Here is a 144,179-nt window from a genome sequence, read left to right as displayed (position 1 = left end):
TACCTACTTAACATGTATCTATTTCTATAAGTCAAGATTTCAACTCCCATGTAAATCTCCGCCTAATTCACAATAATAATTCATAATCATTTATTTGCACATAAAAATCCTACGCAAGGCATTCGAGAAATAATTTTTACTATCGTTTTGCTGCGAAAACACACCCCACTAAACATGAGACTGGCCCAGGAAGACCATAAAACCCTAAAAAGATAAAATAAGCCTTGACACACTCACTGCCAGCGACCCGCTAGGCGTATTCCCTTTTAGTAGGCGCTGTGCGAGACATATACTGTTTTCTCGCGTTATCAACTTCGCTCGTAACGCGTAGCTCACGCTGGCACTGAATGTGTTAACTGGCTTTCCGGTGAGTAATATTAAAAATCACCATAAGTGGTTCATACTTCATAGGTGGCCCATTCAGTCATGCTAATAATCTTGATAATCTAGAGTTCATGATACTGATCGTTGAATTAAATTTTTTAAATTTGTTTTGAATTGCCTTAATCAACCGGCCGCCCCGCCGCTACATAGTTCTAATGGTTTAAAGATATAAATATATTACCCTGGACTGGTTCAAGGTTCTTGGCCATTCATCATTTAACCCCATTTGGGTCAAACACAACAAAGGTTGGGAAAAATGTATCCCGCCCGTAGCAGCATAACAAGATTGCAGCAGCATAGTGTAGCTTGAACTCCGTTAACGTTGCGTTGTCTACAGGAAAGACGTGAAGGACTTAATAAAATGTCTATGACCCACAACTGGTATATAATCATAGCTCAATGCAACTCATCAACGCAGTCCAAATGAAAGAAAGCCATTTCGGTTATTAATCTAGATGAATACATCAGGCGTTAAAATATATGTCCTAGATGTCGGGACGACTTCTTGTTAATAGCCAAAAGTGCTTTTTTGGATAACGGATACAAACCCTTAAGGGTTGAGATACATACATTTACCTATTGGTTCGAATCTACTTTAAAAGACTGTGTGGTTATGATATTCAATATAAAACATTACAAATTTCCCGGGTGGAATTAAGCAGGCGTACATAGGCTACGGAGACTGCTTACCATCAGGCGGGCCGTATGCTTGTTTGCCACCGACGTAGTAAAAAAGGCAAGCAACCTCGAAGGTTATTTCTATACCAATGTTCATTAATTGGTGTCCTATGAAATTATTCCCATAAGTATTCAGTTTTTGGCAACAATAATGTACAAGACAAAGTTTCTGTATTGTATACTGTATGTTACAAAATATATATGTGAGAATCAGTGAGCTCACTGAGATAACATTAGAATTGCTTTAAATCACCGTTGATACAATGTAAATGCTAGACAAGTCTGCGCCATTGGGCATGGGCATGCCACAGGTTGAATTACCTACTTAAGTATATATAGTTCTCAGATCTCGTTTAAAGTAATGTAACATTAGTTTTTCTTCAAAAACATAAAAATAGGAAGGCTACTTAATGCCAAATGATTAAATACTGATTATTTTAACGAAGGTCTTTGACCTTACTATCTAACCCGTCAGTCAATAACATATCCTTGGTAAGATAAATAGTTATGTCCATACATCTCGCGCTTCCTTGAGCTTGCACCAGGTAGTACAAGTAGGTAATCCTGAAATAAGGTACGAGTATATTTGTGGACAAAGCTGGGACTACCAGTTAGCATGGCTATTACTTATATGTTTTAAATTATGCGAATTGTAATGTATTCAAACACTTTAGCGAACGTAGATCTATCATCTACGCACAGGCCTAACCTTGGCTTATCAGGAACGCAGACATTGTAAGATGTGAAATACCAGACGATACAAAGAACCAAGCGGGAGAGCACTCTCCTGGCAGAGTTTTCAAGATTAAATTGTAGCTCACTAACTGAAATTGACGAGCTTTTAGTGCCAATAATACAGATCTTGTTTAAGATTTTAATCAGTCACTTTATGTTTTTAATATGTATGAAACTAAAGGCCAAGTAAGTATATTCAGGTGAAAGCCTTAAATATACCTATACATCTTGCATGATGGTACATAATTTCAACATGATACTCGAAATAATGATACCTCCAAGAGGAAGAATCCTAGTATTATTTTGGCTGTATTGCAGGCATTTAATTGATAAAGGTTATGTTCTTACCATACTGGCCCTAATTATTGTTCATGTAATAAAATAAAACCACATGATAGGCTGGTTAAAGTATGGGCTTAGGCCCAAAAATATTTTAGAATACTCTCTGGGGTAAGACTACCATCGTAGCGAATATCAAAGAAAAATTAAAATGGTTACAGCAAATAAGATTTGTTGTGTATTATGATTGAAAATTGGATATTCTACGAGCTTATTTACATTCTGAATGGCTATGCACTGTACACAACTACAACGGTGAGAGTGGTAACGGGTTGAACTCTTTTGGATGAGTAACATAAAGCTGTTAATAGCGCTACCAAATTAACCTACTATATCACTTACGGTCTATTTGTTATTTAAGAATGTTCAAAAGTGGGAAAATAAGGACAGCTAATGTTAATCCATGAATTAATTGTCCGAGAGCCTGATTACTTCTACAATATAATAGACAATATTGCATGTTGTGATAAGTGCACTTTTCATATGATTTACTTTGCCCTTAAGACTGTAGGATTTTTGGAAAACAAACAAGCGAAGCTCTGAAAAATGTATATAAAAATCGTTTTTGTGAGCCTATAAGTTAAATTGTATCCTGCCTCATAAGTAAATACCAATATTGGGTAACCATATCTGGGTAAAAGACACTTTAAAGTGTCAATAATCAAGTTTATTTTCTTTTTGGCAAGGTAATATAAGGTCAAATATGAGTCAGTTTGTTAGAATGTGGACCTTGAAATCAATTGAAAGTATTGAAACACATATAATGATCGCAATGTTATTTTTGGATGGATAAAATAAAAAGTATAATTATGTTTTCATAATTTATTTTAATAAACGTACAGTTTTCTATATTTATAGGTCCTATCTATAAATAACATTGTAAAGTAAAATATGTCACTGCACACTTTAAGCCTTTTCACATTCATCCATGTACCCGGATTGTTAAGTACACTTGTACTTGTTGTCTCCACCATTTTCACATATCAGTATAAATTAATCACATTGGCGTTTTCTGACCACCAGGCGATCACAGACACGTCTCAAATATTAAATAGGCTTCAAATAACGGTACAGAAGCTTAATAGCAGCGTTTTACCTTACAATAAAACGCTTATTAAGCGAAATACCTTATTTGAAGCCTATATTTTTAAATTCGCCTGTGGCTACAACACTCAGTTGCAATAAACCAAATCACTTATATAATGCCCGTCGAGGGTATTTTTAACTTACTGCGTTTTCTCCTACCATGCAGGTTGCAATAAGCAACATCTACAGTCTATACATACAAGTCAACTGGTATGTCTCTTCATATTGAAAACGAAATAATAAATAATATTAAATGCAATCCTTTTTCGAATGTGGTATATTGCAACTTCGTTTTATTTATATTTTGAGACCCAATGAAGAGCTCCGCGGCCGCACGCCACGGGCGCCTGGTGGAGGGGGCTAAAACTTGAAATACGAGTTCAAAGGGGGTAGGTGTCAGCCTATAGTGAACCGCTACGTCATCTGTCAAACAGCATCGCACTCTCAAATATTAAATAGGCTTCAAATAAGGTATTTCGCTTAATAAGCGTTTTATTGTAAGGTAAAACGCTGCTATTAGTGCGACAGTGACAGTTGCGTTACGCGGGCTGGCCGTACTCGGCAGCTCTTCAGTTTTCAGTTGTTTTTAGTTGAGACGTAGTGACAAACGCGACTATGGACGGTGATACTCGTTTTTTAATTAATTACCTACGACTCGCTAACCTCGTAGACCCGTTAGTACGGTTGGTATGATTATCTACTAGCGTAAATTATTTTCTAAATTTTACTAAAAAAATACGATCACATATACAATAAGTATCACGGTACACTCTACCCAGGCGCTGGTAACCACTGAAATACTGAGAATTTGCTAAAATGTGGTATCTTTTCTATAAAAGCACAGCGCAGCGTCGAAGGGCAAAAATAACTTAAAAACTGGTGTAGCCTTACGGCAACCGCTTATCTTCTAATCTATTAATTGTTACTACCACATTGTTTACTCACTGTGCTCCTGTCTAGTGGGTGCTCCGGCCCGGATACATTGTAGAAGGGTGCGTGAAGTGATTTAACTACGGCACGTGTAGTCGCGGTGGGCGGACCACCGTGACGTTTATTGTTCCTACATGGTTCCTAATTCCTACCTATACAATCTTATTGGAATATAAAAATAGTAAAATTAAGTTGGGTGAAGAAAATGAAGTAAAGTAAAAGGAAAAACTCGAAACCACACTGTCACACTGTCATTTTACTATAGACTCATGGCCTTTGCCTAACGAAGTGCAGTTTTAATACTTTTAAAATAATTTTATTTACAGAATATTAAATAAGTGATGATGGTGATTTAAAGTGTAGAGTCAGACCACGATAAGTTGGCAGTGATTTTCATAGCCCAGCCAGTGCAAGTGTTAAGTAAACGTCATAATTTCATAGATGTTTGACGTTTAAAATGTCACTTGCACTGGCTTGCCAACTTATCTTGGTCCGACTCTAGTGCAGTGAAGGGTAGTTTTCACAAATCGCAGTAAGAATAAAAACTTTTTACAAAAAAGTAAACCGAGTTCAAAAAGGATAAATAAAAAAAAAAAAGAACACACGGTCAAACCTTCGTAGGGCAGTCCGTATGTTTGTCGGTATATTAGTATAAATCGAATGCAAAACCACCCAAATCACCATACACGCGTGCCTTTAAAAAATAATGAGTTCCTCAATTCCTCATGGATCCCATCATGTCTTGGAGGTAATTCCTTTCAAACAAAAAAATAATAACCTATTCAAATCGGACCTCGGGTGAGGAGTACTCGGTGAACTAACATTTAAATAAAAAAACCGGCCAAGAGCATGTCGGGCCATGCTCAGAGTAGGGTTCCGTAGTTACTTTTCCGTCACAATAAGCTAAACTGGAGCTTAAAGTATGGTAGATTGTTAACCAAGGGATGAACTGTGGGTGTACGTCTTTTTACTATGAAGGGGAAACTTTTTGCGATAACTCAAAAACAGCTAAACTGATCATATCCGCTATAGTTTTCATTTAATGGATTTAACGGACACTGCTTACCATCAGGCGGGCCGTATACTTGTTTGCCACAACGTATTATAAAAAAAAATATATTATGTTTCTGGTAATATTTAAGTAATTTTATTTATTTTTCTTAGTTAATATTATTCTCAACATAATTATGTTGTTAAAGACATTACTATTTGCGTGCTGACGGTTTTCATAGATATAATTATTACGATGTAAATTAAAAGTCTTGTTTGGGTTATGATACATATTCATATTAATCAGTGCGACGCAGAACAAAGCAACAAATTTGTCTAACGAGTGACGTCACGTGACGTTTCGGCCAATGGCATTGCGTTCCGCTCTTTAGCATTTCGTGCGCAATTTTTGTACTCATTAAATAATAATTTAATAATTGAATGCTAGATGGCGCTGTTCCGTGTTGTAAAAATCCTGAATCGCGCTATTAAGTTTTTTTTCGGGATAATGACCCCTGACTGGAACAATTTCTATTAGTTACCGAATTGCACGCTAGATAACGCTGTTCTCTGTAGTATAAATCCTGAATCACGCTATTAAATCATTTCTTGGATTAATCACCCTGAGTAGAATAAATCTAATCTAAAAAAAAACCTGTGTGGCTCCCCCAGCCAATTCGGCATCCACTCATAGCACGTCTGACCTAATAGAATAGTACATTACGATACAAGTGCGAAAAAAAGGAAATTCGAAACGAGTGGCGATAAATTAAAACACGACCGAAGGGAGTGTTTTAAATCGACACGAGTTGCGAATTACCTATTCGCACATGTATCGTACAACGTTTTACAGTACATATGGCCCTTTAAATGTACGACACAGTAACGTAATATGCTACTTCTCGCACTAGTGCTATAAAGTAGCCCCATATGTACTGTAAAATACTTTAAGAGGGCTTTGCCCACAAAACTGAGATTGCGGGCTTTGAGGACGCTAAAAATGCTTTTCAGCTTGCTTGCGCGGGCAAACAATTTCCAGACAACCCAAAATCACTAAGGAGTTGTGATCATATTTAACTTACTGTGATTGGCCGGGAAATGGCAATTCGTGGACGATTTCGAAAGAAGACGAATCCACGAATTGCTCTTCTTGCCGAGGCCTATATAGTGCTTTTCTCCAAACATGCAAGGAAATCAGGTACAATAATCATAATTTAAACATGAACCATCACTCAAATCGAACCTTCACATCAAAAACGTCAAAATCAATTTCCCTCTTTAATTATTTTTTACCATTCAATGTAATTGTGCAATATAAGCTGTATTTGCACGCATGAGATCCTTAAAAAAATATAAAAGTTACATAGTCTTTGATTTTATTAAACAGTATTCACACGATCATACAAGTCGGTTTTACACGACTCTATCCTATAGCTTGAAATGATGCTGACCGGGTCGTGTAGACGCGGCCCGCAGCTATATTAATTGGCTGTATGCGTTTTTCTGCGGATACATGTTTAAAAAAAGTAAAAAACAATACAGTAATAACTTTCCCGTCCGCTAAAACACGACAATAATGGTTTGAATTTTTTGTAATTTGTGTTTGACCATAACGAAGAACTTGCCGTACTATTTTTACTGCAATAAGGTGAACATTTCCGAGTATATTGGAGAAAATTACAATACTCTTCAAGTCTTCAGTTTTGTACAGGTCCAGATCGCGCGAGACTGTTGGCGGTCAGAGCACGGGAAACTGGTTACTGGCTACATGTCCATCCTTCGCCTAATACTGGTAATTTCTTGGATCCGACCTCCCTTAGAGTGGCGATTGGGTTGCAACTTGGGGTTCGGTATGTAGGCCACATATATGCTGATGTGGCATGGATGTGGACCGACTGGGACACCATGGATTATCTTGTCAAAAAGTACAAATCGTTTTTCAAGTAAATTTCAAGACATGAGTTGCTTAATGACATAACAGAGACCTGATGGGGTGTCCTTGGTTCCTTGGAGCTTGGGACGGATGTTAGTGTGGGATGCTACCAGTGTGTGTCTACACTGGCATCGTCCCACTGTGTCCCACCTCCATCGGACTAACGTAAACGCGGCGGGTGGAGCGGCGGAAAGGGCCGAAAATTTGAAACGTAATACTCATGTTATACGATTTGCTTTAAAATATAAATTTTATTCCGCTTTCGCTGAGTCTAAAGTAGTTTTTTTCAGACATTTAGATTTATCATGAGCTATAAGCTCGCCAATTACCCTTAAAAGACACGGTATAGACAGGGGTCGTTGCATCTTTCGTTGTTGAACGTTGCCGCCGGCTCACAGTAACACTAAAGATAACCTAAATAGTCTCTAAAATCTTATTGCTGAGCTGGGGATTGTTTCGTCGAGCGTATTTTTTAACGATACGATGTTGCTCAAGGGGTGTAAGGGTTGCTTATTTTTTAAAGTCGTTTGTAACGCGAGTTGAGCAACCAATAGGATCATTGGTTTTTGATATTTTCTTATAGGATAAACAGAATTAGAAAGTAATGTTAATATCAGATGAAAATAACAGTAGATTGGACGGGAAAATGTCTATTTTTGGATGATTCATATTGTTTATTTATTTCCCAAAAATGCAGATACATATGTGCAGTTATTACACAAAAAGGTAAAACAGTAGGTTTTTTTTTCTGTGCCTTACGCTTCTGTCCATCTCGCGAAAGTCTAATTAAGGGTTAGATCGCTACTTTAAAAATGGTTTTAATATGATCCAACGGCATCGAGTTTTAAATCCGTAATCATATCTGGCATACAGGTAATAGTATATAACCGTATTTATCACGGCTACTAGAACATAAGACACGTAGGAGATATTGATGAGCGTATTGAGCGGGTCGGACGAGCCAGCTGGGCGCTTGCGGGGGGCCGAAGAGTAGTCTCACAGTAAAACAGAGGGGGCAATATATATTCAAATAATTCTACCGACTTCAACATAACCGTATTATAGATAATTTTGCTAATGTGATAACACATTTGAACACCAAACTGATATAAAAATAGAAGTATCTACTAAGTAAGTAAGTAGTAATAGTAGTACTTCTCTATTTCCGCTACCCAAAGGTTGTCTGGAAGAGATCGCTTTTTAGCGATAAGACCGCCTGTTGTCTGCCTCTAAATTTAATCAATGGTTTATTTTTCTCGTATATTTTTACTGAGGTGTGCCAATAAAGAGTATTCTATCTATCTATCTATCTAAGTATACAAGTATTACGCACCAAGTTTACTTCTTATTGTGTACATGTTTTGTTTGCATGTTATCGTTACACTTCTTATTAACTGATAACTAATATTAAACTAATAGCTGATTTAAAATAATTTTATGGTTTAAACTCACGTGTTTTTAGTCACTCGCGCGACATGTTTCGGAGAGCCTAGGTCTCTTTTCTCAAGCACTAACAGTGCGAGCAGCGTTCACGACGGCCGTGCTTCGCGCTAGTTTAATGTTAGTATGTCTCACGATAGTTTAAATTGGATAATAGTTGATTTACTTTATGCTAATGTTAAGTTATCAAAATCTGATTGGAATTCTCCAGAGAATCAAATAAGTAAAGGTAAACTAACTAGATATGTCTAAATAGCGAATCCGTTTTAGTGTCTTCTCAAGTGTTAAAACTTTTCCTCTAAGAAAATACTTTTACGCAGTTTCATGTATACTACCCAAAGCTATGATATGATCGATCGCTTAAACTATATAATTCTTTTAATAAACATTTCAATATATATCCATTATCATAACTACGAAAGTAAAAACATAATAGCAAAGTTGCTATTTAAAATGAAAATGTTACCATGATATCGAGAACTTAATCCAAAGTGTTATTGATATATAAGCATACACACACACACACACACACACATATCACTCATTCTCTCTTTAATTTAAATTTAAACTAACTACTATTGTTTTTAACTGAAGTGTTGATGTTATTTCACTTAATTTTATTAAAATTTTGTAATAATTTAAGGTTCGTAACGTTCGCTCAGTTAAAGGCTGTTTGGGAGTCGAATGTGCTCACGCGACGGGTTAAACTTTCCCTCTTCGAATCCATTGTAAAATCTGTGTTGCTTTTTGGCTGCGAAACATGGAGAGTGACTAAAGGCCTAACTAATAAACTTCAGGTCTTCGTCAACAAGTCCCTCAGGTCGATCCTTCGCGTTTTTTGGCCAAAAACACCCATTGACGAAGAAATTGCGACACGGAAATGGAGATGGATAGGACATACTATTCGAAGAGGGGAAACGAATAATGCTACCATAGCTTTCGCGTGGAAACCGCCGGACGGAAGCCGTGGCTCCGGGCGTCCTGTACACTCTTGGCAACGACGGTCCGTCCTAAGAGAGCTACGAGCGGTCGGGTTGAGCTGGAGCGAAGCTAGAAGGCGAGCTGAAGATAGGAAGGCGTGGCGCGAGCTTGTGAAGGCCCTTTGCACCTCTGGGGTGCTTTAGGACAACAACAACAATAATTTAAGATGTTGTAGTAACCATGTATAATATATTATATATTGTACCCACAAAGTGGGGGCCCACAAAAACCGACATCTAGGATGGCTCAAGGGCAACACCGGTGTGAGCGGCTCAGGGGTATTGAGAGGTGTACGCCGCTTTCCACCCAGTGGCTGCGAGCAGCCACTGTGCCAACTCGCGTCTTATGCAATTTTTCACTTCCACCTCTGGAGCTTATAGCTCTAACGACTCCACTTTGGCCGGCCGACAAAGGCAAGCCAGAGGCAGATAATCCTGTCCCTCCCTCCTTGCGGGTAACAGAACTCCCCAGGAGCACTCGGGTAAGTGAGGTCTACTCCTCAACAGCTCGCCACAAGCTGCCCTGCGTTGACTGATTGCACTGGTAAAACCAGCGGGCAATGGGGTCGTCACATCCATACGCCAGGTTATTATTTATTATTATTAAATCAAGCATTCAATTGCTATTAAGGGCTTCTTAAATTCAATTCTGGGACCATAATTTTACATCCGCAACGCAGGCTTCGTCACAAAACATTTATATTAAAAAAAGTGACATTTCATGAATTGGAAATGCTGATAGAGACCAGAACAGGCCACCTCAACGTCGTGTATTTCACGTTTGGCAATTTGTCTTTTTCGTCAGGTTTTATAAAGAAACATTATAGTCAAGTTCCAATACTGATGATAGGTTCCATAAGGAATTGAATCCTATCCTAATAGCGATTTTTGTATTTTCATCTCACAACCAAGCATTTGTATTTAAACAGTGTCATTTGGTGTAATGGAACTGCTGATGAAGACCAGAATGGGGCTAATTGTAGTTGTTATGAGATGCACAATTATGGCTTTTCAAAGATAGATAAATCATTTATTTCGCAGCTGCAAAAACACACAATATAAAATTTAAATCATCATAAAGAACACAAATTATTACAGGAACAAAATAAAAATGGCACAAAAGAAAATTGAGACAACAAAATAGGAATAATTAATAAACAATAAAATAAAATAGGTCACAACAGATGTATAAAATGAGGGTATGTGTGTGTTACCTACATGTTTTAATTAATAAATATGTATATATATATAATACTGAGATAATAGATAAGTCGGCAAGGGTGTGAACAGTGTGTAGGCTCCCCTAGTTCTCGTGATTGCCATTTCCACCACGTTAGATTGTGAAATCTGCGACCAAAAAGCCGTATGGAATACCAGCGGTTTGTTTATCGAGGAGAATCTTTTTAAAACTATGTTTAAATGTTTTTTTGGATTTCAGCTCTCTCAAAGGCGGGGGTATATCATTCCAGCATTTGGTCGCAAGATAACGGAAACAACCGGCAAAGGCAATTGTCCTATGAGGATGTACTTCTAAAAGGCAGCGTCGAGTAGATCTTGTGCCGTGTCGAGTGTGAAAAGAAGAATTATTAATTTTCGAGTGAAGATACATGGGTGACTTGCAATTTATAACACCGAAGAGAAGACAGGCAAGGTGTAAATGTCTGCGTGATACCATATTCAAAGTCGAAGACTTGTTCAAAAACGGCGTGATATGGCATATCAAACTGTTTTGTGAGGTTGGTTTTTCCTATTAAACATTATTTCGCTTCTACTGTAATTACTTACTCTTTGGCGCGAGTCCGGCGCGCCGGTGGCAAAGCACGGAGCAGCGATTTGTAAGCGCCACAGAGTATTATTTTGTCATTTATACTGAACCTCTACAGCTTCCGAGAACGGGCACAACACTCAATAAATAGAAGAATTGTGGCGATCGATCACCTATGTCTACCACATTCACGTCACTTATTAATATTATGTTTCCATAATGATTTTTATTAACATTTATCACTATGATTTTATTTTAAATTTCCAGCCATTGAAGTTCATTCACTCGCTCTTCTCGGGTTCTTTCCAGTTGTATCCTTTATAATAATTTTAAAGACAGCCTGAGGGAACATTTTTGAATTTCGAGCGCTCGATTTCGTCACTCGAAAACATGTGGATAACGCTGAAATGCTATTTAAAAAAACAGGACAAGTGCAAGTCAGACTCGCCCACCGAGGATTCTGTACTTTTTAGTATTTATTGTTAAGCGGCAACAGAAATACATCATCTGTGAAAATTTCAACTGTCTAACTATCACGGTTCATAATGAGATACAGCCTGGTGACAGACGGACGGACAGCGGAGTCTTAGTAATAGGGTTCCGTACCCAAAGGGTAAAACGGGACCCTATTACTAAGACTCCGCTGTCCGTCCGTCCAAAAACGAGCGATAGAAATTGGGAATCTAGTGGTACGGTCACGTCTGAAGATATATCGATACGAAAAAAGTGCCAAAAATATGTATACGCGACTTTATTGCCCATGTATAAAGGTAATGTTTACATATTTTGGCACATTTTTCGTACCGATATTTTCAGACGTGACTATAATTGGAGATAGTATTGAAGCAAGCCACACGAAATCGACCGATCGACATTAAAAAATCGGCCCTCTGTTCCGCGAAGGCGTTTTCACCTACTTTACTTAAAGTGACTCAATCTCTTTGAAAAATTACTTTGTTCTCATTGTACCTAGCATTTCTGTGGTGATTAGAAAGGGCAATCCGTCACTCATTTTATTAAGGACATCGCAGACGTCAACGCTGTAGCAGTAATGCTGCAACAGCAACTCTGCTGCGATCTTCATCCGAATGTCAATTCATAAATTTTATAAAAGAACCCGTTATTTTACAAAACCGCCATTGTAATATTTCCGAATCCTTTATTTCAGATATCTACAGCGATATTCAACTCTAAATGTTCAATCGAGCTCACGGGAGAATATCTGCAATAAGCCAACTATTGGCACTTTGCCTAATGGTCTTAGCAGTTATGCATAATAATAAGAACTTAAATTAACCGACACTTGCAAGAAAAATTCTAGGAATTTTGTATAGGTGCGAGCGGGATGTAATTAAAATGAAAAGGATATCCTATGTGATTTTTCGGAATTAAAATGTTTTAACCCCTGACGCAAAAGAGGGGCATTACCTATATGTGTGTGTCTATCTGTGCCATCGTAGCCCTTTAACCACTTTGGAAGCGGTTTTGTTTCATTTGAACGCTGGCTTTAGTTAACTTTATATAGTTAACTAAAACCAGCGCTTAGTATAACAGCATTAGTTAACTTAGTATGAGTAAGGAACCGCCGGTACAAGGGGCCAATATTTAGTCAAAAATTATAATCAATCTTTATCGGAACTTGTCATACACATCACTTTTACAGGTAATTAAGGATTCGTACCGTAGGTACAGTCTGCAAAAGTACCTGCCATCCCGGAATTATTTTCAAAATGTATATGTGACGTACCGTACCTTATGGCGGTTGGCGCTTACGACGCGTAGCAGCAGCAGCAGCGTGTTCGTATAGGAGCGTCGTGAATAACAGCGTAATCGCCAGCCGCCATTAGGTACTTTTTCCCTTGGAACGTCACATATATCTCTACAATTCGCGATCTAAAGTTTTTATTTAGGCTTTAGAGTTTAGAGAATAGTAATTTTGATGCATAGTCTGATCCGTTACTTTTGATTTTGACTGTACACGTGCCAACCTCACTCTTTTACCAAGACGTCAAGACGTTGTGTCACAATTTGACGTTTAAAAACAAAACGTTGTTTTACAGGCCTAACTGTGTAAGGCTATATGGAATTCCTTTACATATCATCTTCACTCATCGCACCGGATACGTAGTATTTCCGTACCTAATTTGAAGTAAGTCATGACAACATTTCATTGCAAGTTTGAGAAAAAGTATTGTATAACTTAAGTCTGTATGATTACCTTAACGAAGTACAAATAATTTCCTACTCGATGAACATTTCGATGTCGTTTAAGAACATCATACAAAATCTTTGCAAAAATATCCTGTTTACAAATGTCTTGTCAAAGACGCTGGCTTAACGGGTGCAGAGTAGGTAAATAAATTAAGTGATTGGCCAATAGGTTGTAAATATTTTAGGCACAAATATTAATACCGAAATGACCGTAATTAATTATTAATTTATGAATGTTACAGAAGGCAAACAAGTAGGTAATAACGAAATAACACTTCTAATCCCTACTACTTATACTAAAGTTATAAATGCGATACTAAGTAACTCTGTTTGTCTATTTGTTACCTTTTCACGTTTAAACTGCTAAACCCATGAACCCATTTAGTGCTAATCACGACACGTTGTCGTTTTGCCTCTACAAAGCATTTTCGCTACATACCGGGAAATCCATGTTATCGGCTAAGACGTAGCGCTACGGCAGTAGCTCAGCGGTAAATGTGTTAAGATGGAATTTTGGAACAGAGATAGTTGGAGGCCTGGGCCCGACCCGGGGCCGGGGTAGTTTTTATCAATCGTCATCATCATCCCACACAGACTATGTCACGGACTTAAGCTAGTAGCCTCACATAAAGTGTAGGTAGGTATTACGTACGTTACCTATTCATGAACAGGAATATGACATTATAGTTCACGTCGATTTCCATATGAAATAGTTTTTAAGCATGAATGCGAGTTTGAAAACCACAGGTGTTAGATAAAATGTCTATTTGTTGGAGTGTACAGCAAAAAACGCAATGGATTGTGGCTACATCAAAAACCTGTTTGAAGAAATAAGATCGCGTCTTTAGAAAAAGATAAATTGTGAATATGATCATAATAAAACTGATTTTATAAAAGCTCGAGAAGGTGTGAAGGTATCGAAGGAGGTAAACGTTTCCGATTTCAAAACAACGAATTCGATATCACAATTTTTTCGCACGTTTTATGTCATTGACGTCTATGGGACTTTAAAAGGTGTACTCGGACAAAAAAACAAATGTTGTAAAATTTTAAAACAAAACTGCATTTTAAACGTTTGAAATACATTCTAATGGTGTGGGATATAAAACGTATTTATTCCGTAAATGATAGTATCAGCAAACGCAGACTGTATTGTTTCTTACCTATGTTCTTGTGTCTACATAGTTAATTTCACAAATGTATTAATATGATTGAAGGATATCACACGGACTATGGAACACGCGTCGAAAAAATAAATCAAACATTATTCTTACGATGCCCACCATTAATAAAACTCTTTAAAATATATTTAATAATGTCCACAAAGGTATGGAGCACAATGCTCGACCCATAAAGGGGCAGCATTTATTATGGTGACAATATATCGAACACAAAAAGATAGTGTGACAAAGACGCGTACTTTTTAATAATATTGTCATTTCTCAGCAGCAGTGGACTCTTTCAAAAAGCCATAATGCAATAATTTATCTCTTTATAAGAGTTTTTATCTGTGGGAGAGTGCGGGCGAGGCCAGGTGAGCACGGGTTAAGCCTACTGTATGATCTTTTATTAGGATTAGTGATTCGGTAGTTACCAAATAAAAATAGGATAGGTATAAATTTTCCTGATAAAATGTAATCAATAAAATACAATAGTACATACATAAGTAGGTATTCTATACTTAATCTATATAGTAGCTTAATGTGTACGCTTTCTTGTTGTTTCCTAAAGAACGACTCTTTAAAGGCGTTTGACGGCGCGGCGCCAAGGAAGCTCGTAAAAGGTTTTTTTTTACATATAGCGCATTTTAATTTAACTTTATTGTATTGTCGGAACTTTGCAATTTGTCCGTCAAAAGTAGTTTTCTCATAAAATAAGAGTTAATGCGATAGACAAAACGTAACTCGCCTATTCTGCCTTTGTCCATAATTCGGCGTGAAACATTTCGATTGCGCAAAAAGTTAACGACAGTTTATTGTCGAGACAGGGTTGACATCGGAGCCACAATAAAATCGATGAAATATTGAAATATTCAAGGGGCATAGCGACTAAGGGCTATTGTGACAAAGTTTGCACAGGTAGTCGCTCAAGGGCGCCTGTTTGGGTCCTTGTTGTATAATGCTTCAATAGCTGTCGAGTTGCCACGCGTGTGCGCGAAATGCCGATGCAATGCCTTTTAATTTAGGTCTTTTGTTTTCATATTAATTGTTGCGATCTTTTGACCCTCGTTGATTGTTTATATTCCTCCCTGTTCCTTTATAGGTGAATTGTGCCTTTCATCAGACCACTTCCTATTTTAAATCCATCTATAAAAGCAGCTTTAATATGTGCCACAAAAATGAATAGATTACACTCTTCATAGATTTCCACAGATATTATATCTACTCTTTCATAGATTTGCAATGCGGTTTTTTGGCTGTTTGATCTGTGTAGGTAATATCATTCTGTTAACGTATGATTGTGTAACGAAACTAAAAATATAAGTTCATAAGTGTTTTTTTAAAGATAATTAATGAGTGGCCTAGCGGTAAGAGCGTGCGACTTGCAATCCGGTGGTCGCGGGTTCAAACCCCGGCTCGTACCAATGAGTTTTTCGGAACTTATGTACGAAATATCATTTGATATTTACCAGTCGCTTTTCGGTGAAGGAAAACACCGTGAGTAAACCGGACTAATCCCAACAAGGCCTAGTTTACCCTCTGGGTTGGAAGGTCAGATGGCAGTCACTTTCGTAAAAACTAGTGCCTACGCCAAATCTTGGGATTAGTTGTCAAGCGGACCCCAGGCTCCCATGTGCCGTGGCAAAATGCCGGGACAACGCTAGGAAGAAGAAGAATTAATTAATTCATCGTACTGCATTACTAATAGATCAGTAGATAATAGTAGATAGACTGGACTAGTCTAACTTTTTTTACTGATCTCTCTGTAACTTAGGCATAGACCCCTGTCAATTAAAAGTTTGACCATCGAATGAAAGGCTCTAAACAATAGACTATCCAAATTGAAAGCCAACCAGGTATGTTGCGTTTCTTCATCGCCGTTGATTCGCTCTTATATTCTTGTCATAAGGTTTAATTTGGATGCGAGGTTGGGTATTAAAATTAATTAAGGCGGGCCGGACCGCCCGCGCGCTACCGTCCCGACGGGGCGCCCGTGACAACTTCATGCAGCTTCCCGGAACGCCCGGGTGACGGGGTTACGTACCTGTGACGTGACGCCAGAACATGTTATTCTCTCAAACCGTCCTAGTTATGAGAAGACGTGTACGTAGGTATATATTCTTGAGAAAATATCCTTACAAAAGAGCAAAATGTGTAAATATCGGTAGTTATTTCAACATACGTTTTCGAAATTATTACTTTAAGTAAGGCTAAAAACTAACTTATCTAGGCTTAGGTAAGTTTTGGAAAAATACATTGCTTGGTATTATCAACTACAAAAAAAAACCACTTACATATTAAAATAAATTCATAAGTATTTTTATTTTTTTTTATTTTATTACAAAGGCGCCATTCCGAGCTCACTTGTTTGCCTAAATACTTGAAGAAATTCTAGGATAAATTATTGTCACATCGAATCGTAAATTTAACTCGAATCCATTCATCTCTACTTGTTTCAAATGATATGGTCGCTAAGATATGGTACAGTCAGCGTCAAATACTTTGTAGCAACCAAAGTAGCCAAATAGTTCGGTACACCATATATTTAGTATGGTGTACCGAACTATTTGGCCACTTTGACTGCTACAAAGTATTTGACGCTGACTGTACATCCAACGATCACAACTCCACGATCTTTTTCTGTTCCAGTGCAGCAATCCTCTAATACGAGTAAGGTAGTTTTATTGAAATTTAAATAAATAATTACATTTTATCACCACGTAATCCTTGCTCAGAGGCCGCGATAACCATCGGCTTCCGAAAGCCTCCCGTCCCGTCCCATGTTTACAGTTTACCTCTAATTAGGCAAATTATTTCTCTTCAGAGGCCACCACTATAAATTTAAAATATGATTGAGAAATTAAGATCAGAAATCAATGATTTAACTATGCGGTTATGACAAGGTTGGTATTTAAACAGCGGATGTTGGGTGTAAAACTGCGCAATATTAGATGTTTTTTTATGGAATAAACCAACTACTTATAAAATGTCACGCAACTAGATCTTACATTATGTTTAGATCATATAGGCGTATGTAATATGTGTTTATATGCCTATGTCATAACTATTAGCTTTCTCTCGCGTCTTCGACCAAGTTGAATAATGTCTTAGTCACCAAGAAGAATTACACTAGATAAAAAGTTTTACTTGTATTTTTCTTCAAGAAGGCTCGTTATAATTTTAACTCTACCCCTTTCTTTGCATGTTAAAATTAAGAGACAGCTATTGCTACAGATTACACATAAAAACCTGAGTTTTCAAATGTTAATGTTATAACTTACAAATACTTAACCTTTAAGCCAGTATTTCCTTTGTCCGTGGCGGATCCAAAGTAAAGCTATTCCATTCTCGTGGCTATATCTTTCGAATCACATCGCCATCGCTGCCTTATCACGCTATTTACCAATCTGTCACTCGAGTTGACTAGCTAGCTATAGTTCGTACGTATCTTTCCAATGTAGGTACTCTATAAATATACTGCATTGTACGTATATGCCGTTGTATACACATACATGTGTGTACCCGTAGGTGGCAATGCCGATATAAGAAGTATTTAATTCAAGTAAGTACCTATAAATTTGACGAAGAATAATTTGCAACGATCACTCGAACAAATTGTAAGTATGGAGAATCGGTGCAAATATAATCGTAAGTAGTTCAACAGCTGAAACAAATCTAACGACGCCTTACTCGTCAATATCTGGAAATTAACTTCAATACACAAAACACATATACTCGAAAAATACGTACGGGTATAAGCCTCTAGATCTACTAGTCCATTTCCAATGCAATGACGCGAATCCACTATACCACTTATTGAAGGTAGAGTTAAGGAACAGAATCTCTATATACCAAAAAGTCCGACAAAAAACCATAAATAAGTGGCGCTACAATACCTAGAATACTTGAGAAAAAAATCTAATCATAGACAGCGCACTTCACTCCGTCAATAACGCCTATATAGGTTCTTAGCTAATCTAGATTTGGAATTATTATTTATAGCTGACAGCTGGACACTTTTGCAATAGTTCTGCCTATGGAGATTCTATTCCTTGCCTCTACCTTCCATAATACCACTGTTATACTTATGTCAATTCAAAAATCAAGATGATATTAATTTTATTTTGTTTAGTTGTTAAAAATGTATTCTGTAGTACAATTGGGTGCACTGTAATTGTTTTTTTTTTCAAGGATCGTTTTTAAGATTTTGTTGCCAAGACCCATGACACACAGCTGCAAAAGTGCATACCACCTTTGCAGCTGTGTGTATAGTGTGCTTATCCCGCTGTATGTAGAGGAAATCAAGGAAATGCTTCGTAGAGGCAAAACGACAACGTGTCGTGATTAGCGCTGAATGGTTTAACTGAACCCTTAAAGGTTAAATTATTGATTTTCTTTGCAAAGAGATGCCTTGTTACCATCATTTTGCTATGGTTACTAGTTAGGTGTTGGTACTGCCAAATCTAATTCGATAAACGGAGGGCTCTAAATGATTTGCGTACGGTACCACCCCAGTTATCATCCACCGTGCCTAATGAGTTATGAGCTGTGGCCAATCTCGACCCCTAATACAATTATTATAATAACTTTCTAGTTACGTTCACATTTTGCATGCTTACTTTAAACAACTTGTGACACGAAATACCTACTTTGCTTATCTTTGGACGTCAACGCTTGTTTTCGGAAGCATAATTAAAAACGGAGTACCTTATTTAGAATCACAGTTGGTTAGGAAATGATACAGGCCAATTCGAACGTATGTATAATGACATTGGAATTATAATTTAATCATATTACTTAGCTATGGTGCGTCTCGCTTACGACTACGACATACCAATACCAAACAAATACATTACATACATTAAATCATAAAACGCGAATTTGAGTTCAAGTGGAGGTTTTAAGCAAAGAGGATTGTATTTCGAGCATTTTTTTACAAAGTTTTACCGATTTCTTTAAATTATAACTAGCCCCAGTTTTAGCATGCTTTCGTAGACCATAATTAAAATTTCTTATTATGTACCTACTGATTACGAGTAGGTAGGTACTTTGCCAACATGCTATAACGTGGCTTCGCGTACATACATAATAATTACGCCTATTATATTTTCCATTCATTGAGTTTATTGCAAAATTATTGTTCGAATCAGTCGGACGCTTCTCACAATTAAACCGAACATAAAATTGAAATCGCAGTAACAACATCACGCCCGAACGATTAGAAAGTGCCGTAATCTTTGTCAACGTGTTAAACTTTGACCGAATTATCTTGGTAGGGCGGCGGTTCACATCGTTAAATTTGTTCATATTGCAATAAATATGGGTGTGTTTTTGTTGTTTGGCAACAAGGCGCGCCGTGGCGAATGGTAATAGAGCGTGGCATCGCTGGCCGGGCGGCGGAGTCCTCCATTACCGACCGCCACCTTCCACTGCAAATTGTTTGCCCATAGTTTTTGGTAATGAAACGCATAATCGGTATAATGTAATTTTCAGATAGTGAGGAATGTAGTTATGTTAATAAACGTCCTATTAAACATGTTGTAATAGTTAGTACAGATTTAGGGATTCATTTATGCTCCTATATTCTAACACTGCTAGGGCGTAGCAGCTAGGCAATGCGGTTCGTAAATCTTAAATTTCGACCAAGGGCTGTATTGTAACATCCGAAATTGGACCAGAAGTTTTATTTTTTCCCTTTTTCCTCACAAGTATGATGAAAAACAATGTATGTGCCACGGGCGATACAGGAATTACAGACTAGTGTTAATTAAAGCCTCGCCTTCGGCATCGCGCATCAATTCACGCTCGTTCGTGAATTCTTCTTTACCGCTCTTAATACACAATGTAATATTCTAACTGGATAGCAATATCAATGTCAAAATAAAAAGTGTTTGTAAATGAACAAACATATTTTCATTTACAGAATTGGAAATTAACTGCTATTGAACCTCTCCAATGTCGGTCTCGTGAAGTGCTATTGTAGGCCCACAAAGCGTCGACAACAATGCCTACCGGCGACAAATAAATAAATAATCACTGCAACCAAAATAAATAACTGCAATTGTACGAGTGTTGGCAACTTTTGCTTACAGTTGCAACGATATGGCAACAAAAGAAAGTAATAAATCGTTGACTGTGACGTGTTACCGCAATTGTTATGCAATTTATGGAAAATTGTTATTATTTATGGGCGTGAACTCTGGGAGAATTACCCAATAATATTTACCAAATGAGAATAAAGCCTATTCAAAAATAATTGCTTAGTCACGACGCATACGCGAAGGGTACCTAAATTACTTACAAATGTTATAAAAGAAATACTTAGTTTATCATTGATTATAGAGAAATATATGACATAATATAAACTCGTACCTAACAAGGAGAAATCATAATATGTATGTCGGAAAAAGGAAAAAAATAGAAGATGTCAAATAAAACGCTGAATTGTATAATGATGTCTTCTCGATATGACAATGTAGAGAAAACGTAAAACTTATTTTAATTGTAACCTGGAATTCGCTCAACTCAAGATAGTTTTAATGTTACTAAAAACCACAGGTTTTTGGAATGTAACGAAAGTGAATATGGAACTAAATAGCCCAACTTGCAAATGTCAGAGCAAAAAAGATATGGACCTCTTTCCCTTTCGAGGCATCATTAGCTGTCATTCCACGCCTCCCGCTTACTCATTATCTTGTCAAAATATTTCGCTGAATTTGACTTTTTTTCCCAAATTTTGAGGGAATTTGTTGAATTGTTATTTTACAATGCGCAGTGACATCTCAATATAGATACAAAGGGAATCATTTGTCATTGTCCATTAGTTGATATTGTTTGGCAATGTTATAACATGTTGACCATATATTTTATACTATAATAATTTGTAAAACATGTAGTGTTTATGTGGGTAGATTGATAAAGTAGGTACTATCATCGAATCAACGCGACCTAAGCCTACACGTACATCCGACTCGACTGGATAACTCCATTGCGCATCGTGTGACCGCATCTTCAAGATAAAGTTTGGTTTTGCGAGCCGCATTAGGGCATTTTATAATTCGGATAAGAATTGTTGATGAATTCGCCATTGCCGGATACAGCAATTAAAATTGATGATTATCGGTTATTTTGAGTCAATTAACTTTTTAAGAATTAAAAATGATATACTCGTACTTATAGCATTACTCATAAACGCCTGTTAAGTCAAGCAAGCCCTTGATAATCGTTTGTCCTTACCTATAGGAAACTATCCGTCATTTTTACCTTTGTGTTTTTAGAAAGGGACAGAAACAACTAAGTTTTATGAATACAGGACTTAGAATCAACAGTTGCGATTTTTTATCTATACTTTTTTTTTACTAAAACAGTAATTTCTAGGTACAAAACGTCATTCGGATCTCAGTATTTCATAGCAATCTTTTTAAAATTTACTTACTGAAAAATGTTTAGGAAATTAGTCACCTACAAGTGTGAACTAGATAAATACGTACGTAAACATTTGGAACAGAAGCCGTACCTACGGCATGAAATAAAAATCGCATTGTAATCCGGTATTGGCTCCAGATAAGGAGGGCTTGTGACAAGGCAAGAATTATGTGCTCCAGAGGGCAATTTTTCTTCCTCGGGATTTATTCCCGTAATTTATAGAGGATCCGCCTGTATCTGGGCTAACCCTGCCGGCTCTGGCCCACAATTAAGACTCGCTTCAGGTACCAGATAATGAAACCCTTAATCAATATTGATTTAACTTCTGTTTGTCAATAAAATAAGATAGTGTTGATAGGATACGATTTTCAATATCCTCTGTGAATGTTTATTTGTATTAAGTATATGTGTAAGTTTATCAATATATAGTTTATATTCATATATAGTCTCGGTTACAAATTCATTTACTTTAAAAGACACTGCACCTACTTAATCTTTCTGGTTTAACCCATTGGTTGACTGGTAGAGAATGCATTAAGGCATTAAGTCCGCCATTTGTACTTACCTTCATGTATTGTGCAATAAAGATTAAATAAATAAATAAATGTGAGATACGATAACTTGAGTACTATATTATTTAGACACTGTATCTTTGGATAAATGGTCTTACTTAGATATATAAGTATTTTATTTATTTAGGATTCTGCAAATTGGAGTGTGCTTGTTTATTGATTCCAGTTTTAATCTCTCCATCAATCAACCGCTGGTTGCCGAAATTTGAAGCGGCATTTTTTCGCCGAACGTGCTCCGCCATGAATTGTCGACTACAAAAGTGTCTGTGGCAGCGAAGCGTCGGCAGTCGGCTTAATACACCCCCACCCTCGACCGCAGTCGTAAATTTAGGGTTTCATAAAACCAGATCCGAGATAAGACACAGTGTAGAGCGTCCCGGATCAAATGCGAGCCTCCGATCTCTACCACCGTAGACAATAAAAATAATGCTGGCGCATCTGCGCCGCATTCTCCATCACTGCCACGAAATTTGTTGTTTACATAAAATACGGCGCGATAGCAATCGAGGATTCACCAGAAATAGTAATGAAAAAAATGTCACTTTCGCGCGAGAATACGCACTAGCCACGGCAATACGACACCGCGTAAGCCTACGGAAAAAATGAAGCTGTCAAAAGGCCAACAAAAGCGCATTATAATCTTAACAGTTTCTGAATTGCTCCAGTATTATGAGGCGTGTATTATGCCTTTCAGCCAGTGTAAGGATATTTGGGCGCCTTTGTGGCTCGATATTGACAAATAACTAAGATTTACTTTTAAACTAAAAATAATGGAGGATTAGGCTGGCGGCCGGGCCGGAGTAGTTTTTTTCAGTTGAATGCTAAGGCTCTCTGGCGCCAGTGGTCTGATATTGCATTATGCTGACGGCGATTCTTGAGCGGTGTTAGTAGCAAGCAACAAAATGCATTGCGAATACATGAAGTGGAAACAGGCATTCAGAGTTTAAGAAAGTGAAGTTTGCGTAACAAACAATCCAGGGAATTTAACAAGAAGATCAAACTTGAGTTATTCAATGGGATTTTCTATTAAGTTCACAATGTTCACATTGCATAACAAATGCGTAACATAGTTTAAAATAAAGTAGGTAACTAATTGAAAGTGTATTGTAAGGTATAGTTAAGGTATCGTAAGGAATATAATGTAAGGTATAGGTACAGGTATTATACTACCTATATACTACCTATTTTGAATGCCAATTGGTATTATGTAGCCACAGACGACTTGTCAAGTAGTCACTATTTTATTTAGGTGGGCATATCTTATCATTTTCATTTAGGTTCCTCTTATGGTCAAGAAGTCATTTTGTGATTGACTATGTTATTTATTTTAGGCTCCCTTACTTATGGCGTCATATGTAGAATAATGGATTGAGTATAAGTAGATCATGTCATTCACGAAGACGTGTGCCTTGACTAGTAATGTCATGTTATTAAAGGTTAGATTTGAGAAATCTGCGCGTCATCGTGGATGACACGAACTATCCATAACTAAATGTATGCTTTGAAAGGGCTTGAAAGAGTCACGTTATGAAAGAGCCACTTGCATTATTTCGGTAGTTTCGTATTGAATGTTTGTCGGTACCGGAAAAATTGTGTTCTCACTGAAAAAAATAAAAGTTACACGTACAACAATCGTCCCAAAACAACCGAAATATATGCCACACTTTCAGTAGTTTTACTTTACTGGACATCAAGCTTAAGGCTCAACAAAGTTTAACTTAATCGCTGACATATTACAAGTTAATATTACGTACCTACCTATTGGTACTTAACGTATAGCAATAACAAGTGTAGAGATCATAGAATCTGTGACTTCGTGTTCAAAATTGTTATATGTATTTAAGTGTTCTAAATGCAAATTACCAATTCACAATGACGAGTTAGCCTAACGGATAGTAGGTGTCCGTGCCTGGGACATATATTTAAAGCTTCAGTAGATAGGGGTGCAATAATTTTGACAATGACTAGCAGCCTTACGGGGGGCGTAGGCGCGGGGGGTGCGGGGGGCAATCTGCGCACTAAATCACGCTACGAATAAAATTTATGGCGCCGAGATAAAAACTCGCAGCTTTTCTCTTTTACGTTCCTTCCCCCCTTCCGCGCCCCTCCCTCGCGGAAAATCCATAGGGATTTTTCCAAGTGTTCGGGCGTCGGCGTATGTGGGGTCGGAGCGATTTTGTTTTATGCTTATTGTCCGTTGCGTTGTTTTGTTTGGTAAGTTGCACAGATAAGGGATAGGTACGGAAATTGTCTGCTCCACTTCTAGATATATACATACATATTTATAGGGACCTAAAGTTCTGCTCTTATAAATCATTGATTTCTTATTCATATGTGTAAGGAGATCAAACCAGGGAGTATTAAATTGGCCCTCAATATAATGGCATGACTATTATGTTCACCCCAGGCCAAAAGTATCAAAACAAAGTTGTTTTCTTAAATATCTCATGTTTCTATTAATATTGTTGTATATTGGTAACCAAAAACGTACATGAGGCAACTTCAAATGATACATCCTAAGTATTAAATAAGTAATATAGGTACCTAGTGTAAAAAAGATAAAAAATTTAAATTTGATAAAAGTTTGGTACGTATCGCACTTTTTACCTACCTGACTGTCTAACAAAATGTTGAACTGGCAATCATCGTAACCAGTATTTAACTTTTAAATATTCTATTATAATTTAAATTTTTTGGTTTACTAATTTTTAATGATTAGTAAAAAAACTTCGAATGAAAATCACATGTTTTATTGCCATATACCTAAGCTTGTATACTAATACTTGTATACTTTTGGCCTGGCGTGTAAACAATAGGTACCTAGTTATAATTACGCTATACTTGTATGTACTTAAAAGTACTTACTAAAATATATTCCATTTAAATTAAAACGAAATCGGCTTTTTAGAATTGTCTCCGCAGGGAGATTTATTGGAAGCGCAAAGTTGGGCCAACTGAAATAAATTGTCAAAGGGTTACTTTATGCGCGGATCGCACTGTGCCCAGTACGGGCCTGTCGTATACATTTTATGCCTAGGTATACTACCTATGGTGAAATTTAGTCAATGTAGAATCATCTGTTTATAGAAATAGATTTTCTATATTTAGATTTTTAACGTTTTCATGTCTGTTTTGTTCACAGTTACATAAATGTGTGACACTTCTTAGAATTTTTCCACGTACGGAAGTTTGGTTTTAATTTGATCAAAACGCTAAATAAATTAAAATAATTCTGCGGATTACATTTTTAGTCACTCGCGTAGACAGAATCCGTAGAATTATTTTAATGTTAGTATGTCTCATGACAGTTTAAATTCGAATACCCTAAAAATTTTTTTTGTAAAAGTGCAGTGCCATCCTATCTACCGATCCATAGAACTGAAAAGTCTTAAATTGTTGTTTAATTATGGTTAGTTAACTAGCCTGATATGATATAGTGATGGCCTAGTATTAGATCTTTTTAAATAAATAGAATGACTTGGCAGTCGCGTTATTCAGTCTTAATTAACTTGGAATGCAGCGAATAGCGTTATCTTATAATTCAATCAATGGCAAGTAAGATTAAAGGGATTTATGACGCCAACGTTTAAATATTATTTTCTTGAAAAACTTAATGCAGTCGTGCTCCGTATCAATCGTGGTATGATTGTAACATTTTTTTACACGTACAGTAATTAAATATTACTAAATTTAGCTTAAACGTTGGCTTTGGTTATGCATGCAATTTAAAATACCACTAAATGGCTAACCTTTGTTAACTTTCATGGCGGTTAAATATAAATACAATAAAATAACGGATTTTGTTTAAGAAATTAAGCGCTTGTGGCCTAGCGGTAAGAGCGTGCGACTTGCAATCCGGAGGTCGCCTGTTCAAACCCCGGCTCGTACCCAATGAGTTTTTCGGAACTTATGTACGAAATATCATTTGATATTTACCAGCCGCTTTTCGGTGAATGATAACAACTTGAGGAAACGGGACTAATCCCAATAAGACCTAGTTTACCCTCTGAGTTGGAAGGTTAGATGGCAGTCGCTTTCGTAAAAACTAGTGCCTACACCAATTCTAGGGATTAGTTGCGAAGCGGGCCCCAGGCTCCCGGATCCCCCATGAGCCGTGGCAAAATGCTGGGACAATGATGGTTTGTTTAAGAAATTGCTTGAATTCTAATAAAATGTTTGATGAAATTGATATTTTCAGACCCAACGCGTTTAAGAATTTTGTACCTACATTAATACTTTTACCTGAGAAAGAAAATGTGAAAAAGTTAGCCCTAAAATAATCCAAATTATTAAAGAAATTTATTTTTATAAATCCACCCTTGACGTGAGAATATTAGGCGAGTCTGCCACGACGGCGCTGTGCTCAAAAGTCATGAATTGGAAAATCTGAGCCATTGAAGATTTAACCACACGAGCAGCTGCCTCAGTTTCCGCGAGAACATAAAGCCTCATCTTTCAATCCATCCGATCGACCAACATTCGCAATGTCATAAAAACTATTCTGTCCCATCACCGAACTTCTTTTGTCTTTTATCTATCCTCAATCGGTGTTTACATATTTAGACGGCTTGCTCCACGTCATAATAATGTCCCTATTAGAGTACAAAGCGAGATTTTCAAAGAAGCAACAGCAAAAAATGACAAAAATATCTACGTCGAGCGCAGAGATTACACGAGAGCAAGGCCATCTGTGGATATTGAGACCGTCTCACACGAGATAGCTTATCGGTCGATCTTGACTCGGATTCTCTGAAGAAAAAGTGAGAGAAAAGGCTCCTATTTATAGATGAAGAGCCATAGAGTACTGAGCCACAATCGCATTACCTCGCCCGACGTCAAACCTAAACGATGATTTGAATTTCCATTGTTTATGGTGGCAGACATGTGTCAAAGTTCGATTGGGATTTAAATTCGGCTTCTTTGTTATTTTCTCTTTTTGTTGAGTTGTAAACATGGGACGGTGATGTTCCAATTTGGTTACTTGCTATGCTGATGGAAGGCTGGTATCTATGACTTCTCTCTTGTTGGGATGATGTTTTTGACGTCGGTATGCTGTGTGGATTGTTATGAATCATGTTCCACGTTAAGGCAGTTGATTGTTGTTTAACATATTTTTCTGAGAGCTATTAAGTACGTAACGTATTTAATATAATAATAAATGGCACGTAAGTAGGTTGGGTAGTCTGATTGTATTTGCTAGGTGTACCTAATGGTTCATGTAACCTATACCTACACCCGCGTCTCCTAATAAAGACGGAACATCAAAGTTCGCAGAACATCTGCTAAATTACCAAACTCGAGTCAGCAGCGAGCGAGGGCCTGGCACAAAGCGACTACCATTTTGTTCCGACACTTTTCAAAATTGGAACGTGACGGTTGCAAGCGCTCTCCGCTCTGAGACAATGACATGAAAAGGAAAAATGTAAACGGTCCTATTTAAAATAGGACCATTGCAGCAACTAATATTTTATATCATGATATTACAGCAAGCGAATAATTTTGTTTATCACGAGTTATTTCGGATTCATAGAGTTCAGAATGGGGTGCAATGAAAGTGGGAGTTGCGTCGTTTTATCGCCGAAAGCGGTTAATTTGAAAGTGCGTTCTTGAACCCTTTCAGAGGCATTGTATCTTTGTGCGCTTTGTACGAGAGATGGTTTATCTGCGTAGGGAGGTACATAAGTGCTGTTTTTTCATTCCGTAATGCTTTTACATTTCAAAGGGGTTAAATATTATTCAGTCTGTCTGGCTCGCCGCTTAGAAAACGAGTGGGTGTCGCGGGACAGGGAAATATTAGTTAGACATTATATTTTTTGAATAAGTAAATGCTGTTTTCAAATGATAGTACCTAATGCCTGCTTACTTAAAATGAAGTAGGTATAAACCTTCCACGCTATAAACGGTAGTGTTCTCTGAGTGACAATAACCTACTAATAAAATGTAATAAAATCCAATTCAATTATTTATTTTATTTTGGCACATTTGCTTTCAGATTTCATCCATCAAACTAATATGTTTGACAGAACGTTAAGTAAGGCTTATTTAGAAATGACTATTAGAGTGGTAGCTCTTTTAAAAGTAAAAAATAATATTAAAATTTTTGACTTGTCTCTTTTTTACATAAGTGTTAAAGGTAGAGACTCCATTTTCTCATAGAACATTTATATTTTAAGTTTGGAAGCTTAATAAACTGAACAAAGAATAGTAGTTGAATAGTTTTAGAGAAAAGTCATATTTAACGAATTGGGTTTTCTGCGGAATCTATAGGCGCTCTCGATCGATTAAAAAGTTGTAGGTACTTATCTTCAATAATCAAATTGCAATAAAACAAACACATTTCATGATTTCAGTCACTAACACTAGTTATAGATGTAGAGCTCAGACCCGCACAAAAACCCGCCCCACTAACCCCTCAAGACGCAAGACGGCATCCCCGGTGATTTACACACACCCCTATAAATCTGTCTACCACAGCACTATCTCGAGCGTTACGCGGTAATGGTCGTTGCACAACACTAGCTAAGCTTGAATCTGCTTACAGCTAAATCTATATTCAGTGACTTAGTGTTCCTAAGCACAGAATAAGTAAAATTAGGTATTTCATACAGAACGGACACGCTTCACTCCGCCCCAACTGGAATTACCTAGGCGGTAAGAGATTGACAGAATTATACGACGCGATTAGCGACGCGATGACAGAAAGTTCAAATACCGGTATACGGGCGAATATTTAAACTATGGAAGATTGAGGTAAGGAATGCAGAACTGTTGCAAAAGTGTCCAGCTGTCAGCTATAAATAATAGTTCCAAAACTCTTCAGAGTAGCGCTAGGCGTTATTGACGGAGTAAAGTGCGCTGTCTTTGATTTGTTTTTTTTTTTCAAATATTCTAGGTATTGTATTTTTAAGGTTTTATAACAGACGCTTTATGGTACATGGAGGTTGCATACATGTTGCTTAAAAATACAATGAAAATATTAACCATACAAAATAATTCGGCCCGCAATGTAAATAAGTAACATACTATTTACGAGATACGAGCTTTTTAAAGTACCTGTCAACGTTTGTTGGCAGTTACTATAAAAAGCTTGTATCTCTTAATGTCATGTCATGTCTTGTAATGTTTGCAGTATATTGCTCCTTGGTAAATTTTCAATAGATTATTACGGGGTCATAATTAATTGTAATTCGTAATTAATGATTACACGGATACTTACATTCTATATCTGGTTTCATTTATCGCCCTAATTGGATTTACACACTGTATTGGTGCGTGCCAGGTATGGGTGCTTGTCAATTTCAAATAACAACTTTTTCTTGTACCACGTTGCCCTCACTACGCCAAAATATGTTAGCTAACTGCTCTAAAGAACTTACACACACATTGATGCCTATACAGCATAGACATATCGTGCGCTCATAGACATTGTAACTAAACGATCTCTATATTGCCACATAAAATAGTGGAAAATAAATAAGGGGCGCCACTTTCTTCGTAACTGTCACTTTATTGACTTAAATGTTTAAACATGGCAACATTTTTTTATGGAAATTGTTTTGTTCCATTTTTCGTTCATGTCCGCACTGTAGTAGTAGTTGGAACTCCGGTAACCGTTTCAGAAATATAACACTCTTACGTTAGATGTCGCTAGGGTGCTTGCTCCATGGATGAGGTCTTGGTAGCTCAGATGGCAGAGGACTGGGCTAGTGATCCAGTTGTCGTGAGTTGAAGTCTCACCCAAGGCAGTAAAATTTATTCTAATAGCTTCTTAGATCGAATGGTTAAGAGTCAAGATCAAAAGTAGCGTAGTGATACTTTAACAGAAAGAGACAAGTATGTATTTTACAGTACATATGGGGCTACTTTATAGCACTAGTGCGAGAAGTAGCATATTACGTTACTGTGTCGAACATTTAAAGGGCCATATGTACTGTAAAACGTTGTACGATACATGTGCGAATAGGTAATTCGCAACTCGTGTCGATTTAAAACACTCCCTTCGGTCGTGTTTTAATTTATCGCCACTCGTTTCGAATTTCCTATTTTTCGCACTTGTATCGTAATGTACTAATATAATATAGAACAATAGACTATTCTTTCTAATTTTTTTTTTTCAATTATATTTATAAAGGTTCGAATAGGTTCGATAACCAACTGGTATATTTATTGCATGAAAATAAGATCGCTATGTAGAAACAAAAATTGTTTAAAATTTAAATAACAAATGTTCTCGCCAAAAAAGCACCCCGCCATTATCCATTATCGTGACGTAGTTAAAGAAACTGTGAAAAAATCGTCATGTGTAAACTTTTCACTGTTGTTAAGCCTCCCCCCCCCCCCTTACATAGTGCGATTGATCGCTTCGATAAATCTGACGAAAATTGTGACGATTGGTTGCTTTGAGAATGTTAGTCAATAACATGGAGCAATTGGTCGTTATGATCGATCGATGCGCGATCGAGGGATGCAGGGCGTGTGGCGGTTGCGTCGAATGAGACAAAAATCAAATTGTTGATCACAAAGAGCCATACAATGTCGGTTCATCCTTATGATATTCATGATTGCACGGGTTTTTGTTGCGATTCCCGATATCGTCTTCGATTAATTGATCGTGAACGATATTAACATACACTATCAATCCGTCGTTTCGATCGGTCTGTGATGACGGATTGTAAAGATAAATCGTACCATGTATGGGGGGCTTTACTAATTTAACACTTGTTTCTGATATAGGGACGTCGTCGTCACTTGCAATATTCTTACCCCTGGAGTTACAATGTTTTTCATCACACTTGCGAAGTAAAAACTAAATTTTAAACGAAATAATTCAATACGGTGACATATCAAACATTCGTCCGCCATTTTGTAATTTCTTGACAGGTTATCGAGGGCATTCGGCATTCAGCCACGATTAATAATTATGTAAAAATATTTTAAACGGCTGTTAAATTAATCGAATTATTTAATTTTAAACATAAACAAAAACATTAAATTATAAACGTCAGTATTTTAATAGTAAAACTCATGTATGCTACTTGGTTTGTATGAAAAAGTAACATAATTTAAAAAAAAAGACTATAACTCCCTAGGGATAGCTTTTTTTTCACAATCCATAACTCCCGCGGGAACAAAATGCATGAAATAAGAACTTTTTTTAATACTAGTTTTAATTCTACCGAGAATGTACCGCATTTAGGATACAAAGCTTATAAGTATAATACTTTATCTATGAGTGAACTGAAATTAAAAACAAACTAGGTCAATTGAAACTGTAAGTATTACAAAATTGAAGTGCAGAAACTAGTTCCATGTTCCGCGTTGATGTCTTTTGTTCGGACTGAGTGATATGATGTTATAATGAATCGATATTGACTTCTTCTTCCTCGCATTGTCCCGGCATTTTGCCACGGCTCATGGGACCCTGGGGTCCGCTTGACAACTAATCCCAAGATTTGGCGTAGGCACTAGTTTTTACGAAAGCGATTGTCATCTGACCTTCCAACCCAGAGGGTAAACTAGGCCTTGTTGGGATTAGTCTGGTTTCCTCACGATGTTTTCCTTCACCGAAAAGCGACTGGTAAATATCAAATGATATTTCGTACATAAGTTCCGAAAAATTCATAGGTACGCGCCGAGGTTTGACCCGCGACCTCCGTATTGCAAGTCGCACGCTCTTACCGCTAGGCCACCAGCGCTTCGTAGTTACACCAGTGAATCGATATTGCCTATAGTTGTCAAAATTCTATAATAAATATTTTAATTCAGTTACTTAATTGGGTACTTTTTAAATTCAACATTACCATCGGCCCGATTCGAAGAATGAGATACGAGAAAGAGAGAAGAACCACTGTCACTTTGACTTTAGAAATATCGTAGATAGATCTTATTGGAATCACAGCGGAATTGAAATAAACGTCAATTTTGACATGTCGTTTAGTTATCGATCTTTTAAAGATCTTTCCAAGATCTTAAACGTGTTTTAATAATTCTTCGAATCAGGCCGCATGTCAGAAAAGATACAAGTGCAATCCTACATACTTACTCGTATTATTACCTATATCTCTAGCCGACCGGAGACCTATAAAAAGATATATCGTTCCTTTCTAATTTAAATCTTTATTTTTACCAATCTAAATTGCATTTGTCTTAGCAAGTTGTGATGTTTGGGTGTCTAGAGATTATACATATTTCGTTGATGTATATTTCACTAAAATAATGTAGAGTCGAGTAATAGCATAACCTATAAATGTTTTTCATTTGTGTGAAGTGTTAGCCGTTTGTACAATTTAGTATCGTGCAATAAATTAAATAAATACCTAATTGAAGCTCTACGGGCTACCTAGTCTACCTACTCGTAGGTATGTCTAAAATGAAATAAAAATGTAAAAAAACCAAAATATATTATTATTATACAAATGTTTCATATTAGGTACCTACTATCCATATCCTGCCTTATAAAGGCGTACAATATTAGGTAAGTTAGATTTTTACCTTATTTTTTTTAACTTATTGAGTTATTTAACTCACTAAAGTAATAATTATGTTATAAAATTATATTTAATTCAAATTTCTAATTATGTAATATTAATGGCTTTGTTAAAAGTCATTTATGCATTAGAAAGCACTTCTTCCTTATTAAAAAAATGTAGATTGATTCATTTTGCCGGTAGAGTAGACAGGTCCTACCTCAGAATTCTACCTTCTTTCTCCCTGAACACAAATCAAATTGTGATATTGTAGGCATTAAAGACGGATGTGTCAGTAATGTCTTCTCTTTACTTCTGCGCCTTTTATTTTCCCCAATTTAACCTTAAATATAATCACTCAGTACCAGAGGTCAAATACAATGGCCATTATTTTTAATTGCATCCAGGCAATAACTGTTAAAAAAAAAACTACTGAAAACTTCCAATTACTTAATAGATAGGTACCTACATAAAGTGAAGTCCAATAGAAACAAACCAATTTACCTTCATTTCTTCGTTATCTCGTACGTTTTGTGGACAATCATTATTTTATCGACAGTTTATTATACTTAAAACTTTTATTTATACCAATTACTAGTTAAAATACATGTTAATTATTAATATTTCAATGAAAACAGCCATCGTAAAACTTTTAGGCTATACGTCAGATGTTATAATGTCAATGTGGAATTCTGTCATAGTTGTTTACATTATTAGCAATTTCAATTGGACTTTACTTTGCGTCTAGTAATAAAACTCGTGCAATATAAAGTTAGAAGATAATTAAGTTGAGTAATTGCTAAGATGAATAATAGGCAAAGTTGGCAAAGTAGGTACTTAACTATATTATACTAAAGGTAATAGGGTGATATTCTACCCAAAGGTTGCTTGGAAGAGATCGCAGTATAGTTCAAAGAGTATTGCAGTATTGTAATCTACTATAAAATGTATAAATATGTAACAATAACATACGACAGGTAAATACCCGTTAATTACTGCCTAAAAAAGGATTCCAGCTGTAGAGTTGTCGAACATACCTAATGCCTAATAGGTATGTCCTCGTTAAAGTGTAAATTTTGACAAAAGTAAACATATAGGTAGCCATGGCATAAGCTGTCACTTCGACGACTGGAATAGGCCCCTAGGTAGGGACCTATATATTTACTTACCTACTTTTTTATTGATTTAGTTTGATTTTGGATTTCATAACAGAATTAATAAGATCGAATGATCTTATCACACAAATAAATTAAATTTAACGCTATTAAAAATTAATTACGTGACGGCAAAAATGATGGTGCCAATCAATATCATTCAGATAAAATTGTTTAAAGTCATCCGGCATCCATGACAAAATTATAAAAGTGCTTCCATTGTAGCCACCGTCATCCATCAAGCGCGCCGCGCGACTAAACGCACACTATCGCACTCCCGCCCAAAAAGAGAAAAAGAAAATTTAAAAAGCATACACTCCCATTCCAACGGCAAACCCCGCCCACCTAGGCCGCCCGTGGGTGAAAAGGACCAATCGAGTGACTGGTAGAGCCGAACGGCGGTTGGAAATGCCGAGTAGAGCCGAGGGAGGCCGATCGTGCGCGCGAACAACAAAAAGTGTTGGGACTGGTTTAGTGTCGGGCCGCGTCCCAACGACGCCGCTCCCCGGTCGCTGTTCGGTGCGCAAGCGCATACTACACACTGTTTTGTTATTCCAAATTCTAATTACGAACGGATCAAACAATCTCAGTACAAGCTTGTGTGTGATGAATTTTTAATTGATGAAAATGAAACTGCAAACGGAATGGAGCGCATGATTTTAGTGTGTTTTCTATACTCAGTGATAACCAGTGATTGTGATCGACTAAGTGATTCGCATTTGATAAGGGAAATACAGGTACCTTTATTATATAAACATAATGTAAATTAAGTACGGTTCAATGTAGATGATCTTATCATCCGATAAGAATCAATAACACTTGGGAAGCGGACAACATTGACAATCTTCACTTTCCTCTTAATACAGATCTTTATCATAAGTATCTGATTAAAATGAAATAATGCTTTCGTTGCTAACATACCCCTTGCTATTAGTAGAATACAATATGTTTCATATTGGTGTAATTATAACTATTTACATACAACAATTCATGTATTAATAAATCTAACCTAAAACCATGATAACAATCAGGTAGATAGGTAAGATACTAACTAATAGTTACAACAAGCTTTATTAATTAACTAGATGGATTATTAACGTAGTATTTCAATAGGTATAAAATGTTATACATTGCTCTACCGTAGAGTTGATTTTATTTGTAAACTACAAGCAATGTAGAGTCTTGCTTGTGTGCGGCGCCCGACGGCAAGGAAAATGAATTGTACAAGCAAAGTTTATACTTAATATGTTTGTATTAAAATATTTAGGTTTATGTTTTTATCAAGCAAGGATCAATAGGTAGGTTACGTAATACTAACGTAGGTACTTTAATTGTTTGGTTTATCCTAATTAGAATTAATATCAACAAATAATAGCTATTAGCATTATAATTAGGCAGTGACTTCGGTAAATAAAATTAAATAATTACTTAGAATTGCGATGTTAATGCCTAATGTGGCTAGTTATACATATTTCGTTCACAAGAACAGGAGGTACCTACCTAGTTAAGTCACCAATACCTAAATCATGTAATGATAATCACAATGATAAACCTGTATGTAAATACAACATAAAACAAGGACATTAGAAATTATGTTGAAGTAGGTATGCCTACGGAATTATACTTTTTATATAAATTAAATCCTATAAAGGTACGATACGGACTAAACCATGCATTATGAATACTTTTAAATTTTGAATGATTCACGGTTAATAGCAAAGTTTATAGTTATAATTAAAAGAGGATATCTATGTTATTTGTTTTAACTTAAAAAAAATGTTGCTTACCTGTTTGGAACTGCAATTTTTTTTTTTAAATAATACTATCTATGTAAGATATAATGAAAAACATGTTTTGCTACACCCTTTCCAGGGTCCATTATGTACCTATGTATCATAGTGGTATGCAAATAAAAATCACTATCACTATCTCTAGCAAATAAAGAAAAAATAATGAAATCAATACACTGCGTACTTGAATAGTACGATAGGAAGGTAGTAGCTAGGTAGGTACTATATAACATAAATAGTAGGTAGGTATTTTAGTTATACATATACATTGCCATAGCAATAACAGTTGGTAATTAGGTCCTATTTAAACTAATCAATCAACACCAAAATATACGAGTATAAACCTCTTTTAAAATAGTCACTACCCCAAATGCTAAAAAAAGTTCCAGTAACAGCTAGATAACAAGTTTATCTTAACTTAAACATATAGGTAGTATATCTTAATAAATCACGACCATCGGACAGATATCGTCTATTTGCGTAAACAGATTAGGTATCTATGTTGAAATAACGAGTGTAACAAAAACATATCGGTAGCTATATGGAGTTAGGTAAAGTCTCAAGATAACTGTATACAAAATAATATTCGTTTAGTTAGTACATTTATGAATGCATGATAATACCAAATACTTACGTGTTGGTTTATTAAGTTACACTGGTTAATTTAATCATAAAAAATACTTGGATCTTTTGTTGTCAGTTGGGTAACCTACATATTTATTTTTTAAAGTTATTTAGCTTTAGTTCTACCTGGTAGGTATACGGTTAACATGTCACTTAATACGTGGTAATACAGTAGATAATGTTAGGTCCTTTCTAAACAAGAAGGGTGCTGAGTCAATTTCGTTTGATTCAATTTAAATATCTTTTATTTTATAACTTTTTTTCTGCTTAGCAATAAATAACAACTCATGCGCTTAAACTGTAAATACAAAATTAAATTATACATATTTAACAAATTCAAAAGTAAACTACACATTATAATACAATTAAAATTACAGAATATAAATAAACTAACAAAACCAGACAAATACAGCAATATGGTTAAAGTCGAATATTAAGGTTATAATGAACATGGCAAACGCAGTAAATTGTTATTACCTGAATAAACTTAAGATTTATTGTGAATGTTTTAACACTCACAAACGTACTTAATAGGTATGTCTGAATAAACTTTATCTAGTAAGACAAGTATCAACTGATCAATCTAATGAAGACAGAATAATGGAAAATGAAATTGTCAAAATACTTTATCTGCACATTTACACGTGTTTCTAATGATTGGCGCAGAATAGGTGTAGGTATATTGATATATGTGTACTATAGGTACATACAATGTGTGAATAACAAAAGCTTTATAGGTAAAATGCCACTTGAAATTAAAGAACGATGAACAGGACTATACTTTCTGTATAGGTATGTATTTGGGTGAGTCAACTTTTTCCGGTCACTCCTTGCAGTCGTTGCCAGGGTAACGGTCGCCTGGATCACTTTTAACTTTGGTTTTAATTAAGGTATTTAAAATAACTTATCTACAATAAATTTAAAAGTGGAAAAATTACTGTCTTGAGTGAGACTTGAACTTCGATCCAGAGGCCGTGAGTTCAAATCTCAAACAAGACAGTAATTTTTGCACTTTTAAATTTATTCTAAGCTTAGTAGCATCGTTCGCAGACGTTTCTGCTTGTTAAAAATTAACGTATCTACATTTTAATAGCAGTTTTAAGCCCTTATCATAATTATATTTATATTATTTTTTATATTATAGAACATTATTACACAAATTGACTAAGTCCCATGGTAAGCTCAATAAGGCTTGTATTGCGGGTACTTAGACAACGATATATATAATATATACATATTCATAAATAGTTAAATACACAGAATAAATGCCCTTAGATACCAGGATTTGAACCCGGGACCATCGGCTTCATAGGCAGGGGGGTCACTACCCACTAGGCCAGGCAGGTCGTCGAATGGGTCAACTACTTAACATAATATTAGAATGTACTATATCATTTCTTCTGATGAAGCATGCTACTATTGTCGCCTGGCTCACGGGACAGAATAACAACAAAAATTATACAACCTTTTGTTTCAGCAAAAATTTCAGCTTTAACAATTCCAAATATTTGTATGCCAACAGCGACTCAGTTATAAATAAAGTAACGATATGTAAAAGCTATATCGAATGCCAATGTCAATGTCATCCCACAGTTTTCCGAGAAGCCAGCGAGGTTCCGAGCTCGCATTGGTCGACGAACGCAGTTCCAAATTTGAATGCGGCGCAAGATGCGCAAACGCCGATCGATTAGATTCCGATAAGCTTGTGTGTTATGTAATGTTTGAGACGTCCGCCGGATATAGCTATACAATTATGAATAGGTATCTGGTCATGTACAAAAAAGTGCACATTTATTTACTAAACGTCAATATCGTTATGATTGAATGAATCACAAGTATAGTAAGCGGAAAATTATTAAAAAAATACTATTATAAATAGCGGACACCTTTAAAAGGAAACTGAATGAATTAACGCGCTATATGTATTTTATTTTTTAACATACTAACATTAGATGCACCTTATCTGAATGTTTTATGCTAACCTCACTCAGTGTGTGACAGGCAAGATTGGTTTATGTCAACTAACTGTTAATATTTTGTCATTTTGCAGTTGACGTCTTTCATAATGATTGGCATTTTAAGTAGGTATACCAGGTTTACTAACAATATTTAGGTAGGTATTCTATACGTACCTAACTTAACACATGGGATTTTGATCTCATATCAATTAGAGGTAGAAAATTGCTTTAAGTTACAATACGCTGTCTAACAGTCTCAATATTCATCAATCTACCTATCTATCTTATTTAGTTTTATGTAACCCTACCGATGTAATTATGTTAGCCGTATAATACAAAATCAATAAAAACAAAAAGAAGCGTAACCAATTAAGCGTTATAGGTTTAAAATTGATACTCTTACTTTAAGCGCTGGTGGCCTAGTGGTAAGAGTTGTAATCCTGAGGTCGCGGGTTCAAACCCCGACTCGTACCAATGAGTTTTTCGGAACTTAAGTACGAAATATCATTTGATATTTACGTCGCTTTTCGGTGAAGGAACACATCGTGAGGAAACCGGACTAATCCCAACAAGGCCTAGTTTATCCTCTGGGTTGGAAGGTAAGACGGCAGTCGCTTTTGTAAAAACTAGTGCCTACGCCAAATCTTGGGATTCGTTGTCAAGCGGACCCCAGGCTCCCATAACCCGTGGCAAAATGCCGGGACGGACGGGCGGGACAACGCGAGGAAGAAGAGACTCTTACTTTAATCCGTTGATGATCGCTCCAAGCAATTAATCAATATTCAAACAATTTGCTAAACACCAACCAACATCGTATTAGGCGCATTTCAATACAGAAATAAATCAAAGACCGTATTAATTATTCAAGCAGTTTAAGACAGACATCAGCCCTATCAGTGCATGTCTTTTTCAACTTAACATTGTCTTTTATCATAGGTTAGCAGCTTTCAATCCTTAATAGTGTATTTAAAAGATTTATATTTATTTCTAGTGGCATTGCTATACATATTGCTATATACTAAATTTACAATGTATAGTTAGCATAATATTTAATAAAGCTTTGACTAGTTTTATTAGACGATGTGATGTGTGCTAGAATCATTTCTGAATCAAAATCCTAACGAAAGATTCAAAATTTCTAAAGTTTTAACAAGATCGTCGTCGGTAGGCAGTCGGTGTGACCCAGTGTCCGGGTCCTACTAATCCAACAGTTTCCAACTGTGGTTTTAAGAAGGCTTACCCACTCTTTGTCTCTGGAGAGAGCTTAGTCTATTATTATGACAGCTTGAAACGCTTATCGAATGACCGGTACATTTACATTTTCCTGTTTGACGTCATCAATAACGACAGGCAGATAAATAGTAGCGATGCTAGAAAGAAAAAAAATAAACAAGGCTATCTGTAGAATTAATTATTAGAAATGGTACCCATCTATGGAATAATTTGTTTAAGTATTAATATTTATTTAAAAAATATAGTATATTACTTTCCTGTATACAAGCTACCTGTTATAATTATGCTATTAAAGATACCTAGCCCGTACTGAAATAATTTCTTCAAATTAGCTATCTATTGTTTAACGTTTATATTGCTTTACAAATTGTAGTACCTTTATACTTACATAACGTAATAAAAACAAATTATGAATACCTTGAGTCCTATTCATAATTATTATTAATTATGAAATGTATATACCTATGTATACCCAGTGAGCTCCTTGTTACCACAAATAAAGGAAAATGATATAAGTATTACTCTACTTTTTTATTAATTTAAGTACATGTAACAAAAATTTATTTTTGACGTTGTAACGGTTTTAGAGGAGTTATCCTAAAATAGTTACACATCGTATAACCGAGGCGTTATAAAGCCACGTGTGCCGCTATCAGCTTATTAAGATTAGGGATGCTCCAATTAAGATAATTGATTCTTACGGACCTCCCGTCGGATGGACAAAAAAACAAGAGAAAAAATATACTTTGGTGTGTTTATTTATGTGAGGACCCACAAGAGAACATAGAGTTTACCAAGTTCTAAGTTAAAAAATAATTGTACATTCATTATTAACATTTATATCTTGAAATGGCACAGAATATTGGGTCACAAATGTCATCACTTCTTCACTAAATATAGGATTATAGGTGTTTATTAATTTAGATGAATTGGAAAGTTTTTTCATAGAATCCAATTGTATACTTACGTAGGTAATATTCTATGTTTAAACATCTACCATTACAACTCTAATGACCATGAACCAGATATTTTGTAGGTAAAATTACAAAAATAGAAACCATTTGATTTGATACTAGTAATTTACTGTTAAAGTGAAATACTAGGTTTGCTTTTTTTACATAACCTGTCATATTTATACAGTATTAAATTGATATAAAAACCATAACTGAAAATCAGCGTAGCGGAGTGTGCCATGTGGCTCATAACGTGACACCAAGCTGAGTGAGGACCATTTAGCGCAACTCTTTGTTTTGTGTTATTATTTTTAGTTAGTTTATAAGGTTGTGTATTGGTACTAATAAATGATTATCTTCTTTTTAGGGTTCCGTAGCCAAATGGCAAAACACGGAACCCTTATGGATTCGTCATGTCTGTCTGTCTGTCTGTCCGTATGTCACAGCCACTTTTTTCCGAAACTATAAGAACTATACTGTTGAAACTTGGTAAGTAGAATCTGGTAGGTAGTAGGTGGTTATGTGAACCGCATTAAGATTTTCACACAAAAATAGAAAAAAAAAAACAATACAAAATAATTCTGGGGGTTCCCCATACTTAAAACCGAAACTCAAATTTTTTTTTCCTTAAACTTACCGTGTGGTGTATCTAACTCCCTGTAACTTCTAAAATAAGAGAATGATAACGCTAAAAAAAATATATGATGTACATAACCATGCAAACTTCCACCGAAAATTGGTTTGAACGAGATCTAGTAAGTAGTTTTTTTTAATACGTCATAAATGGTACGGAACCCTTGCCTTCATGGGCGAGTCCGACTCGCACTTGGACGCTTTTTTTCTTCTTTCTTCATATAAATATAAAAGCGTGTTTAAAAGAGCTATACGGCTAAATTTTCTTTAGGAAGTTTAGGAACACATTTTGAGGCGCATGGAAACCTAGACGTGGCGTTATCTGCCACTTAGCGTCAAAAACCGCGACGAGAAAATAATCTTATTCATAAAATAATAAACAATTTACGGCAGTGGGTGTAAAATCACAATGTTTATCATTGGTATCGAGTTATAGGCGATCAAGGATGATTTATGTAGCGAGATGGGCTACTGCTTAGGCCTGATCACTCGATTGTGATCACATCCGATAGTGGTACGATCGCCCGCGCATCGATCACACGGTACGCTATCGCCGTCGAGACGCTTGGGCAAATAAAGCTGTGCTATAATAGGGCATTATATGGTCGTGCGCCTTTAATAGTTTTAGATCACACTTGGAATACCATTCCTTGTTCGTGGAAAACGATTTTTATTCTTTATGTTGTTATAATAAAAATATTAATATGAAACGATTGTTGGTCCAAAAACAGCCCAAAATAGTTTAATATCTTATACTTAACAACTGGTATTTAGGTAGGTACTTGTGATATTATGTTTGTATCACTATGCTCTACAATCACTTTAAACCTGCAATAACTGTTTAAATGTCATTGATAATAATTTAATCGGTATCTTAAGGTCAAAACGTCAATGGCCATAAACATTTAATTTTAAATTTAACAAAGCATTATCAAGCACTGCAGGTATTTTCCTTTTGATTCGAAGATTTATAACACTTATCGTAGATATTGTGGAGATATCACTACCAAAAATGTAATTTGCGATAAAATTGTGATTTCTTTTTCACTTATCACCATATCCATTCCCAGTCGATGGTCAGATAACATTTAAGTAGGTTGTGATTTGTTGATGTGATTTTATTTGGGGCAATATTTATATCCTCGGTAGTAGTTAGATCTGTCGGATAGAATCATATTACTTATCTGATCTAATATTGGTAAGTGTTTATTGTATTTATCAGTATTTAACCAACATGGCCCTTACGCTATGGTGTGTAATTTATTGGTATTGCTATAAATTTGTTTTTTTACCCATGTCCGTCTCCGAGGCTTTGTTCCATGATCGTTAGTACTAGAAAACTGCAATTTGGCATTGGCAATGTATAAATCAATCATGGCGACCAAAATAAAATCGAAAGAATAAAGTTTAGGGTACCTCCCCTACACATGTGAAGTGGGGATGATTTTTTTTCGCTTCAACCCTATGATGTTGGGTGTCGTTAGATAGGTCTATCAAAACGAATACTGGTCTTCAACAACTAGTTTTTGATAAAGCACATACGCACAATACCTACACCAAAACCAAAGTTAAGTAGGTATTCTAACATGACGTGCGACTTGCGTCAGATGTACGAATTGACGCAAGTATTGGGAGCACTCAAATGTAGATAACATAAACTGAAAACTTGATCTCAAGTCGTGTGAACTTAATTCATTATTAATTTATTTATTCCTTTTTGTTAATTCCTTTCTGTTAACCGATTTTTTCGAACATAAATCATTACTTAGCGTACCTACTTATATTTGTATTCCGCGGTGCCGGTAAGAAACGGCGGCGTTTGATTTAGTGTAAACATTATCGAATAAACGACTTTCTTATCTTAAGTATTGTGGCACCTATTTGACACATATCTAAAATTATATACTGATGTGTCTCACTTGTATTTTCGCCAATGTCAGAGCATGCCATAGAAGTATTATAATAAATATCTACTAACCTACAAAATAAAAAATATGAATAATAGACGGTACTAAACTTCTATTGTGAGCAATACAATCCGGATATATAGAGCAAAATCATGTCTCCTTTGTAAAATTTAAATTAAATGGTAAATTAATAACAAAACATAAACGTTACATAACTCATCGATATTATTGATTATTGCATTTCAATTGATTAAGCGTGGTTAAGACGAAAGTATCGGACAACCGCGCGAGATCGCCTTTCCATACAAATGTACCTAATAATCGGAATAGTCCTCATTTTTTTATCTGGATATTAACATTATAGAAAATATTGTTACACAATTTGAAGTAAATTAGCCACATTTATGTCCCTTCGTTTGTTTTTTCGATTGTTTTATTATTATTATTAATGGTACGAGTATAAGCGTTTAAAAAATTATATGATATTTGTTTTTCGCTCCTAACTTTTACTAGATAATAATTAAGAAATTTAAAAAAAAATTAAACGAAGGGCATAGCTATGGTTATTATACCTACATCAAATTATGTAAAAATATTTTCCAAAATGTTAACATCCAGAGAGGAAAATGGGGACATTTGTATGGACGACCGTGCACTATCCTCTTAAAGGTCCGAAGAGCACAAAAAAGTGAGGCAATATAATATTTAACCTACTATGTTTTGTTGGATAAATTTTCTAACGCGGTCTCTAAACTACTATCTTGTAGTGTTTTTGTATTCAGTGTATTAATAATTACAATAAATTATACTGCAGGCGAATTCTCAACATGTTCACTGTTGTGTTAAAAAAAGTAATACATCAGTTGCGTTACATTTTCAGGCAATTTCAACGGTTAATTTTGAGCTCTTGAAATAATTAGGAGTCCGTTGTTATCTATTATAATATTTAAAAACAAAAAAACGTTAATAATGAGGAAATTTAGCATAGTTTTTTAATGTATTTGAACTGTTAGTTATTGCAAATTGGTCAAAGTTAAAAAAATATTAGGAAATTAATAACCTATAACAATTCGAAAGTAGCTCATTTATTTATTTATTTAAACTTTATTGCACAATATAACAAATAAAGTACAAATGGCGAACTTAATGCCTAAAGGCATTCTCTACCAGTCAACCACCATTCTGAGTTGAAATAATTTTCTATGACATATAGCACAAGAACTATTGTATTGTACAAGAACTTACGTAAATAATTCTTTACTCTTAAGGTAAAAACCGTTATATAAACATAGCTGTTTGAAATATTATTGGAGAGATGACTTTGTAATATAATACCCACCTATACGTGTTTCACAGAAAACAAAATTGAAATAAGATCTTATCATAGAAATCTGCATGCGTCAGAACTCTACAGCTATCATAGAACCAAAATATAAAACGTATAGGGAAGTATAACGTTTAATGACTCTATAAATAAGAATAAGTGTTGATACACCACGCTTATTAAAATTCAGCTATTTGCGAGAGCTTGTACCTAGATTTCTAGCATTAAATATGAAAAAAAGACTGGCTGCTATTTATATATATTTTAATGTCCGTTTGCTGTTTAAATATATGAATAATTCTCATCAGCTGTTGCAATTCCTTTCAGTTAATTTTCTTAGTCATGCAACAAGGTTTGTTATATTAATTACAAAATATTCTTAAAACATCGACTTCTTCTTCATCAGTGCAGGCTGTTAAATGTTAATCGCTTACAAATGAATGTTTAAAATCGATACTAGTCCGGATACATATCAGAATTACAAATTTCCTTGGCTCTCTGATATCTTTAAGAATTTAGTGGTAATAAAAATCACAGCTCGGTTGGCTAACACCGTTTAATGCGCGTTTATCGCTTATCGCCGCGATATCGCCTTGTTCGCACAATCAGTTAATCAAAGTGCAAGCGACCCGATAGCGCTGACGACTTTCGATAACGCACCTGAATTATCTTAATTGATTGTCTCTTTTTGACAAAACACCGGCCCGTGAATATTATTTAGTTCTCTTTGAAGTTGCGCAAGGACAAGCGAAACAGTTACATAAACGTGTGATACCTAAGTACTAAGTCTATCTTTTGTTTCAGATACGGGGCATGGACTGGCCGAGCACGTGAATTTGCCCGCGATGTTAGCACTGAGTTCGGTTACGCGTCTGTAATCGAGTCACATTAGACTGACAGTTGAAATGCGGATAGGGGAGCGGACTTATAGTGCGTGTGTGTAAAAGCGATGCATGGTTTGTGAGGTCGGAGCAGCGGTCATGGACATGAGCGGAGAGGGTGGCGGAGCGGGCGCGGGAGCGGGCACGCTGCAGCAGCGCTGGTATGACAGCCGCGTGAACGGCAGCCCGGCCGCCGGCGACGTCAACTCGGACGCGAACGGGGACGGGTTCTTCCACTCCCCGCTGGAGGGCGGCCATCACAGCCGCGCCCGCTACTACCATCAGCAAATGCACCCCTCCTACTCGGCCGCGGTCAGCTCGCATGGTAAGTATTATATTCCCTTAGAAGAAAATTGTTGACTTGGACCGTCCAAATATTAATAAAAGGAACCCTTGTTATTTTTATATTCTTATACAGTTTTGAGTTACTTATCTAAATATTAAAGAATTGTCGTAGATATTCGGCGACAAATCCGAAATTGTAGTACATACTTATTAATTTTCAAAACATCACAATCTTGCTTGAACATTATTCTACATATAGGCAGTTGTTTAAGTATCTTACGAGAGACGGTTTAGTTGCTATGTAATTTTAGCGAAATTCCGATTCGCGAGGAATCTCAGCGCGACAGCAGAGCTGAGCAGGTCCTGCCGCCGGTAGGCAGCATCGGGCCTTATCGTACATCAGACTATATCTCTTCAAAACTCCTCAATTAATTCAACGGCCCGGACAACTCAAACTCGCCATTCTGTAGGTGACAAGTTAGGTAAACACGATTTAAAATGGACCCGGGTCCCTTAAAAAAATGAGATGCGTTTTGTTTTTTCTTTTGAGGCTTAATTTTATGGAGGCTATAAAGTTTTTCGTGGAGACAGGTGGCTCTTCTTTATAGTTTAACGACTCGGTCGGGCACGGAGGAAAGTTCATCTATAGCGGGGTGCTTAGAGGCCAGATTGGCGTGCCTGTGCGAGGGGGCGATTAGAATTTATTTAGCGGTGCGTCGGTAGTGATGTGACAGACAAGAAACTGTGTCATTTCTCGGAATCGGAACAGGGAATTGATTTGGTCGCGTTCCCAGCAGTAACGTGCGTTGGTTTATACGGACGGAGTTTGTCGTTAACGTGTCGTGTCGAGTGTCGGGCTTCTTGTCGCCCTGATTACATCTGGATTTGGTGAATTCATTTGTGAACTCACGAGCGGTCACTCCATACACGTTAATAATTTAAGACATCGATTTCCATGAACAGATTAGGTCAACTTTGTTATTTAATTAAACTTTTTCCAACTGCGTCATGAAAATGTCTGAGTAGCTTTAAGATCCTGGATTATGTCATTGAAAAGTGTCCTTTAAGTTTCTTTGTTGATGGCTGCGCTCCTCATGGAGTGATAAAAAGTATTTTTTAGTGTAGTGAGGTTCACATAAAGTTGTTACGATGACAACTGGGATCGTTTACACCGCGGACAGTTTACGACCTCCCTGTATCGTCGCCTGACCACCGACTTAATACCTACTCATAGGTATAGTCCAGGGGCAGATTTACTGGTTATTATATATATATATGTGGTCTAATTGACGCGCAAGATTTGCGAATGGATAGGCACTATTAAAATAACAATATTGAATTTTCCAATTAAATTTCGAATCTGCTCACAAATGTTCACTAGAACAAGTTGAGAAATGCGTCTTGTAGAAGAGAACATTTTTGGCTAAGTTGAAACGGAGACGCTTCGCTTCGCGAGGGTAATGCGAGCGTTAATACTTTAAATGTTATTGAAATTAATTTATAATATGTACAAACATAAAAGTAATTATTCATTTTGAGTGTTTTGTAGAATAAATGCCAAGACCAAATTCGTTTAGTTTTTATATAATAGGGATGTTTCCATCTACAAACCTTAGGGCAGAATTGTATCCCTATAAATTCTTTTGGATTATAAGATCATGTTAAACTACTTTTAGGGGACCTGTAATGACTATATTTTTGTAAATATTGAATTTAAAATATCTTTTGCACACGTCACGTGACCAAACTCGAAGTCGAAACGTCATTGAAGATTCTGATGACGTCACAACTCTCGGATTGACACTGTTGACAGTTAGGCGATAAACAACAAATGACAAATGTCAGTTGACAGCTCGTATCTTCTACGTGTGTATGTAGTTATGTGTCAAACCGTAAACTGTGACGTCACACAATTTTCAAAGAGCGTTTTGGGCGCGAAAGCATCTTTCAAAATATATTTTGCTAATTTAACATATTTAAAGCCGTTTTTAGTATAAAAGTTGAATTTTAGGGCAACTTTTAGTTAATATAGAACGCAATACAAGCGTTTCAAAAATTGGAATAAAAAAGGCAACAAGGAGGAGGAGGGGAGGGAGGTGTAAGGTATATATTGTAAAAGGTTTTATTTTGAATTAGTTTTACATGCTTTATGCCGTTTTTGGACACCTACGTATAAAAAGGTAGTCGCGATGATAATTACACATGCCTTATTTGCCTTAATGATCTTTTTTGCCGTGAACATTATGCTGCAATTACACACTCTTTGGAATGTTGCTGGCGCGAAATAGACTAAAAGGTAAGTACTTATACTTAATTAGGGTTTTGAAAGGGGTTGAAATACGCAAAGTACTAGTTGTTTAAAATTTTTGCGATGTCTTTTCAATATTTTTAAAGATACACATCACATTGATTCAGTTTGTTGAAAGATACACATGATACGACAGGCTAAATGTATGGAAACAAGCTTATATGACAATAAAAACAGTGACTGATGTGATGGAGTTTTATACTACTCACTGACAATTAAAAAATCAATATAGTTACAACATATTAATTACTAGTTAAACAATTTGTAAAGCGATTAAAAAGGGCGATATGTAACTTTTACCAAAATTATTTTTTTTCCATCTTTTTTTACAATAGGTATACTTATTAGGTTATTTTAATACTTAGGGTGTATATTTAATCTTTTGGGGTTGTCTAATGTACGTTTTTGATTACTAATATGCAATAATAATAATTGAAACATGGCATATATGTTTCCATACTTTTCAGGGTATAAAATATCGACACGGACAAAATACAAAAACTATGTAGGTTACCTAACACACTACCTTAATGTAGGAGTACCTAAGATCGTGTATACATGTTTTTACAATGAAATACGCAAATGACCCCCCCCCCCCCCTAGAGAATAATCTTTTTAACTAAATGTATGCCCCTCCCCTTGGCCCATCAGCTGGCGACCCTTGGGTCAGATGGCAGTCTCTTTCGTAAAAACTAATACTGTCTATGTCTACGTTCTACGTTCTTGGGACTCGTTCCGAAGTGGACACAAGGCCGGGACAACGCGAGATGATGATGATGGTCAAGAGCCATGCCATTGCTCTTTGACGTATTTTACCTATAACACGTCCACTTTTCGTTTGCAAGGTTTGTTAACTTTGCCCATCATACACGTTGCTTTTCGCAGCAGCGCCACGCCCGGCGAGTAATCTGTTCTACTTATTTTCCTCAACGTTAGGTTTCTCCGAGCATCCCAAAAGCCGAGCTGGCCCGATCGTTGAAGCGACACCCTCCTGTATTTTATTTTTTAATCGTTTACAAAGTTGTGATGGGAACGCTGGCTGAGTAACTCGATACAAGGTCCTCCATTTGACACGTTCGCTTGATTTATAATGTACTCACTCGATTCATCATTTGGAGAATATTTGTTTTTTTCAGTTTACGATTCACTTTATTGGTTTTTTTTTTTATTATTTTTTTATTTATGTAACAAACATGTGACACCTTTGGCTTGTAGAAAATGTTGAAGATCAAAACATTTTGCTTTAAGACACAAATATGAATTTAGTTATTTATTACGTACTTAGTTACTTAAAGGCTATAATAATATTGATCGCAAAATACAATATAATTTAATTGAATATGATCGAACTGGAACCCATATTTTCTAACTGGCAACGAATATTTAGCACTTCACTATTGAAATTAAGAATCCAAGTGGCATTTTAACCTCTAGCTGGAGGGAAAAAAAAAACATTAAAACGTGACAGACTATCATGATTACAATTTTTTTTTATGGTGGTTCAGATTCTGGAAAAAAAATGATCATGATTGATCCTTCCGCAACTATGAACTTTTGTTTGGCAAATGTACCTGCCTATCAAAATGTTGCCTGTAAATGAACAATAGTTAACGCAAGTGTTTTTGGTTTATGTAACACTAGCGACCGCCCCGGGTTCGCACGGGTAAACCTTAACAAATGATATACCTAAATCTAGTAAGATTAACCTACACCTACAGAGCACAGGAATCACTCTGTAGGTCAAAACCGCATGAAAATCCGTTCAGTAGGTTTTAGGTTTATCGCGAACATACAGACAGATGCGGCGGAGGACTTTGTTTTTTAAGAAGTAGTGATATTAGGTACGGTAACATATTTAGCAAAAAAATTCTACCTACCCATAAGTATATTTTTTACATGTCTTAACGAACTGATTCAAATTTCGAACCCTTTATTCATTTCCACCTCCTCAAAACTAAAAGAAAAGCGAAAACAAGTGCGCATCGTGTTCTTTTTCCCCACAAGTTTAGGCGACTAGCTACACAGCAAATGAGATTTTTCCAATTACCCCGTCCGAACAAGACGGACTGTCTGTTTCATCAGCCCTTCACTATCTGTACCGCACACTGAATCGAGGTGCACTTTGCCTTTTGTAAAGGTTCAGTTGTGCTGGAAATTGGGTGCTCTGCTATCTAGTTCCTATTCACGTTTGTTCAATCAATGTTGTCAACTGTTTTTATATATTGTGCACTTTACAATAAAGTGCTGCTGCAAAAAGTCCCAACGTGTGATCGAGGTTATAAATATGCAAATACATATACTTAAAGCTTTGTTACTTTTGTGATCGGTTAAAATTTATAATTATTTGCACAATCGTGAGCAAAATTGCATACTAATAGGTATTCACTTTAATATCGATTATTTGATGAAAAATAAAAGTTGACTTAAAATTTGCTTTTATAACTAAAATAGGATATCTTTTCGGAACGTACAGTTAAAATAATATTTCACTAGTTTCAGTACAACCTTATCTCTCATTAAAAGAAATACTGAAAGAAGACCCCATTTAATGTTTCTAATTCTATGCAAACACGCCTAAATAGGGCACTAACAATGCCGCATTACATAGGACCATCGTGGGATCCATGGATCCTAGCTCCTTTGTGGTTTGGCAACGTGCGTGTCACACGTAAGTACACGGTGCGTGCGCATGTGAGCCTCGCGCGTGTGTGCGTGCGCACGGACCCGCAGATTGGTGCAATTAGCCGGGGGGCGGGGCCTGCGTACGCGGCGACATCTCCTCCCCGGCTGTGTGCGTCGGACGCTAAATTATTTAAATTAATCGATTATTTAGTCTTATTGCGATCCGATGGGCACAATTGGCCGTGTGTTATAATGATGTTAGGTACGTCTGGAATCGAAATTCCAACTTAACAAGGGACGTTTTTGCAAACAAAATTGCAAATGCTTTGGTGACCATTTCAATCTGATATGAGAAAATTACTTAATATAATATTGTGATAAAAATAAGAATCCACGGGTCATAATGGTTTTAACTGTTTTGGAACCAAACCAAAATCAGGAAAGTTTGGTTTATGTTTAACTAGATTTGGCATAGGTAGGTACTACATATCTAAATACCTACCTACAAATTTTTTAATCAAATGCAGCTCAATCTTTTAACTCAAATTTTTATTTATGTTTTTTTACCTAGGCAGATTCATACTGCTTATAAATTCTAACGCTGCCATAAACATGAGCCTAAACGAATAAATTAAAACAAGCAACACAACTTGAAAGTATTCGTGTTAGGGGCTGGGCATGCATAAACAAAAGACGGCGCGACTCGAAACAGCGAAGTGTAATGAAATAACACGAACTCGCTAAAACACATGTAGGTAGAAGTTATCTCGACAATACGCACCAATGCGCCAAACTTAGCCAATTTACATCGGTACAGGCGAGGGCACAAGTCATTCATACCTGTCACAAATTCATACCATAGAGATATAGGTACGTGAGTGGATAAACGCTTTCGTGTTGTTATTTTATCCCGTTAGCCAGGGGACAAAAGTGTGCTACTTTTAGTTTGTAAGAAAAAATGTTGAACCTCGTTCTATCAACATGCTTAGTAGATAAAGGCATGTTTGTATAATTAAAATACCAAAACACCAGGGTTTTAAGAGTGAGTCAGGTGAACGTAACCATGGCAACGAGTGACAAGAAAAAGTCGATTTACCTATCTATTGTCATAATTGTTGATAGAATCGTACAAAGTTCAAACATAATCTGAATAACGGAAGTTATAATCCTTACTTTTGTGATCCCTATTGCTTGTCACGTTCTGAAAATAGCAATTGGTAAAGATTGTCCGGTGAAGAAAAGTTTTTATTTTAAACGTGAATAATTTCAGTTAAGAATGTTATGATCACAGGAAAATAACAAAAAGGTTAAAATAAAGGTTTTTGTGTCAAATAACAAATCACTAAATATTTCAAACAGACACATGTGACACATGTCTAATACCTAATTTGAATATTTGGGTGAATCAACTTTTTTTGTTTTGTTATCCTGTCCCGTTGTCCAAGGGACAACAGTGGCACAGTTTGTTTGAAAAGACGTTATATGCCGTTCTATTAACATGCTTAGTAGGGGGCCCATTATGGACATTGGTTATAACGACCACAAAAACGCAAGTTTGATACATTTAAGTACCATAAAATCAGTATTTCAATGAACTTTTGTCCCCTGGACAACTAATCGTAACCATGGCAACGAGTGACGCTAAAAAGTTGATTCTCCCATTTATATTTATTACAGTTAATTCCACAGTGAATGCAATTAATTTTAAGCACCTACTGCTTTCGTTCGTAGTAATTACTATCACAATTATAAATCGATATCGTCATGACAAATATTTGATATCTATATATCTTATCTTATGACTTTGAAAAAACCGGAGCAACGCTAGGAAGATGATGATGATTTTATGCCTTTTTAGGGTTTCATACCAAAAAGGTACAAAAGGAACTCTTATGGTGCGACTCTGTCCTTCCATCCACCTGTCCGTCTGTCTGTCCGTCACTTCGCTAAATATCTGCTGGAGAAACACTTCGCTTAGCTATCGATTTGAAATTTGGAATAGTTATGAACAACGCTAACCCAGATACATTTAAAGTATTTTTTACCACACCAACTGGTAAAAACCCTCTTGATTGTTCAAAAACTAATGAGAAAGTTACATTTTATGCACATGTGGGGCAAAGTAATCAGGTGCATATTTTGAGTTGTTTCCTTGTTATTTATAATTTCCTTATTAGGTTTACAATATTAACATTACTATAAAATTTACGGGAAAAATATAATCAGACCTGTACTTTGGCAACTGTTTTTTAATTAGCGATAACATTTCTGAATTCAGTTTGCAATGTAACGAACTATACGTGTGTTTATTATACTTGAAATTTCAATGAGATTACATTACACACACCTTTTTCTCAAAGAATACACAGGTAGGGTATTTTTTTAAGAACAAGTTTGGAAATCGGTTCACATGATAGAAAATTATCCTCGAAAAACCAACATACGTCCATTAATCGCGCAAATTAGTTAGACAATTAGCCGATAGATGGCGCTGTACATTTTTATACTTTGAATAGGTACTTCTGATCAAGTCTTTCGCCTTTATAGATACACGAGATAATTTTAAGTTTGTACGGCATCCTCGATGCGCGAGTAAACGAACTCGCACTTGACCGTTTTTTTGTTTTTATAACGCTTCGAATAAGTAACACTGAAAACATTAATATGTATTTAGCACTTGTGCGCTCGCTGGTACGCAGGCATAGCTCACGCGAACGGAAATGGAGTATTGCTTAACTTTCCAGACGCGGCCGAATTTGCTGCCGGCCACAGATTACTTACTAGATAAAGCATATAAGGCCGCGCTTCCACCAGAGTTGTGCGAGGATGCGTAGTGCGAGGGATGAGGGATGTGTTTGTTAAGGACTAATAGAATCACTTCAGCCACCTTCGCTCAGCGCAGCTAGTTGGCAATTTCTATCGCTGCTTAACAAACACATCCCTCGCTATGTGTCCTCGCACATCTCTGGTGAAAACGTAGCCTACGATGATACGGAGGTCACCCTTCATTGCCGTTCCCATTAGGTACTTACCAATTTAATGTGAGAGAGCTACCGCTTGTTTTAGTCACTTCTACTATTCCTAAGTATCACAAGAACACAGCCGCCTCCAAACAATCGAAGTTATTTATGTAAACATAGATTTAGATATAGGTACAGTGAGTTGCGAAATTGCATGGATAAATTATGAATGAATTCTTTGATAAAGTCGCCATGCACTTTTGTGGCTTATGGTATCACGTACTTACCTACTAGTAGGTAAGTTGAAGTCAATAGAGACAAATATACCTACATATGTTAGTCTCTATAGAACTACTTTCGTCAAAAGGGTAGTTACTAAACACTTAACAATTCGCTACAAACTTCGTCCAATCTACACAAGTGATAATCCGCCACAGGCTTCGTCAAAAATTTACGAGATAAAATCCGCAACAAGCTTTGTCCAAAAACCTAACACTGCCCGTAGGAAGGCGTTGTTAATCCCCAAGGCAACACGTACCCGGCGCAAAAGTTCCAAAAATACTGGCTGCATTACCGCGCTGTACTGCCAGTGATATTTGCTGGACCAGATATGAGCCAGAACAAGGACCCCAACCTCGTTCTCTTAACCTGATTAACTAGATTTGTAATAAAAGTTTTCGCCTCAGGATACTAGGGTCCACCAGTTCCCACTGCAACCGGGACAAATATATACATATATATGTTAGTTAAATGTTCATGCCAAGTTTCATGTTACGAGTGTTTCAGTCTGTCGTTAAAGGGTATCTCCAATAAGTTCGATTGTAAGAGGGCGGCTTTTTGGGAGCGGGTTCTTATGACTCCAAGATCTGTGCTCTCGTAAAAAATATCTACAAAAATAAAGTTTTTGGGTTAAAGGGGCTATTGTGCTTAAAAGTCATAAATCACAACTCAGTGATGCGTTCGCGATGCAATATTTTACAAGTAGTAAAGCAACTACATGTGACGACCGCGTCTTCGTGAACGCTTCATAATGCAGAGTCTGTGTGAGGTAGTCTATGCTGTATACAGACGACCTTTCCAAACTTACCGTGTTATGGCAAGCGTGCAAGTATATGACCCTTTATTTTCTTGTAATACGTCATAAGATCCACACAATATATTATGTACGTACCCAACACCTAGGTATATGTAACACATAATAGGTTTATATACCACTAATAAACTTTTGTAGGTAAAACAGCACATGAAAGGTAGGATATTTATAATCTTACAGTTAGTTTTTCAAGACAATTACAATAACTCTTTGGACACTCTTTGTTAAACAATGTATTCGAGCATTTCAGGGATGAAAACATTTATTAGGATTCGTATAATACCTAACTACATAAGTATAAGTAGATCTATATATTTAAAAATTATTACCTACATTTTATAAAGTTAGATTTAAACTGTAATAATTAAACTTAAATAATCTAAATCTAGTGACCAATACCATTGATAGTTAAGTAATTTTTCTAAAACTCTTTTTCACTCGGTCATCAGTTGCCCATAATATAAATAAGGCATTGTTTTTCAAATATATTATCTCTCTCAAATATCTATTATAATACTCGTAGGTACGATAGCGCGCTCGAAAGCGGAGCGATACCAAGTTAATTGATATCGTGAGCACGTCTTTAAGTAAAAATCCAGTAACTACCTATACCTGTTACAATACTTGTCCGTTTTCTAACACACTTTTAAAACAGAACATTTCGTGTTTAATCAAGATAATGAATTTATTTTTAGGTAGTTGGTAGAGATTATATAAGTCCACTTATCTCAGTTTGTAAAGAAGCGCGGGGGTTTCCTGGTAGAAGGTAGCAAAGTTGTAGGAGTCAAGCTATTTAGTGTATACATTACATTTATACTTCCTTAATGTACCTACCTAATCCATGATAAAAGGGGAAAACCTAAAATTAAACAACAAACTACGGTAAGTGTATAAACCAAAATAAGAAAAACATAAAGAGAGAGTAATACAAATACATAAAACTTGCAAATTATCTGTTCCAGAAACAGTTTCTAATTGTATGTTGAATTTGTAATTAGAATCCTTCGTAAAACAGCATGCTTAAATGTTTGCTTTACAAATCGAACGCTGTGCATACTCGTAACAGAAGCTCATCAAGAATAATTAAGTATAATCTGCCGTTATCCATTAAAGCCGTTTACTGGCCGTCACAATACATTAACCGCCTCTTCTCAGTCGGATAACGTGACGCAACGGTCCTATTATGGACTAGCAATGACTGATTACATGAACTAAATACGCTAATCCCATTAAAACTTCAAGATAAAGTTAGATTTTTAAGAGGTAAGAATAGCTTTGCGATCCTAACGAAATAACGGTACTTTTTTCTATGAAATTCATTTCGGGAGAAAACGGTTTCCACTAACTAAATCTTAACAATTCATTGTGTCAATAACATACTATAAATCATGGAGAATGTAAAATTTTTAGAAGTGGAAAAACGTTTTCTCTTTTTGTATGAAAGAATGCTATACTTCCTGGATTTAATTTTTCAAAAGTGTTTTTCAATAAAAAGACACGTCACAATCGCTTAAGCCTTGTTCGGACTAGGCTAGTATTTTAGTCTAGTGGCGAGTAATTTAGTAGCTAAACTATTCGCTACTGCCTAAAAATCGTTCGCATTACAGTCGAGTAAGGCCGGCGCCCCACTGCAGCGCACGCTATGTACACGACCCACGTTCCTATACAAAATTTCGTGGGCTTGCCCACGGTTTGTATTAAAACGTGGGCCGTGGATGTAGCGTGCGCAGCAGTGGGGCGCCGGCCTAAAGCTCACAAGTCAGTGGTACTCTGTACTCTACATTTTCACGTCAACTAATGAACTCGACTAAATCGACAGGTTCGGACTTGTTTAGCCGGCGGCCGAGTGAGCACGGACGCGTGGTGGGGGGTGCTACTCGCTACTAAACTACTAAAAAAAATAGAATAAAATGGATTGACTCGACTAAATTACTTACTAATCCACTCGACTAATTTTTTGGTGTTCAGACACGTTTAGCTACTAAATTACTCGCCACTAGACTAAAATACTAGCCTAGTCCGAACAAGGCTTTACCTTCTTTCTAATGCTAAAAAACGGATTATAGCACTAATACTTCTTCTTCATTTGCCATGCCCTAATGTCGGCGACCACCTTTGCCATAGCATACAGTGTTTCTAATTTTCATTATAATACTAGTTTATAACCATTTTATTTACAATAACAATATACATAATAGATATATACAGAGGTATTACTATATTTTCTTTAGTTATCAATCTAAAAACTAGCCTGCAACTTTATTTCATCTTATTATGTCACTGCGAATGGGTACACTAAGTAAGTAAGCCCACAGACTAGGCAAGCTTCTTTCCCTAGTTAGCTTTGATACCTAAGTACTAAGTAGTCTTCTTCCTCCTGCCCTTATCCCACGTACGTACTAAGTAGTGTACTTTACAATACATTCGTGCAAGTCGCCTATATCGTGCTATAAATTACAATCTATTTTTTATCCCTTTGTTGCATTCTGTAAACATGTTAGCGGCCGCGCGTGGCGGAGGTATCGATTAGTCGGGCCCTGTAGTGGTAGTTACAATTAGAAAAATCGATCGCTACCAAATAGAAGAGAAACAACAGTTAGCGTTATTGCCGGTGCTTACCGCTTGAAAGTTCGCCTGACTCTATCGCCATCTACGTGCGCACTAGGTGACCTAATTAGTTAACTTTTTCGAATCGGCGGTTTGCTCTAGTTTCCTTCCCCTAACATTTGTTGTAATAGAGTTTCATTTGGACATAAGAAAACAAGCATGATATCGAAAACTATAGATTCAAATAAATTTCGAAGCGGTAGACTTTAATTACTAAAACAGGCTAACAAGTATAAACAACCACCAAAATGTAGCGTGTCAGTTTATAGTTAGTTAATTTTCTTCCGCCCTTATGACTTTTAATTTATTCCAATTAATATCCTTAAAGTTGCCTACGTCACTACAACGTACTTAATACAATGTCTATAAGTTCCCATCGAGTTTTTTTTCTAATCGCTCATTATTAGGCCCGATATAAAAAAGGTCAGGCGTCCGCTCGAGTGCACTGGCGTTCGTCCACCAAAGAACTTAATGTATTCATTTTGCTTTTATAGCTTTCGCGTGATTAACTTTGATTGATTGCATCCAAATATTGATATTTGATATTAAAATATGTGACCGGCGCTGCGGAAACGGGACAGGGTTATACGAGGTTACTCGGGAGCGAAGGGACCGGCGAACTGTTTATTCTGTATTCAGATGTGATAAGGTAATTGTATTGTAATATTTGTTGAATAACACGGATTTGCAGCTGAAATAATACCCTGATATTGATCCGTTAGCATTCGTACCTTTCCATTGGGAACTTTACGTTTTAATGTTAATTTTCAACGATTACCTATGTGGCGTGGTAGGTATTTATTAATTGTCTCCATCCAAATTGGAGGTTGGTAGGGTGTACATTGTTTCCGGTCGGTTGGCATGGTGACGGTGATGCGCGCCGAGCTTGATGGATGAAGGTAGCGCAGGCATGCGGCTCAGCCACATGAATTCGTGTAGCGAGCACCACCTTCCAACTACCAATACTAAAACAAAACAATACCCAACTGGAACCATACCGCCTCGTCATAAAGCTCTAAATCGCCTGCACACTGATACTCACAAAATGTAGTAATAACTTTGTGAGAGATGTACGTAGTGTAGATGAGTCGGTGGTTTTGTCACGATTTGTCATACATTGAGCTGTGGTTACGGACATCCCTCGAGGATGCTTGTTCTGAGTGAGCAGAAGTTATGAGAAGCATACTATGGGAAAGATCATTCCGGGTAGCCATAGATTATGTTTTTAATTGATAATACTGTGCAGCATTCGCTTAATGGAGGTCGTGAAGGAAAGTTCGCTTTTACATTTGAACGGCTCCCACGAACGGGCATTTTGTAAATATACTTATCAGATCGAGCAAAATATTGGTAGTATTTGTCCAGGTACACTATAAAATATTAAACGTTAATAACATTTCAAAGATTGACAACATTAAGGGTTTAATCCAGTTTGGCTGTTACCGCAGACTAACGACCGGCTTCTTGGTAAAGGGGTAATTAAATTTGGAAAGGTTGTACCTACACATTAATAACCTTATTTTGAGCAAACACTGAGTAAATGAGGGCTCGAGGCCATAAGTTGCGTGGTGACGTCCATGAACGCACCTATAAATCGCCGAGAAATTACGATTTGGGTATGTTTTTCATTAAGGCCATAAAAATTTTTGCTTTTTAAACATTAGGGCTGACCGTAAACGGCGTTAAGCGGCGCTCGGAATGGAAGCCTATTTTCGCAGCACATTACTGAGGATGAATGATTTCCTGGCCGCCATGATTTATTCTGCTGCGGCTGCGCGCCGCGACACAGACTCATTACTAGCCACCAATAAAGAATGGACACTCCGCGCTAAGAAAGAAGGTATCGCATTTGTCTTTCTTTGTACGACTGGAGATAGTCATCGAGACGGTTTATCTGCTACTTAATTTTGATTTGTTTACTGGAATACCAAAAGTCACCTTACGTGTTTGGTGTCAACGATTTTTTTTGTTTGATAAATTTTAATTAGTCTGTATTAAAGTGACTTTGATATGATTTGGAGTCGAGTTTCTGATCATTTAGATGATATTATCTTTCACCTTTTTACTATCGTTCAACCTGTAGGTCAGCTAAGGATTGTCATAAGCTGTTATAGATAATATTAACACATTTATTCGTTGTTTCATTCCAATACGAACCATATTCGTAGATATACTCTACATAAATAAACATAGTGCATAGGTTGGGCTTTGCAATTGCCAAACTCTACAAAATGCGTATCAAAGGGCCTAGTCAAGATTACAATCCTTTACCGACAAACGCCAATTGAAAAGTTAAATAAAAATCGGGATGACAGATGACGAAAAGTCACGTCATCATTTCTATACATTATTTAAGTTTCGATTGGTGTTTTCTATAAACGATACTTATTTGGCTGGCCCCCTGATATATGAATGCAACGTCCAATTGTCCCTTCTATCCATTACTCGTACTCTATGTACGGCGTCTGCACGCTCGTTTGCTCCCGTTGTTTCGATGCGGACCTCTTGTATTCAAATTAATTGGAATAAAATAGGTATATACTAGATATTTGCAGGTTGTACAATTATACTCGTAAATATACTTATTCAGTTTACCGTTTATAAAGCAACTTAAAGCTTTTATTTGTATATATTTTTTAGTATTAAAAGAAGAAGTGATAGTTTATTTCAACCAATTTCGACAAAGTTAATATGCGTTTTCAAATCATTACAAAGAAATAAAAAAACTGGACAAGTGCGAGTCAGACTCACCCACCGAGGGTTCCGTAGTTTTTAGTATTTGTTGTTATAGCGGCAACCGAAATACATCATCTGTGAAAATTTCGACTGTCTAGCTATCACGGTTCATGTGATACAGCCTGGTGACAGGGTCCCGTTTTATCCTTTGGGTACGGAACCCTAAAAAAACAGAAATATATTTATTTTTGTTAAATACGTTTTAAAGTGTGATGCTAAATTCATTGAATGTAAAAAAACAGCAAATGTAGTTCTAATACAACCATTGTTAATTCTTTTGTATGCATATTAGGCTGTAAATAACGTATTTAAATCCTAGTACCTATTACTGCTGATTCGTTACCAGATAGTGTTAAAATTGTGATATAAATTCCTTCTTCTAATTTTGTAGTTTAACTAAAGAATAACTTGGCTAAAATGCCTATGCGAATACCTACGCGGATATGTTTACAGTAGGTAATAGGACTAAACAATAAAGAAAATTTACCTCACCCTAGAAACTTTAGCTGTCTGTACTTATATTTTTATATAGGTATATTTATTTATTCTTCGTCAACACAAGTAAACCTGGTGTCTTGTGTCCGAGGCTAAAACAATAGAACTGAGCCCGCGGCCATTATAGTTGGTGAGCTCGCGGATCAAATAACCGTCATCAGTGGCTGTCCGGGCAGGTGCAGTTAGCAGGCACAACCAGGCTTCTATAAACATACTGTCCTTATAGTGACCTGTGGTATATGTACCATGCTCCGTATTGGAAATTTATTTAAAAATTTTGGACCCGGGAATGTCCTTAAATTACGCCTAAAAGAGAGGTATGGGCATTGTGAAGGCATCAAGGACAGCAACGTTGATAGCATTAAGTTAAAAACCGGATAAGTGCGAGTCGGACACGCCCACCGAGGGTTCCGTACTTTTCAGTATTTGTTGTTATAGCGGCAACAGAAATAGGTATATCATCTGTGAAAATTTCAACTGTTACGGTTCATGAGATACAGCCTGGTGACAGACGGACAGACAGACGGATAGCGGAGTCTTAGTAATAGGGTCCCGTTTTACCCTTTGGGTACCGAACCCTAAAGATATAGTAAATTGTAATATATTATAGTTTTCTCTTTATTCTCCATAATCAATAATAATAAATAAATAACAAATATTATAGGACATTATTACACAAATTGACTAAGTCCCACAGTAAGCTCAATAAGGCTTGCGTTGAGGGTATTTAGACAACGATATATATAATATATAAATATTTATAAATTCTTAAATACATAGAAAATACCCGTGACTCAGGAACAAATCCATGCTCATCACACGAATAAATGCCCTTACCAGAATAAAAATAAGAATAAAAGGATTACAATAACGGCTGATCCAGCGGTTCCGTCTAACATTGATCAGATTGTCGGTACAACTTATTGGCCTATCTAGTTTAATGTACGATTTGTAAACATTAAATCATACTTTACTATTCGAGTTTTTTGAGAGAGAACGCTTAGTGGGAATCAGGAAATTTCTTCCTGCAAATTTTCTATCATTTTGTTTTTGGCTAGTAGCTTCACAACACTAAGAATGTCGTGACACTAAAGTCAAATTAGATCAATAAGGGCTTCGTGGCTAATGTGTCAAGCGGCTTATCTGGCGCGGTACGGCACGATCGTCCGTCATCGCCGTCATCATAATGCTATTGATTAAGTCCACAAGTCTTGGCCGCTGATTTATTAGTGCTGATTACCACCTTACATGTGAGGTTGGATTGTAATTATTTCAGAATAGATGGGAGGGAGTGCTCGCTAAACTTGTTGCTTTTTATCTATTGTGTCTAGGAGTAAACTTGGCTGTTTCCTGGACCTCGTTTCTCAAAAAGTTCATGAGATAACTAATTTGCTTATTAGATAAGTACAATAGTTCTTGTCGTATCGAACCTATTTGCTAGGTAAATTAACTGCAAAATGACTTTTAATAGCTTTTGGTAATCTGTCGAGATTGTTATACCTATCTGAGCCACTCAGTGTTTGTGATTGATCGTTTTTAGGGTTCCGTACCCAAAGGGTCAAACGGGACCCTATTACTGAGACTCCGCTGTCCGTCCGTCCGTCCGTCTGTCACCAGGCTGTATCTCATGGACCGTGATAGTTAACCAGTTTAAATTTCTACAGATTATGTATTTCTGTTGCCGCTATAAAAACAAATACTAAAAACAGAATAAAATAAATATTCTCCAATCCAATCACCGAAGTTAAGCAACGTCAGGCGGGGTCAGTACTTGGGTGACCGTTTTTATAGATAATGGTACGGAACCCTTCCTGTGCGAGTCAGACTCGCACCTGGCCGATTTTTTTTAAATAAAACTTTCCTCTTAACGCATGTGTTAGAATAGCTAATCAAGTAATAAAAAAGCAAGGTTAATAATAATCCTAACCGAATGATACGCTCGGATGGAACCTTCGTTAGCAATAAAACAATTACGCTTCTAATGAAAATTGCACTCACTATTGAAAAGAAAGAGCCGCGTTAATCTGCAGACATGCATTTGCATATTACAATATAGCTTAATGTGAATGTGAGTACTAGATTATTCATATTTCAGCTATAAATTTCTTTATTGCAACGTCGTCGTATAGCGGAGTACAGTTTTAAAGTATGTACCTACCATCCATTTTATTTCACATTAAGCAATCGACAACTGTGTAATTAGCGAGTTTTTTTGTGTCTGCTAATAAATACCAACAACTAATCTTGATGACACGAGGCTATTTCTTATATTTGCATGGACATATGTTGGTATGCCAAAAATATAACGTTAGCAAATATTTTACGTTAGCAAAAATAGAACGTTTATGATTACGAGCATGTGCAAGATAGAGGGAGCAATAATCAAGCTCTTTGTTATGAAATAGTTTGAAGGTTACTAGACCCTGGTTATGAGGTGAGATTAAGTTATAGGTTGTTGACGATCCGTGAACGGGTTGGCTGCGTGTCCGTACGCAGGCCCGGACTCGGTGCGTTCGAGAGGACCATTATAAAAAAAAAATGCTTCTGTTTTATTTCTTCGTCAAAAATGTTATCACCCCCAGTAGCTAAGTTTTTAACTACACCTGTACAGTCAGCATCAAGAGTAGCGGATCAAATAACGCTCCATAAGTATCTACTATTCTGTAATAGCTTAACAAAAAGTGATGTCTTTATTATAAAACAACTAAGACTCTAAAAGATATACTTTTGAACTTGAATTTTAGAAATGGCTTTTGGCGCGTTGTTTCATCCGCTACTATTGATGCTGACTGTACATGTAAGAACTGCAAATTTCATATCATACATTTTCTGATTATTTAAAATTTCTCGCAATAAAAAAAGACAAAAGATATAAAGAAAAAAAAAAAAACAAATCATCATGATTACTAGTGATATTTTTCTTCGTGGTTGGTTAAAGAATGGAGACCGATCGCGTGATACCTCTCCCAGTTCTACACAGTTTTGTACTAAAGACATAGCTTTTAAAACCCCATTTTTGTTTTAATTATTTTACTATCTACCTATTTCAGTAAGAGTAATTAATGGTGTTTCACAAATTATGGATATTTAGCGTCGTTTCTTGCACGAACAATCATGGTCAAAGTAATGACCAGTCAAGCTTACCGCATACCATTATGTCTTTTCTCTTGGAAAACCAAATGAAGGTCACAAGTGAACTAAACACTATTTATGACTAATTAACTAAATCGTAAATCTACCTAGCACAATTCGAAGTCTGTCGATGGAACGAATACGGTTGAATTGCATCCGTATTTTCAAGCTTTGGCTATTAGGTTGTTCATTGTGTGCATAGTAGTTGGTCTGACGAAGAGCTAGTTAGTGTATAATCAAGGGTCCTTACCGGCCAAGGATTACATATTGCGGCTCGGCAAATACACATTGTCATTTCGACCCTGCACGTTGTCGAGTATTTTTCTCCGATACCGTAATGCGCGAGTCACGAGCGGTTATGTAAGCAGGCTGCCGGCCGGCGCCGTCATTATAGGCATTACTGCAGGAACACTCGCTCTCTCGCCCCGCCATTGTCAAGATTGTGGGGTCAGAGAGACCCCGACGTTAACCAGCTTGTAATTTCGCAACAACTATTCCTGTAACCCAATAAATCGTAGCAAAACAATTTACTTTGGAGATTCAAGAGCGTCTTATATCACGTTTGATGTTAGACATCGTGACCGCTCCACGGTTATTAATTATGGAAATGATTATGACGGCTCATATTCTGCTCATGTCGTGTCTAACGCTATACTAGGTAAGTGAGTAGGTGAGGTTACAATTGTCATAATCCAATGACGTAAGTATTATTTGCGTAAATTGGCGGCTTCACCTGCTTAGAATGCCGGTCTCTAGGGCACACCTTGCCATTCACCAGGAAAGGCATTATTTTTCCTTAATGTACATGTACATAGGTACACGACAAGGCGTATACTACCGGCAAACTCGTTTGTAGTTATTTACAGAGATTTTGAGCCGTTGCGAGCATGTTTGTCGCGTGTGCAGGCAGATAAGATTTAACGATTGTCATTTAAAGTGGAAGTTGCGGTCATAAATGTTTCAAGTGGTTATTTTAAAGTCAAGTAATTTTACTAAGCTAAGACATTGATACATTTTATTAAAACTGCCACAATATCGTTATTTTTGACCTTTTACAATGGGGCTAAAGAGTAAGCAAGTAGGAAAGTTATTTTTGATTTGTCCAATTATTTCTAGAGTTGGATAGTTGATGGTGCCAATCATAATATTTTCCAAGACTGAACAGAAAGCGACCAAATTCTAAATGTAAACAAAGCTATGCAATTTATTGTTTCCTGTGGAACTAATTACCTATTGTCCTATATACTCCAGGCCTTCTTACACTCATAGGCATAGCCCTAACCTGTTGATCAGTAACAATACTCGGCGTCAAGTGGAGCGGAAATTTTCCAAAGGCAGGTTGGCACTGCGCACGCCGGCGGCATAGCAAAGAGCGCAGACGCGGCGGTGGCTTTGATCTCTGAATCACAAGTGTAACGTGACATATCCGTGCGGTCACTACCACAACTGTTTTACGCGTCTATGAACTTGGATTTGAACGGTTAACTGGATCGAGTGGCTCTGATTTGGATAGAGTTGCTTAGATGAGTTCTGCTAGACGAAGAACTCTTGTCGTATATGTATATCTTATTATGTGATGTTTGAGAAAATAGGGGTAGTTGAATGTAGAAACCATTTCACGACGAAGATAGCGTGTCTTCATAGCAATTAAGGTTAAGGTCCACAAGGCAATTGGGTATCTTAGCAATATAAAAAAATATAACAACACGTTTGTACTTATTAACATAAAACTTAATCAATAAACAATACCTGTCAGATTCTATAACGAAAACAAAAGTTGTACTTCCTTCCTCGCTCCTCGGAAACAGTGCTGTCCATTGACAATTGACCAAACAATGAAAATTTATTAAAATGCAATAACAATAAAATTCGTGTCCGGACATTAGTGATGTTAAGTTATTCTCCAAACGCCACTTAATGAGAAGTGATGGGTTCGTATGAAAATAAAATAAAAATACAATGTGGGTTCCAAAGACGGTGCATCGCGTATGCAGGGCGCATGTGCTTAAAATTACATGTCCTGTATGCAAGAAATTCTTGCCACGGCAATGGCCGAGAAGAAATTGTCCTATCATCTCGTTAAAATGTAGCCATGGCTACTCTACGCGACTTAGGTTACCTCGTAAAATGCTAGCTGTATAACTTTATTATATGTAGGCATTACCTATATCAGCAGTAGGTACTGTGCAGGGGCTGTGAGTGTACGTGCATGCAAACAAAGACACGGGACGCTTTTTGCAGTCTGATAGTGATGAACGATTTTTAAAAGACGGCTGCGAATCGTCTGGATTACCGAACCATTTATGATTATTGCAGTCAACTTTACATTTAAAGTCGCTTAAGCGATCATTATTGGAGTTTTAATTTAATTATCGGTTATCGTCGAAACTGTATGTTTTAGTGGTGTTATCGTAAATGCCGTAACCGTTCTATAGCGAGCTATAAATCACTGGGCAGACACCCACGACGATCGACTGACTAGTCGACGACTAATCCGGGCTTAACGGCTTCTGTCGAAACGAATATCGATTTTGACGTACTCGAAAAAATGAGAGTGGGAAGTAAACAAACTACTCTAACTACTTAGTTTATGCAACGTGCTTTATTTATTCTCAGCTCCTTTTTGAGGATGATGTTATGCAATATAATAATGCTTAAATAGTACCTAATAGTTAATCATGTGTTATCTGGTTTTATCGTGATGTAGGTACGCGTAGGTATTTCAAGTTTATAATAAAAAAAGTTGCCAAGGCGTGAAAGTACATGTGTAGTAAATCTAAATGTGGTTAAGGTAGGTAACAGGTTTGTGATAAATAAATATTGTCTAAATACGTTATAAATAGCCAACGTTTTACCAATATTAACAAAAATGTCGAAACACTCCTCGCTGGTGTTGTCGCGCAACTTGACAGCTTTTCCGTTCCCGGCACTAGTTGTTATTCCCGCCGTCGCCTGTCACGGAGCTCGGTGGCACAATAATAAGAATTGTAATATAAAAGCATTATAATCCAATCACAAGGTAACGCGAGGAGTGACCGCCCGCGAGCCACATTTACCATTCGGGCCGCGATCAGACCAATCGTAAAATATTTTTGGCTGTTAACAACCGAAGTATATCACCACTTGACAAAGACACACACATCGTTTCATTTACTATTCATTACGACGCATGTACTACAGATTTGTATGACTGGTTTGGATTACTTTGTTGAAGGAAATCCGCCTAATTAGCGAATGCATTTTGCCGTCAATCCGTCACGGTTGTATCTCATGCGTTCATTAATGATTGGCCAATTAATATTACTAAAATAATACTCTGAAAACCAGTTTCGGGACGTTGGGGATTCAGTTGCTAATTATCTATAACTACAACACACCTAGGTAAGTAGCAAAAGTTGTTGGTTGGCTACTGTACCAATATTTACAATGATTCGTCTTTTAGTTCCTCTTCAATCAAGCCTTAGATAAAATCATGGCGATTAGTTGACTTCTGGACGGAACAACCTCCGTGCAACCCAACTAGTCACGCAAGTTCTTCGGCCGTGCGTCTTCTGGGCCAGCATTCTTCCTGTCTCATATTTATCATAAAGCTGACTAAAGTGACTACTAAAGCTGCTTACGTACTTGTAACCTTTTGATTGGGGAATGCAAAATATAAACGGGGTAGCTAATGTTATTACAAAACCAAAACAGACATCGTTTCAGCTTTAGTAGGCACCTAAAATACTCGGCGTCGATACGACGATCAATAAATTAAAATTAATTCGGCGTGCGAACGCTGAGATCCGATACGCGATACCGACGCCTACATTTATCATTCGCTAACACGTCGGACATTTCACAGGGGACGCTCGCCGCAGGAACGTAATCTTTATTACAACACTATAGAGGTTACGCTGTACCGATGATTGAGCACGTAATGAACTGTCCTCCAACAAAGGATAACACATCTAAAGACAATGCGTGGAAGGGATAAGATAGCATGCGTGCGGTTCTAAAGGCAGAAGCATACGCACGGCACGCTCGCATCGCGGATGCGGCTGATGTCACGGTTTGCAAATAAACCGCACCAGACTGGACGACGCTGCGGCCTGACCTTGGCGACAAGCGAGAAAGTTCTCACGACTTTAACTCCCCTATCTTTGTCCACAAGCAACGAGTAAACGTAACCACCTAAGCCCCGCTTATACATAAACGATAGGGTTACAATTCTGAACTGTAATCAAATTGGTATACTTAGGGGAAGTAATTGCACTTATTACCGGAAGACGTCATGCTGCGTAGCGCATCAAGCGCAGGACATGCGCACATTAGGGGTATGCTACACATGGCGGTTACGAGGCAATTTTGACCGAAGGGGCAATTTTCGCCGCGAGCTAAGGAATGGAGGGCGCTTACTTTAGATTTAACCACGCCTTATTATATGAATATGTTTTTGAATCTATAAATTAGGGTTGGATAAATGAAATTAAAGCATTGTTTTGGTGTTCGTTATACCTATTAACCTATAAGTAATAAGAATTCTACTTGAACTAAAATAATATTTTGCATTCAGTGTGTCAATGGCATTATACATTGAATCAATTTATTTATACCGATTCACATTAATTGTACACTTACAATAGTAGTTGATATAATAATATGCAAGAATAAAAAGATAAATGATTCTCATGTGTCTAGCAGAGCAGCTGAATAATAGCTAAAAAGTTTCGTCAACTGCAAAAGGGGTGAAAACCGTTACAGAGAGTAAACACCCGTAGTTCGTGAAACAACAGGGCCCAGGGGCCTGCGGCGCGGTGATAAGATCTGGAGTTGCATCTGCCATGGGGGCAGGGTTCGGTTCCCGGTCGTGCTGTGAGAATCCGCGCGATTGGTTTATGATTTTAGTGAGATTGTCCACTGTGATTAGCTGTACGAGCAGATTACTTCTGCGGAAATAAATAAATAAATCAACAATTGTCAGGGAACCGGGGAAAAATCGCGCGATCGATGGGGGATTTAGTTTCGTGCACTATTTTGTTACAACTGATATGTAATTCAGAATTTTCAATAATAACCCAGAATACCTGTAGTTTAATCGACTTACTTACTTGAATAATATCTACAATTCTACATAGCTAGAGATACTACCTATCTACCTAACCCTACCCTACCTAAAGTAGGTATGTTTAGTTGGAATTCTAATATTCCAACTCTGTCAATGAGATATTCAATGCAACCCGCAGCTGAATATCTTATATTTATCTTTATTAATTGTTGGTCCCACAAAAACATACTCGAATCAAAACTAAACAAGCCCTCGAGATAACGAGAACGCGTAAAACTAGCATCCTATTCGAGAGGACCGCTTAATGTGGGCCATACGAATTACGTATGCATGCGAGATTTCCCCAGATAACGCATCTGGAATCCTAATTTAATTTCCGTGCCTTATTTGTGTAGTTTTTGTTTTCTATTAGACTTGGTGAAAAGGAGTACGAGTATTCACAATCCGGCTGTTCAAATGGCGTATCTGGTACAATGACTGAAAGCCCTTAATGAATAAAAAGCACGACCCCGTACCACGGCTCTGCTTTGTAATTTGTATTTTCATAGTTTATATAATAATGTAGAATGTAAACACGTTGTTGTAAATCTATTTTTTAATGTTAAAATTTACCAAAGACTTTGCCTTGTAAGTTGAAACAATAAAATAATGGACCTGTACAGGTGACTTATACAGGTAAACTATTATTTAAACTATTAAATAGGGTATTGATTTTCATACTGTCTTTATAGCGGAACCTGTTTACATTTGACTATATTTCAAGAATCTTGAAGTTTGAGATTATTAATTTATACTTACTTGTAGTTCGCTACCCTGAGCAACCCTGCGTTTGTCGCACAACTGCTGATTTGGAGTTCCTTGGTACCGGGCAGGTAGGGCATGTGGCGAGATGGCGCGATAACACGAATTATTCATACGCTTATCGTCCGCCATCGCCTGCTATTGTGGCCCTGGCCTAGCGCGGGGGTGCGCGGACCCTGTCAAAACGTTGCTGTGCACTCCGCCTAATGTCAAAGATTGATTATTTTTTTAGTAATTATTGTTTTGTACAGCATTTATTATAATTATCGGCAGATTACGTGATTATGCCTATATGAATCGTTCGCTTTTGTTATACACTGATAAATTACAATGTAATATAAAATACTTGGCGCAAAAACAGTGCCTGCCTAGCGTTACCATACGAAAGACTGAAACAATACACGACTTTTCACTGAGGAGGGTCATTTGTGTCATTCATTGATTTTTTTGTTGTTTGATCGGCTTGTCTAGCTGGAAAGCGCGCAATGTACGCCGTACGGGCTCGATAACATCGCTGATAGACGATAATCTTTGCTGCGATCGACACCTGGCGATGTGATGCGGGCATGTATGCGAGCCTATTGTCTATGTAAGCACGTGTATACAGGGAGTCTTTCCCTAAATTACAGTTTTGCTATTTTACTTTGCCTCATGCTGTGAAAATATAGCGAGTTCATATTATGATTGAATAAAAGCGTACATTTAACATATTGTACACAGAGAGTTAACCGTAAGTAACCCAATAGTTGAGTACCCGCAGCGCACTACACGGCCGCGGGGCGGCCGCGGTAGGGAAGGCCCCTAACAAACCCACCAATCGAACCAGCCCAAAAGATATCATTACGGCACCCTTCCAAATGTACACACCGGTACATATGTTCGCCTTCACGTTTAAATAATAATTGTCAAATACAATTGAATTAAAAAGGGGAGGACTGGGCGCCAACACGAACTGAGCGAATGAAACGTCGCTACTATTTTTCCGTTTCGCAAATAGAAACTTTTTGTTTTGAATAGTTTCACGATTTAACCACGTACGCAAACAAATCAACGCGGTGTATAATCAGAACTGAGTACATAATTAATGAAATTTCCAGCTGGCCTACTATTTTAATTGCTCAGTGTTGTGACACGGCGCTTTTGAAACATTTCGGAAAAGAGCGGCCTTTGTTCACGGACGCGCCCGGCCGGCGCGCTCGGAATTATACCCATTATTTGTTTATCAAATATGCATTAGACTAGAATATTTATAAGCGTGATAACAATATTTTGAGATGAAGATGTCGTGTGAAAGACCAGTTGTTAGACAGACACAAATGATATTAATTTACGTACGCGCGGGCGGGGTAACAAAACGCCTTCAAATTATCCCTCCTTAATGACGGCAAGTTTTGATGCTTCGGGCTCGTGTTACGATGCCTCTCCTATCAGTAGATCTCGTCCGCGACGATAATGGTTACTTAAATGCTCGTAAACTCGAAGAGGTTAAGGGAATCAAAGTACGAATGCTAATGGCTTTAAGCGTTTAAGTTACGACTTCAGTTCGTCATACTAGCATAATCATAACTTTAGGAATCAGTTTACAAGTGTAGAATAATATTTTTTGTATACGCAGGTCGAACGCTAAGCGGCGGCAGCGGGCAGGTGTGTCGGCCGCACTTCCACACGCCGCTACATCCATGGCTGGAGTCAAAGGCACTAAGCAGTGGCGCGTGGGGCGGCAGCTTTCAGCAGGAGGCTGCCCCCGCCGACAAGCCTCTCTCTCCCGCGCAACATCATCATCCGCACCCCCTGTTCTCGTTTCCGCCGACGCCGCCGAAGGACTCCACACCGGACTCGGTGGCCGCGGCGGCGTTAGGCCAGCAAGACTATCAAGCTGCCGTAGCCCACGCGACGGCCATGAGCGTCGCCTTCATGCAGCAGCAGCAAGAGCTGCCGCTGTGTGGGGACGTCAAGCCCATGATGGGCGCACCACCGTCCAAACAACGCGAAGGTGCGCAGCCGGAGTCGTGTCCCCAGGAGTCGAGTCAGCCCTCCGGGGAGTACAACGCTCAGTACAACGCCGCCGGCGGCGACTACTACAACTACCAGGGCAAGGGGTATAATGGGGCGCAACAGCAGAACAAACCGCGGCCAAACAAGACGCGAACCAGCGCCGGTGAGTCCGCAGGGACTACTCGCTCGCCTTGCACCGCCTCGCCTCGCTGGGACGCACGTGATACTCACACCATCATACAACGCTTACCCGATCACACTATCGAATTAATATACAGTTAACAATAACAGTCTAGACTTAAAAGGTTATGAATTGGAGACACGGAGCTGCTCTCTTTATTAAACTATCAGAGAGCTTTCACTTATGAGTACTAAATTCACAGTCGTTATAATCGGCATCTAAATCCAATAGCCTGTGAGGCGTTTCAAGACTCGTTAATCGGGAGCCTTTACAAAATGGCTGCCACGATAGCACTCGCGTAATTAGAATCTCAGCTCCATCTATTCGACAATGTCGATTTATTAATTAGATAAGCACTGGGAGATTAATATTTCGTTATTTCCAAATATCATTGTGCGGTAATAATTATTGGAAGTGGTCGATGTGGTCGGATAAGCGGGGTATCCTGCACTGGGCGCCGGGTTGTGGCGCCACACGTTTGTGTTCAGTACACGGGCTTGGGATAACTAACTGGTTTGATGCTTACCCTAACACTAACACACGGTGAAGGTCACTAGCATACAAATATGATCAATTAGCATTGATAATAAAGTGAAGAATTTAACTTGGCAATTTCGATGTTAAATGAAATTTTCTTGGATATTTTCGAAGATGTGCACAAAAGGTTGGTTGGACGCTAAAGATGCAGTTGTGTCTGTAGTTGGTTGTTCCCATGCCTCGTCGCCGTTGGCGTCCACATGTAGGGCTGTTAGGCGCGCGGGCGCACAATATTCATTGTTACGAGTACGTTTAGCATGTGAACCCACGCGGGCTCTTTTGATGTTGACCAAACAAACCAACTGTTTCTCATTACTTAATTGCAACTTACTATTGTCTTTACGCAATTAAACAAATGTTCTAACTAGATTTCTATTAACTCTCAAGACCGTTTTCGAAATTAAAGTTGAATTGCGAAGTTAATTCATGTCACTTTCGTTCATTCGAAGATGACTTCGTAGATATTATCAAATTATAGAAACGGGGCTTAATCGCGTATTGACTTTTAAATTTACCTCCGACTTCGTAGATATCATAGTTTTAGTAAAAAAATATTCATGCTGCTTGTTTCAAGATGAGGATAGGATAGGATTAGGATTTTGAAATTATTTTTATTAAATTAAAGTTGTTGCGTTAGGTAGGTACTGTAACAATGCAGCTGGAGTCAGAGATTATGTTTTTTACGAATTCCATTTCGTGTGATTTGTAGATTAGTAACAAACAATGAATAGATAATTAGTAAAGTATATCGTTTACTCGTATATTGAGATATTGTTCGTCATGACCTTTACGCTAATGCGTGCATTGTTGCGCCGGTTATTGTGATGCAAACTTTTCGCAATGCTACCCGCTATGGTACGTATTATAACCAAAAATTACTCAACAGTAAATTGTGTTAACACCACATAATGCGACTGCTTTATTTCATACATATTTAAAATTGTAATTATAGCCTCTCACACTTGTTAAGCTTTGACAATGGACGGGAACCAAAAATGGCCGTCCTTTATTGTCTCACATCGGGGTAATGAATGTGCAACATTGCGGCCATTGAATAGTGAGCCTTTTCAATTGTGGGTTCAATATTTAGTGGGTTTTCTAATGGATTAACGTTAGCATGGAATCTCACGCGCGCGATTGAAGATCTCCCTGCACTAGTTAGAGATGGTTTCCCATAAGATTACAGCAGGAAAGCGAATGAAAACGGCGCGCTAATTAAAAAGCATTACACGGAAGAACTATTCAAAGATAATCCACCTTGTCAAAAGTGAATATCACTTCATAAATTTTCCCTATAATGCTGTATTATGGTACCTAATCGTAACACGGAATAATGATTTAGAGTGGCCTACGCAAATGTTTCAGGCTCCGCAGTAATTGAAGGTGACTGCAATACATTATGTAGGTTTATTCTATCAATTTGTCCAATTTATACAGTGTTTATATACGCGTCGTTACTCGGTTTTTGTCCGGTTCAGCGTATTCTCGTTAATTGTTGTAAAAAACGTAATGCCATAGGTACGCTACCCATAGTATCATACCTGCTAGTTACTGCCCAAGTAAGCCCGTTTAGCATTTTCTATTACCACATTCATTTTATTCGCACTTGCGGAACGTCAGAAATTCTTCAGAGCTTTATCGCCGCACACGTTCCGAGAATGTGGTAATATTAGCCTATAAATTATCTAATTTGTATACTAATCTCCCAAAAAGGTGGTTTTAATGCATTATAAAATATACGCTCTTTTGATCAGAAGTATAGAGTAAATTTATTTGTATAAGTTTTGGCGACAGTAAAATTCTTCATTGTCGCCGATTTAAAAGCAAATGGTAGCATGTAAATCCGCGGGAGGTAAGTGCGGCTCGAGTCTCGGGCCGCTGCCGTCGGTTCCTTGGTGGAAGCTATATGATAATGTGCAGAGGCCGGATGTAGCTCATTCCATTGTTGCCGATCGCCTGACCTCGGACCAGCGCTCCTATCGAGCACCGTTTCCAGAATTAAAGCTCTTCATTCAATCTCCATCATCTTCAACAATTCAACTATCAGCACGTAAAGTTAATGCAGAATGTAGTATCGATGGCACAGCTGCCGTATTGTCTGTACTCACAAAAACTGTAGTTAATTGATCTGAACGATACTTTGTTACTTAAGTATCTACTTGATTGTTTCTTGTAACCGTCTGTTAATTACCGACATTTTGTTATACAGTAAAAACTGTTAGTAACGTTCATGATGCGGCATACTTTATACTCGCCATGCAAATAATCTTAAAAGGCATTTATTATTGTGTCGTATTTAAAATCGGATCGCAAATCACGCCTAGATTTCGGATAAAACATAACAATTAATAGTGTACGGAAAATCGTGACTAAAAACTGCCCAAATAGTTGTTCGTACAAAGGAATGTCATGGAAAGGGCATTTAAAACAAATGGGCAACCGCCGCGTACCAACATCTCGAGCACAACCGTTCCACACCACACTTTCTAAAACTCCGTTCATTCAAATGGCATTTAAATTAAACAATTCAACAATTTAATAATCAGCTCTTAAATAATACTATGCAGTGGCTGGTCAATGTTACATTCCTTCTTAAGTTTTCGTACCTTAATATTACGGGTTAGAGTATATTTTTCAATGTCAGCTGTTATTAGAGTCTTACCTACGACAACATTTAACCGGGCTTCCTATGGCCGACGATGACATCCTAACGTATGTACATGTAAGTTCACTTAAGGTTCTGAGCATCGTCATCTTCCTCGCGTTGTCTCGGCATTTTGCCACGGCTCATGGGAGCCTGGGGTCCGCTTGGCAACTAATCCCTAGAATTGGCGTAGGCTCTAATTTTTACGAAAGCGACTGCAATCTGACCTTCCAACCCAAAGGGTAAATTAGGCCTTATTGGGATTAGTCCGATTTCTCCGTCCGGCCCCTCACGATGTTTTCCTTAATCGAAAAGCGACTGGCAAATATATCAAATGATATTATTATTATTAATCATCTCTTTGGTTCTATTCTTACTCATTGGTACGAGGCGGGGTTTGAACCCACGACCTCCGGATTGCAAGTCGCACGCTCTTACCGCTAGGCCACCAACGCTCAAAGCACCAGCTCAAGGCACCAGCGTTCGGAGCATACAAAAAAATTCAAATGGTAACTAGGTAATCAACTTTACTATCGTTCCATGTATAATTTAAGCATCTTCTATAAAGTAATATGACAAATGGCAAAACTAAAATAATATATTAAAAATAGTAGCAAATAACAAAAATGGCAGTTGCGTACTCTTACAAGCCCTATTGGATAAGAGTACGCGTTAACGCTGATAAGAGTACGCTGGTCAGGTCAGGCAGTACATTATTTTGATTGCAGAGGTCACAATTTTTTTTTTTACTCTCATAGAATAAAGCGCCTTATGTCATTTTAAAAGAAGCTTTGGAGACTATTTTTGGTACTTTCTTTGGCACTTTATTTAAGATGAACGCCTCGACGGTATGCTTATATGGAGACCTATTCAAAATATCCTATTATGCTCTCTTGCGCGTACCTAGATTGTAAAATAAATCCAGTGCGTTGTAGTGGGTCTATGTCTCCGTGCGGGGTAAAAAAATCAACCTAAGGAATTTGGAGACAGGCAGACAAGCAGGCATGTCGCGATCGGTCTGTCAACACCAGCAACTGATCAGATATTTAAAAAAAAGGGCTACGAAGTATTGCCAAGTGTTCTCACCGTCTATATTTTGTACCAAGTCAGCAGCTGGCTTGGAAATATGTGCCTCAATTACCTCACCAGTTAACGTACTGTAGGTTGTCAGCCGATTGTGCATTGTCTTCTTCGCGAGCTCTTTCTATACATAAATTTTGTGGTTGGTCATCACAAAAACTATCTAAAAGCACATTTTATACGGCATTATCAGTTGCTTGAGCTATCTGTCGTTCTTGAGATTCTTCTACCAACAGTAGATTCTGTGATAGATCAGCAAGTGGCGTGTAAGAGTAACATGGTACATAACTGCGGACTCATGCACACAGTGGCCATATCGTAAACGTGCGGATGGCGAAACTATCTGTTAACTCTGACCACAACTGCTCCTATTGCACGCGGCAGGCAACGTCCTTGGAGATTTAACTGCATAGGTACTTCATTTTACTAAATAATGAGTAATTACAGTCTTTTCTCAAAAATCGTTCCAAATGCTAAAAATTATTAAGTATGTAAGAAAAAATCTTTAAACTTACATAATTTCTGTATTACATATTTCTGTATTCATCGTTTTTTTTTTCAGTATAGCTTTTCTAAATTCCATTCACTTCAAAATACGGCATAAATGAAGCGAGTATCCTAAACAGGTTCCTTTCGGTGTAGCGTACTCTTATCGGATGGGTGCTCTTAGACCAACTTACCCTATGTTTATTTGCGACTACCACTGTCTGTTTAGTATCTACCTACTCGTAGATATTAAGTAGGTACTGTATCTCGATTAGTAACAATGTTAGGCATTTCTTATCTAATCCGAAGGATTTAAAAAAAACATAATGACTTTATGCATATCGGATATGATATGTTCTGTAATATGTTCAGGTATTTTTTTTTTATAATCATCAATAGGTTATCTACGCCCAAGATATATTATCGTTCTTTGTGTTCCCGCAAGAATTTTTTACGAAGTTCCCATTAGGAGTTACATAAATGTAGCAAATCTAAATTCCTTACATCTTACTCAGAAGCACGAATTCGTCGAAACGACTTCAGATTTTCAAAAAGATTATTTAGCAACGGGATTCTGGGATACACCCCTCAGCGCAGGTTATGTCGTTGCGACGACGCCGTTGCATGTGCTTGCACAACCAATTAGCGTCGCCGTACGTGCGCGCGCGCCACGGCCCGCCGCGCCGCTGGAATGAAGTCCCGACTCCACTATAATATGTTATTATTTAGCATCCATTTTTTCGTTTGCTGCTAACACTCCGTATAATAACTATTCGTGGTTTTTTTTACAATAATTTTTGAGCAAAAAGTCAAAATTTATACGCTATGGATATGGACAAAAAGAACTCAAGTTCCATCGCATTTTTCTTATTTATTATAAAAAAGGTGGTCACTTAATATTTATTTTATACCACTTTATGTCGAATAAACATACCTAAAACTAGAAAAATACCGTAAAGTTTTAAATGCGATGTATTTTAGCACAGTAACACTATGCTGTTAATCATTTTACCAAGCAACTAAAGCATTAATAATTCTACAGAGTCGCAATTTACTAATGAATATTTTTGTAACACACATACACACCGAAACCGTGCACGTAGTGCGTCCGTCACGCTCCGCCGATGCGGGTTGTGGGTTACAATTGCATTTTCAAAATTTGCATTTTATTTAAGCCACGGAACTTAAGTGATTAATTCAATTATAATGAGGACAATAGGGTTTTGAATACAATCCTGACAATCGGGCTTAAAAATGCTTTTGATGTAGGTGCCAAAGCAGAGCTAAAATAATAATTTAATTAGAGGTACTTCCGAAATGCTTAAATTTCCTATAATATCGAGTCATTATTTCAATTAGTAATCTTGTTTCCGTTTTGTTCGACGACTAAAGCCACGATAATATACATATAGAGTATACGAGTAGCATACATGAATACCTAATTACCTACGCTATCCATAACTTAGAAAATGTCTTTGGGTTTCGGCATCGTTATTTATCCACCAGTTTCTCTCAAGTAGGTATGAAAAACTAAACGTTAATGAGACGTTGAGAGGCGATATTGCTCTGTTCGTTGCATGAAAATGTTTGCGAAAACCATAGCCATGCGAAATTGAGCCGATGATGTTACCTCGCGGTAATAGAGTCGTATATCAGTCTGATGCGGTATTACAGATATATAAATGATGGCGGCCTGTCTAGAAAATATTGACCGATTAGTACAATACTCGCGTTAGTTCTTATTCGACCTGCATATATGCATTCTGTCGTTTGGCAGTCAACACTGGTCGGCAGCAGTGGCGTAATTACCGCGGGTTCAGTGCAGCGCTGCGCTCGTCACACGTAATTATCCCCGGACCGTAATAACGAATGCAAATACGAGAGCGTCCGGCCGCGGCGCATGGAACGTGAAAAATGGCTTCATTCCTTCAGTTCGAGACAGACAACTGGACTACTCCAATAGTGAACGTTTGAACGTATAAATTATATAGATCAGCTAAAAGTCTTACCTAATTTAGAAAATTCTTGTGCTTCCACCTATTTACTATCCGCTGCCATATTTTATCGTACCTTGGCCTTATTGTCACACGCAAAGATAACAGTCGAGAGAAATTGGTCTCTATGTAGCATATGCAGATCAAATGATCTGATGAGGAGGACTGATCAGGTCAATAAAAAGAACAGCAAGTTTTATGAGGACCATAGCGTTAGAGGATCATGATCTCCATCAGGCATGAAAGAACGACTACAGAGTCTCCGCGCAAACATGGTTAAATGAGAACAATTTACAAGACCTGTTTATGAATATATTTTTCTATATATAGTCTACGAGCTCGACGTGTTTTACGAACACTTGAACGAGATATCCCTCGTTCTCATTTGCATGCACGAAGCCACATGCAAATTTCAATTATCGTTCTTATTAATAATAGACCAATATCGTCAGAAAAACTACAGGATTTCCAGCCACGTTAATGCTTAATGAAAGGAGAGGCATCGCGCGAGATCATTGGCTTCCATTAAAATTTCCTATTTGCATACAGGCATGTAATTAAGGCCTAATAACAGCCTCTGTGGCGCAACAAAGAATAAGTTTTGAGCAATAATGTAATGGTTTGTATGCAAAATAGCCTCACCGTTACGTGTTGATGGGCCGATGCGCCAAGAGCGCGTCACGGTACACGGGAGCGAATTAGTCCTTCATTTAAATTACATTACCCTACTACACGTCGTGCATGGCTATAAAACGAGTCTAGTTTTTGTGCTGTTTCATTGAGGAGTAACGGCGGCGCCGCCGGGTATGCATCGATAGTTTTCCCTCCATCCCCCGAAGTCGCCGGGTCAACAATTCAACATCACTCGAGGCCGCTCTCGTAAACCGCTGCGTGGTTTTCGGTGTTTTCCCCACGCCAGCGGGCGTGTGAAAACATTGAGCCGAAGTACGCTCGTCTGGAGACTCTTGAAAAATAAAAACCGCCCACTCTGCTACGTAAATATGGCAGATGAAAATCTTTTATCGCGGTCACGTAGCGCGGCCGCGTCACGACCGCCGTCACTCCCCGCAATAAAGAGAATAAACCGCATTCTAATTTTGAACAAACACTGGAGATTTCGCTAAAACTATTTTTCTACCGGATATAGGGTTGGTGCGTTTGCATTAGGTCAACAGTCAATTATCTTTTTATTACCAAAAAACAAGTTACAATGCCTTGTTGCCGGAAGGCAGTTCAATAATCGTGTAAATAAAGACGTAACTTTTACAATGCGAACGGGTCGAAAAACGGTTATCGTAACGATTGATTCGATTGAACCAGCCTGGACAATTAAATCGGATGATAATTAATCAGAAATACTGCTCTCTTTAATAATACGTGTAATGTCGAGGCATGAGGGCAGGCGGTTGTAAATCTCTCGCGCCCGCGGCCGCCGACTTTCACAAACGGCCATAGTTTTACCAAATAGAGACGTTACTATTCAACTAAATCAGTCTCAAAGCGAGAAACACTAACATGCAACTTCTCGTTCCGTGTAATATCCTATTATTTTTTCCTAATAATCGTTATTGGTGTTTATTTATTACAATCTTGAGAACAAATTACAGGCTTTATCGACACAAATAACAAAAAAATAAAGGGTTAGTCCAAAAAGTGAGTCGTCGGTTCGATCGCAATAAGTTTTCGATAAGGTCCGGGCGATTTAATTGCCGGTTGTGATCTGGTTTTACATAAAAAAGATGAATGGCTGCTCTGCCTAAAGCTCGTAAAACATTCTCGGTTCGTTTAACTTATTTTTTCCATCGTATTCGGTCACTTTCACCTTCTCGTTGCGCGTCCTTACGAATATTAATTATGCAGAGGATCGTTGTCTGTCCCGACGTGAATAATCAGATCTAGATACATAATGTTATTATAGAGATACCGATATACGATCTGCCGATACAATCTGTAGGGCAATAAACTTGTATCATTGAATCTATTACCGACTGTTAGTAAACATACGAATGAGACTTTATTGATTTGGGTATCTACACACACTTTGGGCACAATGCCGGATTAGATTATGAACATTTTGTGCACATTTCACCGCATATTATTATTAAATAGGTATTAGGTACCTTCGGAACGTGAGCGTAACGAGATGAGATTCTTAATTAGATTGCAGTAAATCATCGATCGAGTAATCGAGTTTAGAGAAAGATTGTGGGCGGGCGCGTGCATCCCACATTGTGAACACATCCTCTCGCTAACCATGTAAATATGGTACCCACATTTGCTCGTTTTGGTGGTAATCGCTCTAAAGTCTTAAGAAAACTGGTTGCATAATCTCCACGGAGGGTGACTCATCCTGGGGGTTAAATGTAAATATTTCATGCATGATTTAAATACATAGTAAGTGGGCATGAGTCATTTTTGATCCGTAGATATTTTGAAAATCCATGCTTCAGTAGGTATCTGTGCTGTGAAGACAATCAGCTTAATAGCCGAGTTGAGCTTATTTCATCATAGATTAACAACAAATGGATGAATGTTATGCTTCAGTGTAATATAATTTTAGACGTGTTCGTACACAGATTGCGAAAATCAGCATGTACATACATTACCTTATAGCTCTGGTTCCGCTCTGTTTCCCGCTAGACGCTCTCGAACATTTTTGTAATATTATTTAGTTTTATAGCGATTAGCTTCTGTTATTGCCGTTTCCAAAATGCTAATTATTTTATGAGCAGGTAAATGTTTACTTGTATTCCTTTTTTCATTTCATATTGGTAAGCTATTATAGGATCAGTTTTCACTTACCCTTGACCTGAAGCTTTGCTAAAATAAAATAATTTTACGGTAAAGCTAGGTACTGGTTTACATAGTCATTAGTCACGTGTGTGCGAAAACTAAAAATATTCAGCATTTGAAGGGCGCTCCGCTTGCTGCGCGCTAAGTGTACTTTCTCTTGTTTTCCTTGCGTGTAAAAAATCTTGATAGAATTTTTCCTCCGGCATCACGGTACGCTTTCCCTGGTTAATTGAATATATTACTTACTTTTCGTTGTAAATTGCAATTACTTTTATTGTCTGCGAGGTAAATGCTAGTAGTGTTATTTTCGAGCGTAATACGTGTCTGCATGCTTTGTTAGTGAAATTTGATTGGTAATGTTTCTGAATGTGTTTTTTTCTCTCATCTCCCAGCCTGCCAGGAGACAGGTAAATCACTCACAAAAAACTAACATACTAAATTACAATAAATTATTTTTTATTTGCACTTATATTGCTTATCTATACCCATCGTTCTTCATCTGAATCTGTGGTTTCCTGATGGTGTTGATTTTTGTTTTGCTTGTGTGGCCTCTTTTAATTATTTATATTATATTATAGCATATACCTAATTACAACATTAAATGTAATAATCCACAAGTTGATTAGTAAATATAATCTTATAGCGACCAATTAAGTTACACGTAATGTACCTAATTGCAAAAATACTAAATCATCTCTAAATAGTCACTACTGTATAGAATTATTAACCACCCTCTAGTTTATTAATCTCTCACCCTTAACGAAGCACAAATTGCAGGTTTGCAGGCTTGCCAAAAATACACTCGCACATGGAAGGAATCAAGATTCCGGAATTCGAACATTATTATGACATATCGCAGAAACCCGCCCATTTGTGCTCGTGTACTTTTGGCAACGCTTTCACATATGTAGTAATTTTCCTGAATTTCCGTTACGTGTGTTATTGAAGTTAATGCTATGTGTTGTATGGCAGAGGGTCGGGAGTGCGTTAACTGCGGCGCGACGAGCACGCCGCTGTGGCGGCGCGACGGCACCGGCCACTACCTCTGCAACGCGTGCGGCCTCTACTACAAGATGAACGGGCAGAACAGACCCCTCATCAAGCCCAAGCGAAGATTGGTGAGTGTAAGAATCCGACCAATTTGTGTACTCGCCCTAACCATCCAAGTCTTCGGAGTTCGGTCCGCAGATTTCTACACGCAGATATGAAAACCATCATTAACTATTCATAAATCTCTGTAATCAAATTTCGATTTGACTGCGCCCTTACAAATTGAATGAAGTGTCGAGGATTTGCATTTCTATTAAGAACTCTAGCCATATCAGACGAGCATCTCAGAAACTGCGTTTATCTTTGTACAATCGCGCTTATGTACAAGAAGGCGGTTCGAGCCGGCGGAATGGGTGATGTTTACTGTTACGGGACGCCAATAAAAAGGCGGGGCATACACGCGGGCACGACAACGCATTAAACGCCACAAATTGGGCTCGTAAGAAGTTTAGCGTTTTCGACGAAAACCGCCGAGGTTCGTCGCTCGCCTAGCTCCATGACCGCCATAAATCTTGCGGTTAGACTTCTAATCTGAGGTCGACGCATAAAGCCGAAACAATGCGACATTCGGCCGGCGGGCCGGCACGTCAGCCGCGCGGCTAACGACTGGCCCGTGCGCACAATTGTACAATTTACCTTAATACCCGCATCGCGGACATAAACTAGCGGAATGGTCGCTCACGTTACATCATCCCCGTCATTCAACCGGACAGACTCCCTCTGCTCTGACTCCCAACGACAATGTCAAGCATTATTTTGGCAATCTTGTAGTTACTCGTCATGGCTCTTTAAATTACACCACTTTAAACAACCAACCACATTTTGTGTTTTAATTTACATTTAACTATAAAATGTGAATTAAAAAACGGTTTTATTCGGTTGGACGGTTGAGTCACGGCTACCCGGATGTCGGTGCGGGTATTTAAAGTCAGTGTACTGTAGAGAGGTACCGTTGAAGGCTTGGAAGAGATTGAATTCTCACTTTTATTTTCGTTGTGGGAAATTCGAGACAATGTGCGTTCCGGCGAGATGCAGTGCAAAAGCTAATCCTGAAGCATTTTCGCGCGGGCAACTGAGCGCTTCATGCAGGCGCTCAGTTGCGTTTGAATGACTTCTTAAGAGCCCTTAATCCTTGGAGCGTTCTCCGATTTCACGAAATAACGCTCGATAGATGGCGTTGGCGCTCGGTACGCGAGCGCCGGCAACGTGACGCGCGTTTCAATGCAGACTAGAATAATCTTGATAGTTTTCAATATAATTTCAAGCAACATTAATTTTAGTGTCATATGATATCATATGGGCACTCTTTATTTTATTGTATATGCACAGTAGTTTTTTTTTATCTACACTACTACTAAGTGTACAGACTACAGAGTGTACTAAAACCCTTGCTCTTTATTCTGTCTCTTTCACACCAATGGAAAATGAAGAAGTTAGTAAATGACTGCAGGTATAAATAAAGTATATTAGTGCGATAGAGAGACAGATAGTGTTTCGTTGTCGTATCGTAAACGATTGGCATGTTGGCCACACACTTGCTTGGTGCCTAGCCAAAATACCAATCGTTTGCGTATATTAGTGCGATAGAGAGAGAGAGTAGTGTTTCGTTGTCATATCGTAAACGATTGGCATGTTGGCTACGCACCCATGATACCTAGCCAAAAAGCCAATTGATTGCGCATATTAGTGCGATAGAGAGACAGATAGTGTTTCCTTGTCGTATCGTAAACGTTTGGCATGTTGGCTACGCACCCATGCTGCCCAGCCAAGATGCCAATCGTTTGTGCATATTAGTACGAGAGAGAGACATATAGTGTTTCGTTGTCGTATCGATTGGCATGGTGGCTACGCACCCATGCTGCCTAGTCAAGATGCCAATCGTTTGCGCACATTAGTGCTATAGAGTTTCAGTGTTATTTAAAATCACGTTAGGGTTTGTATTATTATTTTTGACCCGAATGAAGTCCATCCAGGTTCTTATGATGGAGTCAGGAGTTGGTCACCAGAACTCCTAATCTACTCATTATAATTCCATCGTGTTTGGGCTCAAAAGATTTGCCCTGACGAACACCACCGATCTAGATGAGATCCAGGGTCTCATGACGGAGTCAGGAGTTGGTCACCAGAACTCCCCAGAACTCCTAATCTACTCATCATAACTCCATCGAGTTTGGGCTCAATAGATTTACCCTGATAAGCACCATCAATCTAGATGAAGTCCAGGGTCTCATGATGGAGTCAGGAGTAGGTCACTAGAACTCCTAATCTACTCATTATAATTCCATCGTATTTGGGCTCAATAGATTTGCCCTGACGAGTACCATCGATCTAAATGAAGTCCAGGGTCTCATGATGGAGTCAGGAGTTGGTCACCAGAACTCCTAATCTACTCATTATAATTCCATCGTGTTTGGGCTCAAAAGATTTGCCCTGACAAGTGCCATCGATCTAGATGAAGTCCAAGGTCTCATGATGGAGTCAGGAGTTGGTCACCATAATTCCTAATCTACTCATCATAACTCCATCGTGTTTGGGCTCAATAGATTTGCCCTCACGAGCACCATCAATCTAGATGAGGTCCAGGGTCTCATGATGGAGTCAGGAGTTGGTCACTAGAACTCCTAATCTACTCATTCTAATTCCATCGTGTTTGGGCTAAAAAGATTTGCCCTGACGAGTACCATCGATCTAGATGAAGTCCAGGGTCTCATGATGGAGTCAGGAGTTGGTCACCAGAACTCCTAATCTACTCATTATAATTCCATCGTGTTTGGGCTCAAAAGATTTGCCCTGACGAGTACCATCGATCTAGATGAAGTCCAGGGTCTCATGATGGAGTCAGGAGTTGGTCACCAGAACTCGTAATCTATTTATCATAACTCCATCGTGTTTGGGCTCAATAGATTTACCCCGACCAGCACCATCAAATTACGATTATGATGAACAGATTAGGAGTTCTGGTGACCAACCCCTGAGTCCATCATGAGACCCTCGACTTAATCTAGATCGATGGTACTCGTCAGGGCAAATCTTTTGAGCCCAAACACAATGGAGTTATGATGAATAGACTAGGAGTTCTGGTGACCAACTCCTGAGTCCATCATGAGACCCTGGACCTGATCTAGATTGATGGTGCTCGTCAGGGCAAATCTTTTGAGCCCAAACACGATGGAGTTATGATGAATAGACTAGGAGTTCTGGTGACCAACTCCTGAGTCCATCATGAGACCCTGGACCTGATCTAGATTGATGGTGCTCGTCAGGGCAACTCTATTGAGCCCAAACACGATGGAGTTATGATGAGTAGATTAGGAGTTCTGGTGACCAACTCCTGACTCCATCATGAGACCCTGGACCTCATCTAGATCGATGGTGCTCGTCAGGGCAAATCTCATGAGCCCAAACACGTTGGAATTATAATGAGTAGATTAGGAGTTCTAGTGACCAACTCCTGACTCCACCATGAGACCCTGGACTTTATCTAGATCGATGATGCTCGTCAGGGCAAATCTATTGAGCCCAAACACGATGAGGTTATGATGAGTAGTTTAGGAGTTCTGGTGACCAACTCCTGACTCCATCATGAGACCCTGGACCTCATCTAGATCGATGGTGTTCATCAGGGCAAATCTATTGAGCCCAAACACGATGGAGTTATGATGAGTAGATTAGGAGTTCTGGTGACCAACTCCTGACTCCATCATGAGACCCTGGACCTCATCTAGATCGATGGTGCTCGTCAGGGCAAATATTTTGAGCCCAAACACGTTGGAATTATAATGAGTAGATTAGGAGTTCTAGTGACCAACTCCTGACTCCATCATGAGACCCTGGACTTTATCTAGATTGATGATGCTCGTCAGGGCAAATCTATTGAGCCCAAACACGATGAGGTTATGATGAGTAGTTTAGGAGTACTGGTGACCAACTCCTGACTCCATCATGAGACCCTGGACCTCATCTAGATCGATGGTGTTCATCAGGGCAAATCTATTGAGCCCAAACACGATGAAGTTATGATGAGTAGAGTAGGAGTTCTGGTGACCAGCTCCTGACTCCATCATGAGACCCTGGACCTCATCTAGATTGAAGGTGCTCGTCAGGGCAACTCTATTGAGCCCAAACACGATGGAGTTATGATGAGTAGAGTAGGAGTTCTGGTGAACAACTCCTGACTCCATCATGAGACCCTGGACCTCATCTAGATCGATGGTGTTCGTCAGGGCAAATCTTTTGAGCCCAAACACGATGGGATTATAATTAGTAGATTAGGATTTCTGGTGACCAACTCCTGACTCCATCATGAGAACTTGGACTTCATCCGGGTCAAAAATAATAATGCAAACCCTAACGTAATTTCAAGTGAAAATGTGTTTTTCAGAAAATCGCAGCCAAATAACACTAGACCTTACTCATAGTGTTGTGTTCCTGCCGGTGAGTAAGGTTGCCAGAGCTCAACGAGGGGTGGGAGGGGGTTAGGGTCGGCAACGCGCATGTAACTCCTCTGGAGTTGCAGGCGTACATATGCGGGCCGTATGCTTGTTTGCCACCGACGTAGTATAAAAAAAAAAGTAACACTGAAAATCCATCAATAAGCGAGTCTGTTGTTAGGCATACTATTATTAAGATTTTCTAATCGCAGTATATAGCACTTCTCGGAACTCCGTAGCTGATTACGAACACAACGAATGCCTGACAATCGAGCACAGGTCCGTCCTCTAAGCGCGCTCCGCGCGGACTGAGAGCGGGGCGTCGCTGCTGCGTGATTTATACGTGTTTTAAAAAAAATATAAATTTACGGCAATGTAGGTCCCATAGTTACGATTTTTTTTTTATAGGTTAACATAAAGTTACAGTTTGCTATAATATTATTTTCAAAGCACAATAAGCGTACAATTTGCGGAAATAAAATATAATAAAACCCTGTTTTCGCCAAAAAAATGAAGAAAACTCGGAAGGTATTTTATCAGTTTTTTCAAATGAATCTTCGATTGTTAATCATTCCAGCCCCTCGTACGAGATATGTTGAATCAAATTGTAGTCATTCATGTACCAAATGATTCTTGTTTATAGCAAAATTGAGAACCGAAACGCCACATCTCACTGCAAAATTTGGAAAAGACTCCCAAAAAACCTCATTAAAAAAGAGGTTTAAAAGAGAAAATGAAAATTTGAACTGTTGGAGCCCCTAGTTTAGGAAACGATTATTTAAGTACGTTATCAGTTTTTGAATAAATACTAATAGTTACGTCGTAATCTTGAATGAAAAAGGAAGCATTTTACAAAATACGCTCGTCTGTAGGAATAAGGCCTCTTAAAGACGGTTTTATTCAATACTGCCAGATAAATATTTTGTTTGTTACACAAGATGCTATGTAATAAAATATATTAATACCTAAAATTCAAAACGTACGCATTAACTAATATTTATTCTCTTTTTTATACCCAAAGTTATTGTGGCTAATGGCATATGTATAAGGTTGACCTTCGCTGATTACTTACGGTAAAACTGAATTTAAAAACGTAAAAGATATCTAACAGTATCGTTGCGTCAGTCAACACATGCTGGCGAGAATTAATTAAAAGCCCAAAACTAGTACACGGCAATTAGTGGCTGCCATTATGAGGCGACCTTGTCCACACACCTAATTGGACAATGCAGCCAACTTAGAACAACAGAATCTACCCAAACTCATTTATTACGGTTATTCCAATTTTACTGCACTTGGATTATTTTAAAAGTTCCCACATTTTGACAATACAAATGGTAACGCGACATTTATATGCTTGTTGGATAATTATTTGATGCACCTAATAAAATAATTATAATCTAATAAGATTAAGTCCGCGTTAATTTGGTTTATAATATTTATGAGCTTCACGAGTAATTAGAAGTCGAAAGTAATTTAGTGAACAAGTGACAGGGTCTCATTTGAATATGTTCTTGTGGTTACATGTGAGGTACAAATTAAGTTGGGACATAGAGGAAACTCGCTCTATTTAAATAAATTAATAACTATACACTTTGTACTTAGTCAGGTCATAAGTTCTGCCACAAAGGTTATTAATGTTATATAAAAAAAGTTATGGGTACAGATTCCTTATTATTTTTGCATATCGCTTAAAACCTTATTTAATGTTGAATAATTTAATATTTATTATAATTTAACGTAATTTCCTGTCGCAGTTTTGCACAATTATAGATAATATTCGGAATAAGTCATATAAAACACCAAGGTGCTTTTATTACTATTTATTTATTTTTCCCTTTATAATGAATACACAAGAATGAATCTTGCATAGCGCAAAAGCGGGTTTTTTTTCGATGTATATTTCAAGTGAATTGGACGGACATCATTACTACTGTACATGTTTTATCAAAACTACTTGTTGTATGGGATGGGATTCAAATCTAAGCGACTAATTACTAAACACTAAACTAAGGGTACTTGCTGAAAACTTTGAAGGGATCTTAGTAAAGACTTGTCCAAGAACTAAATGCTGGTACAGACTTGTTAGGCAAATAAAGTAGTTTCATACAAATAAACAATTGTAACATTTTATCAATGTGACACTAACTTTTAGTCCCCTTTGTAAAGTATAATTTTTCACAATCCAGCTGCATCTGACAACAATCCTGAAGTAAATAAATAGTAAATAAAATCGTGAACTAAATTTAAAATTATATTACGTTTTGATAAGTACACAATTAGTTATCAAATCGTGGCTTTATTTTATTATTAATATCTTTGTATTACATTTTATTAGTCAAAACCTTCGTGACAGAACTTATGACAGAACTATGTATAGCGAATGGGGTTGCCAATGATTATATCGTCGACTCAAGCTCATTGGCAAGTAATTAATTTGTTTATTTTGACAACGTCAAGTTGTTCGCCAAATATTCATATTACATTGGGTATAGGTAAGTACGAAACTAACTATCGAGTCTCTCATTTAAATAATCGTACAAAATAAATGTCACATTAAAACATGTGCTTATTAAGATAATAAGGCACGATCACATGTTGATAGCCATTACCGGTAGCTCTCAGCGGATAGTGCGAAATCTTCGGCGAGCCACTGGGCAATAAAACGCAGTACCCGGACCATAAAGCAAGGTATGCAATACGAGCTATGTCTTATAATATTTCTCTCGGGAGAAAAAGGAACGCGTGAGAACACTGGAAACACGTCCCAAGTTATATTTGTACAGCGAAAATGCCAGCTTCACTTGTAGATGGTCGCAGATAGCACTTGCCACGCTACTGGCCCGTTTCGGACTCGACTTTCAACTAGTGTAATATATAATGTTGAACTCATTTTTAGGGTTCCGTATCAAAAACGTACAAAAGGAACTCTAATGGTGCGACTCTACCAGGCCATCCGTCCGTCTGTCTGCCACATTGCCAAATATCTCGAGAACTATACTTCAGCTATCGATTTGAATTTGAAATTACGCTAGTTATGAAATCTGGGTCAGTCCAGACACATTGAAAGTATAGTAGTATTTTTTTTTTTATGAAGTATATAAAATTACCCAATATAAAGAGGGGGCAACATTTCATAGTCTAGGTACTAGATCAAGTGGGGTTTCATATGAAAGAACTCAAAACATTTTTTTTTCATAGTGGAATAAAAAGATTTTTAAAGGAAAATGTGAAAAAGAAAATACCAATCCCCCTTCCACATCTCCGAAGTTTACCAAGGAAAAATTATCATTGTCAAATAACATTAACTTTATGAGAAACATTACAGGAAAAACATAATCACACCTCTATCTTGATAACTCTTTTTTGATTATCATAAAACATTTTCTAATTTTATTTCCTTTGTGGGTGTCTATTATAGGTACTTGAAATTTTTATGAGATTATAATTTTTAAAAACATATTATAAAACACGTTCTGTCAAATAAAAGAAACTTTATTGGAATCGTTTTACATATTTAAAAAATATCCCAAAAAAAACAACATACACACAGGTCGCGCAAAATAGTTCGGCAATTTACCGATAGAAGACGCTGTTCCCAATTATGCTCAGTATACTTATGGCCGAATGCCTTTCGTGTTTATTATTAGATGAGATAATTGAAAGTTTATACGGACTCGCACTTGGCCAGTTTTTTTTAATGGTAAAGTGCTGTTATTGATGTTGTGTTGATTTTGACATACATAATTACTAAATAAGTGCTTATGCCTTATGCCCGTTAGTGGCCTTATCAGTATGTAATGTTGCCCGTTCCTATTTTAGGAACTCGGGAGCTTGGAAATAAATCTTCATATTTAAAATACTACGCATGGCGAGGCGGTCATGGAACTTTCCTATTTGGCATGCAGAGCCCCAACTAGTGCCAAATAAACTATCACAATAAGAATTCTGTAGCCTTAAACGTTGACACAAGTCGGTCCCACAATGTCTGCCTGATTTATAATCGTTATGATGTCATTATTCATTGCTGAGAATTTTACTGATAAATTTATTTTATGGGCGGAAATTTCGATGTTTACATGACCAGAGTTAGCTACTGGTCAGTTGTCGATTATAAAAACGATTTAAGTCTAGATTATTTGCAATTCTAATTTCAGAACGTTTATTACAAAAGACATTGATGCAGTATTTTTCGTAGTAATTTGTATAAGTTTTCTAAAGTACTAACCGGATTTTAGAACAATAAAGTAACTAAATAGAATTTGAATTTAGAACATGGTATTTATGTATTTAATTTTTGGGAACTGTATTCGGTTGAGCGTGTTGTCTCGGTGGCCGGGACAAGACTCGCCGGCCATCGATCACCGCGCGCCGTCGAATAAATTCTGGTCGTAGGTATGGTCCAAGTCATAGACTCTTCTCTACATTGTATTAATAATTTAAGAAACCTATTTGTAATATTCTACTGAGGATATTTGTATGTTTAAATGGTAATGTAGGTAGGCATCGAGAATTTCGTCAGAGTTAAGTAAAATCATCCCCTCATTGATTAAGTCGGGTATAATGAGGTACCTGAAAATTGCTCTATTTGAATAATATATTCATGAAAAACTAACAAGAAAGGGTACCCAACTGTCCGACTCCGATTTGATTCATTTTGATATATGTTATAGAGTAGTCTAAAATACCGGACACGTATTTTTTTTTAGCTGCCCAAACTCAACCTATTGGGAGAAATTGTCCTCCAAAGTACTAAAAAGTTACTAAATCTTCTAACTCCTATAGAAAGTGATGCTCAAGCAACTTGCTAGTTAATGGCTGGTTTGAGTATATGTTTGAAAGCAGCAAAAAATAATGAGCACGTGTTTTGTTATATCGCCTAAAACTCATTTTTTCCTAAAAAAATCGTCAATCGAAGTTTTATAATATCTTATCACTATAGTTACTGGTGGTGTTTTTTTAGGAAAACTTGAGTTTAAGCAGATATAACAAAACACGTGTACATTATTTTTTCCTGCTCTCAAACATATACTCAAACAAGCCATTAACTAGCAAGTTGCTTGAGCATCACTTTCTATAGGAGTTAGAAGATTTAGTAACTTTTTAGTACTTTGGAGGACAATTTCTCCCAATAGGTTGAGTTTGGGCAGCTAAAAAAAATACGTGTCCGTTATTTTAGACTACTCTATAACATATATCAAAATGAATCAAATCGTAGTCGGACAGTTGGGTACCCTTCCTTCTAAGTAACATAGGTAATTTTTATATTTATTTATATACTAATCCATTGTCATATCTTCTAAATTTCCTCATTCAATTAACTTTATGCACCTATTGTAGCCGCTCAAAAAACTCTATCACACGTAATAAAATCGGTGACACTGAGGAGGACATTTAATTTACTCCACTCTGCCTCTTTTGGCACAACAGTATAAATGTGTGAAAATATTATTATTATATCAATATCATGAATAAATATCGATGGCTATTATGGCACACACGAAAAGGCACAGGGACATTATAGGGCTCTTATTAGCACAGAGTGCTAAGTGACTCATATCATGTCAGTTGACTTAGCGGGGCGGTTCGAACGCACGTTTTGCGGTCACTGCTGTTATGGATTATGACCAGTTTGATGTGTTGATTTCGTGTAGTTTCTACTATGATCGATATTAGTAAATAATGTTGTTCTTATTCATTAATACGTCACGGTTGTGACGGAATTAATCGTGACGGAAAATATTGATTACATATGAACGGGCAATCTGTTTGCTAAACTGACATGAAAAAAAGTTTTGTTACAAAATAAAATAATTCTAAATGATGATGGGTACGTCGTTTGTTTTTGTTTTTAGAATTATGACGTTGGTTTTTTTCTCTTGGCACGGCCACCCCGCACAGTGAGTGACACGCGGCTAGCTCGGCGGGGTGCACTCGCATTTTTACCATTCTCGCACTTGCTTACCTGCCTGTGCCCGGTGCAATGCCGTGCTGCTGTCCGAGTTTAGTCTGAGAACATTCTTGGGGCAGGATATTCCTTGGTCTAAACAAGTTTAGCCGTGGTCTGTGAAACTGACACAGTAGGTACAAACAGGTCTTAACGAAGAAAATGTTTTTTGGGTCACGTGAGAAAAGAGTAAGTAATTTACTTCAGAAACATATTGAGTAAACGTGCAAATAGGTAAGATACTAGTTTTTTTGTTGTATTGTTATTTCAATTTTATCCATTGCGAAGCTGTGGGTGGGGTATTTTGCTGGAGCCACTCAAGCCTCTTTTATAGCATTTCCATAAACACCGACCCTTTTTTCATCCCACGGCCAGGCCAAAAGAAAAAAAGGTTTTTGTCAACGCCTTGATTGATACGGTAACCTTCCCTTGTTTTAGCAATAACCCGAAGTCTTTAGTTTATTTTTTTTTTCACCCTCGTCTTGTACGTTTTTATTTGCCACATCGAACAGGTTTGACATATCACTAAATTTTGTAAGAAAAATTACAATTCTCAGCATTTTTATACCAGTGGCCGGGTAGCGCGAGGTGTTATAAATTTTAAATGTTTTTTTTTCTGAGTCATCGTATAGAGAATTGAATGTTTTGTGTTGGTGTTTTTATAGTTCGGTGGTCTACCTGCCTAGGCGCCACGGTGACATTTACGGGAGGATATTGGGACAGCATTAATGTTCATATTAATAACAAGGAAACGGGCAACCACGGACTTCATAAATTCTAATGATGGAGTGCAAAGAACTTGTTTTATTTACTTGTTAAAATATGGCTCGTTTCTTTATGTTCTCGGAACATGCATTCGACTGCACTGGTAACCGTTTTTTGTCTGTTAGATTGCATCTATTGATATTGATAGTATATTTATTGATGTAGAGTGTTGCCTTAGTAACAGGTCATTGAATAATTGGATTTTTTTGAATGCGAAGTGAAGCGGCGCAAGTGTTTGTGTAACACATTAACTTTAAGTGGTACTTACTAATAGTGGAAGTGGTACTTATTACTAATAGTGGCTTATTTATATATTTAACAAATTAAAACAATACTTTTAGTACCTAGGTATTTAGAGCGTTTAAAGGCAGTCATGGGCGTGTTTGTTAATGAAATGATGTCTTTCACCCGAGTTAAACACTCTACTTTTCAATAATGTCCTATAAAAAAAAATGGAAATTATATAACAAATCCATTTAAAACCAAATTTTTTCCATTTAAAACCATTGCTTATCGTGAAAAATAAATTTAAAACATAACCATACCTGGAAATTAATATGCTTTCTGCACATTCTTTAGAACAACAATGACCCTTTTAAGAAATAAAAATATGTTGCACCGGAGGTAAAATAGTTACCTATTACATTAATCCACCTTGTAATACTTAAGCTCAAGAAAACAGCGTTCAAAATCACCTTTATTAGCTTACCTAATCACCGTGTGATACTCGAATAGTTAATAGAATAGTGTAGGGCGGTAATCGAATCAGCTATCCATCGAGAGCGCTCGATTTCACGCGCCGAGGAGAATCGATTGCGATGCGTGCTCGAGAGCACGGGCTTAACTATACACCATCAAATTGGTATGTCAACTGTCAAAAGTGACGTTCGATAGTTTCAAGTATAAGTAATACACACCATTTTACAAATAACGTAACGGTTACCCTATTATGAGTTTAGAATCCTACGGTACTAATCCTATATGGTATTTAGGGCCATTCACCCGGCTGGTACAAACTGTCCTTCGTATTTAGGTTTGTGGGTTGTATTAGTTTCAATCGAATGAAAGTTATAAAATGTCAAGTAACTTCACATTAGGGAGAACCTCCATAACATAATTACAGCCTCCTCAAAAATTAAACTCGCTTGCAGCAAAGAGGGCGCGCACAGTCATTGAATAACAAATTATGCAAGCATATGTTATCGATATCAAATATTGAAGCTAGCTGATTAAATATGCTTATGATATGGTTGGCATTGTAGCGTCATTAGTCAGGGAGACAGCACCCGACAATTTGAGCGCGCCGCGTTGCCCGAACGCCTCGGTAATTGCTGGCTGCCACCTCGCACCGCTTCTTTTATTTATTTGTATTTATAAAGCATTCGAGTCCTAATTATATTGGCGGTGAGTACCGTGATTCGTGTAATGCTTTTCGGTGCAGTTGGTAGCGTTGACGGGTTAATGACAGTCCAAGCTTCCTGCTATGTTAATTGTGAGGAAGTGGATAGACGCGGGCGCATCGCATTATTTATTAGATCGACTTTTGGTCGTGTTGCTTACGCCACTCGGTAGCGACCACTTATCGTACTGTCAGTCGGTTCTCGAGCTCAGCCCGGATTATAACGTAACACGGTAGTGCTCGTCTCAAACGTTCGGTTGCTTAATGCTTTTAATTGCTAAGTTTGGTTCGAGCTTAAAAAGGGCAAAAAATCTGCGCTTGATTGCTCTGTCAGTTTTAAAATGCTTTTAATTTGAACCGAGGATCGGGACGTTGGCGTTTTATTCGTTCGATTATGAAAATATTGTAATACGGTTCACTTAAATCTTGTACCCATAAACAATCCTGTTGGAGCTTAAATGTTTGCCTAAATTCATGAAAAGAGGATGTATAAAACAAAACAAATCAGAACTAAAGTCACAACAACGTCGACATGCCAAATCTAATATATTGTAAACGCTTATGAAAGCAGAGCTACACATCTTTCTAGTCCGTTAATAACTTCACCATAGCACGCAGACATAAAATATAGAAGTGTTGATTGTACACGAACTTAAATCGAGAGCGGGCTGCAGCGTGCAATTTGAGGCTCTAAATCAGGGAGGACGTCTCGGCTACCGATAAATAACCCGCTGCTGCGTGCGAGGCGATTAGTTAACAAGAGCTCAATGCAAGAAGCTCAACCACTGGCTAACTTTTGCAAAAACTGGTTGACCATTTTGCTATCCTCTGTGTAAAAACCCACTTCTTTGAGCCTCAAAGAGATATGAACTATCGAATTTTGACTACGATATTTTAAAAAATCTGAACTTTATAGTATTTTATGCAACAGTTGTATAAGAAGGGTCAAAAAAGGCGATAGGCGTGAGTTACAATGTGAGCCGAAGCCGAAGGCGTAGGCGAACATTGTAAAGGAATACGCCACGAGCATTTTTTGACCCACTTATACAACGTTGCATACAATACTTTTCCTACGAGTCAACAAAAATAAATCTTAATTTAGGTAAACAAAGCAAAAGTATAGCTAAGATACGCAAACATACCTTGTTACGCGCCCGGCCCGCCGCGGCCTGGCCGGTCGGCGACACCTCGTAACTCATGAGGCCCTGGTACTTGTCCTTTGCTAAATTACATTTTTGGACAGTTTTCTTCTCGATTTTGGCTACAATAGACTAACAAGCAATGCTAAGCGGTCTTCGTAGTCTATGGGTGTTGCTATATAGCATAAACTCATAAACACGCATGTGACACCCGTAATTATAACCTTTTATGTATGCTCTTATATTCGTGTTAATGAATGTATAAATGGCAGATAACAGTAGAGGAGTAGGAAAAAAATATTAACCTATCCTTTGCTTTGGTTGTCTATTTGCAGCACCCAGACACCTTATAGTATTAGCTCACATGTAGCTTAGGCTCAATATGTAAGTAAAACGCAAGGGTACATTAAAGGTGTACCTGTGTTTTACTATGAACTAAATTCGCAAGACTTCCAGACTTTAATTCCCCCGTGCGCTCTCCAACGGTATTCAGTAACGTGGGCAAGTTAGCAGCATTTTGTCAGCGTGTGTTATCGCCCACGCGCCCCGGCCTGGCCACTTCCGCGTCCGCGCTCCGCTAAATCTAACAGCTACTTGCACCCCAGTTGAATTCGTTTCCTATTGACGTCTAACTGGAATTGAATGTACATAGGATGGAACTGCATTTGCTTACGTTTTAATCGATTTTTCAGTCAAATCTTAAATCAAATCTTTGCAATTTACCATAATTTTTAAAACCGACCAAGAATGGAGTAGATATGATTTTATTGTTGAATCTACCTACTCATTCCAGTTTTCCTAATTGTTGTGTTGTAAGACTTAATAAGGCTAGTGATTTAAATCGAAAATGACACTAATCAATCAGTTACAAAGTCATACTAACGCACTTACTTTATATCAATACACGTATTCATTGGACGACGCTTGTTAAACGCGTGAGAACACCCAAAAGAAACGGCATAACAAAATGCTCGGTCAATCTGGGTAAACGTCCAAAGTTTGTCCTGCACAATTGACACGCAGGTCGCTGCATACATACATATGTATGCGACGCGATCGCATCCGATCAATGCGTAATTGACATCCGATTATACCCGCAGAATCGCACGAATCTCGAGATCACGCGCCGGGCGATAGCCTTATCCCCACGATCCACCTGAACCGTAATGAGCTTACGATTAACATAACACTCATCTAAATATGCAAACGCCTATGTTAACCCCTTTGTTATTGCTAAACTACCTTCACGATTTGTTAATAGTATTTATTGAGTTATTAACATCATTATAACGTTCGATAAAATTGATGGGCAACAAAACAACCAGCTTTACAGTGTCTAACACCATACTATATTCTCTAGAAGATGAACGGCTATGTATAGAGTGATGTATGTATGTTAACCCCTTTGTTATTGCTAAACTACCTTCACGATTTGTTAATAGTATTTATTGAGTTATTAACATCATTATAACGTTCGATAAAATTGATGGGCAACAAAACAACCAGCTTTACAGTGTCTAACACCATACTATATTCTCTAGAAGATGAACGGCTATGTATAGAGTGATCACATTGTACGATCGTGTTAAAGACCGGTTGGGCCGCCGTAACGAGCGTTTCGTATACAATAGACCTCTTAGCGTCATGTGGACGGACGTCAATCGCGGTAGACGTGGACGTCGCTCTGCTGGTGTGCGACGGCCTTTATTATGCTCCAACACTAACTATGTACCTACATATAATATCTTAGATTGCTCTAGACCAACCGATCTTATCGATATCAAATCAAATATAAGTATATTATTATTATAAAGCCCTTTTTATTTCCAATCAGCTCCTTTTCTTTTAGCCTGCATTTATTTAAGTTATTTTTATATACATTACAGTTTATAACTTTTTATTATACTTTCTATTTGTTATTTATATATTTTGTTTTATTAACTATTTCTAGTTATTCGGAACCCCTTCTTGGGTATAGGCCTCCTCCAGCTTATGCCAGGCCTCTCTGTCCATTACACTCTTTCTCTATTCCTCTCTTACTATCGCTTTTATATCATCTGTCCACCTTTTCCTAGGACGTGCTCTTTTCCTCTTTCCCGTTGGTCCTTCCCATCACGTTGTCTCTAAATGTCCGTCTTTTGTCCGCGTGATGTGCAATATGTCCTGCCCATTGCCATTTCTATTTTAGAGCATAGTGTAAGGCATCTATAATTTTTGTTTTTCTTCTTTCTTCTTTATCACCTATATGCTGTTTTCGACTTCGTTTATTAATGTAATATTTATTTATTTATTTAAACTTTATTGCACAATATAACAAATAAAGTACAAATGGCGAACTTAATGCCTAAAGGCATTAATATGCACTAATATGTAGGTATGCATTGAATAAAGTCCGTAACAGTAAAAAGTAACAGTTGAAAGTCATTATTCTATAAACAGCGGCAATTGAATAGAAACTTTAAATATATCACTCTCTCCAAGTGTAGGCGGTTTGTACCACATTAGTTTCGATGGAACTACCTAAACAGCACAGCAGCGCAATAAATTATGCCCAGTTCTATTAAACTTCCATCGAGCGACAAACGATTATAAAAGCAATCATATACGAGACTCTGTTACATCAACTATGATAACAAAAAACACGGCGAGTCAGTTCGATTCGTATGAAAATAAAACATATCCAGGGGACTGACGTGCGTCCGCCGTCACTTAGCCGCGCTGGAATGATGTGACAGGCCTTGCCGAAACGAATTCCTTTTTATATTTAAAAAATTAAAAATAGAACAAAAAATAACCAACTTTCTGTATCTGTTCCATTGTGTTCACGTTTTGGAAAAATTTAAATGACCGAATGCTGGCCACTTTTTTGGGAATCGGAATCTCGAATTCGGCGTTTAAATACATACAGTTTCGCGGTTTAGCGCCATGTTTTTTCCATTTTCTGCACATTTCGGCGCGCCGAATGCGACGCGACGGCAGATTTTGTGCGATTAAAGCCCGGGAGGTCGATAGGAGTAAGTTGTTAATGTTAACAATCTAAATCTTTCGTAAAACACCTTCTGCGCGAGCTTTTTGTCGGCCGTGTGAAGTATTAAAGCCAATTGTTTGGCAATTACCTCCTAGCTAGCCGGTTTCAACTGCGATCTGTTATCCTTTGAATCGTCGACTCACTTGGTATTTATGAAATAGTATTACGTTTTTACTGTATCGGTTTCATATTGATCATATGGTTTTTTGCCATGGTCGGCATTTGAGAAGCCGAAGGGAATCGATTGAAGATATTTAGAGCGGCAATATGAATGTATTTATTCAGGGCTCAGGGCGGCCTCCGCCTAACAATGCTACGCTTGTCTCTGCCGCCACTTCGTGCAGGGCTGCCTCCACTGTATTACAATATGACATAAAATACATTTCTTATGTATTTTCAAGTACACTTTTCCTGAGGCAAACTCGTAAATCACGTTAGACTTCCATTTCTTTTAATTTAGGTTATATTCTAAATGTAGTGTCTTAAAGCAATATCAAAGAATTTGACTGGACTGTTGTTTATTTTTGAGATGATTTCATACATAACTTGTAAAAAATATATGAAAATGTGCGACAACCCTGCAAACTACTGCCGTGAATCAGGGCTGACACTGCGGCCCGGTGGTCCGCGCGTCACAGCACGCGCGTGCGCTGCGCCCGTTCGCATGTATTTCAGCCCTGCCAATTTACATACTATGAGTCGCTAAAAACAATGCCACAGCAAATGTAAGATTTTAAATATGAGATGATGATTTTCATGATGTGATTCAAATATTACCTAGAATTGAAAATCCTCGATATTAATTTACTTTCAAAAACCGTGAATGGTAGTTAGTCTCTAAAACAATGTGGAAAATCAAATTAAATTTCATCCACATTAGTTAGGACATACAGCTTTTTCCTAACTCTAATTATCCGCAGTATAACTACAATAAAGGTTTACGATTGGGAACGTATTGTATTTTATTGAATTTGTTAAAAGTATAATACGTCTCGCTGTACGGCAACGGAGCGTTTTGCTCGTTTTGCGCGGTTTGCCATTGTGTTTACCGCTTTAACCATTGTTCGAGGGCCAAATAAATTGGGACGACGTTCTACACGGTGACAGGTATATTTGACTCGTCGATTTTGGTCGATAATTAATCCGGATTGTTAAATGAGGGCCCACCCTTGTTTACTAACGTACCGACTGCCTCTTAGTAATTGCAAATTAGCACTATATTATTTTTTGTAATTAAACACGGTAGTACTAGGTGATGTAATTAAATACGTGGGTAATACTGAAAGTTTGTGGAATGAGCCATTTAGAGGTCACGCAACGAAAATGTTTTTTTGTTGAAATTATAACTTATTGTCTATTTTCAGATACAATTTGTTCCATGATGATTTGTATTTTAGGAATGCTGTTTGAAAATGTCAGGGATTTTTTTAAGATTAAAAAAAAAGGTTCCAGGAACTTTTAGTATGACCTAAGTACGTGTAGTCCGATCGTGAGTAAATAACAATAAGTCAATCATAATTATGTTTTAATTAATTCAGATGTATTCCGTGGTTCACACGGTCCTACGTAGTTGCTACGGACAGACTCGACTGGCTATATATGCACGCAAATAACACGACACCCCGTCTATTAAGCTCAACATAAAAGGTATGAAAGAAATTAGTGAATTAAATGAAAGCTAATGACTTTGCTCATTAATTGAAATGAGGCAGTTATTTGTCGGACACACGTCGCAAAAACCTTTATAATGCAGTGAACTAGTGCAAAAAAGGTATTGACTTTTCATGTTGAATGTCATTTCACGGTCACTTAGGGCTGGCAGAGGTTGCCTGTAATTAATTAGCTGGTTATATCGCTCCTCCTCTTATATATTAACGTTTTTGCCCAGAATTTACGCCGAGTAAGTAAAATTGTAGGTGTTTATTTAATTTATGGACTTCTTAAGTTAAATCTAAATTCCTTTTAGATTGGTGTTAAAATGATTTTAACTTGTTTGTAAATTCACTTGTTTTTTTGACGCTGTTTACTTTATGGTTTTTAGTTCGTACCGCCTGTACTCGCTCTAATTATTTTTTACTGAGTTTTTTCAAGCATAGGTATAGTCATTTTAAATTTTACGGTCGTAATCATAGTAAACCACAGATGCATGACATAATGTATGCAGACAGGAAAGATAATCCGTTCGTTACGGATTATGTACATAATTATCTACTAATTATTCATAAAATCGCTATTCGTCCATTCCGTAATAAATATTTTATAATGTTTATAATAACCAGTCAGTATTCATTAAACATTAAAAGTCAGTCAGTCAGTTAGTACTATAGATATAATCACAATTTGATTAGATTTGACATAATTTAAACTGTCAATATGCCAGCCGAAGACAACTGACCATTAATTGAATATCGTGTTAGTTTTGGTCGATTTTATTGGCTGTTTTATGGTATTTGCTGCATTCTAGCAACCGTTGCCGACCAAAATGCCATCCACCTTAGGCGACCCGAGCACCTGTCCTATTCTAAACCACGTCCGACCCAAGCAATGTTAGCTGCCATTAGTGAACCTATAAATGTCACTAGCCAGTAACAAACTTTTTGAGATTGGCATGAAATTATAATGGGCGCCGGTCTTGTTTAATATACTCGCAGTAATCGTAGTAGTATATAGAATAATATAGAATATAATAGTATATTTATTTCAAGAATTTGGCATTACAAGAGGAGCAGTACATTGATCCCCACACTAGGCTCAGCCTGTAACGTAGGAATCTCAGAGAAGTATCGAAATATATATATATACTCTGGAACAGCGACCTTGACAGTAGAAAGGAGACACATCAAAAAAAAAAAAATTAGGAGAAGAGTTGATTTCCCATATAAAATTTGAATTTCGAGCCTTTTTCTACTGACAATGTGGGTGTGCGTCAGTATACCTATATAGACATTAGGTATGCGATTCAAGAGTAAAATGTAGTTAAATTGTAGTTACTAGAGTAAGCTAACCAAATTGATTTATGTTCATTTTAAAATCGATTCCTGCCAAAAAATGTCGAATTATAAATTCAATGTCGCTCATATGATTAACGATGATACAAATGACGGAACTTGAAGGGTTAATAAAAGGTGATGAAATGATTCATATCCCATCAAAATAAGTAGATATTATGTATTTAACTTACTCAAACCGTAAGATTAATACATATGTATGAGAAAATATTTAGGTTATCATGGTTTAAAACATGAAAGTCTACCTCGTAAAGTTTTCTCGTGCCAAAAGGTCAATAAGGAATTGTAATAACGTTGTCCGACTAATCTAGTATTTCAACAGTTTGCTAACGACATAATACCTGTTTAATATAAACATTATCTTGAAGTAATGTTAATATTATTACCTTTTGTGTATGCACATACTTAGTTATTCAATACATTTATTCTTATTCTTATTATTAAGGTTAATAATTATTTTAAAGCTTATTGTAAAGTAGGTTAAATAATATTTGACTAATACAATAGATAATGTTGGGTGCTGTCCCATGACGCAAAACTAAAATAACTTATACTTGTTAATTAATTTATTTTATTTTATTTTATTCGGAAAACCAACAGCTTAAGTAAACTAAAACTAGGTTAACATAAATATGTATGCGAGAAGCCAATTACAGGTTTCCACAGACAGGATACAAAGGTAGGCACATTACAGACAAGAACAAAATTAAAGACATCACAAACGCCAAAACATGCTATGAGAAAAGAATTAAGTATTTTTTTTCTTATTTAAATTAAAATTAAAAATTAAACCAATGCTAACATTATATTTCACCTACTTACCAGCAACGTCCTAAACCTTCTCTAGACGCGTCTAGTATGCGTAGTCAACCTTTTCGGCGCATTCTAACATCCATGTTCTTTTACAGTCTTTAAAGCATTAAATGATAATTTATCTTAAATAAATAGATAATAAACGTCGGCATGATGAAGGGAACTAGAGGAGCATGAGGAGCTGTCAAGTCGGCTAGCGGTCCGACTACTGTCCGACAGTACAGCGGGGTGCGTGACCTTTGGTAGCCTATGAAAAAAATAATACAAGTATTTCGCTAAGTAATTTCTATTCTAACTGTCGGTGTTCTTTGACGTGACGCCACTTGGAATACGTTAGGTTATACTGGGCTTATCTTTTGTTTTTGCTACTTATGCTTTTTGTTAACCTATACCTGTATGATTATTTGATGTGTATTTTTCGACTGAGATATCTCATTTCAATTATTTTAGCCGGTGTTTACATTTAATTAACTGTTTGTCAGTGTTGGTGCATTATGTCTGTGTTCTTTATTCCACATTTAATTAAAAACAACATACCTAAAGAATAGCAAATCAAATAAAATACGTATCACACAATGATAAATAAACTACTTATACCTAAAAACGGACGGTACCTTTATGACAACCCACGCACCCGGCTTGACGTGACATGATAGTTTAATGCTTGTCTATGCTCCGAGCAGACAGCTCGGCTCTACCGCGAGCTTCTACATGAGTGTGTTCACATTCCACGAAGAGGTTCCCAGAAGTCTCATTAAGCGGACGTGCCACCAACCTCATATTACCCTGCGCAATTAATTTGCAAGAACGAGAACCCCGTTTAATGATCTTGTCTCACCCTTCATCGACGCTTATCATTTCTCGTTAAAAAAATGATCCAATTAAACGGACTCGCGAAGCTTCAATAAGTTACCGAAAGCGAGTTAAAAATCTCGCGCACACCCATTGTAATAACGCATGCGCTCTCAATATTAAATTTTAACAAGGTATTAATTAAAAAAACTAAAGCGAAATATCTTTAAATTTTCTCAGGGCGCGCACGGCCCCCTCGCGTTATTTTATTTTTAATTCATTTTATTCGGCGTTGGCCGAGCTCGCCGGTACGCCCACCGGTGATTTAAAATTTTGATTTATTGACGCGCGCAACCAGCGCGGGAGAGCTGCGCGGAGCGTGCGTACAGTAATTATAAATATGACGCGGTGCTAAACTGACCCGCGACCCGCGCCTGCGGGGTCACCGCGTTACCACTATCGGCGCATTCGCAATTTCGCACTCCTGCGTACGACCAATAATTCTAACGACTGCATGTTTCATTATTTTGTCGGCTCTAAGTATGTATGAACAGCCGTGAGAAAGGAAGCAAGTGTACCTAAACATCAGATATAATTATAATGTTTAGTTACGGGGCAAGATAGAGCAAAACCAGTGAAAAGATTTTATAAGCCATAGAAAACATTACTTAATTACTCGTACAAATTTATTCAATGCTTAGTATTCCTTGTTTCTGCGGGCAAAGATTTCCGCCTTTTTAGCGAAAATTCTAGGGGGTGAAACGCCTATATGTAACAGTGCGATCGTCGTTACCGCTGAATAGTACATATTTTAATTAGAAGAATTTAAGTTCAAAGAATGACAAATTCTAACTTTCCTTGTAAATATATATTTTCCAACATTGTAAAGGTGTAGTAACCTGCACAAAACACTCTGCCGTGCAAATTGCTGTCGACTGCACTTAGTTCTACCTACTTAATAAGGAATGTCCAATATGCTCGATATAGTGTCCTCCTACAAAGTAGGTAACCGATTTATGGTTAGCAGAGGCACCTAATTTATGGATTAACGACTAATTGAAAACGGCTCCAAGTAATTTCAATAATTGTAGTATTAACGAATATCTCCAGCAAGTTAAGTGTATCAGCAGCTGCCGTATTTACGACTTCCCCGGCGCGGGCGCAGCTTTACTATGGGACCATTCACTTGCACTGTTTTATGCACCTGTTGTTTGTGATTAATTGGTTAGGCGTTCGTGGTCGCGGTGTCATAATAATAGTACCATAGTCTAGACGTCCAGGCATTAAGTCTAGAAGATAATTAAAAGTCTAAATAAATTTTCAGAAACCTTTATTTTAACATCACTACTTGTATTATTGAATATCGATTGCTTGGAACTTGGTAGCTAACCCTTGCCAGTCTTAAGAGGATAGGGGACGGACGTATATTGACATATAGAAAATATTTTTATAAACGCTAACAATCTCTGTAATTTAGTTATGTCATTTGACAATCAGCATATTCTGTCCTCGAAATATTTTGCTTGCTTAAGATTTATAATGCTTATGATGTAACGTATCGGCTATTTTTTCGCTACAGGCAGCTAATTCATAATATGACTACATGTAAAAAATATAAAATAACGTCATGCTAGGAAACATATTCCGGATATTCGTGAATTCCAATTACCATCCCAACGAGCCCGGTATCCATGCTTAAATTATATAATAAGCACCACATAAGTACCTCGTGACACCGAGAGACATATTCAGATATTTATAAAAGTGTAATTTGCAATTTTATTTTAACGTCAATGCGTCCTTTGTTATAATCAATAGTGTAATCAATGTGAGTGCAAACGTGCCACTGAGATTCTAATGAAATTAGTATTATATTTTAAATATCTGAATTTGCTTCTGGCATGGTATGCCTGACTACGGCGACGCCACCGAGCGGGGGCTCTAAATTATCAACAAAATTTTTCAACTTGGTGATAAACCACAGTCTAGTATAATTGGACCTCTAATCGGAAGCTAGAGTTTGTAACTTATACTGGTTTATAGCAACGACGTGGTCAGTATATGTGGAGAATAACAACCCCGTAGCCGTGTTGCCATTCAATGCAAATTCACACGTTATAAGAAGCGATTCGAGACAGAATTACCAACGTTTAGTCGCCCTCGGGTCATAATTTTAAGTTACTTTATAATTTTACCGAACTCACGCCTCGTTTGTGTTATTTAGGGGCCCTTTTCCGTAAATTGTAGGAACAAAGCGGAGTACCTACCAAGCACCTGTCGGGGAAAAAACTTGAGACAACACACGAAATAAAGTTGCGCTCGGGGCGGCGGTGGGTGAGGTTACAACCCTTATGTTGTAGCCTGTTGTTTATTTATGCAATAGAAACCTTTTATGCGTGCGTTAATCACGGATTTTATTGTCAACCTGTGTCTTAACTAAAATGCAACCTATAATAAACCTTGTTTATTGACTGCAGCGCGTTGGTGTCTTTTGTTGACATACGTGTCGTGTTATTCTTAGATAGGTAATGTTTTATATATGTCTTGGCCGCATCAAAGATTTTGATAATTTCATTAAAAAAAAAAACCATTTTTGAATTTATCACTTCATGATACGGTTAGGTTTGACTTTTCATGATATGATTTCCACATCATAAAATGATCAATTCTAAGATTTGATCACCTCATGTTTACTCTGTATCCGTTCCAGGTAGTAAATAAAATCACGTCACATATGCAACGTCTAAGTTGTTCAGATACTTAGACATACAGTATAAAGTAGGTACTAATAATTACACGGCAAAAATAAAACATGATTTAATAGGATGGTAATAAGAAGGATGCTCATCGGAAAAATGCATGAATATGTAGTTTAACTAGAATACTAGCTACTTAAGGATCTCGATGCGATGATGCATGCGCGCGCGGTTTCATCGATCAGCGTCTGTGCAGCCTAGCGCTCCAATTATCTGCATGTCAAAGATATACAATACTAGCTCGGTTATTTTACGGGAATTTAGTCTACTTCATTAGCGTGACCGTATTTTTTTTTCGTTTCTTAAGATATTTTGATAAATAAATGAAAACTCCAATATACATATATTTAGGGATGCGGTCAGGTATGAAATGGCCGAAATTTTTGTAGAAAACCAAGCTAAATTAAGTTAGAAGATTTTGAGTCATATAACAAAATTATATTATATCCCGGTCGATATATGAAGGTTCCATACATGTATCGACTTATAAACAGTTTTTGTTAAGGTAGGATATCGAATGTATATAAACCGTCTGTAAATCAGAAACTAAAAGTATTGGTCTGTAAGTACATATTTCCTTTATAAAAAAACATAAAATAGATACTTTCGTAAACTATGAAAAATAATTGGCAATCAGTCGTGCTCATAACCTGTTTCATACTGAAAGTTTCTAATAGTAAAAAACTGCATAAATAACCTAACTGTTAATTATAATAAATACTTATTTGAATATAAACTTAATTTATGATGCATTTTAGTTCTGAATAACTAATAACAATCACCGCTTGAGTTATTCCACGATTTCTACGTTAGTTTGCTCACACAGTACTAAAACAAACAGTACTTGGCTCGTCAGCACAAGCATGCAAATCTGTAAACTGTCAAATGACGCTACTAAATTGTTATAAATATGCAGAATGGAAGCGTTAGTAGCCTAGCGGTAAAAGTGTGCGACTTTCAATCCGGAGGTTGCGGGTTCCAAAGTTTTTCGGAACGTATGAACGATATATCATTTGATATTTACCAGCCACTTTTCGGTGAAGAAAAACATCATAAGGAAACCGGACTAATCAGGCCTAGTTTCCCCTCTGGGTTAGAAGGTAAAAAGATAGTCGCTTTCATAAAAAGTAGTGTCTGTGCCAATTTTTGGGATTATTTGCCAAACGGACCCCAGACTCTCATTAGCCGTGGCAATTAGCTGGGACAAACGCTATGAAGAAGAAGAAGATTGGATTAAATAGTAAAATGTGGATGTGTAAAAATACTAAAATTTTTATCGAAGTCTGAAAAAAAATAAAATATCTCCATGGGGAACTGCACCCCAAAATTAGCATTGATGTAACATGCCACTAAAACCACGCTGAGGAGTAGAAACATCTCATTTGAGTTAGATGAAGTCAACGTACTAATAAAGATATTTTAACTGTGTTGCTTCGTATCGCGACACGATACCAGTGGCTCCATCCATCAACGTCCCGGCGAACTAATTACTATGTAGTCGCATTATTGATTTTTTATTGCATTTATGAATCGGCTTTTATCTACCAGTGACAATAGAATAGTGAAGTGCCCTTAATGGCTTGAGAGTTTTTACAAGCTTTTATTTTACCTATGGAACTTGGATTGATACTGTGAAACCTGGTTAATTGGGACCTGGATAAATGGGAAACCTGTAAAATTGTATGGCTGGTCCCGGTCCCTTGACAACAAAAGGCCTCTATATTTGCAATTTTGGAACCTTGTTAAATGCAATTCTGATTTTACATTTTTATTGACTTGACCTCTGTAATTGAAATGTGTAGCATCCATAATTGAAATTATGTTGTGATATCGCTTCTTAACAGTGGCACAACTCAAAATGAAATGCTATTGCATTTAATACTCTATAATTTACTGATAAGGTTTAAAATCGAATGACATTTCATTTAGTTTTGTGCCACTGTTCATAATAAGCAACGATATGTAATTTTATTTTTGTTAGGTATTAATAATGTGATTGAGTTAGTCCGATTATGGAGTTCGAAGGTTAGATACAGTTTTAACCTCTAGCATCCTACGGTCCTAATACTAATACAAACTCCTCCAATGAAATGTATATCATTATGAAATGCAACAAAGTTGCTTTTTTCTAGTTTGTTCCAATTTAAACAATTGATGTGGATAGAATTCATTTTTAGTATAAGGTGGCCAGTTATTAAAAAGTGGCCAGTAATTGACGATTTACCCTACCATTGATTGAAATTGGACTATTAAATTCCGCTAGGTGGGCCGCTATTAGAGGTTTAAACCGCTCGTAGGAATTATTTAGGTTCACATTCAATACTCTCTCCAACGGCACTAAAACGAAATTTTATAAATGTTTTCGTTTAGATACCTACCTGTTTTAACAGCAGTAAACTAAAAAATGACTATCGCATGTCCTTGAAGATGTCAATGACCTGTCGCAACCATGCGTTCAAAAAACATTCTAAATTCAAACATTTCCCGAATTCCTTCGGAGTTTAGGTCGGTTCATGAATTACTCGTCGGCGTGACGTCGGCGTGTTGATTACGAGCCGAATGTACGTCGATGGTAATCTCGTACGAGCGGCTGGCGGTTTGATGTGTCAATCGCGCCGTCGATCGGTATCGCCCGATAGCTCCTATTGGGCAACCGCCACGCTTTGTTATCCTAACGGATTTATAAAATTCGACGGCCCATGAACCGAAATCGAACGGACAATACCGACTTTCTTATTTCTGTCAGAGTTGACGTTTCATGATTCGATGTCCAATTCGCAATCGAACTAGTTGCGGTAGATTTTTAAGTTTTATTATCATAAAAAGCGAGGTCCGAAATCGCCACTTACTTTTTAGCTGCTCGAAATTCCGATGCCAAAAAGGTTGATCTTATTTCTTTGATACGGTACGCAAGCGGGGACGACAACCGCACACAAATAAATCGTTAAATGAATTTCCCAACATGGCTTCCGCGCGGAGGGGCGGTGCATCTTCCGTGGAAACTGAAAAATTACGAGCATCTCTTTTGTTTTTTATGATCGCCCTAACATTACACCGGTCGGTGATAAAGTCGATCGTCGATCGACAAAAACCGATGCAGGCATTTTAGATGTTTTGTTTTTAATAAACGAGACTCAGTTTATGTCAGCTGTGGCTTTAATATGTTTTTATTCTGAACATATGTATCCTGCCTTTTGGTTAGTAAAAAAAAAACTAAGTTTGTATAAGAATTTACAAAGGAATCAACTGATACCACTACGATTTAGTCGACCCTTGCTCTATTCTAAGAGCCTCCCGCAATAACTAACCCCTTTATACCTAAACGACACACATACACCACAACACCACTACATCGCTGTTTTCCTGAAACAAGTGTGGTGTGAGTGAACACGATGAAAATCTTTATTTTCACGCTCTATCTCTCTTTATCTAATCGCTCTGGCCAGATAAGGACGGAGTGCCGGAAAAACTGGTGCGGGGCGAGGGGTAAAGGCTACATCGATTCCGCGCTTTCACTGCTAGGGGCCGTGTAAACCTTTAAAAACAGCGCGTTTGCTGTGCGATTGTCATCTCTAAACTTAAACGAGTAAGAGGCAAATTTGGATGGGGAAATCGCTTTGGTAAATGGATTGCCTCCCCCTTGGGGGTTCTCGTAGTGGGATCTAGATGGCGTAGATAATGCTGATAGTCGCCGCGGTGTGCGTGGCGACGTGAATGTCGCGTGGCTGTGTGCGTGACGGCAGGGCTCTGTGTTCCCAGCTATACGTCTAAAATCGTTCTTCTAGCTATGTAGTAGCATAGAGAGATGCTTCCGGGTAGGTTAAATTTTGCTTGTGTTTGCGAATATATGAGGGGATGTCGGTAGCCATCCCTTTTTGCAATATAATTTTATGTTTAGGTGTAGATAGGTATAGATTAGGGAAGACGGAGGCTGTGATTTGATTAGATTAGGAGGTGTTTGCCGAGGGCCGGGGGAGATAAGGCTGATTGGATCACGGGAGGGCCGGCTTTATGGAAATATGTTTTTAATGTGGGTGTTTTATTGAATTAGTCGAATTTGTATTAAGTGACGCGTGATAATCTGCTTGTGTTCGGCGCTGATAAAGTTTGTAAATAAATTATTATGCGTGAAGTACACTTTACTAAATGTTGTTAGGTTCTTGGAGAGGGGCTGAAGCATATGTTGATATTGATTTTGCCTAACTGACTTTATTTGTGTTACTATTAAATATGTGTTGGGTTTAAAAAAATGATATTAAATCAACACATACCATGTTGACCTAATTATGTCATTCGGCGACATCAATAAGTTGTTTTTCGAAAACTCCTTTGTACCTGACAATGACAACCATTTATCTGATTCCCGTCCATTCCAGAGGCACGTAAACTGTCCACTTTATAGGGTCGTGTGTCTATTATAATCCCTACATCGGTCCTCAGGAACAAAGACCTGTTTTTGTTCCTGTCATCTAACAAAGCAGCCCCTTGATATTGTCGCCGCGCCTCTTTTGAGTTTACACAACACTGAAAATTAGAGTACCGATGTCACAATATGCACTGAATTTATCTGTTTATTTGAATTAGATCTCTGCCGGTATGTTTTGTAGTTGATATGTTTTTTACGTCTGCGCGACATCGATCCTAGGATGTTGTTGACAGTGAAACGGGTTTAACAATTAATAGCCCTCTTCGGCAGCAGGACAAGTGCGCTCATACTCGGCATTCCTTATCAAGATACCCGCGAGGATTTCGGGCCGAATACGACGCTTGCGCACCGAGCCTCCAATAATGAAATGACCCAAATAAAAAATAATCTCGGTCATAAAATTTACGAGTTTTCCAGCCATTTCAGCGTTTGAGGAGAGAAAGTAATTCACTCATAAAATTACGAGTAAACAGCCGTTTTTCCACGGAAATAAAACCGCCCCTCGCGCCGGTTGACTCCTGTAATCGGCTTAGTACCCTCTCTGATTTACTGGGCTCTCCCGGGTCGGATGATGCACGCTCCCGTTATAACTTGATGAGAAACCTTATCTCCAGATTATAAAATCGGTTTCGGGTAATTGAGTCATAAAATCTAGACCTAATTTCTACATTATCTGATTCATTGCGAATAAAACGAAAATTATTTTAACCTCCCCAACCAACTGGACCATGTTGGTAAAGTTTACAGTGACTTCGATAGAATCCACTCGATTAACTCTCATAGTGGAGAAAAATTGACAGTGGTCGGATCGGCTAATATGGAGACCTCTAATCTTATTCCGACACAAAGGAGCTGCCATGACGCGGCGAATATTAACGCGAACCATTTAATATTTCGATATTCCAATATGAAGCTATTTCGTCTGTGTCTACGATAGGTACTTCGTTTAATATTTTTTTGTTTATGTATTACCTACTAGGAATTGATACTAATTTTAATTAATTATTAGCATTGACAAGGGTAGCACTCACTGATAAACTAAAATTTAAGTTCTTTTTATACATTACATAGTGTTATTTACAGTACAACAGGGCTAAGATGGTCGGCTTTTTATCATTTGTCACCATGCCTGTCACGTTCTAACAAGTATGTAAGTGCGAAAGTGACGGGCATAGTGACAAGCGATAAGAATGGAACCATGCTGCCATAGCTGCACAAGATATGTATATGTTGTAATTCATAATAGTTTGAAAAAAAGATTGCCTTAAGAGGGAAGAATAGCTTTTCAAATCTAACGAAATAACGGTAATTTTTCTAAGAAATTCCATTTCGGGAGAAAACGGTATTCTTCCACTAACTAAATCTTAACAAATCACTTTGATTTTGATGATATAGATCGCTTTAGCATAATATATTTTAGGTTTATAGGATTCACTTTTGTGAAAAAAAAAAATGTTTTGAAATAAAAAAAAAGGAAACATAACATAATAAAAAATCACGGACAATGGAAAATATTTAGACGAAAAACGTTTTCTCTTTTTATATTGACGATCACTGGTATATACTTCCTTCTTAAATACGAAGCATCTTACGGTAGGTATTGAAGTTAATAGTGAGTGATCTATGGTTCGGCAGTACAGTACATGCCTCTACATACAGTGCAAGCCGCGGTGTCTTGAATAGTTCCCGTGATGCTTTACGACCTCAATGCTTTTTGTTCGATAAAATGACATGACAAATTAATGGATTTATTATGAGTTGGATTGAGCTCGTTTTATTTTCGTGTCCGTTTGGGACGAATGCATTTTTAATTGAGTGAGGCACTTTTGTGGACTGTATAAAACGGCCACCGCATGCCGTGGTGGCGTGGATATTTTTTATTTGATTGACGGGTAGTAATGGGCAGGTGTAAGAGTCGGCGATAGCTACCTCGCTTTTTAGAATCGATGTTGGACTGTTCACTTTTTGTCGGTCGCGTCGTTTTGCGACTCGATTCTGTCATGTTTTATGCTGATTGTTTTAACCAACATTAATGGGGTACTAAATTTGCGTGTGTCAGTTTACATATTTTCTGTAATGGAACGTTTGCTCCAATAAATCCTGTCTAGAAACGCGGGTGTCGTGTGGTAATAAAATTACTGAGTAGTCAGCGGCTGCAGCCGGTGGACTGTGTTTAAGAGTAAATTATGACCAGTGCGGTGTTTTTACCTAGTTAATAAAGCCTACTAGTTTGTTAAGAGTTTACTTTAGAAAGTGATATAAAGCTGTAGTGCTTCTCGACTACATATTTTTACGTTTGATTTTCATTTTTCTATATTGATAGTTGATAGTATTATGACACACATATTGCTTATGTTAGTGATACATATGTACTTTTTACTAACTACATTCCTTTTGCTATTGACAGTTATATCTAAGGGTCGCTACAGACGGACTGCAACCCAACTGCAACTTGTATGGGAACGCCGACGTTGCAGTTGGCGTGCAGTCGCTGTGCAGTTCCCATACAAATTGCAGTCGGGTTGCAGTCCGTCTGTACCGGCTCTAAGAGGTGAGACGAGACGTAATAGAAATAGTTAATACAGGCAGTGGCATATATGAAACGAAACAGTGATATAAGACAATTAGACCCTATCTATAGCTTTTATTATTAGAGTTGGTGTAACATGTGTCTTCTTCGAACACTATTTACCTAAATATTGACATGTTTATCTTAATTAGTGAACACAATCAAATCAAAGTGCTCATATTTTCATCTTGTGCAATAAAAAGCCAGGGTGCATAGCCAAGATGCCGATCGTTCTCTCTCTATCACTCTTCCATATTGGTGCGGCAGATACATTGGCGTTTCATTCGCTAAGTAAGCGATTGGCATTTTGGCTAAGTACCCAGGTACCTACCCTATCCTATTCGCTTAATCTCGTGGACTCAGAGTAACTTAGAGTAGGGTCACTAGAACAATGTCGTATGCATAATTAATTAATTAATTATTATACCGCAGTTTGACTTCTGACTCTTGGATTTGATGTTCCTAGGCTTCAAGTAGCTCGATGTTGCCAGGCTGAAACGTTGTCCTCCTACCAGCCCCTTGAAATTCCCTATTACAATATACTTACATTCGGCATGGAAAAAATCACATTTTTTTTCATATATCGGACTTATGATTCTAGGTCTAAGCGTAATTGCACTAGGTACTTAATTAATTTTGGTATCACAGATATAGTTGTAATAAGTACATTGTGCAACGAGGGGAGTAAGTGATTTTGGACACGAGGGTGGTAATACCCGATAGCCACAGGCTGGAGGGAATTAAAGACCCGAGTTTGCAATATTCTTAACTCCGAAGTTACACACAATGTTTTTTATGACACTTGCGAAAAAAAAAACTAAATTTTAAGCGAAATAATTCTTAAATACGGTGACATACCTATATCAAACATTCGTACGCCATTTTGTAATTTCTTGGCAGGTGAGGCATTGAAGGCACAGACCTATTCGGCATTCAGCTACGATTGAAAATTATGTAAAAATATTTGAACGGCTGTTAAATTAATCAAATTAAATAATTTTAAACATAAACAAAAATATTAAATTATAAACGTCAGTAATTTAAAAGTAAAACTAATTTATGCAACTTGGTTTATATGAATAGGTGACATAATAAAAAAAAAGCTATAACTCCCTAGGGAGTTACAGATTTTTTCACAATCCATAACTCCCCCAGGAACAAAATAGGCCTTTGTCCTTCAGCACACCTGCATGAAATAAGATCATTTTCGAGCAAGTGTTATGAAAAGGTAATTAAAGTACCTACGATTGGTTAGTCCTTACATTATAAAGCATGTATTGACTACCACTCTAGCTTTTCGATGAAGGAAAACATCGCGAGGAATACATACATATTTTTCTTTATTTATTTTATTGATAAAAATGTTTGCATGACATTACAGTTAAACCAATGCGTCACCAAACTTAGACTAACATTATATCCGTGAAGAAATTCAAAGGTGTATGTGAAGTCTCCAACCCGCCAGCGTGGTGATAATAGCCCAAGCCCTCTCGCACATGAGAGAGCCTGTGCCTATTAATGGGATGTATATAGGCAGTTTTTTTATGTACAAAAACCAAGCATTATTTGTATGCCCTGGTCTAAGTAGGTTCCTTGTTGTTTCAGTCGCTACAGAGCGCGGCGCGGCGCGCGGGCACTTCCTGCGCCAACTGCAAGACCACTACCACGACGCTGTGGCGCCGCAACCAGAACGGTGAGCCCGTGTGCAACGCCTGCGGCCTCTACTACAAGCTGCATAATGTGAGTACCTACAACAATACAATACTCTCCGATTAAAAACATACACGAGATTACGTACCTAATAACTGATTTTACGTACACACATCAACAACAATCTGAGACAACAAACAACAACAAACAATCTGAGTTGTCCATGTTAGTAGAGTGCGATCGTTTAAAGACAAGACAAGGCAAAGAAAATAGGAAGGCTAGACTATAAAAAGAAAATACGCAACCTACAGAAGAACATTCCTTCGTTGATGTTGATCAAACAATCACGAACGGCCTGATTCGAACTATAATATACCTACTTCAAAAATTAGCTCTATCATATATGTCAGTGACATGTCCAATCCATATCGAATCTAGAGCTAATTTTTGACGGTTATTAATGTTCGTATCAGGCCGTTAGTGTGCAGAAGATATCAAATTTTATTTACTAATTAGATATATACGTACCTACCTGAACTTGCTATAGGGAGTTAGGGGTGTGCAAATTAGATAGGTTATCTACAGCAAGTTCAGATAGGTACCAATATATCTAATTAGTATGGAGAATTTGAAATCTTCTGCACACTAACGGCCTGATTCGAACTTTAATAAACGTCAAAAATTAGCTCTAAACGTAAAAATGTGTTTCCTAAAGTGGTTAGTGGTTTCAAAATAGTTTTGTGTGCTACTCAACCTATCATTTTTTTAAACCCTAATCATACGTGTACCTAATGACATAACACGTTTTCATTATAACTCTACCTTTAATTAAGTACCTTATTAAACATTATTAAGTATAATTGTTTTATACTAATTAGGTATCCATTCATTACCATTAATGACGCGGTCACAAATTTATATTTTATTATATTTTTTCACCTGTGCAAAACAGTTCAACACGTTCATAATATTTTATCATTTTGTTAGTTTTACTTCAAGAGTTCATTCGTGCAGCATTTCTTCGAGTTTATTATGTATAAGCACTAAAACAGCAAGTCTCGTAAAAGTACTGGGCTGGTATGGTCGATTTGAACAATGATTTTGTTTGATTTATTTTTATCATTATTATAGTAAACACCCCTATAATGGAACAGGCACCAGTAATAGAATGGTATTGACAAATCCTGTAAAAGAAGTATTTACCATCAGTTTTTAATCGCTGGCAACATTTTATAATAAACAAGAGCCAAAGAGCTGTATAAGTTTAATTTTTCATTGATATCTGTTATTTTGAAAATGAATGGCGCCATAAATTCCATGACTGGAGCAAAAAAACCGCAGTTTTAATTGGTTAATAATATTGAAACCAATTGCAGTAGCTTTAATTAAATACATAGAAAACATAAAGGACGAATTGGACATTCAACTTTTAAAGCGTAAAGCGGTAGAAATTTTACAGGTGTCGGTGAAATATCAAAAACACTCCAAATTTTCTCTTAAATGTTCCATGATTGGTGCCGTTAACATAGGTACTTTTTAAGAGACTTGAGAGTTCATTGGGGCGGTCTCTCTTTAGGTGTCCAATCTTCCGAGGCACTGCAATAAAGCCAGTCTTGTAAAAGCTCTCATGTGATCTGTCGTCTAGTATGGAAATAATATCGTTAAATACATACTTTTCTGTTTGCTTCTGGTACCTACTATGATAGATCCGTTTTGTTCCATTTATCTCCCGGTTGAAAAAGAATCAGTCAGTACATCTAGTGAACTCGGGCCCCCATGGTCGCTCCCTCGGGATAAGTTGACAGTATCTCGGTGACAGATAACCGGGCAGTCAAGCGCACCCCTGAGCGGCCTAATGTGTCATAAAACCCAATACGATTGTCTCAAATGAATTACGGACGGCGGATAACATCTAATGTTGAATAAATCGGGGGTACGTTTTAATTAAAGTTTAGGGAGTCAATAGGAATCAAAGTTCAAGATAATTCAAAATCTTGTAATTTAATTGAAGTTATTCATTATGGGTTTAAACTACGCTACTTATCCAATGCTACGTTTATTATAGGCCACTAAAAGGTATATGAGTGCTCATATGTTATCCCACATCAAATAAAGGCTTAAGAACTTGCAGTTAAAATGCAGTATGCAGTCAAACACTTCATTTAAAGTTAAGAACAAAACAGTGTATTAGCATTTATTCTCACGGCTCTACGAACCCTAAAAAAAACAATCGAAAATCGCTCGATTCGAAAGAATATCAAACGGGAGAACGCAACAATGACTAAAATTAACTGTCAAAGGGGCTTTTACGAGGGCACTCGACATTTTTTCTCTCGAAATGTATACGACATTGTAAGTATTGTTGCTTGGTCTAATTATTCGGAAGCTACAATGGCGACGGGAGCTACTTCAGAAGCTGGAATAATGACGGGCGTGCATGGTAGCAGAGGTAGCGTACCGCCTTCTCATACATATTTATACGGCCGTGTCACTCGCAGCACAATTGCGACTATTTTTAATTTGCCACGCTCTGAAACGATTCTATGCTGCATGGTCTTAAGCTGTAAGGAAATATATGTATTTTTGATTCATGATATCATCTATTGCACAACATTTACTTAGGCCAGCTTTTTCTCTTATTATTAATAAATAAACACATGTAATTTAAAATTAGGTTAGGTTAGTACACTACTATTTATGTCCCGTTTTATTAGCAAACTAAATTAATCCCACCAATATATTATACCTATCGATGGGAAAACGAATCACAAGTAAATACGCACGCGCACTACGCACTGTAAATTCACCTCAATATCAAAAATAAATCATTTTTATACGTACAAATTGACAAACAACAGTCAAACCCTCACAAAAGCAAAAAGAAACAGAATCGATATTGTCGATTTGCTTAGTAAATTTCCGACACAATGTGTAAATAAATACAGTATAATAAGTGGCCTGAGGCGGATGCCTCGTGATCGATTTCACTCAAAAAATGCAATTCATACAACAAAGCACGAGCGTATTGTGATGCCGACGTCACCGCTCTGCACCGGCCAAAAGGCTCTTGATACTTTACCTAAGTCATAATAATTATTGAAATTTCATGCAATAATAATAAGTAAGAGATTTTCCAGAAACTTTGTTTTTTATTATATACACGTAGGTATAGTATAAACTTTACATTAGCAAATCAAAACAATAGTGTTGGGTTCCTGCCGGTGAGTAAGGTTGCCAGAGCTCAACGAGGGGGGCGGGTTTAGGGTCGGCAACGCGCATGTAATTCCTCTGGAGTTGCAGGCGTACATAGGCTACGGAGACGGCTTACGATCAGGCGGGTCGTATGCTTGTTTGCCACCGAAATAGATTAAAAAAAAAAATTGAGCAAGAGAAAATTAAAACTAGTGGTTCCTCAAAATGGGTTTTAACTGTCAGTTCTTAATATCTAGTCAATTACGAAGTGATTCTTAATAAGCATAAGGAATGGATTAGGATGATTGAATAACAACCAAAGTTACCAATTTTTTGTTTAAATACTTTCATATACATATTTTCAATACTTTTATTATACAATAATTTTGTCAGAAATCTTATACTGGTGAGAATAGTTTCTTACGCCCAAGGCCAAAAGTATGGAAACAAGGTTGTTTTCTTTAATATTTAATGTTTCTGTCTTTGTTTTATAATTGAAACCTAAAATTTACATTAAGCAATCACAAAAGGTTAACAATACTCGCTAAATATCAAAACATCCTAAAATATAGTCAATAACATAAAAAAAAATTAGGAAAAATTTACATAATTATACCCTTTTAATTGCTTTGAAAAATGTTGAACTGGCAAATATCATAGCCACAACTTGATTAATTTGAGTAATTTACTTTTAAAATGTTCTACTATTATATTTACCATTAAGTTTCTAATGAGTAGTATATATTACATCGCTTAAAAAATCACACTTTTCTATTAAAATATAAGCTTGTTTCTATACTTCTTGCCGGGAGTGTATGTCTTAAAATATCAAGACGGTTTAATGTAGTGTAATGCACAAACAATGCACTCAAGTATTTTTACTCCAAATATATCTTTGAAAGGTTCTACGAGCGTGACTACAGTTGTAGCGAGCCTCACTAGCTCTCCAATTGCCCCATACAACTCAAGGACCTTGTTCTTTTGCCCCACTCTTTTGTTATTGTTTTCAATAACAACATTTATTAGTTGTATACATGTTGTTTTTGATTGATATGGGAATGCGCTGACCGTGAGTCGACTTAACTTTAAGATCCTTGTGGGAATGATTATGCAAATTTCGAACGACATATTTACAACGCGATTTTTGAATTCGGAATAGAATGAAATCCTCAGAGTTGACATGACGATGCAGTTTTAGAATAGCCGCCTTGGGAATAAAAACCCTGTAGGTATCAATTGAAAGCGATTGAAAATAAATTATTTATTTGGCCATCCACAATGGGTAATAGGATTACTGTAGGTGCGTGGGTTCGAGTCCCGCACGCCAACCGACCGCAATAAGCCATTACAAAGCTTCGTCCGTCTGTTGAAGTTTTTATAAATTTGTTTATTTAATTTATCACGCTCGTTTATTCGTTACTTCCTCCGACTATACTCGATTAGCTTTTTGTGGTTAGTTACTATTCATTTTTTTGGGACGACCTTCTTAATCTTTCGATGAAATGCTATTTTGGTTTTTTGTGTATTCGATTGTTTTCTACCCATCAATTCGTTTTGCGACAGGGAAGTTTTTATGTAGGAAGGTATCTACGACAGTATAGATACCTACTTCTTATAATAAATCTTTGTCTTATTCAAAGTAACGTGCACCTTTCAAAGTTTAATTGGAATGTAACTACTCTTCCAAGATACTAAACAAATTATGTATAACACATGGGACATTTCGTAACTAGCTCGCTGTGTTAAGTGCCTCCCATACAAAAGTATTGGATTACCAACTTGTATTGAGCGCTAGAGAGAGAGCCCATAATAACAGCTCAAATGATACATTTGGAATACAATGGGGCGATCAATTCAATTTTTGAATCGAGAACGCTCTTCTAGCTCTTGCTTTTTTATTTTTTTACTCGTCTAAAGTGCTGTTTTGTTCAGCCAGCATCCGAGGGAATTTGACAGTCACTGTTTTTTCTTGTGTTTTTCTTTTATGCCAGTCGCTCGCACTAAAGGAGCATTAGGTTTTTAATGTTAGGTTATGGATACAAAATAAATCTCTGCGTTCGATCGGGTGAGGTATCGATTAATAACACATCGGTGTGGTGTATATTTTATATGTAAGTGCTATTGAATTTACTTTTTCGACGCATGTGGTTGAAAAATAAAACCTTTCAGGAATGAGAGTCATGGGCAAATAGGACATAAAATAGAGCATTGTGAATGAGAAGGATAAAATAAGGAGCGTTAAAATTTACTCATTACATTACATTACAAACAGACTGGCCAGTAGCCAAACGGCCGGTTGGCTGGGCGTATGTTATAATGACATCAATTTGAATATTCAACATTGAACAGCTATCTCATTTACATAAGTTCGGCCGTTGAATTCGTAGCGATGCAAATGTCCTACACTAATTGTGGTGTTCATTTTTCCTGAGTTTTGCGCGCTCGCGTGGCGAAAAGTTGCGTCCACCAGTTAGGTACTACCATTTCTGGGATTAACATACAACTCTGTTGCTAACTCGTGCATTTGAATTGTCTTAACTTGTATATCGAAAACGTATTACCTATAGAATATTGGCTACAAGCGCTTATTCTTATCTAGCCCCGCCAAGTTTGTGCAAACGCAATGCATAAATAATGACCCTAAAATTAAGACGAAAGTGGAGGACCCGCGCGAAATCGCCTTTTCATACAAACGTAGTCCTCATTTTCCTCTCTGGATATTAACATTATTGACACTATTTTGAAACAATTTGTTGTATTTCAACCAGAGCTATGCCCCTACGTTTGATTTTTTCGAATTTTTAATTATTTTAAGAGTTTATTATAAGCATTTAAAATGTGTCTGAAATCTGTTTTTCGCTCCTAATTATTACATTAATCAAAAAATCTAAAAAAATCAAACGTAGCTATGATTAACATAAATCAAATGATGTAAAAATATTTTCCATAATGTCAATATCCAGAGAGTAAAATGAGGACTACGTTCGTATGGAAAACGGGCGGGACGACAGGGGCGTCATAATTATAGCGAACTTATTAAAATATGTGTTTATTTATGTGTTCGGGTATTTAAATCTGTTTCAGTAGCATTTCGTGGCAAAACTAATAATTTTGAAACAGCGATAAAAGTTTTTCTATTAAGAAAACACCTAATTTTGCCAAAAAGCGATCGCGTAAAAACCTTTATAAAAGAAATAAGAGCGGGTGTTCGCGCAGTAGGCCGGAAAGATTTTATCTGTTGGCAATACAGAAAAAATGGCGCCCACCGGAAGTGTCCGAGCGCGGCGCGCGGCGCGTTACTATTTTTTTCTTTTTGTTTTAAATGGCTTTTTCCCGGCAGCGTTCGGCCGGAAATGCGTTTGCGTTGAGCTGCCCCACATAGCCGAATATGTCCGATTAACTTTATACGCCACTTTGACTCTTCCCTCTACTGTTTAAAGGTCCATCTCGTTTGCGTCAGACCCCGCGCTCGCGAGCGTAGCGCTAAATAGAATGTTTTTATTCATGAGTCTTAAGCTCCCATTCTGTTTAGTGAGCGATTCCCAGCTGATTTACCGTCTAAGTAATAAATTTTCAGAAAATGGGCGTCGCAATTCTAGAAACTATCAGCCCGAAAGCAATTAAAACCGTTTTTAAAATTAAATCTGATTTCTATGGCAGTACCGTAATTGTAACTTGACGCTGGTTATGTTTCGTAGAGTTGAAGGTAACAAATATTTAGTAAGCTACGACTGTACATAGCAGTCAAGCCAAAACAATCGCGCATCGACAAACACCAAACGAAAACAAGAAATGTATTGGGATGACAGATGCTACGAAAATTCATGTGACTATTTCCATACAAACATTAAATTTCGATTGGTATTTTCTATCAACATTCGTCATCTTGGCTAGGCCCCCAGGTATGAGCGAGTCATAGATGTTAACACACTTCACTTTTAAAAGTGGTCTCCACAACCGTGTCGATTTTTACGGTAAATAATTATTAGTCTATTTCTTTTCATATTTAATTTTATAGTAGGTTTCAAAAATACAAATATAGCAGCTGCACGTCAGTCTGATCGTCCGGGTGATAAGGCTGTGTCCTTGCACAAAACAATTATTGCGCTTAGGTCGGGCGAGATTTCGCAATGCCCACTTTGTCACAAGCTTTTGTCACGAGAAATGGAGATTTTAAGCTTGATATCGATGCTTGAGAAAAGACCGTTTCGTTCTACATTTATAACAGATTCATGCGGTCGTGATGAAGGCAAATATAAGGCGGGTCGTTCAAATACATAGTGCCGTGGCCTTATTACTTAAAACTGTATTTGCTATTTCTTGCAGATTAACTAAGGTGTTGCCGCAATTTAATGATTTATATTTTACAAACGTAAAAATTTAAATATACGAAAAACCGGCGCTTTAACTGCTTATCAATGTAGGTTTCTGTGTGTTCGCTGCAATAGCGTTTGTAATAAGATTCGATCTAACAAGTATATTGGTTTATCTCAAACTACCTAGCAACAGCGGGCTACCGCGAGGTAATTAGGCGATTAGACACCGAGCAAGATGATCGCAGATCTGGCCCGCGGCCACGCTATCGGCGCCATCTAGCGTGATCTACGGCCGAGAGGAACACATTAAACCCGTTCCATTGCACTACATTTTTTTTACTGGAAATAGTTACATTCAAAAAAGCACAACCTCTCCGTCTCCAAGTAGTCGGATCGGTAATGTTAAGACAAAGCAAAGTAATTAACTCACAGTCTATCAAGCCAGCCAACCTATTAGTGTTATGCGGCTGATTGCGTCCACGAGAGAGTTTGGGCCGTTACCCCTCCGGTACATCTGTAAACATCTTCGAGATAAGCATCTGACGTTTGACACAAAGCGCGGTTGCGAGAGATAGTATCTCGAACTATCTGAGTGCCCCCTCGCTCCCCTACTTCCTCGAGCCGCGTCTAATTATTTATTTATGTCCGCCTATCATACCATCGATGCGCTCGAGTGCTAAACTTTGCGGAGCTCTGGTTTACATGAATTCAAATTTAGAATTATCATCTAGGTGATCTCCGTGACAGTCCAGAGCAAAATTAACGCAGAGCATTATTTCTAAATATTTTCGCTTTTATGCAAGGGGATTTGCAAGAGGTAGTTTTGTCGAGTGCCACTGTTTACTTCTATTCAAAGCTTTCAAATTGAAAGTGCTCATACCCATTGTCCATCTTACTAACACAAAGATAATACTCGTTTATAACAATGTCTAATCCTTCGCTAGTAACAAAAGTTCGCATTAATCCCTTAAGTCCCTGTTTTCTATTTCTGAGATTTTTGCAATCAGCTGGTAGGATAAACCGACGAAGCAAAAGTGAAGTAGGTGTTCTTTTGTATTATGCTCGCCACAAAAAATATTTTTACACTTAACCGTCAAACGAAAATTATTGTACAAAAAACTTTTATGACATCTCACTCGTACAAAGTGGTCGAGTCAAGGTGTAATTTGATTGAAAGCACCAAAAAAGTCTTATAATCATATAATGAGTGGTGGAATAATTACTGAGGGCTTAGAGCAGGTGCGGCAGAGGCGCACGCGCCGCCGCCGGCCGCGCAGTGCCCAACAAATGATTGCCTACTGCCACAATGAAATTAAATAATTTCAAACTAGGGGATTTCGTAGATATTAATTTAATTAGCTAATATAATGAAAAACAATTACGATTTCTACTTTATATTGAGTCTTTCAAATCAGTTTATACAGTCTACTCAGACTGTATTATAAACATACGGTAAAAAAAGAAAAAGGATGGCTAAAGCAAATAATAGGGAATACTTTAATCATCAAACTAGAACCAGAACCATACTTAAAAATAAATTCATAACTGGTAAGATAACACTATTAAGTTCCATAAAAATTAAGTTAAGTATAACGCCTAGGTGTTGGTAAAAATCCAAAGAGAGCAATTTCGCACAAGGTGCAAAAGCTGATTGCCATGTCATTGCTTGTATGTGATAATTTTCCGTGGCTGTATTATTGTGTGAGTTTCTATACATATATTACGACTATATTGTTTTATTGCGCCCAATAAGTGTACAATAGCGGATACATAGGTAGTTAGGTACATATTCTAAAACAAAATTATTGCTGGATGGTGTACTGTGATTTTCCAAAACCTAATTATCTAGTCAATCTAATTATTTATATATTTCAAATCTGGAGATGAGTTGGTACAACATAACATAAAAATACAATTATAATTAAGTATAAAACATAAATACTTAACATAAAAAAGAATCTAGGTAAGCCTAGGTGGATGCATCAAAAAGAGCAGTACCTCTTAACACAGGTAAAGATTTACTTAAAAAGAGGTACTAAATACTATATATGTTAACTGTTAATTACTCTTGATTGAATAAATAATTTTTAATTTAATTTAATTTAAGCTCAAGAGTTACAAATCTGGTATGACCAATGACTACTTAGACTATTCGTGCTCCTGTTTTATGAATTGCAAGATTAGCTTAACTCATTAAATCAAGTAACAAAGCCGCTTTTGAGCTGTAACTAGTGTAGTGACGTCAGCATATAAGTTATCGATGTGCGAGAAGCTGTTTTAGTCTGTGTCGATGTCGACAGTTATGAGTGGTCGTTGGCGGGCCGTATGAATTAGTGTAGCATGGTAGCACTGCGAGATTTAGTGCGGACGGCCAGGGTCTAATTGGACCGGGTTCGAGCCCACGGGCGCAAAACATTTAAATTTATTGTTTTCCATAATTGTTTTTGAGATGTGAACTTAGTGATGTCCTGCCACATATACTATCTTCATTACAAATATGTTAGGAAACTATCGTGAAGATATTTGAAGCAAATATTTCACTTCTTGTTAACGTTCACTATTTCAAAATGTCGGGTACAACCTATTAAATTGCAAATTGCTGCATCGACACTTTGTGCAATAAATTAACGGTGTGGCGACAACTTGTGTAACTGTAAGCTTAATATTATTTTCCTTTTTTTTGGTATCCACAACTGATGAAGCAACACAAAGACAGCTAACCTATGACTAAATTAATGTAATATCTTTAATATGGGTTAAACGTAGTGAAGTTGCGATTAAAGCGTGCATTACACTGGTTACCCACACTGAAAAAAAAGTCTGCTTGTGAAGTTTTTAACAAAGTAAAAATACGTAGGCAAATAATGAAATATTTGTCTTGTATGTATTTCCTTATATGAATTTGGTGTTAAAAATAACATTTCATCGATAAATTTTATCGAATTTATACAGCATTAATTTACAAGAAATTTATCAATCAGGTTTGATTTACGTTAGCTCCCGTCGGCACCGACACTTGTTTCATATCGATACGTGAGAACTAATTAATGATGAACAAAATAAATTTAGTCTCAGAGATAAACGGTTCGGCTTATCTTAAATAAATGGCATAAATAAAATCGTTGTAAGAGTTAATTGAGTTGCAATTGTGTCCCACGAATTGCGTTGATGTAATTAAGAAATTTTTATGAGTACTTAAATTATTAGTAGCTGTCAATAACTTTCGTTTTGATTACAACTTCGAAATAAATATCAAATTATGATCGCAAATAGCATACAATTTCCTATTCACGAAATATCGCTTAAAAACTGTCATAATTATAACAAAATTCCCTTTTAAAGAAATATCGTTTTTAAAAAACCGTCTCAACTCTCAATAATAACGGTGCTCTTCACTATAAATTACCGATGTCGATATATTCGGCGCGTGTATAAATCGTCATTTCAATTACACCGGGAGCAGCTGTCCGCGCACCGCCGAGTATTTATTTTAATCAGCTCACATATCAAAACCGCAGTTTATCGACAACTTCGGGCACATCCTTAATTACAAAAATATATTTTTTGGTCTGACGGCTTTTTGAAATAACATACGGAAGTTAGCGGTATCATAATTTGTTTTATTTGTTTCAAACTAAAATGTGTATCTACAATAACTTCGTTAATTAGGTAGTTAACACTTCAAATACCCAATCGCTTAGTACCCAAGTTTTTTGTAGCTGTTGCTACAAAAAGCTTAAAAATAATGATATATAATTATATATTTTTTACCATGAAATACTTTAAAATAGCCTAATTTGTCAATATTGTGTGTAAAAAAATCCGGCGCCACAAAACGCTCGGTTTGAACGCGTGCTAACTGCGTGGAACTAATTTCCTTAAATCATTTTTTGTCATTACACTGTCAGCGATAGAATTCTTCACTAATACTGTATAGCACCACTGGTTTGAACCCTTTCTAGTGATAGTCGGGTGGTTTTCAGTAGACCGAAGACATAGAACACTTCTTTATTGGCTTCTGAGACACATGTTTTCAATGCGTGACAACGTTGTAATAAATATTATTCTATAAGAGCTGCAATTTCATTTCTCATGAAGGATGTATTAAATATACAAGAATTGCATATTTGACATAGTGTGAAATCGGGCTTCTCAAGTTTTATGGGCCCGTAACCATTTCCATGTATCAAGCGTAATTAATTTCGAAAAGAGAGCGACAGATCGGTTAGTTCCTTGTATTACCGCTCCGCCTTCCTAACACAAAATGCAGTATGTAGTCTCAAGGCTTGTACGAAGGAAGACGCTTGTGAGTTACTATTAGTAAACCTTATTACCTTGTAATAAAATCCACGGTTGGTAAATAATAATAAAGCGTGTTTTTGATGGTTGCGTTTTTCGCTGCGGCCGCGCGTGTGGCCGCGACGGCCAATTGCGCCAGCGCCGCGCCACGCCACATCTACCCCGTCCGAAACATACGGCTTAATTGCTTATTTTGCTTCGTTTGTTAGCATTTTCATTTAAAACTGTACTACTGATGGGTGGTTAATTACTATCATAGTTAAAACTGTCAATCAATGTCAATCCATATGCTACTTCATTTTATTATACATTTAACTTGATCAAAGAATATGAAAGAAGTGAAAGATTTGACGGTTAGGTGCCCTATTACTGGCTTAAAGAAAGTAAGATTACTTCTACATTTTACGTCTACTTTTTATTTAGATAATTGATTGACACTGGATGGAAAACTATAAGTGTTCCCTGAAAAATATATACCTAGTCGAAAACGATAATTACTTATTTGACGCAGGTATTAAAAAGCGGCCAAGTGCGAGTCGGACTCGCCCATGAAGGGTTCCGTACCATTTATGACGTATTAAAAAACTACTTACTAGATCTGGTTCAAACCAATTTTCGGTGGAAGTTTGCATGGTAATGTATATCATATATTTTTTTTAGATTTTTCATTCTGTTATTTTAGAAGTTACAGGGGGGGGGGGACACTTTTTTTCTCTTTGGAAGTGTCTCTCGCGCAAACTATTCAGTTTAGAAAAAAATGATATTAGAAACCTAAATATCATTTTTGAAGACCTATCCCTAGATACCCCACACGTATGGGTTTGATGAAAAAAAAAATTTTTTTAAATTTTATGACGTATTAAAAAAAAAACTACTTACTAGATCTCGTTCAAACCAATTTTCGGTGGAAGTTTGCATGGCAATGTATATCATATAATTTTTTTAGATTTTTCATTCTGTTATTTTAGAAGTTACGGGGGGGGGGGACACATTTTTCCACTTTGGAAGTGTCTCTCGCGCAAACTATTCAGTTTAGAAAAAAATTATATTATAAACCTCAATAACATTTTTAAAGACCTATCCATAGATACCCCACACGTATGGGTTTGATGAAAAAAGATTTTTTGAGTTTCAGTTCTAAGTATGGGGAACCCCCAAAATTTATTGTTTTTTTTCTATTTTTGTGTAAACATCTTAATGCGGTTCATAGAATACATCTACTTAACCAAGTTTGAACAGTATATAGCTCTTATAGTTTCGGAAAAAAGTGGCTGTGACATAATCGGACAGACAGACGGACATGACGAATCTATAAGGGTTCCGTTTTTTGCCATTTGGCTACGGAACCCTAAAAATGGCATTTAGGGTTTCTGCTCGAGAATTCTCGAGCCGAGAAATCTCGAGAAATTTGCCCTTCGTCGAGACGGGAAATCTCAATGCCTCGAGAACTCGAGAAATAAATCTCTAATGAAAAGTAAAAAGAAAACATGCGTATAGCACGTGATGTGTCTATAGTGTAGTCATTGGGTAGTTAAGTAAATGTGAACAATGTTTTCTTTTTACACTTTCATTGACTTAAACATTTATTAATTATCCAAGTAAATAAAAAACTGCCTTGATCGACCCCCTATCATTCTGGCTTCAACCGATTTTAATGTTTTAAAAACTTTTGAACTATTTACTACTCTTAAATGTCTAAAAAATTCGTCTGGTTTTAGGTTCATTACTATTTACTAAGTGCCAGTACCTATACTTCGTTTTTTTGCATTCGAAAAAAGGTAAACAATCTTGACCTGTCTTTTTATTCAAAAACGCTTTAAAAAAATTAGTAACAATAGTTACTAATTTTTTATGAAAGCAAAATTTATAATTGTTGTATATTTGCCTCGACTTATTTTTATGGTTTAAGATATTAATTTTTCAAGTGTTTTTCTATAAAGACACGTCAATATCGCCTATCTTCTAATAATGCTAAAAACACAAATTATAGGTCCTTGTAATAACGAATGTTACAAAACCAAATTACTATTCATAAATCAAATCATCCCGAATTCCCGATACATTCCTATTAACAAAATAGCATAATTTTAGCAGCTTCATTGTTACGTTGAGTAAGTCCTTCTTCCTCGCGTTGTCCCGGCACGTTACGTTGAGTAAGTATTAACATTATTTATTAAACTTCTGTAAATTTGTCACATCGAGTTAAATTAATTGACTTGAATATTCTTGCCTAATAAAATACCTTATTGTGGGACATTTTGTTAAATACCTAAAGAAATACACTATAGCATATCACATCGCCGGCACGCACGCTTGCACCTATAGTTTTTTTTCTGTTTGTTGTTGATGTTTTGATTATTAAGTACAATTTATGGTAACGAAAACTTGGTAATTATTATTATTTGATTATTGATCTCACCTACGACTCCTATGATTCTGATTATTAATAAAGCAAAAAAATTAAAATTAAATGGTGTTTTTTAAAATTTTCAAAACTTCTCGAGATACTCGAGAAACTCGAGAAATACAGGTCGAGAATTCCCGTGCCTCGAGAAATAAAAAAGGTCGAGAAACCAGAAACCCTAATGGCATTCATTGTTTAGTTGACATGTTGGAATACCTAATTTAAATAGCTAATTGTAGAGAATTCCATTTTCAGTGGTGTCAGGCGCATCGCGCCATTCACACGCGCCGCACCGATAAACTGGAAAAAATCAGAGCCAAGTCTAGAAACTCTTCGCTTATAATGAGCTCAAATATAAAACGTGCTGTTGCGGAAAAAAGAAATAAAGCTAACGCACGCAACACTTAAGGTGTCGCGAACAAAATGAAAATAGACATTAAAACAATGCCGGCAAATAATTAAGTAAGCTCTAAGTAACTGTGAGACAATTACTAATTGCTTTCGTTAATTAAGTTGACAAAGCTCATTACGAGATAAATTGGAGCATTATCGCATAACAATACGATATTTGTGGTTGTAGGTGTTCGATTGCTTGCAGAACGTACAACGAGCGTACAGTTTTATGAGAGTTTATATTGTTTTAGCTATTGTTGGTTGTATTATGTAAAAATAACTTATGAACATACAAGTAGGTACCTAATTTCAAAATAGATAAGAAAAAATAAACCATATTTAATATTGAATAGATATTAGATTGTCGCCTTAACTCTCGAGCACCACTACTACCCGAACCGATAGCTAATAGTTGAAGTGACACGAGCGCCTCCGTTCATTATCCATCATCATGTGACCGCATTATGCCAGTTATTGGGTCAAGTCATTTTACTATTTTTAGTCTTAATAATGCATGCAACGCATGCAAGTATGTATTCTGTAATAATTGGGATATATGAACACTAATTTATATGCCTTCATTTGTTGTATTTATGACACTTTCAAGCGATTAGTTTACTTGTATTTATTTTATACGTCGGTTTTTAAATAAAAAGTTGAAAGATTGTGTTTGCAAACTGCAAGCCTCATGCTATCGGTAATTCTTGTGACACCCCCTAGAGTAATAACTCTTCATTTGTGCGAATTATGACAATATGATTATTGGATACGAGAAAAAACAAATTCACACCGTAAATGCGCCGATCAGTTTCAATAGAGCAATTCACGGCGTTTTTGTGCCGTAATAGATGTGCACGCTTTTTTCTCGATAATTGATTGTTAATTTATATGGTTCATTGTGTATTTAAACTGTCTGTCTAGCCCGTCCGATATTTATCTGTAGCAGACGGTGTATTGGAAAATATCGTACCTATAAGTTTAAATGGGCACATAATAAGCGAAAATGATTTACAAGTCATTGTTAAGAAAGCACTTTTATAGAGCAATAAAAGGTTGCAACTGCCTCCCTTTAATTAAACTAGGCTTTCTAGCTCGGAAAATGGTACCGTGAGCGGTATTTTCCATGGCATTGTGGAGTGAGCCTGTTATTTTCCCATTTGAGCGGTTTTATGTGTGTGCTCGCTCGGCAGATGGCTCTGATAGTGTAATAACTTCGTCCCCGATACCGCATCTAGAAATGTAACGTAATTATTCGCACGCACAATAAAGTGCATCGCGAAACTTTAATTTTGGAACGCATTCGTTACGTTTCTATTGAGTGGCTCTCACGTTCGCATACCTACATACGTTGCAGGTGAAGATTTCGTGCAAGCACAGACATTCGCATAAGTTTTTATGGCTTGATTTCACAAGTGCGTAGTCTACGTGCTGACTGCTTCGCGGTGCGTATCTGAACATCTACTGCTAGTTTTGTTTCGAATTAGCTGTTATAGAAAACGTTGTTTCGTATTTTATGAAAGTATTGTTTGCATTTCCCAGGGCTGTTCGTATAATGCTTATAATTGGTGGTTGTACACAACTCATTATTTTATATGGTTTGCAAAGGTTGTAAAGTCTTGTTAAGCTAATTAGACACAAATACGTACCTATATCAAAAGACGCAAAATATTTTTGGCCGTAGTTATTCAGATATACTTACATAATTCATGTAAAATAATTAGGTGTCGATATCTTAGTAAAGGATTAAATTCAGTGAGTGTAGTGTTTATTACACAAGTACTATTGGTAATAAATAAAACTAAACTTAACACTAGCACCATACTTATTATCAGGATAAGTGCTAGCATGCAAACAAAATTCAGGTTAGAATCCAAACATAAGCTTGTAAATATCTTTCAGATTTGTAGGTGAATGTTCTGTTGATACCAGCAGGGTGGGTGAATGCGAGCCGCACACGCCAACCGCTCATGCCACGGTGCACTGGGTTGTCCTGAATCAATTAAAAGTCTTTACTTTAGTTCACGGGTGTAACTATGTGGTTTCATATTTTCATCGACAATGTGAAGTCATAAATCACGTAAATATTATTTTAAAATATTTCATCGTATAGAATACGTTTTATGGTTTAGGTCAAGGGCCTGTTTCACAATGTCCAAGTAAAGTCCTGAATAAGCTACTTGCCACTTATCTGACGAATAATGTCAACGTTGGCGTTTCACAATCTTCAAATAACCTTAACTGGTAGAAAAAGTGCTAAGTTTTGCAGGAAGTTATATCTGGCAGTTAATTTATTTGACAATTAGCTATCCAATACTTCACTTGCACATTCTGAAACAGGCCCTAAGTATTTTTACAAAGAGATCTTATATTTTCTACACACCCCCATGTGTAAGTAGAAGCATACTCTAACATTTGTATTATCACCCCAAACAAATGACCGATTTATGGCGGCTAGATTATATTACACTCTTTTTAATTATAGATACCGAATTATACAATAGGTAATAACCTATCATGATGATTGTATTACCAAGTCAGACATTTTCGGCAGAAGAAAGTTATAAAATTACCTAAATATCTTTGTGATTTTCACTTAGAAATCATTTTCAAGGGTAGGGGTGGGGTTAGGTATGTAGTGTACACTGAATTTTAAACTAGCAAGGCAACTTTGAAATAGCGCAATTTCAGTAACTATGTTGCGACATGAATTTCAGTCGAAATTTTAGCTTAAAAACCGGAACGGTGACTGTGTTTTATTAGTCCCGGTTTAAAGCAGCACATATCTCCGTGAACTTATGGCTTTTACAGGCCTGGCCAATAGCGCTGCTTTATGTGTCATCGCTTCACGTTTTCGGGCGCGACGGGGAGTGGGCGCTAGCGGGAGTCGGAGCGGGCGCGGAAGCGGGTAGTTATATGCTTAACATGAAACTGAAAGCTATTCCTCTAGACGATAATAGTAAACACATTTGTTTGGATTCACGTTCAACCCTGAATTGTTAAATGGTAGGTAATGATAAGATGGAAACGTTTTAATGTAAGAATCACAATAATAAAAATTATAAATACAAAGATTAATTCAGTACATGTTTCTAACAAATATGTAGTATTTTTTTAACAAACTTAAATTATGCTTGTTTTAAAAAATAAGAACATCAAATCATTAGTCAAAGTTAGTGATCCGAGTATCTACATATTATTTCATACCATTATAGAATTGTTTCTTACAATTATATTTTTAACAATGGAACTTTCAAAAGGATGTTATCTTAGAAAAAAATAATACAGTGTCCTCTTCATACTCCCAAACGTCCGCGCCACCGTTGTAAAATCCCCACAAAGTCACCGCTTCAGCGCCCGCTTACGTTTCCGCTCCCGCCCGCCTATCTCCTCGTAATCACGTGCAGCCCCGTCACGTAGTACACGGGGGCGGAATGTTGCATGCAAAGTGCGTGTTTCGTTTACCACCGCGTATTCGCTGCGCGCCGTATGACCCCCGTATTTCTGCCGCAATTATGATTCTTGATGTTCCTATGTGGCCCTCAGCTTTTAATGGCTTTGAGTTTTAAGCTTACGGATTTATGTTTGCTCGTTTCTAGAAACATGTTATCGTGAATGTTTTTGATTTGTCGACAAAGTTTCTTTTCCCTTTCCCTAACCATGTGCCTTTGCGTCAGGTATTCCGTATTCCATATCATACGTGTATTTATTACGCTATAAAGGTTTTTTTTAGTGACTAACGTGCAAAGTTTTGGAGCCCTAATGCAATAAGATTTCGTAATTTTTTTCTAATAACTTCTTCCTTTATCTGAAGGAACTCAACATAAAAAATGTACCCTTTCGAAATTAATTGCAAAGGATTATATTTGCAATTATTCTGTTCTTTACGCCCGTTTAGAAAGTGTTCATACTCGTAAATGTTTTTTCATTGCAACCTGAAAGCGTAACAGTTAGCCCTAGTAGTATTTCATGCACTCGCCTCGAACCAAATACACAACTCTTTCAGTATGTATACCTAAACTGTACAACCGAATGCCTATATACCTTGCACGTTCATATGTATACAGTAGAATGGGAACAGGCAGCGACGTAATTAACCTGACATAATGGCCAGTTATTAAGCAATTTCTCTAACATGGCGGATGCCTTATGTCATGTAACATGCACTATATACTGGCGAGCTTCCGTGTGCCGGCTATGGTGTGGTGGTACAGTTATTGCGAGCGTTCCATGTAGTTGGAGTACTTCAGCTTCACTATACAATTAATGTTTAATTATATTCTGTTAATCCAAAGAAATAGTGTTTAATCTTAATTGAACGGAAATAGTAGGACGCCTAGTGAGACATAAAGCGAGATATATCCGCTCGCTTTATGTATGTCTAAATATAGCAAGGAAAAGCAATAGGTAAACGTTACGGGGATAAGTACAGCAATGTTATACCTACCGTGTCTATTGTATCAAGAAAATCTGAACTAACGTGACTTATTTTCAAGTTATTAATGTAAGTACCTACTTACACGCAATTATATTTTTAACAATGGAACTTTTAAAAGGATGTTATCTTAGAAAAAAATAATACAATATTTATCCAAAACTTATTTAAGGTTAGGTATCTAAATCCTAGATTATTTGGTTAACCATTAAACGAATTTATTTTCTTTCCTTTGCAGACTGTACCTACATATATACACGTATATTTTACAAGATGTGTAGAATTGAGTCGTCAATAGGAAGTCCCTGAATAGACGTTTATGTGCAGTTATCATGACAGCAGACATCATTTGACCCTATCTCCTTCATCTATTCTTAGCTCGAACATCAAAGTCTCCATTAATGCAGCTCGCCATTCCGCGCCTCCGCAATCGCGAAAAACCTCATACAAGTATCTCGACCTAATTTGCTCTGGCTAAATTTGCCGGCACCCGCTTACTAAAGAAGTATAACCAGTGGAGATAGGCATAGCTAGGATATAAAACTCTAAGACTTCATATTTTGTAGAGCTACATAAAAAAAACTGTTTATTGATGTAGACTGTGTCTGTTCATGAAAAAGATAAAACAAAAATATGTATATCTACTTTTTTGTAACTCTTTTAAATCAAACAGAAGTAGTACCTACATTCATGACATGTGGTTAAAGATTGAATTTCATGTAAACACCCTGTGCACTGCACACATCAGGGTTGGATTAATCTGAGTCTTTTTTATCTATCATCAACTATCTGCCCCGCAGGCGCTAAAATAAGTAGTACAAAACGAAATTTCTCATAACTTTTCAGTTTCACAACTGTTCTTCATTAATCAGTGGACAGAGTGCTTTGTATTAATGCATTTTATATTGGTTCAATTGGAAGCGTCGACGGCGCGGTATGCGCGGCGCGTGTGGGCGATTCGCGGGAACACATTACGGGAATTGGCGCATTGGCCGTTAAGGATGCGCCGGACTTCAGCGGGATAAAGGAGTCATTTTGGTAGATAATTAGTCCTATTTAATGGAAATATATGTGTCTTACCCTTAGCCGATTCCTCGGACTGCTGAGAATAGTTACCATAATTGCTCTCAACGTAGCTCAGTTTTTTGACAATACCTAAGACCTTTGCCTTTGAAATAATAATCGGACTACTTAAGCAAAATCGGGTAAACGAAAAGGGAATATAGTCGCGGAATTAGTAAGTATGTATTATGTAAAGTATCTAATCTGTGTTAGAAACGTTTTTCCTATAACTTTTAGTATCAGCTCCAATTAAGTCGATAATTCACAACTCAATTTAGTCGTTGCGTCACACCGTTCTAACCTCAAATATAAACATGGTCACTAAGGGCCTCATTAGCATTTAATAATTTCATCATGTACCTACCGCTCACATGAACATATCAAACTGCATTAGCGTAACAGTCATTGCACATGTCCAAAAAGAAAACAAACAAGATCAGGTCATGCGTATGGCCTGGCGGAGCGATCAAATCGTGCGTTTAGGGCACATGCCGCCTTCCTTGAAGCCAATGAATAACTCATTGTCCGTCCGTCCGTCGTGACGCATGCTTCGCCGAAGTGCCGTGCAGGACTGACCGGGACACTTGACCCGCGAATTTGACGGAGGAACTAAAGAAATTCACCGAGTTACGTAATTAATGCATATGACAAACAAAAGTTGACCGTGTGCGGAGGTTGTTCAACTTTGGTGTATTTATTATCAAATACCTATGTAGTTCAATAAGATATTATAAAATCTTTTTAATGCAATAAGTATGCCAAAAAAGTAGGCTTCAAATATCAATCATCGAAATTATATTCAGCGTACGACAAATAATTCTATGACGTATTCTAAAACCATGACCTCTACAATAGAAGAGGACTACAACCTCACACAAAGAGGTACAAGGTTACCGTCAATTCCCAGCAACTGCATGTGCAGTAATTGGGATGCGTCGGCGGTCGGCGCGTCGGCAGGCCAACAGCTAAATATTCGCAGCACTATTGTGATAGCGTTTTATGGTCTCGGCGAGCCTTTATACTTGTAGTTAGCATTCTAACATGGTGCCGCTGACGTTTTTTCATACCGCTAAATGTCAACGATAAAGTTCTGCCTGTGCGCATGACTCGAGACCCATTTGCGATTTATAGTCTTGTTGCTGATGTTTTACTTCATTGAGGAAACCCGCGTTGGTATTCACGGTACGCTCTTATTAAAATACAGAATTATACTCTGGATGTAAAAGCAACGGCGTCTTTGTCATTTTAATAAGCGTTTGCACAAAGTTTACGTTGGACGGTTAGTCGTAAAAAAGTAAATGTTACACTAAGTGAATCATAAAGTTAAATGACAAGTGTGCTTGTAGCTTGTATTTGGGTAACATTTTATCATTTGTGTTCTACTTAATTATACAAAATGCTAAACTTGTGTCAGAAATAAAACTTAAATGTCTGCGAAATATACTAATTTCCACTTTCCATTGTTGCAGGTAAACCGGCCCCTAACGATGAAGAAGGAGGGCATCCAAACGCGGAACCGCAAGCTGAGCAGCAAGAGTAAGAAGAAGAAGGGCGGCATGGGCATGGGCGGCGGCGGCGCGTGCGCGCTAGCGCTGGGCGGCGTCATGGGCGACATGATCAAGCCGCTCGGGGACGCCACCAAAGGCTTCGGGGGATCAGCTTTCCCGTCTGCTATGGATTTCGGTGAGTAAAGACTGATTGTTGCATAGAGATAGATTGTTTTCGGACCCGGATACGTCCTTAAACTACGTCCAAAAGAGAGGTATGGGCATTGTGAATGTCATCTCGCTTTATGTGGTAAGGCACAGCCAGTGGATGTCATTCCAGATCTAGAGCAGAGCCCAACTAGGGAAGTACCTCCACCTTACAGAAAACAGCAGCCAAATAACACTAGACCCTACTCATAGTGTTGTGTTCCTGTCGGTGAGTAAGGTTGCCAGAGCTCAAGGATGGTTTAGGGTCGGCAACGCGCATGAAACTCCTCTAGAGTTGCAGGCGTACATAGGCTACGGAGACTGCTCGCGCAAAGATACTTACATTTATTTGTTCCCCTGACGATTCGAACGGGTCTTTTTGCAAACAAAAACGTAACGACAAGTTATAATGTTAAAAAATAAAAAGGCAGGCTCAGTCAATATTACACTGGTTTTATGTTTATGTTTGAGCAGATTAGCATATTTCTTTCTTTTCGAATTGTCGTCTACCGTCAAGGTCGTATTTATTTCGTTACGTAAAATACATATTATATATTGACATTTGTTTGTGCAGGTCAACACCAAGTGGGGCTGGTGCACCCGGCAGCGGCGCACATGTCCCACTGGTACGGCGCGCCACACCAGGGCTTCGCGCCGCCCCCCACCTCGCACAACCCCTACCACCACCACCACCTCGCGCAACTCAACTCTATGGTAAGCTATCACAACTATCGGTCTTGTTTTACCAACTTTACAGAGAAGTAGATGACTATCTGTCTGATTAATGCAAAATACACATCTTAACTGAAAAACAAATTCTTATTTTATCTTATCAATATGTGGTAAAATCGCATTGGTATCGATCGGTTTAATAATTATCTGTTTAAATACATTTTACAACCCATAGATATACTTACTATTATTATTTATCCAAAAACTTGTTATTTAAGGTTAGGTATCTAAATCCTAGATTATTTGGTTAACCATTTAACGAATTTGTTTTCTTTCCTTTGCAGACTGGTTGGAGGAGTGAGTACACGTGATAAGTCAACCAAACCTGTGAGCCTGCTAATTTATGAGAATATTGTTGAAGGAAATACGCCGTCCCCGACGGCTGCAGACCTGCGCGCAAGCAAACACAAAACATGCTGTGATCACACCACGGTCTACTAACCGAACATTATAGTTATTATCCCAATGACACTTCAGCACATCACGTAATTTATAAGACTGTATACAGAATTGATGTTTGTAAGATTATACAAACGTTCTGCAGTTTGAATTGAAGATGTCTGAAAAGGATATATATCCCAGTGAAGGGCTAGTCTGCTACACGTCGTTGTATACCAAAATGTCTTGTTAATATTTGGTTATGATATGCAGCTGACTGTAGGTGCAGCCAGCTGCAGACTCGATGCCGGAGCACGTTGCCCATAAGACTTTGATATTCCGTGATCAGTTTCCTACGAGTATTAAGTAAGGTGTTTTACAATGATGAAGTAACTAGCGAAATTGTACAGTATTATAATATAGGTAAGGTCGGTACGAAGTCGGCTTAGATGATTTATATATAACTAAGTATTGTTCGAGAAACAACATGTGTATTTGTACATATCTTTCATATTAAGTTATATTTCGTTCCTGTATAAATTGTTTTCTTTCTTATATTTAATTTGGACGGCTCGGTTGGCTATAGGAATTGTGATGTGTTCAGAGAGTTATTCCAGAGATTTCTTTTGTACATTTTATTAGTATAGTTGATATTGAATGAAATGCAATAGTAATTTATGTAATAGGTTTAAATCATGCAATTTGTAAATAATAGCCGTTTTAATTAGTGACGTAATTCAGAACTGATTTTGTGGATATCAGTACATATAATATTTCAGTTGTTGCGACCGAAGATGGCCACTGGATTTAATAGCTCATTGGTATTTATAAATTAAAATATTGTCTATGTCACTAAAAAGTACTAAACTAAAATTTTATATTACATGCATACCCTTGGTAAATTAAGATATTGAGTGGCCATATAGTACTTGAACAATTTTGTGAATGAATCGTCACGTTTAGTACCGAGCAAAATGATTTAATTATCTTTGGTATTAAAGTAATTCGGATAAAAACTTGTTCTGAAACCCCCAAAATATGTACATAATATGAATGTAAATTGAACCAGTAGAAAGAAATAATGGAATCATTATAAGACTATCAAAATAAAATTGTAATTTAGTGGTCACTGCAACACAACCCGTAACGATATCCCGTACCTAAAATTTTAGTTTTTAAAACAGGACATTGTGAAGTTGTGTATTTTAAATAAAATTGTGAATAAATTATCAATATTGATATTATAAAAACGTTTCATTACATTTTCATCTACCACATCAATTAGTAACCTAACGCTAGAGTCAGACCATGCTAAGTTTTCGTTCCAAGCGCTATGTCGGAACTTATAGGGATATGCATGCATTTTTACTGCGAAGTTAGTGCAAAGTTAGCGTGGTCAGAGTCTAAATAATTGTGAAGTTAAATGTAGGCGTCGCAACGAATGGCTGTCAATGTCTCCCCTGGTCTTCACACTGGAAACGCATCAATAGTCTTAAATCAAAAAGCAAATCAATTGACCATCCAATTTCGCGTCCTCTTCTTCGGCCGTAAGTCGCCGGATCAATTCCGCTATTCCGCAGAAAAAGTCGTCCAAAACTCGCGTTTATCTCGCGGCAAATTGAAAATGCAGCCGGCCGTGTGATTGTGACGCAACCCTGCTTGCGACATATGGACCTATTCAATTTTAATCGCATTTCAGAAGAATGGCCATCGGATAAAAGTAAAACGCTCCCCGCTCCGCTGCGATAGTACTCGCAGACTCGGTTTATTTGCGGTTTAATTCAGGCAGGATCCCAAGGGTACCCTATTGTGTGACACAATTAATGTTTGCAATTGATCTTTTTAAGTCGGAGATTTTGGTAACTTTGTAAGCGATCACGCTTCAGAGCGTCCAGATCACGGGCTTAAAAGTCGATTGAATAAATTCTCATCGTATACTAAACTAAAAATAGTTATAACGAACTTCCGTTTTATAAGTGACCGTAAAATGGCGTAGGAATAAAGGTTGAAGGAGACGAGCGGCCAAAAAAGATAAGCGAGCGTTTGCAAAAATAGTGGGGTATTTTTAAGCAAGCGAGTTGAGACAGAGCCGCATAAGTCACCTCGCCGCAGTGATATATGCGGTGCTAGCGCGGGAAAAAATGTCCCACAACAAAAAGCAACCATCACTCTACGCGATTTATAGCGCGGCCACTCGCGGAATATTCGAGACTTACGCGATGTTCTTCACACCCGAGGGAATGCACTACCCCCCTCTGTGACGGAACTTCGCACTTCGCTAAATTACGAGTAAGTAAACGCTGCAGGCATTTCGAAACGCAGCAAATATGCGAGGCCAGCGCAAATATTTAAGATTGATGAGAACGCTATTAAAATAAAATATTTTCTGAATTGTTGTTATTGATTTAAAGTGTCCGAGACAATAACCTCACAAATCCCTTAAGGAACCAGTCATAGAGAGCGGCGAGTCGTGAGTAAAGGATCGTCCACACTCGAGCGGCTTCGACTATCCGGTTGATCCGGGAATCAATCTCGGACTTACCTTGGGCTTATCTCGCTGACCCCGCGCCAGACTAATGTCACGAAGCATTTGATTTGCTTTCGAATTCAGGCTGGCGCTTTTGAATGAAAGACATTGTGTGGTCAAGCGTGAAGTTAGTAAGACACGTTGCGCACTTTGCAGTATTATAAAAAAATTATCTGTATCATAAATTATAATAAGATGAGATTAGGATCGGCAACGCGCATGTAACTCCTCTGGAGTTGCAGGCGTACATAGGCTACGGAGACTGCTTACCATCAGGTGGGCCGTATGATTGTTTGCCACCGAAGTAGTATTAAAAAAATCGTTTAACGTTAACAAAAAGTAACGTCAATAGTGTTGTTATATCTATTTATTAGGTGGAGCAAGCATTAAATATTTTTTAGGTAATTAATTAATATCAAAAACAATAAAAATGACAAAGCCTAATGAAGGTTGCGTTGCGAATACGTTACTTATACAATGTATTATTTTGAATTTTTTGATAATCCTGGATATAAGGTAAAATAATGTCTGTTACAAATCATTGTTTCCAAAAATTATTTTTATTAGGGTTCTTGGATTTCGTACGTTCGTCTTACAGTAATCTTGAATTAACTTGACAGTTAATAAAATGAAATAAAAACATAAAATTACAATGCAAAAGTTATGCAGGGAACTTTTATTTCATATGCAACAACATGAACACGAGTACCTACCTATAAAATAGACCTAACCTGACCTGTAAACCTGTAGACTTTAATAAACTTTAGTCCATACCTAAAAAAAATAGGCCCTTTTACCAACCTACCTATGTCAATAAAAAATAAATCGGCCAAGAGCATGTCGGGCCATGCTCAGTGTATGGTCTCGTTGTTACCATTCTGTCAGAACGGGCCAAATAAGTAGGACGTAATTTTTTTTTGTAGTTTTTATTTTGCCGTTCTGTCGCCATGCATGATTTATGTATCCATGCCAAATTGCAGCTTTCTAGCACTAACGATCACGGAGCAAAGCCGCGGACGAACGGACCGACGGAATGGCGAAACTATAAGGGTTTCTAGGTGACTACGAAACCAGAAAAAACTGTTATGATGAATGTTGATCGATGCAGGTTAAATGCGAAGGGCTCTGCATGCGCGATCCGGTCATCAGTCGGCATGTTAGTGCCGTCCTGCTGCTCTGCGGACCCGGATTACGCTCCAATCAAGTGTAAACGCCCCTTTATCACGAGCCCTCGACTTTACTAGAAAGATTGCTTTTTGATGAGAATAGGCAGTTACAGTTAAACAAATAGCGAAAACTATTGGTAGCTTGTGAGGATTCTAAAAACATGTTTTTTTATGTTAAATCATTTATGTGTTAACCTAGTTATTTTTCGAAGAAAAAAGTAAATGTGAGGGCCGAGTGGACGCTCGAGTTGGGTGTGCAGCGGGCGGGGCGTGCAGCGTGCATGTTAAACAAATGCAAACGTATAGAAACGGCCTTAATGCACGCTACTCAAATTACTTGTGAGCCCGACGCCACGCTGCACGCCCCGCCTAACGCTACGCTTCGAGAGCCCACTTAGGCCTTACACTAAGCATTAAAATGAATAAAACAAAACGTACTAGGTAAGCTCGGAAGACAAGGTAAAGCTTCTTTTTACGGCGATTGGTCAAAATTTCAAGTTGATTGAATGTTAATTAGCCACGGCATATTGATACATTAAAGCATCGATGTACTATATGTACAATTATTGATGAAATTCCAACTTTGTGGTAACTTCATTTTGGTCTAATTTATCTCACATAATTATTGTAAAGCTTTGAGCTTACTTGAAAATATCCGTTGTCAATCAATCAATCTTTGGGTATTATGGCTCCATCGATATATATCCGTTATTATTGTTATTAAGTATGGTTATGTATGTCAACGGCAAACGTCAAACAAAAAACGTAAGGGCAAAGAGTACCTATACTAAGTATATTAGGCAAAGAGAGCCCTCTTGAAGCATTTTATTGAAACTCAGTTCAAAGCGCTATCTCTAATTTGGATCCGAATCTAACTATGTATGTGTGCGTGCACATTTACATATGCATCCGTATTGTGTACTTTCGTCTTACATATTATATTAAGACCACTAAGTTAAGGTTTACAAGTAAATTTTTTGTTTGATTTCTTGTAACTTATAATAGTTTTTTGTTTACAAAATATCAAACAAATTATGACGACCGGTTTGGCCTAGTGGGTAGTGACCTTGCCTACGAAGCTGATGGTCCCGGGTTCAAATCCTGGTAAGGGCATTTATTCGTGTGATGAGCATGGATATTTGTTCCTAAGTCATGGGTGTTTTCTATGTATTTAAGTATTTATAAATATTTATATATTATATATATCGTTGTCTAAGTACCCTCAACACAAGCCTTATTGAGCTTACTGTGGGACTTAGTCAATTTGTGTAATAATGTCCTATAATATTTATTTTTCTTATTTTTTTTTTAATTATTGTTTTTTTTTATGTTTTCAATTTTTAAAAACAAAATAGTGTAATAGTCTAGTCTAGGTGTAAAAACTTGCTGCTTCTGATTCTTTTTGGAATTGTTCTTCTTTTTACCTTTGTTCATCTTTGTCTACAAAGCTGCATTAGCCCCGTCTTCTGTAAGTTGTGTCTCAGTCTGACCTAGAACTCTTTCATGTGCAAGTCAGTTATGCTGATTTGCCTGGTTCTCAAGTGAGAGTTCCTTCTTTGACCTTAACATCTTGAATTTGAATCCAAGATATTCCAGAGGTAAAGTGACTGTCTACTTAGAGGATTTTGATATTCCTGGTAATTTTACGATCGTATGTTTTGTCTACGCACGTATCTCCATATTAGATATACTAATCTCGTCTTTCTTCGGGGAATCAACTTGCACAAATCTTGGTAGAGTCTAATCGAACATGTTTGTCGTAAACAAAATTGAAATAATTTTAAAGGTCTTTATAATAGCTAGCCTTTTCATCTCTGCATGACCCATACTCCAAGGATGGTACGAGCCCCAATGCAGAAGAGTTCGTCAAGTCAAGGGTATTAAGTATATGAATCTTATATCAACTCGTTTTATTTCTAGAAAGGCATTAGCAGCAAACGATTTCTACAATATTATACTCCATAAATACAACGTTGCTTTTACACTATTGCACAATAAATACACAAAACTATTATTAGAAGAAAATTATCAAACAAAACCGCCGTGCTCGTGCGGGGGAACTTACCGTAAAATTGCGTGATATGATCCAGAAAGACGTTTCAGTGGATACCTGCAAAAGGGTTCTCAAAAGAATGGGATATGGTTTTTACACGGCCAAGGAAAAACCTTTACAAACGGAGTTACAGAAAAAGAAGAGGCTGAAATTCGCTCGCGAGCACTCAAACTGGACTACTGAGCAATGGCGTCAAATAATATGGAGTGATGAATCAAAATTCGAAGTAACTGTCGGCGACGAACGAAAAAAAATCGTTCGAAATAAAGACGAAGCATTCATCAAGAACTGCATTAAGAGAAAAGTGAAGTTTCCTGGGTCTGTGATGATATGGGGTTGCATGTCGGCACAAGGGGTAGGCCGCCTGCATTTTGTAGAAGGGACTGTTAATGCAGTGAAATACCAGGACATT

General features: G+C 37.3%; 1 protein-coding gene across 6 annotated transcripts; it reads left to right on the top strand.

Moving 5' to 3' along the window:
* The first annotated feature begins 34,705 nt into the window (after positions 1-34,705).
* On the top strand, positions 34,706-139,271 carry LOC133519882 (GATA-binding factor C). 6 transcript variants are annotated; one of them, XM_061854062.1, is made up of 9 exons: positions 34,706-34,985; positions 45,475-45,876; positions 71,253-71,795; positions 81,740-81,754; positions 82,320-82,471; positions 115,075-115,209; positions 136,687-136,900; positions 137,486-137,625; positions 137,928-139,271. In XM_061854062.1, the coding sequence occupies exons 2-9, from the start codon at positions 45,624-45,626 to the stop codon at positions 137,952-137,954; spliced, it is 1,479 nt and encodes a 492-aa protein (XP_061710046.1). In that variant the 5' UTR covers positions 34,706-34,985; positions 45,475-45,623; the 3' UTR covers positions 137,955-139,271. The 6 variants fall into 6 exon arrangements, with proteins under 6 accessions (XP_061710046.1, XP_061710047.1, XP_061710048.1 ...); XM_061854063.1 differs by having other exon boundaries at positions 34,709-34,985; positions 82,320-82,465; XM_061854066.1 differs by having other exon boundaries at positions 34,710-34,985; positions 71,253-71,630.
* The last annotated feature ends 4,908 nt before the right edge of the window (positions 139,272-144,179 follow it).

Source organism: Cydia pomonella, chromosome 7 (genome assembly GCF_033807575.1).
Source record: "Cydia pomonella isolate Wapato2018A chromosome 7, ilCydPomo1, whole genome shotgun sequence".
Lineage (NCBI taxonomy): Eukaryota > Metazoa > Arthropoda > Insecta > Lepidoptera > Tortricidae > Cydia > Cydia pomonella.
Note: the sequence above shows the minus strand (reverse complement) of the source record. Positions and strands in the feature narration are given on the sequence as shown.

Coding starts and splice junctions, on each gene's coding strand:
- LOC133519882 (XM_061854062.1), top strand. CDS start 45,624: ATGGTTTGTGAGGTCGGAGCAGCGGTCATGGACATGAGCGGAGAGGGT. Junction 115,210..136,686: donor TCTACTACAAGCTGCATAAT/GTGAGTACCTAC, acceptor CCATTGTTGCAG/GTAAACCGGCCCCTAACGAT. Junction 137,626..137,927: donor TCGCGCAACTCAACTCTATG/GTAAGCTATCAC, acceptor TTTCCTTTGCAG/ACTGGTTGGAGGAGTGAGTA.